Raw genomic sequence first — 125,275 nt, 5'->3', positions numbered from 1 at the left:
ATGTTAGCAAATTACTAAATATCTCGCTGAAATGGACTTAAATCGTAGTTCAACAAACTTTGGCTCTTTTTAACTAGGGTTTAGTCTTCCAACTCTTGAGAAAAACATCTTGTTCTGAGAACGGATGCTTGATGGGTTTTATACATGGTTTGGTCGGTCCTGCAGACAAAATCGATGCAGATGCCTGAAAGTCGTACAGCTGCAGGCTGGTGTTGATTCTCATTGGTATCGTCAGAGTTAGCAGACCTTTGTCATAACCAGTCATAATCATCTTCAATGTAATGTTTTAAAATGGAAGAAAACTGTACTTTGAACAATGTTGTATGATTATTATATGGAACATTTTGTCATAATTTCTATTTTGAAAGTTACATTGTCAACATAAGATTTGAAAGCTGAACAAAATAGCATTCATGGCATATGACCAAAAATGAAATGCTGAAAGAACTGAGTAATAGCATCCTCTCATGTTTCCAGAGATAATATAGCCAATTAATTGTGGAGGAGTCCTGTATGTGGAGTAGTGACTTTTAAGAAACCCAAAGTGTTTAAAGTCACTTCACATCTCCTCTGAGACTGTTGCTCATTAAAATAACTGCTCCAAACTCAAACAGCCTGTTTATCAGCGACCACGATGGATGGCAGTACGGACAAATTGAGATGTAATTATAGCGTTGGGTTGCAAGAGAGTTTTCATCACCGCAGAGAGCGCTCCTCGCAAATCATTCAAGGAGGAGAGGTGGAGAGAGAGAAAGAGAGAGAGAAGTTCCACTTGCTGATGCCAGGAAAACATGCGCTGAGCTTTTCGGCATCAAACGTCTGAAGAATGGGAGCCATTTGTAAACAGGATCCCCGAAGAGGGTCATACTTGGAGAGAGAGAGACTCGCAGGACAAAGTGATAAACATGTAACTATCAGCTAAGCTCCTTGCATTAATTAGTCTTCATTGCACCCAATGAAGACTAATCGCACATCAAACCTTCAAGACAAATCAGACTTTAGTATAACTTTAGAAAATTCAAATAGTTTTTATCCTGATTGAAAATGAGGCAAAGGTGGCATCCGTTGCCTTCTCTTTCTATAGGAAGCACCAGCTAGGAGATGGAAAGTAAAATGGAAACATGTTTCATTTTGAAAAACTAATTGATTCATAAGAAAGACGCTTTATTTACAAGGTGAAACCATAAATCAAAACTTTTTAGGCTGCCTGATCTATTACAAAAAGCCGACTGCAGATTATTTTTACACTGCGCTGTTCAAAGCTGACCTAATTCTTATGTTATATCGACAATGGATCAAATTACTTTAACAGTGTAATGTAGGGCATTCATGATTGTTTCATTTTAGTAGTCATCAACTACTCCCGAAAAGTAGTTACATAGTCAATTAATTGCAGGAGATATATTGTATATATTTTTTCCAAGCATGGATAGAGTTTTCTATCTGCTCTATGATTATTCATACAAGAGAAACCGTTTGGTATTTTTCAGCTTGATGTGTTAATTATTTTGCACAATGTTATGATCGTGAATTCGTTCTTCTCTACGCAGGAAGAAATCAAAGTTATGTAACAGGATATAAGCCCTTTTCTTACACTTACTGCATCCTCGTTTCAATTTGGCTTTTCTGGGATGTTAAAAAGTAGACTACAGTAGAAACAGTGGCTGACATATTTTTCTAAGATCCCCATATGTAGGCTGCAGCTATTCTCTGAAGGGCAGGAAGATGGTAGACGAGGGAGAACATGGCAAGAAACCGACGACAACTCAGGAGTCGGTTAAGAGTGTCAGTGTTTGCGCACGCCGTTATATGTTGTACTCACATGTAGTGTGGATTCGCCTTTCTGTTGTCAGGCCTGTTTTAGATTTGGGTAGAGAACCAGAGCTTATGAAGTTGAAAGCAGAGAGATGGTTACAAATAGAAAGGCAGGGTGGAGCAGCGGGGATAGGGGGAGTTCGAGAGTGCGCCTTTATATCCCCCAGGATTGCGGAAGATACAGAGCTGAATATTAACCCACTGAGACCCTATAGACCTTTAATTATTGATCACCGACGAGCATTCACCGCCAAAGCCAACATGTGCTCTACGACCAATCAGTTGAAAGTATATCATAGAGTGAGGGATCTGAAGTATATAATTTCTCGGAATTCCTGAAAAGTTCTACAGAGCACCACGTCTTAAGAGACTCAGAACACTGAAGTTTTAAAAGCAAAACTCCATGTAATCCATAAAGGGAAGCTGTGAGGGACAGGCTGGTACATAATAGAGTACCACTCAGTATCACGCTCAGGTCCGGGTTCCTCAGGGATGGATTACGGCGTGCTGCTACAGTAGAGCAGAGGGTGAACTGATGAAGCATCTGGATCGCAAAGTACCACTAGTTCTGGAGTAAAATACGAGGAGTTTTGTTTGTTGAGACATCAGAAACTGCTTTTCCTTCTCTGCCTCTCATTAACCCACTGGTTCTGTCACACCGCATCTTGGCGAACGATTACTAACGCTTAATTTCATTTGTCTAATTGGAAGCTAATTCTGACACGCTGCAGACGGAGGCCGAAAGGCATTGAAGTGGCCCCAAAGTAACTCGGTGGTAACCCTCTCCGTTTTACTCCGCGCTCGAGTTCAACTTAGCTCCAGTGACTTCATTTCACACTTCATCTCCCTTACAGTCACATACACTCATGCGTGCATACACAGCACACAAACGCGCACACACACACACACACACACACACACACAACCACACACACGCATACACGTTGACACGGACTCAAGTGCGCGGACGAGTCCAGTTGTGATTTAAGACAGAGAATCACGAACAATCAACCTACACAAATTAGGCGGCCACGCATGGCGGAGTAAAGCTTGATGCGTGCATTATTACATTAAACAGCTGTGAGTGCACTTGCTGATATTTTCCTCTTAGACAAGGATTGCTTTTGCATTTTTTTTTACAAATTTAAATGAAATACTAACAGTGAGACAATTGATATTTGATCTGCTTCAGTTCGTGGAGTAGAAATGCATGACACAGTGTCAAACTTTAATTAATTTGGGGTGGTATTCTGTTTAAAATGAGTGAAATCTACAAACTGGGAAACCCATGATGCTCTGTAGTCCCATCCCATCTGTTAGAGAGCTCAGAGTAGCCGGCACTTGGACTCTGTGTCTCTGTGTCCTCATGATGCTGAGTGGCCTCACAGCACAACACACAGTGCTCATGTTCAGCCTGACCTTAGCGTGGCCAAATCAGGCTAGATGGCACTCACAGTGTGGGGGCCACTCAGAACCGCCCAGCACGGCCCAGCACATCAAAAAAACAAAAAACACATTGGGAATAGAGGAATTCAGTGTGTTGCTGTAATATGTGATAATGTCTCCACAGTGACATGCCTGTTACCATTCAACAGTCCTTGACTCATACATGTGATACTATAGGTGAGACTCATCAGTGACTCAGTGAAACTGAACAGTAAGTCATTTTAACAAGATGACTCAGTTATAACTGAGAAAAAAAGGACAATAAAAAGTTGGTGAATAATCATGCGTGACAGAAGCACTGGATGAAGTGAGGATCTTCAAGAAATCGTTACCAAATGCCTTCTTCTAAAAAAAGTTTTTTGAACTTTGGCCAGTCTGGCTGTCTACACCTGCTTTCAGTCTTTATGCTAAGCTAAGCTAATCATCTCCTGGCTATTGATTCATACTTAACGCACAGATACGAGAGAGGTATAGATCATCTCATTAAACTCTAAGGGGAAGAAATAAAATAAGTATACTTACAAACAAGCCTCTCCTATGATGTTTAATAAAAAGGTAAAACTGTATGTTCCAAATGTTATGAGCCAGAAATTACTCCAGGGGTGATGAGTGATGAAACAGGTGAAATTGTTATGCGTTCTAGGTAGAGAGTTTAGCACCATGGCTCACACTGTTGGCCTCAAAGTCTGTTTGTGGTTTAAGGGGTGAGCTTTAGAGGGAGTCATATGGTGCCCACGGTGTATGTCCTTCAGGCAGTTTGTGTTTGTGTGTGTGTGTGTTTGTGTGTGTGTGTGACACCATCTGTGGCCTGGTCACCGGCCCAGAGTTTTTCTGCCAGTGGCTCCCTTAGAGGGAGATTGTTAGTGGGGAATGTTGAGACTCACTGTTGATCCCCGCTCCACACACACAAGCAGGCACATTTTCATTTTGTATGTTAAGTGCAGCATTTACGGTCACATTATTGGCATGCAAGCCTTTTAAAAAAGTCAATGTGCACGATAAGAGTCTGCCAATCGCTTTCTGTGACCCAAAATTTCTAAGGCGTAGCTGTTTAAGAAGCTTGTGTTTATGTCCTAATGTTTCCTTTTACCTTCGCCTTCCTCCATTTTCTCCGCTTCTCGACCGAACCACCAAAGCAGGACGGGATTTTAAGAGTTTCACTGTTCAAAGAGATGAATATGAGCTCTTAAAAGGGCTCAGTCCCTTCATCCCATTTCAGTGATACAGTTTTTTTGACAGCTTTGAGGCTGAGTGTTTTGATGAAGAACAGGCCGCGAAATCACTCTAATGCTGCGGTGTCTCATAAATAGCGATGAGCTATAAACTTATGTTCATACTGCAGAGGGAAGAACATTTATGGTATTTCATTATGGATGTTATGGAGAGAACAGATATTATAGTGTTATGATGTGGCTGAGGTTTTGCTTCTGAGAGAGGTCCATGCCTTGTACTGAGTTTGCTACAGTATGTTAATGGCCATCTGTTGGTAGTGCAGCAGTGCAGTAAACTACCTCTGATAGTCCGACAAGATGCGACACACACACACACACACACACACACACACACACACACACACACACACACAAACAATCTACAATGATGACCTCTCTCTAGTCGTATCCATGTGTGTGTATTTCCATGGCTCGTCCGTAATGCTCTGGGGTGAGTCAAACAGGGGACAGAGCAGGATTGAGCTTCAGCATGAGGATGAGGAGGCTTGTAAATTCACATAGTTGACGCCGTAAAAATTTTAGAGGACACACACATCCTGTATGTCTGGCCTGCAAAGGACAAACTGTCTCTTTGAAATTATGTTTCTATCGACTATATGTGTGTGTGTGTGTGTGTGTGTGTGTGTGTGTGTGTGTGTGTGTGTGTGTGTGTGTGTGTGTGTGTGTGTGTGTGTGTGTGTGTGTGTGTGTGTCCTTCGCATATCTTGAGAACCGTTCGTCCGATCTACTTCACAGTTACCGGGCGTGTTGCTGGGGACGCAAGGATGTGTAGTGTCAAAGTTGGAGCAATTTGGCCACGCTAAGCATTCAATATTAATAAATGTTGAATAAAGAAGCGAACAGTGCTCTGTGCAGCAGAGGGGGCGGGGCTTCAGGGCTCTGTGGTCTGAGTGGAACAAGTCGTCCTAAGTTGGCCGTTAGAGGCAGTGGCTCATTGACTGCAGTTCACTTTTGCTGCTGGATGATGGATATACTAACGTTACAACTGAACTCTTCACTTACCTGGAGTCAACGAGCGATGAGAGCTTCCTGACAACACTGCAAGCAGCAATACCAAGAGTCTAGAAATCATCCCATTCAGAACGGGCACTGCACTATTATTACCAATTTGCAACAACAGGTATATTTGAAGGGAAATGTAGCACGGCCACGATTACATTTTTAGCCGAACTCTATGGATGTCAATGTCAGTTGATCCACCACTTTGGTCCAGACTGAAATATCTGAACAATTATTGGAAAGATCGACATGAAATTTGGATAAAGGAATCCATGTCCTCTCCAGGATGTTCTGTCATAATTGTTCCCCCTTGAATTTTGAATCTTCACAAAATTTTTGTTGTTTGCAACAATAATGATATTCCCATCAGCCTCAGTTGTACTTTCTGTTTAGTGCTAATTAGAAAATGTTAGCATGAGGTGTTACTAATAACATTAATGATGAATCTTTCCCATTCAGGCATCCCAGTGTGACAGTGAGCCTACACACACACTACCAGGACCCCAAAACTGAAGCAGCTAAATGGAATTCAGCCATCATTGATTTGATTATTCGCCGTGCTTGTCAAAATGAAAAAAGTCTATTACACAAATGACATCATGTCCAAATGGGTGGAATTAAAAGTTAATCACATGTGTTATTCTCTTCTACTTTATTCTTTTTTCCTTTTCTTTGAATTTCACCTTGCTGTGTGAAAAACACAGCTGCATGGCATCACCTAATAACAAAATCCTCTCAGCAGTTTGCTCAGCTTTATCAGTAAAACGCCCCGTACTTGTGACAAATATCTTTCGCTACAATGTGGTATTTTCACAGCGGTAGATAAGAAGCATCAGTACAAGTACAGATGAAGCAGTGAGTCTAAAAGTAAATCAGGAAGATGTGAGGCTTCAGTAGCAAATTAAGTGAGATGTTACTGTTTTTGCACAATACATTAGCAAAAGAGTCAGCTACTTATTCATATTCACTCTGAATGTTATCAGCTGTGGATTATGTTCAGAAAAAGCTCTCATAGTTTAATGCCAGTCAATGTTTTACACAATGTCTTTTTTAACATTTACTTTACGGCACACACTTTGCATCACCAATGTGTAGGGAACATTACAAACTGTTTCATCAGATGCTGCCTGTCATATTCATGAATGCAGTGTACAGTATGTAAGAGTGTGTACATGAACGAGAGCATGAAAGAGAAAGAGAGAGAGAGAGAAAGAGAGAGAGAGAGAGAGAGAGAGAGAGAGAGAGAGAGAAGATAATCTCCTGTCACTTCATGTCAATTGATCCAGAACACTCGAGGTCAATTGGAGGCGTCTTCAGTCTTTATCTGTAGCCCTCTGATGGGAGGGACGGAAGCTCGCTTTGTTTTGATTCACTGCTTCAACTTTCGTACCGTGAACTCCGTATAGACAAATTCCTATTATTACCCCTTTGATACCGCTTGGCACTTGCCACAGTGCTCTGAAGGATTTGCCTCGCAGTGTGATGTGAAATGCATGTTGTGGGATGAGAGGACAGGGGAAATAAAAAACTACTGTGCATGCAGGTCAAGCAACAAGCGCACACTCATATATGTGCAACAGGTAAAATAATGCCATAAGTGCTAAAATAGAGCAAATAATAGTACTACTAATATATTACATATTAGAATACGAGTTCAGTCAGGGCCAAGCTGAATGGTTTAACTGTTGCATTTTTCGTACTTTTTGCTATCTTGGTATTTATAGGTATCTCCACAGTTGCATTTCAGTACAATTTCTTGTTCAGAACACAACACTGACATATTATTAACATTTTAAGTTGATACGGCAAACTTGTTCTTAACTTATTTACAAGTCCAGGGGATGGAAAAGCACATTATCATTCATTTGGTTGTTTCTGGTCGCCTGATAAACTTAAGTCCATCATTCTAATGTCTTTTAGCTCTGTTTTTGGTTTCTACCAACTCCTGATGGAAATATCTGTCTAAATAGTTCATAAATGTTCCACTATGTTCACAAGTTTCTCACTAACTGTTTCTGTCTGCTGTTTGGTGCTAAGAAGGTACAGTGTTTTTTTTTTCCGATCTTTTCTACTGAAAAACGCTTTCTGCTACAGCCAAAAACAACACCATGAGAGCAGTTAGAGTGAACCAAAAAAAGTAAATAGCCAAACAATGAGCCAAAACTGTCTATAAAGCTCCGTAAAGCTGAGGGGAGCTGCAGATTGTAATATTTCTCTCTATATTCATCACTTAGAAGCGAGAGACCCCTTTTACACGGTCACGTTGTTTTCACATTGTTATTCGATACATTGGTAGTATAAATATATTGGTTTTATGGCTGCTTTAAGTCTTGCCATGTACAGTACAGTGAACCCTCTTTGGGACTTTTACAAATCCATGTTCAAACATGAGCCAAGCTGTGGAAGTTATATTTTATTTCAACTGTTTCTAGACACATTCAAACTGAACAAGAGTGAACATGAGTGAGATGATCAGGAAACCTGTGGGGAAAAGCAAAGAGAGGAAATGTCGACCAGGGCAGCAGAGGAAAGAAAGGGAAGTGTGAATCTGATTTCCCATGGTGCACTATTTCCCTTGGCTGTGCTGGCCTTCTCACCAAGGTCCCGAGCACACTCTCCCCCATCTCCGCCTAAAACTCTCGATCTTCACATCCTTCATGATGATGACACCACATCCTGGTTCCTAGTGTCCGTCCATCAAAACTGTACTCCAACTGTACAAGAGGATATTGCCCCATTTCCCACCTCTCAGTCCCATTATCATTACTGAGCTCCTCTTCTCCACCCAGCCTCCTCCTCTTGAGCACCACCCCCTTAAACCTAACCATTTGTCACACGCTTCCCTGCCATCCTCTTTTAACATTAACAGGAGTGTACCATGATTTTCCCACCGGTAAATTTACCCATTATGTGAGGAGAACATACACAACAAAATCAGTGTTTTAGACTAAGCTGTAAGAAATGTGACTAACATAATGTTAGTAACTCAAAAGGCCTCTGGCAAGAGTGTTGCAGTTATATGGCATCGGTCTTAAAGCAATAGGCCACTGGAGGTAATTTATTCAAAATTATTATTAATTAAATTGCACTGTGAATTAGCATGAACTCAACAGACTTAAATCAGTCAGTTTTTTTTGTGGTCATTGAAACAGTGATCATAGCTGCATACAGTTTATAATAAAAATTTATATTTGAAAAAAGGTTGTTATTTTTGATCTGTATTAAATGTATTTTCCCCTAATTCCTCTCAAAAATGCGACCACATACACCACAGTAAAGGTCAAATTGATGACTTTATATTGAAATAGTCTGATTTATGATGGGTTCATAATTGGATATAAAGGCCTATTCTACACCTGTGTTTACAAACTGATGTTAACAACCATTTACCAGGATAGATGACCATTAATATAAAAAAACATAAGAATATATTGATAAGAACAATAAGCTACTTAGCTGCTCTTAGCTCTACAGTAACAAGATTTTCATCTTCCTATATGCCAGAGCCAGAAATGAAGCAACAGAAAAAAGCTGCCATAGTTTACATAGTTAACTGTTAACTGGATATTTCTTGAATGACAATGGCACACTTAAAGATGATAACAGCAGCTACCACTACTGCAGCTTCTATGTTGACTGAAAATGACAACAAAGAGACTAATGTCCGTAACTATGTAATGATGTGCCAAAAAATGTGTCCGTTCCTTTAATGTATCTTCTATAAGTCACAGTCTAACAGAATAAGACAGATGGTCACTCATCTCATCAAGAGCAAACATGAGACTAGCTATAAATTGGAGGTGTCCTCTCAGCCAGCACAGTAAATATTCACAACTTCTCCCAGCTCTAACAAGCACAATTATGCATACATAATCACTGGTGTTACGCAACTAAATGGGTTACTGGTACATGAATAATTTGTATTTGATACTCAGCCATCACCCTCTGAGTTCTAATTTTTTCAGTCTTATTTTGCAAGTTCCTGCAGATTTTCATCATGTCATAAGTATGTCATTGCTGTTCTCTGGTCAGTAAAAAAAAACACACAGACATGCTTTAAGGATTCTGGGTCACTAACATGTTGAATCAACTGTGCATGTGTGCTGGTGTGTTTATGTATTGAGGGGGTTACAAAATCTTAGCCTTCAGTTATCAGTAAGGTGGGATGATGGTTATTAGTTGAATGTTTTGAAGACACTTTTTTATTCTAATTGTAGATTCCTTAAAAGAAATAGTGTGACGCTTCTGGTCAGAGTTAGACTAGAAAATGAATACCTCTCATGTCTCCATGTTAAATACTGTATGTAACTGGAGCCAGAAGGAGATAAGCTTAGCTTCACTTTACGACTGGAAATTAGTCAAAAACTAACAAAATTTGTCGACCAACACCTATAAAGCTCACTAATTAAAAGGTTATATCTGCTTTGTTTGATCCGTACAAAAAACAAGGCGTTGTGCTTTTACGGGGGGGTTATGCTGGACTATTTATTTGTGCAGTGACTTCCTCCTGTCTTGGCATTGAGAAAAGCCTCTCAACTTGTCTTGTCGTCAAGAGGTAGGGAATGATAACTGAATTTAATGACAGTGATTTGGATTATATCCGCCCCTTATTACAACAGAGCAGCGTGACGTGGACACTGTGCGTGTGAACTATGAAGATATTAAAGTAAGAGAGCACCTTTGCCACACACATCGAAATACAAAAATCTTGGTAAACATGGTATCCATAAACTGACGAAAACTAAAATGAACCCTAATCAACCTTTAAAATGTGACGAAGCAGCCGATCTCACAGAAATACGTAAAATGGCTGCAACCTCTTAACAACGCATTGCATGATGGTGGCACATTATGTGTTCAAAATTACTTGTTTCAACAGTTCATCTTGATAGGCTGCCAAAATAGCTTCATATTGAACAGATATGAATGTGGAATCAATTTCTTATCTAAATCTCAGCAAGATGTGTAGTTCCCCAACTGTTGAACTGTTAATTTAAAGCAATCTTTGGACCCACCACACTTCGCTCATGCGGGTTATGTACATAGCATACACATGTGCAATGTGATACAGGTAGACACAAATGTCCACATGCATTTGTGTGCGTGTTTGTCTCTTGGTTTCAGATGCTGATGAGATGTTCGACTGCGTCATCCGTCTTTTATCACGGAGATGTGAGGGGGACAATTTTAGCAACTAGAAAGACACGTGTCAGCAGGACAGTAGAGAAAACTGCACATGCGAACGCACACACATCATCTAGATTTTTAATGTATGGTGTGGGGAGGCATCAGCTGCCCTTCTCCCTATGCAGGATGTAATTAGCAGTGCCATCTGTATGTATGAGACTCAGAGGTGAGGACAGCACAGGAGGAGCACGGCTGTCCATTTACACTGAAATCATCACTTCAGCCTGTTCATCACCTTCTTTCATTATTCCTCTGCACTATTTCCTGAAAAATGCTCTCCCACATTAAGCCCAAACTGCTCTATTTCCCTCTGCAGTGGCACGTCACGTCTCTGTCCTCTTCGTGTGGTATCCAGCCTCTCAAGTGTCAATTCAGCTGCCATTCATTCACTGTTCCGCATTCTTCTCTGCTCAGCCTCTAAGCCCCATCTATCACATTTTCATGCGTCCGCTGATTTCACATGTTCCTTAGTCTGTGTCCTGTTGTCTGTCATTCTGTCCCTCTACCCTTTCTATCTTTCTTTAGATGTCTCTGTTATTCTCTCTCTCTGTCTCCTTAGGCCACAGGCAGAAGTGTTGGACGCTCAGAGGAGAAGTACAGGTTTAAATGACGGGCTTGTTAACGGGGTCACTGATAATTCTGCTAATTAGCTGTCGCATCACCTTGAGCTGCGGTCCCAGCAGCGAGATAGGAGAGACGGCGAATGAGCGAGAGATGGATGACGGAAAAGAAACAAACCCTCCGATTCTGGCTGCACCTAAAAACAAGAAACCATCACTCACTTTATCTGTACCTTTGAAAAAGCAGGAGCAGAACATATAATAAAACTAAAGAGAAATAAGAAATTCAACACTGTATGTCTCATTATATCATTAAGTTTTGCAAAAAGTTAATTATGTCTTTAATGAGAAAATTGCATGCATTGTTTCCTTGTGAAATTGTCCCTGATAATATAATAAATCAATTGTATCACCTTTAAAAATAGTTCAAGAAGGCTAATTGTAATTTGCTTAACAAATTGATATTAGTTTTACTTCGAAATACGTTCCACCCATATTTAAGTTTGTGTAATAGATTTAATGCTGCACTGAATATTAAAACCCAATTCCACTCAACGCCTGCTAATAATATTGATATAGTTATTTGTGCTAGTGCAGACAATTAGCGTGGGTCGCTAAAAGAAATTGATGGAGCTTGTCGATTTTTTCCGGAGGGCAAAATCATGACTTAATTAACCTGTTCAAAATCAATACACAACAGACTGTATGCAGAAGGAGAGGCCATGTCCCTTATTAGCAGCAGATTTCATAGTGGATCTTCCTGTTGTACTATTGGCTGCTCGGGGAGTCACCAGACCTCCTATTGGTCCTGGCAAACGCTTTAATGAGCCTCAGATGTCCACTTCACTCAGTGGGATTATCGTGGTGTTTAATATTGATATCAGCCTACTAATTACATCCTATTAATTATGGAATAAATAATTGAATGTAAAAACTATACTGCAGTTAGTGTAATTAAAGAAGACTAATTAATGCATTAATTGATTTTATGTTAATTTAATTTTCCCTGAAATTAGAAGAATCTTGGGAGGATGACGCAGAGTGAAGTATTACAGTTCCATGGACAAGGTTAATATGATTTGGCACGATTAGAAAATACGTCCCAAAAAATGTCAGCCCAGTGCAACCTTGCACTAACAAATCGGGGAAAAACACTAAGTGCAGTTTGATTAAAAAGTGATGAAGAAGTTCTCGTCAACCAAGGCTTCTCTAAAGACACACTCATGTGGTGACTCAACAGGCATACCATTTTTTTAGTTTTGCCTTGTACTTTTTCCTAATTGGGGAGCATGCTAAAACCGGATGCACAAACGAGTGGAATGGGGGCACTGGAGGGCTGGATGAGCCTTTGTTCAAAGAGAGAGAGAGAGAGAGAGAGAGAGAGAGAGAGAGAGAGAGAGAAGATGAAAAACCTTCTTCTTCTTGGATCTGGGTCAGAGCTGTGCGTTGCAGCGCCGAGTGTTTCTCCGTGGCTCGGTGCTGCACACTGTACTGACTGTATTTGTCTCTGGAAAGGCAGAATCTACCTGGTGAAGCATCACCGGGTAGATCAAGCAGCCATATACTCACAGTCTACAGATATACGTGAACAGCAATCTGAATTAAAATACTCATTCAGGCACTGACATGCACACGTGATCAGCCCTGGTCATGATATGCTGCGATACGGAGTCAATGAGGCGGGTAGCCATTTCAGGCGGAGACAGTAGGACAGGCTGACTGTTCCTGCCGTGAAAATCTGCTCCCCCCTCTCTGCTCGCCCCGCTCTGTTTCCCCCTAAAACACCACAAGAGGGATTCTCAGAGTCAGCAACAACACTGATTTTCTTCTCATTCTCAAGTTTCACCTCCCAAGACTCGACCTCTTTTGGCGTCAACATCAATGAACTCTATTAGATTAGCAGCGCGGTGAGCTAGCCAAACCCCCTTCCCCAAAACTGCATTATGAGGGAGCATGTCTTCGTATGACTTTGCCGTCGCAGGTCACTGCACTCAGTTTTTGCCAGCGCAAAGGCTGAAAAAACGCACACACACACGTAATTCACCAACACACGCTGGCACTTAAACACATGCAAACACTCGAGGCACATACACAAAAGCAGCGGCTGCCGGTGTAACAGAAGCAACAGAGGCGTTTGATTGACATTAGCGCGCCGGCTGTAGATCTAATTTTCTCGGATTGGTGGAGAGGAACAGCATTGGAGAATGCAGCAAATCAGCCTGTCAGTCAAAGTGGCTACCTGGCCCTGCTTTGGCGCCGTTAGTGAGCGAGCAATCTGCAGCAGAGCTACGCCAGCACAAAAGGTACATCAGTTGTGTTGTTGAAGCAGAAAGGATTAATCCCCATGTAGTTTTAGCTCATATATTGTTTTAATTGAGCCAATCATATGCGGCAGTTATAAAGACTTCTGAATATTAGGTTATTAGAAACAAACAAGGAGGCGTTTATTCTTTCCATTTCAATACCAACAGCTTGGGTACAAGATTTCTCCTTCCTGTGTGCTGGAGGTTTCAAGTTTCAACGTCACATTTGTGTAAGTTGCATATTTGACCATAATTGGCTTGTATGCTCACGTTACTAAACTCAGATTTAAGGAGAGCACAGCAAAACGCTATTCTTTTAACTGATAAATGTGAAAACAACCTTTAAGTGTCAAACTCTGCACTTTCATTATTCTGCAGTCAGTAACAATAAGAAAAACACATGTTTGAATAGAGTAGGGTTTTTACCAATCGACCTCTGGGGATCTATAAAGAATTTCGGATTCTGATTAAGATCTTCTGAAAAGGAAAATGCATTCATCCACATGTTGTTGTCACATCTTGTTGCTTTAAATAGCAACAGTGTGTTTTTTTCTTCTTCTTTTTCTTCCCATGTCATGAGGTTATCAACCAGTTTAGAATTTGAATGGATTGTAGGTTAGGATTGCCAGTTGATTCCTAATCTAACAGATCCTTCGGGGGGTTAAACAGGGTGTATCAGATCGATTTAGCTGCTTATAGAGGAGGATTTAGCCAAGAAGAGGTGGTGCTGTGAGGCCCTCGGCAGAGAGAACAAAGATCCCTGTTGTAGGTATCTGCTATATCTCTGCTTCGCTGGCAGGAAGGAGGTAGGTGTCATATATGCTGTTATCAGTAGGATTGTTACAGTATCTCTGATATCTCTGTTTTATCATTGGTATAAAAAAATGGCCAGAGGGCGTGAATGGCAATCTTACTGTCTTCTTCTCTTTTCCTTTCTCTACTTTCTGTTGTCACAGGGAAGAGACCCAAAAGGAAACGTACCTGCTACACCCTGACAGCCCACACAGATTCTAATCATTTCTCATTTTTGTCTTCCTTAAAAGAGCTTTTGTTACAGGTGACCACAAGTGAAGGACATCAGCCTCCCTGCTCTTTCTTGCTTCGTTCTTTTTTCTTGACCCATGAAAGGTGAAAGATGGACTTTGCAGTGGCTTGGGTAGTAAAAGAAGCGTTTTTTTTTTATCAAAACCTTATTTTCTGTTTCCAGCTTTAGGAGGATCCAAATCAATTGAAACTTTATTCAGAACAAAATCCTCTCTATCTCTCTCAATCGCTCTCTCTTGTTTCTCTGCATCTCTAACTCTCTTTTACAGTTGTCTGTGTCTGAAAGTAACTCTCCTCTTTATGTGTATAGACACTTCTGCTTTCATTAACCTCTCAGTGTGCTCCTTCAGAGAGAGGGGCGAATATGCTACAATAATATCCTAGTGACAACACGTGGGTCAGGACCCCTCTGATCCTGAGAGGGGAGAATATCTCATTAAGAGAGAAAGCCTCTGGGACACTAAAGCAATTTGGCTTGCCCTCTGTTCTCAAGAACCAATTAAAACATTAGCCTAAACTATCGCGGCGCTCGTAAATGTTGATACGGTGCCATGACAGTTGCGTGCATAAGACTGAAAAACCAAAGCTGTAAAAGGGACTCCCTAAAGCTAAAACAGGAATCAGTGAAGGTGACAAATACGCTGCATAATGTAAATAAAAACAACCAACGCCAGAAAATTGGGAATATGCTGTAGTTATAAGACATGTGATGTTTTAATGGATCTGCATTTAACGTTCTAAACATTAATACAGCATAAAATAACTATCTTTCTATGTAAAGATATAGTGGAGGAAAAAATCTACCATAGCAGTGAATTAAGTCACTCTTCCTCAGTCTGTGTTGTTTGCCCAGATTCTCCTCTACTCTCCTCTCTGTTGACATAGCTGGGCCAGGCCGGGCCTGCTTTTAGTGCATATTAGTGCATGTTAGTGCATGTGAGCTCATGGCTTTTGCTCTGCACTGCTTTCTTACGGCGGTTACAGCTGATAACGGCGACTTAACCTACAGTGATTTCCCCTCGGGTAAACACTGTTAGCTCTGTCAGCACTTTTGCTGTTGTTTGCACTGTTAGCACCGTTAGCTGTGAGTTATCTCGGATCTTGGACCTTTAATGGATTGTGTGTCCATGCATTGTGTATACCCTCGTCTCAAAAGTTTAATACGCATTTCCTTTTTATTTAAATGAGTATAAATCCAATGAATAAACCTTAAAAAAAGTTTCCTGACAGCTTTTCCCACAGAGCTTTCGCCCCATTTTCCATCCCACGATTTGATTCCAGTCTATTAAACTGTGCTTCCAGGCCAGCTGCAAAAGTCCCAGCTTCATTCTGTGCTAATGAAACGCAGCCTGTCCATAACCAAATCTCAGTCTATGACATTTTTGGATAACGCTGGCCTATGTGGAGACGGGGTCCTCGATCATCCCTCCTATCTCTAACTCAATTCAGCAATTACATGCAAATAATTCCACAGATTCCCATCATTCTGACGCATTACTTGGAGAGATAGAAGAAAGTTCAAACCAGGACAATCCACAGATCTTCCAAATGATCAAAATAAATTATACAAAGAAGATCAACTGAATTGATGAAAGCAGGTTTTCTCTAACCGCCTTTTTTCCCCTTTAACTCCATGTTGAATTTGTATGTATTCTAATTAACTTCTTTGTCCTCTTTCATCACATTTCAACATTCAAAGTGCTTCTTGGCCAAAGAGTTATAAAAATAAAAATGTGCACAAATGGTATTTGACATCATCTTTCAAGTCTCAGCAGAGAAAAATGAGATGCAAAATCTCTCACAAAATCTGATTACTCATGAATACTTCTTCCAGGGTGAATATGCTTCGCTGCTGTTCCTTTCATAAGTCATAATCAGAGGTGAATCTGTCTTTCCCTGGAAAATTACAAGGGAATACAATGTCCTTGATACAACTCGACTGACAAACCGTGAAGACCTCTTATTTTTTCTCGTGTCAAAACAATATTTACAACCAATCAGAAACATCGCTGACAGACTGCGGCAAAGAGAAAACATTTAAGCATCACCTCTGACCGCGGGTTCCCTCCTTGTTGATATGACTGACGGGAGATGAGTGCAGATATGCTGAGTCCACAGGGCATCTCCCTGAGCGATGTCACTGTGAGGTCATGTGATGACAGTCCAGAGTAGTGGGGTCATCGCCCCCGACCCCTGAGATCCTGAATGAATGCAACCCGCTCTTGCGGATGACAGAGAGAAGCTGGAGGTACTGGGTTACCCCTACACCCATGACTGGCTACAAAATAAGAGCACTCCACTGTTACTTAACATTAAACACTTCATCAAACACATAAATCAGGCCAAACAGCTACAGATTTGAGCTACTTTTTAACAGTGCGGTATTATTATTTTGCAAAAACATGATGCTCCATCATCCATGCAGTTAAAGGCTGATCATCACTCTGGAGGTTAGTGGTCCAATCACCCTCGACCTCTTGGGAGAGTGTTAGCTGGATGCAGGCCAGTGCTTACAGACAGGCTGGCATTTCACCCATAGCCTGACATCACTGCCAAAAGCCTGCCTTTGTGCACGGTCCTTAACAGCTACAGATCAGTGCCCCAGACACAGTAAATTTTGGCTGACCCAGTGTACTGTGACCCTGCAGTGGAAGATACTGATATGTGCATGCATGTACGTGTGTGTTTGTGTGTGTTTGTGTGTGTCTTAGTGTGAAAAAAGAAATTTCTCAGAGTAAAAGTATCAAAGTTTTAGCACCAAAATGTATGTTATAACAATGCCACAACGGCAAATCGGGCCAGGAGGGGTGTGAAGTGGGGTAATTCTAAGTGCAGTAACAGTGCTTACATAATGTTAACTAGTAATTTAGCATTAACATGTTAACATGCAAACACTTGGTAATTAGAAGTAGCTATTTACACAAAGTACACCTGAGGCTGGTGGAAATTTGATTAGTTTTGCAGGTTTTTGCAAGAATCACAAACCAAAGTATTGGATAAATTCAAATTTAGAGCAGATTGGGGCATGAAAAGTTAGGTATTCATCAAAGTTGAATAAAATTAATCTTGAGGGGGACATGAGTCAAGCCAAATCAAATCAATACATTCAATAGTTGTTGAGATACTTCAGCCTAAACCAAAGCAGTTGGCCAACCAACCAGCGTTGCCATCTGCTGAAAATTCACACATATTTCGACACATTTAAAATTATTTTAATTAGTCTTTAAGTAACTTTGATCCGCTGTTAAATGTTTTGCATTTCCTGCAGATAGAAATTCTCTTTATATAAAAACAATATCAAAGATTTATTTTCATTTTAATCTATTAGAAATCAGTTGTGTAACTGATACGTGACAACACACACATAAAGACGGGAAAAAAGTGCAAACATTCACAGACCCTGACACAAACACATACACACACACGCACACAATCCCTCTTGGCAATCTATGACCCAAATCCTCTACGAACCCCTCCCTCTTGGCTTCTCCAACTCGGTTTTCTCTCAGTCTGTCTTTCTGGAAAGGAATTGGGACCCCATACATACACTTTTTATTTGTTCCCCCCCTATCGGTTTAAATTTTACATGAACAAAAACACAAGCACACAACACTATGAACATTTTCTACATGTCTCCGAGGAGAAATCTCTGTTGCTGTACCTGAAAAAGTATCTAGATTTAAAGATTAGATTAGATTCACATTTGTCATTGGATAAAGGGATTGATGATTTTAGAGTAAAGGAGGCAAAGACACATACCACTGTCTATATCAATGACGCTGAGTAAGAGCAGGTGAACAGTTTTAATTTCCTGGGATTCAGGTTCACAAACAATCTGACATGGTCATTAAATCTCCGTCCTGGTGGAAAAAAAAGCAAAAAAATAGCTGTATTTCTTTGGGGAACTTAAGAAGGCAAAATTTCCGTGGCACGTTCTTGTGAATCTTCACAGAGGAGCAATAGAAAGCTTCCTGACTGGAAACATTACAGACAGGTATGGGATGTGCAAGGCCAAAGACAGGAAGGCTCTGCAACGCATCATTAAAACCACCCAGAACATCATTGGTATCCATCTACCGAGTATCAGTGATATTGGTGACAAGAGGTGCCTGCAAAGAGCCCTAATGGACATTTAAAGACAATACCCACTCCAGCCACAGCCTGTCTCACAAAATATACAGAAACATCAGCCACAGCCTGTCTCACAAAATATACAGAAACATCAGGTGCATACCACCACACTTCAAAGCAGCTCTGTTCCTCAGGCTGTGAGACTCCCAAACTCATTCTCCACTCTCCACTGTGTAACATAGTTTTGATTTTTTGTGTGTTTTTCATATGTAGCAAAATGCAACTACAACTGCATATTGTTGCACAACCCTGTGTTGTACAGTGACAATAAATTAAATCTTGAAGCTTGAACCTTGAACCTGATTACTAGTAGTATTATATATAGTATTAGTAAGTAGAATTAGATAACTTTCTTACCTGTACCTCTCTAGTTAGTCAATGATGTGATTCATCTCTTACAGAAACATCTCTACCTTTGTACCACATCACTGGTCTTACCTCTGAGTCAACGGCTGCCTCGCTATGTGAAAGACCAGGTGTCCAGGAGAGAGAGCTGCTGCTGAGGCTATAGAGGGTTAAATGCTGGCTCTGACCCCCACTGATCACCCCGCTGGGTCTATAATGCCACCCATAGTCCGAGGGCACGGGCAGACACACACATGGCTCTGCACTGAGAATACGAACTAGGTGAAACTTCAGACTTTGAGTGTCTGCACAAGTGTGAATTTCTAATGCATCCTTGAGCATTTGGCTTTTTTAATTTAAAATGAAATAGCTTGTTTGCTCAGGTGATAATGTAAAAAAAGATTGGGAGCTGGTTTAATGTTGAACAATGTATTCTATAAACATATTACAAATCACATCACATATTTGTTGTTAAATCTTCATCTGTAAAATATTCTGTAACTGTGGCTGTCAGATCTATAGTGTCGAGTAAGGAAGTACAATATTTTCCTTTGAAATCCCACAGAGTTTAAATTTACATGAAACAGAAATACTTGTAAAGTACAAGTTCATCAACATTGTAACTGCAGTGAGGTATATTATTTTTAACCATTGGTATGTGCACACACTATATTGTACTGTGTGTTCCTGTTCCTAACTTTAGTACAGTGAAGAAGTGTATAATGTTAATGTACTTGTACTTTACTTGAGTTTTTCCATTTAATGCTACTCAGTACTTCTGCTTCACTTTTCAGAGGCAAATGTTGTACTTCTTACGCGACTGGATTTAGTGATGATTAGTTACTTGGCAGGTTCTAATGAATAATACAGAGTTTAATCAACAAATAAACTATGATGTATCTAACCAAAATGAACTCTCTGTCTGTCTTTATATCTGTCCCTTGCTTTTCTTGACTAAAACTTTGTTGTTGCACATAAGTAATTGAAATAAGGTCGTCCTTTACCAGCTTATACAATTAAGTAATGAACATATTAATGAATTGATGACTATAATCCAATAACAAAAACAGAGAAAAGTCTTTATGAATTAAAGTAAATGATAGCTTTGTTTAACAACAGCAAAACCAGCCAGTCATATGCTCACTACTTCACAAACCCATGCATCTTCGCTAAAACCCTACTATTTGGAACGTATAAACGTCGTATAAACAGTGCTCACATGGACGTTTAGAGCTTGCACAAGCGAGGGACTGTTTGTGCGGTTTGCTTTACGACAAAGCTGTAATCATCTGCTCAGCCTCTCTGGAAATTACTCCATTACATGGGCAACTCTCTGATGAAGTAAGGAGACAAGCAGCGGGGAGATAATACACTCTTGCACACTGTTGCAGGGATTCTAATATCCACTGTGGACTGGCAGTGATGAATGAGATTCCTGGGCTATGTGGAGGTGTATTGAGCGCCAGGTAAGAGAGAAAAGGATGCAGAGAATGGGAGAAGGCAGTGGGATGATTAACCAAAGGTTGTGTGAATAGCCCCTCTGATAGTTATTTCAAACATGTATTGTTATGCTGGTGATCTGCACTTTTTGAATGTGGGGTCTTATTATTCTCATGGCAGAATTCCACATACGCCAGGAGAGGGAGAGCATTCTTTATGCAGATATTGTTTCACCAGGCAATCTTTTCATGCTTTGATGTACTATACCTTTTCTTTGTGCTTTCTACAAAGCTGTTGTTTTAAATAACCACTCAGCAGGAATCAATATTTTATCACTCGTCTGAAATAAACTCACCCGTGAAAAGAGGTGAAACAGAATTTCATGGTATGATCAAGCCCACAAAGTAATATGGAACAATATAAATGGTTGCAAAAGTTACTAGTAGTTGTTATGCACATTTTTAATTTTCAAAGTGCATAAACATGGAAATGTTGACAATTTGGAAAAAAATGAATTCAATTCAATTCAATATCAAAATATTAAAGGGGACATGAAATGCTCTGAAATGGTCTGTTTTAGCGCCTGTATCTTTAAGGCACCCTTCTGAAAAAGTCTAGAGTTTGCTGATTGGCTTGCAAGAAAAATATGGTGCATTTTTTGCAAAAAGGTAGGGTTCGAACCCTGGAACCCAAACGCTCAGATGGGGGACGCTATATTCTCATGAGCCTGCATGTGACATAAGAAGCGGAGCACCATCTGTATGGCTTGTTAAATCATATGTTTTCTGATTTCTTGATCATTTGTGGCTTAGTGGGCATTCAAGAGTTTGTTATGATATTTTCCTTTAATAAACCAAGTTTTTTTACACTTGGCTAAAGTTGAACAGTTGGTGTATGGATAAAACCGAACTGCGACAAAGTGCAAGGGATCAGACTTAGCGATTTAATCATGAAGTAAATGAAGCATGTGACTTAAATGTCCACTGAAGCTTCTGTAATGCTGTAACACTTCCCAAAGTGATAGATGAAACAAACATAAATGTCATAGATTTGACTGGCGCATTTTTTTAATTACATCATCTCATTGCACTCTCTTCTTATGCAGATGTTTAATGGACCCCAACTGAAAACTTTAAGCCACCAACCTTTTATCTCGATGTACTCAGCTCCAATATTTACTACATAACACTTGTGGATGGAAATGCACATTAATTCTCTTTTCTGACTGACTTATGAGTTGTTAACAGTTGCATTAAAGAGAGATTTTGCCTCAAAACTTTTCAGATGTTTTCATTTATGTAACTGTCCAAAGTCCAAAGAGGTAAAAATTATCCAATATTTAACGAAAAAATAAAAGATTAGATAGAAGTCCAACAAAAGGACACTACTTTGTGTAGCAGAACCGATTTTTTATTCTTTCATGCACTTGAATTTAGTGACTTTTACTTGTAATAAAATATGTTTACATTGTTGCTTTGGTACTTTTGCTTAACTAAAGCATGCACAGTATGTCTTGCACCATTGCTTCCTGGCAAGTTTGAGCTGAGAAACTCATCGATGCTGATGTAGAGGAAAAAAGAAGTGAGAAGACACCTCAGTAGCTTTGAGTCATACTTAACAATACACCTTTAGATTAAATGTATCACCTGCTATCCTCTACATGTGCCACAAATATATAGGGCTGCCAATTCCAATTCTTTGAAGAGAATTCTTTTTTTCATCAATCAACAATAGAATGCCTCACAACTGTGAAAAAACCCAAATATATTTTTACTTTAGAAGCTTCCTCTGATCAACGATCAAATGTATTTAATAAAATTATATATAAATATCTAAATTTATATATACTGCATATACATATATACTGCATCAATTGCATAATCATTTCAGCTGTACAATAATAAGGTACGATTAGATAGATAGATTAATTAGCATATGCATATCTTGTGTTATGATTTATCACAGTGACCTTTAATTTCTCATCAGCTCATCCTTTAGTCAAACTTAACGTTTTAGCCAAAAATAGAAACTATACAAGATCAATTAAAGATTAAGTTACGATGTAAAGTGACAACCCCTTGTTGTTAATGTAATAAAGTAAATGGCTGATTTTCATTGTAGCTCTGGGAGCAATAAATCAAAGCAGCCTTCCAAACAACCTCAGCAGGTGAGTATTACACAGCACAGTAGTATGGTAAATCAAAGAAATGTGTCATTGAAAGCCCAAATGTCAGTGCATTACATAGAAGTCAGAACATTCTGTGTAAAGTGCTGCATATTTCAGACGTGTGCCTGGCACACTTTTGTCTGTTTAAAATAAAGCTCTTCTCAATTTGACCTCATGGCTATTCTAAGGATGTGAGAGCACCTTCTTAGATCTATAAATGGGTGTCTCATAATGAGTATGATGACACCAAGCAGAAATACTCCTCCATTTCATCAGGGAACTCACACAATCTGATTTATTCTATTCTTCTGTGGCAGATGCACTATAGATGCACTGTTTCCTTTGTTCAAAAGGACTGTTGAATCATCTCCGGAAAAAAGTCAGCCTTTCAGCTGGCCATGGCAAAGATATAGATTTCTGAAGTAATTCTGCTCTGATATTTTGTATTTCACCAGCTGTTACATCATTTTTGGCCCTATGTGACTAAAGAAACAAGGACGTTGTGTGTTTACCTGAATGCCACCCAGCTACAAAGGAAATGCTCTCTAGCTGGACCTGACCTCTAACCTCGCTGAAGTGAGAAGAGCCTAGAACTACTGTTGGAAGAAAATAAACTTTAAGTAAAAGTAGCTATACAACAATGTAAAAATACTCATGCATTCAAAATCCGTTCCATTCAAATCCATTCTCAAGTGCTCATTAAGTGGTTTATGGTCCCCGTCAGTGATGCATTGTTATATATTTCACATTGTTGGATTATAAACACTAATTCATTGACATGTAAGCAGTATTTTGTTGTTGTAGCTTGTCTAGGTGGAGCCTGTTTTACCTACTAATGTATGGGTGGTTTTAATTATAGTTACACAAAACATTTTCATAAGATAATCATGTGTTTGTATGTAATATCTCAATGTGTAAAGTATAGGGCTAAACATTAAATTTGTTCTATTATTGTTTTTAATTTTGCTGTTATTTTTAATTAATTATTTGTTCTACAAAGAGAAGCATCCTGACATCTGAGAAGCTTGAAATGTTTAACAGAAGTGTATTGTACGCCTACTCTGTGATTTAAAATTAATAAACATTATAACAAAAAAAGATTTTAAAATGATCAACACAAGGCACACCAAGAGAGAAAACTCAATGGATCCTTTGCTGATTATGAAATAAATGAGCCAAAGCAATTGATTTTGCTTTGGTGAAGGAGCACCAGAGTGTGTTTTGTTTCCAACACAGCGGTTTGTGCATGGAGGGAGGCTGTGATAATTAATACTGCTTCTGGATGAGCCTGAGTGATGGAGCTTGGGAAACAGAGAGACAAGGACAGGACATGAATGCTCCACTGCACGTCGGCCCTGGTTAACCCTACAGCCACACAGGTTGTGACGAGCGCGAACATTAAAGGGCTAATAGGCCCCTCCAGTGCCTTGTTGTCCAGGTTTCCTCTTGTCCTGTCAGATACTGTAGAATTCAGCCAGGCTAAATGTTGTGTGCTTATATTGGAGGTTTTTGATAATTAACTTATACAGTACAGAAAGCAGAATTAACAGTTTTAAGGCACATACAAACGGAATAGAATGGATTAAGTGGAATAGCTGAATTATTGATAAAGAGAAGATAAGATAAAGAGTTTTTAAGACGAACAATGACACTGCAGATCTGTTCTTGCACAACAGCACTAAATCACCACACTTATAATATCCACATGCAACAAGCCAACCAGCAGTAGCTTAAATTAGCCTCACTTTTACCATCTGCATCATCTTAACACACTGATGCATAAATATGTGATGTACAATCAGAACTTTTGGCCCTTTTAGTATATGTTGATGCTAATACTAATGCACAACTTCCGCTTGAAACATTTGACATTATTCCAATCTATTATATTTGAGAGAAGGCAGACATTTCAACGGCAATATATCCTTTAAACTAGGCAACTCACAGCAAAACAATTTAGATAGATAGTAGCACTACAGGTAAGAGGTAAAACATGTATTTTTGATTTTGGGACAAACTGTCCCTTTAAGTAAAAGGTTTAAGTACTTAGTGGTCACAGGCAGAAAAAAGGGTGTCCTGACCAGGGATAGACAATACTTTAAATACACTTAGTTCTTGTATGATTTAGCATTTTCATAAAAATGTAATAATGTCCCAAAACAACATTATGAGAGCATTGAGAACCGTAAAGTTGCAGCCCTGACAACTAAACTATGAGCTTAAACTCATTAAAAAGCTATCTAAAGCCGAGGGGAAAAAATATTGGTCATAGTCGCTTTAAGGTCCTGATAGATGGAATCCAGAACTATTGATGTCAACAACTTGGAAACAGAAACTAAGAGAAGGGAGAACACAAGTTGAAATATCCTTCAGCAGACCCCTGCACATGCATGACTCCATCATCCAGCTCTTACATCTATCCTTCTCTAAATCCTTTCTTCTTAACGCATCCTTCTTCTTCATTCGACATTCCTCCCTCAGTGTCTCTCCGTCCCTCGTGTTGCAGTCGTTTGTTTTCTGTCTGTCTTTGATCATGAGCTGAGGAGGACAGTAATCTACTGGAAGCCAAGTGTTTATATCTAGGACAGCTGAGAATTAGGTCACACGTGATTTCTGCCGCCCCGGGCCCACATGGGCGCTACCTCAAAGTTTCCTCATGAACGTCTCTCTCTACTGTGCCCAAGTTTGTCAACAATGACTCGGCAGAATGGATGCACATGCCCGGCCAAGTGTCAAGGTGAGACCATGGTAAAAGACAGATGTCCTGCATAATGCTCTGTACTTTCACGCTATTTAAATCAATAGCGTGGCAGCAAGCCAACTTCAAAGGAGGTTACAGTGATTTACAGAGTAACTACACCATCAAATTCTGCAAGAACCCTCTCTCCCAGCATGCTTGAAAATGCAACAGAGTGATGGAGCATGAACTTTAGGAGACATGGCCTTGTGGCTATGTAGTGTGAGATGCTAGAGGTCAGGGGACACAGGGGACACTGACTGTCCAGAGCTCAGTGCAGCATGGACGACAAAGAATGACGGTCGGTAGGTTCATAACTTTGGTCTGAATTGAAATATCTCAACAAATATCTGATGGATTGCCATGAAATTCTGCAGAGACATTCATAGTTCCCACAGGATGAATCCTAATGAAGTTGGTGGCCTTTTCTCTAGCGGCAGCATGAGATTAACATTTTTGATTTTTTGTGAATTGCTAACTATTGGATGGATTGCAGTGGAATTTGGTACAGACAGTCATGTTCCCATCAGGATTAATTGTAACGACTTTGATTTACTTTTCATGTAGTGCCACCCTCTGGTAAAAATATGATTTTTTTTCTCATAACCTACTTCAGTTTATGACTTAATACCTGCAAAACTATGACACAAATTTGCATCAGCCTCAATTGTACTTTATGTTTAGTACTAATTGGAAAATGTTAGCATGCTAATGCACTACACTACGATGGTGAACTTGATAAACATTACTCCTGTTAAACATAAGCATGTTAGCATTGTCACTACAAGCGTGGTAGCATGGCACTGTTAGCATTTAGTTCAAAGCACCGCTGTGCCCAAGTACAACCTCACAGAGCTAGCATGGCTGTAGATTTCACACTATCAAACTTAGCATGAGGCAAAGACACTTAAAAAAGAAAGAGAGTAAGACTTTCAAGGTGTCTTTGAGGTATTATATCACAGATATGACTTGATTAAAAGTATGGAGAGCACTAATCGATTGGCATCATCAGCAATTACATTAAACTCTGTTGTGTCTAGGGGGAAGATGTCAGTGATTATTAGAGGTGAAAAAGTTTTGTCTAAATTTATGTTTTGTTTATCCAATCACAGAGACTGAAATAGTTTTTGGTCCAATAATACAGTTTGAGGGAATGCAACCACTGTTATGAAAACACTCAACTTTGGCAGAAAATAAATCATATGTTCAATGATGGATTATCCAGTGAAGGCCTGTTTCAAGACTGAAAACACTTATTTAAAATCTCTACATAAAATTAATGAGTTACCAGAAATAATGGAAAGGAGAGGAGCAAACTATGCAACTGGTACACACATTTCTTATTAAAACATTCTTTCTTTTTAATATTTTACTTATAAAGCAAAGAACTATGAATGTGATTGTACCCTTCAGATTTTCCATTTTGATCCCAGATACTTTCTTTGCTGTAGTTATAAAGAATATCTTACAAAATATACGAAGCATTGCCTTAAAAAGAGAAATAAACTATTTATTCGAAGCCAGAGAGTGCACAGTCCTCCTCTGTTCCTTGCTCTAATGGCAAACACTTTGCCTTTTCAAAGTAACCACCAACTACTCCCAAATATATTCAAATAAACTATTGCTGAGTCTCATCAAAGACCGCATTGCCATTGCCATTACCATCTCTACATGTTTTGTCACATTTATGTATGAAAAAGTGCTTTGAAATTTGCCTGCAGACAAAAACCAGCAGGATGCCTAGTTGGCTTTTTTGAAAAGGTAATACCACTGCTGATCAGTTATGCGCAGACACACTTGGAGGCTTAGAAGGAGCGAAATGTAGGACTTTTGCAAAGCAAAGTTATGATGTAATAATAAAATGTTTCTGCACAGAAATAATGCTGCTGTATCTCCACTCCATCAGGCAGACCACCAATAGACCACCAATAGATAGCACACTGGCCAGGCAGACTGATGTCAGAGAGGATGGAGGCACGTGTGCTCCCGCAGATGTGCCGGTAATTATGGGGGAATGAATAGCGATGTTTTAAGAGGAGATTAGGGGCAATTACAGTGATTCAAAGCAATGGAGCCGGGCCCTGAACGCACACCAACATAATTACCAGGAAAGATCTCACATTGCACAGCGAGCACGACGGATTTGGCATGTTTGTATATTCAAACAATGGCTTCTGTATGATGTTTATCTTTCAATATTTAAATATCTTGATTCTGTTCATGCTTGATTGTGCATTTGGTCTGTGATGTGTTTGCCTCTGCTGCCGCTGTTGTCGCTGCTAATGACTTTGAAGGAGCATGGTGATATATTTAGCTGCTAATCAGACAAAATTAATCTAAGTCGTCTGGAAATTTTGTTGCAGTCCAATAACTTGCGGGATGGGTTGGATAGGATTGCGTGTGAGGGGGTATCCACTAGAGGCCAAAAACAGGGATATAATTTCATTTGATTGCCACACTCATCAAGTCCAAATGAAGATTAATGAACCCATGATGGAGGATTGAAAAATAATAATATTCCCGTTGTCTTAAAGGCCCTAATTTGTTTGAGAACATGCTGTCATGCTACAGAGGGCTTATTGGCATTTGCTAATGGACAGCTCATTGCAATGGAGACGAGGTGGGGGGCATCTGTATACACTAGTAAATCCACAAGCTATAAGTGTGGCAATGTATGTGTTTTATAAGTTCTATTTGAGGTGACTGTGATGAAAAGAAACATTGGAGTGTGTGAGCAGGAAGGAGTTGGTGTATGAGGAGGGAGAGCCAATTCCCTAAATAACTTGTTCATTGATCGCAGCAAGTAGATGCAGTATTGATAGTGTTGTTCGCCCAAAGGACCCAGATCCACTAATAATTAATTGCGATAGAATAAGGAGGCAGGGCGTCTATACTGCATTGCAGCTCTACACAGTACACTGGAGATACAGTGTACAACAATCTATGTTCAACCAGGTCTCATATATCACACTTCCAGCAAATACATTTTGAGAGAGTAATGCTGCCCCATTTTATTTTTTAACAACAAAATGTTGAAACATTCTAAATTATCTCTCTCGGCTAAGCTGCAAAACTATCTTACAAGTCATATCTGCAAAAATGGTTGACAACATATTATGGCTTTTTTATTATGTTTATTTATTTTTTTATGTTTTCTTACAATAGACGCTTGAATCCACATGTAACAACTCTTCTATGTCTAGGCACTCGCCACACTTTTAAGGTTTCTACTAGTAAGCCATTTAAGTTGTGTATGGCAGCTTGGTGGAAATCAAACCAAATAACTGGAAACCCCACATCTTCACATAAATTTTCCCCAATCTGGCGGAACCCGGATATTCAGATCAAAACTAAACCACTAGCAGATATGAAGATTCAGTTTCCATAGACTCAAGCCTCCAGACCAGCTTAACAGCATTGTGTACAGCTTTGCTTGTTCTCCACCCACACAGATTGATCTATACTGTAGATAGAGAGCACACAGTAATACACCAATCACTTCAGCATGACACTCACAAACTGCCCTTTACGTGTGTGTGTGTGTGTGTGTGTTGTGTGTGTGTGTGTGTGTGTGTGTGTGTGTGTGTGTGTGTGTGTGGTGTGTGGTGGGGTGGGGGGGATGACAGAACACACACAGATTAAATAAACTAATCAGTCAATTATACTAGTAAGTACCTCACAATACTCTATCAACAATGCATGTGTATTCATTAGATAGAAATCTCCATATATAATCCCTCATTACACGCAAAGTAATGCCCTATTTGAGAGGATCAACCTGAGACCCTGAAGCAGTACTCAGGGTCATTCGCAAAGATGTATGTATAATGGACCGCTATCATTGTCTCCCTCCTCTTATCTGTTAAGAGCCAATGACATTCAGTGTTTGTAAGTGGCACAGCTCAATAATACCATGCTTGGGCACATGAGTTATTAATAAAAGCCTGCTCTTGATGCTCACGCTCTGAGCCTGGCTGACACCGCAGCTGCACAATGTCTTATTCCTGTGCAACGTTGTCCAAATTGAAAGCACGGCAATACCTGAGGTTTATGAGTTCTGTCGCAGTCAGAGCCGGGAAATCACGTCCAACAAGCTGCCCGGATGAAATGTGTGATTCAAAAGGAAGGAGATGGCATTCCCATTATTTCCTGAGTCATCAAACATCCACTCTTATACCTTCCGTTGGCCCTTCATCACATTTCTCCTTTCACTCTCACTGAATGTTTAAAAATTGTATGCCTAACATGATTTTATGAAATACTGATCTTAAAATATGTTTGGAAATGAAGAGACAAAATGTACTGTGCAGAGCTGTACTTATTCACAAAGGTTCCACCCTCTACCAGACTCTATGGGTAATACTATCTTCCAATTGTTTTTATGCGTTAGCCTACTCAAAAAAATTGCATAAGCGTAGCCTGCCAATCAGGACGTGCCTACCAGAATACGTGTGTAACACCCATCCCATGTAGCTATATAGTATTACGTTAATCTACCAGGTGTAGTAGTACTATGGGCGGGGTCCTGGGTACAGTTTGAAACCTAATGGCGCTATTACCTGTTCTTATTAATTATTTAAGTACGTCTTATTCTGAAAAACTGAAATGACTGGCGGTGCCTCCAATTATGTTAAGGAAGTCAAATAAAAGGTCTTTGCCTTCTATTAAGTCCTTTTATCTTGTTTTAAACAGTTATTACCAAAACATGAATTAGCTTATTTGTGATGAACTTTGATAAACCAAATATACTTTAAATGCCTTAACACACAATGTTTGGTATTTATTAGAGCAAGTACAACAAACAATATTATTGCAGATGACTCATAAAATGAATGTAACTAGACATATTAATAAACACAAAATGGCTATGAGTTCCTCTCAGTAAATCCTTCTTTTGGAATCTTCATGGGTTACCATACAAGCAGACAGAACATATTTAACATGTGACAATCAATACATTGTGAACCCACACTCTCTCACACACACACTCACTCTACAGCTTTAACCAAAATATACCCAAAAACCCTGTTGCAGGCCTGAGTCGTGGCTTGAGAGCGTTGAGGCCTAAAACTGCTGTGGCCGCTTCACTTGTCCACACAAGCATTAAACAAAAGGCACGTGCAAGTTTGTCAGTACTCACAAATCCATGGACTATTCAGAAGGGCAGGTGAGGAGAAGCTGGGTGATGGACGGCAGGCAGAGTGCAGAAGAAACAGCAGCAACAGTCTACAGCAGCACAAGCGGGAAACACTTCTCCATAGTGGTCCAAAGGAGACTTCCCCCTCTTCTCTCTTACAGTCACAAATGTCCGTCTGCTGAATCAGATAAATCAGCTAAGCAACAAGTCCATATGCTACTTCATGACGATCTAGCAAAATCTTGTCTTAACCACAGGTTTCAAATGCATAGCTAACAGTATGAAAGCAAAGCTAACGGCAGTAATGCTAATGCTAATGGCTACTCGCGATTAGCCTCACAACTTGTTTTACACTATAACATTTAGTCACAGTACAGAAAACAATTCACAAACATCGTATTTACCTCTTGTAGATCACAAAAGTCCAAACCATAGGATAACTGGTCGTCAACCACTAAGTTATGAACAATTTGCTCTCTTACACTATTCACTGGACGGTGATGACCCGGTCCCTGGCCGCGTACGCCTAAGCCCCGCCCCTCTACTTGAGAATGGGATTCGATTTGCTGTTAGATTCAGAACATCCAATTAAACAATGAAATACAAAGATTGACATATTATGTTGCTAACAAGTTAGGGTGTTGGGCTGAACACATGCGGGATCATGTACATATTAACCAAACTATGCTCATTTGCATGAACTCTAACCTTTGAACTGTAAAGATTATGATTCTCTTATTTTAACTTTTATTCATATGGATCTAGTTTTACCAATACTTTTACATTCTTAACTAAAAACTATTAACATCCTGATATCTAAATGAATTATTTAGGCAGGGCTACACGTGCAAAACCCACAGTATTTGGGGCAGCTCATATTGCTGCTCAACATCCTTTTCTCTTCAGCGAATGGCAATTTGCCCACGGACCGCCTATCTCCACGAATGGAGTCATGGCTTCATGAAACTTGTGTGCTGGAGTGGACCATACCGAGAGCCTGCTGCAATGAGAACGCACCGAGCTCGACATAGATGCTGTCTTAGTCTCAACTCCAGCCGCCAATATTCGCCTGCAGTTTTTCGGTCGTCTTTGCTGATACCGGCTCTTGTCTTCAGTTGATAATGAAGACAAAATGTTATTGACGTCTTTGCGCCCTGGACTTCCTGCTAGTGATATCCTTTGCGTTCATGTGGACACAGCACTCTGGTTGCTGCACTATCAAGGCATGACGGCCTTGATCGTGCATGGCTAAGTCCAGTTGATCTTACAACTAATCAAGGTTGGGTTAACAATCCACTGGAAGGGGGGCAGCAGCCTGCCTTCCTGGAGCTACAGGCAGTGTTCCAGGTCCTCCAAAACTTTCGGCCCCTGATACGGTAAAGGCATGTGTTGTGATGACTGACAAATGCATAATGTTGGCCTACATCAACAGGCAGGGAAGAATTCAATCCGCTGCCCTGTTGAGGATGGAGAAGGGCCTGTGGTTGTGGGCCTCAGAGCACAATTGTCTTTGAAGGCTCTGCACATTCTAAAGTTCGGAGAAGCAGAAGTGGAACTGTTTGCCATCCAATGCATCAGCCACTGCCGCTATGCCTCTCCCTGGCACAGCAGAACAATCCAACCCTGGGGGTGGACACCTTTGCACAAGTGCAACGGCCAAGTAAGTAGCTTGATGCCCTTCCACAACTCCATCTCATCCCTCCACTGTTGGAGAAAGTGATGCAGGAGGGTGTGTTCATCAGCTATTTCTTTCGGCCAAGAGGATTTTGGCGACAGACCAGTCTTTGGCCACACTCTTGTGAAACAGTTCTTGCAGGGGTTCAGGAGGCAATGCCCGATGATGCCTGCATCCTCCCTGCAGTGAGAACTGCCATTGGTGCTCGATGCCTTGGTGAAGCTGAATTCTCTGGAGCCCTCCTCTCTGAAGGCATTGCGTATGTGTATGTGAACTAATCTGGATGCTTTTTGTCTTCCACCCAATGCGCGGGACAGGGAGGCAAAGTTACATCTTATTTGCCTGTAAAGCCCTTTCCAAGACATGTGTCTTGGTTGGATGCCTTTGGGAGTGCGTCTCCCGAGTGTATAGGCAGGCAGAAATAGACCCCTCCCACTCTACATGCAGCTTGGCAGTGTCTACGGCATTTTTCAGCGTGATGAGTGTCGAGGATATATGTATGGCGGCGTTGAGGTCATTGCCTTGTATGTTCATATGGTTCTATCTCTTAAACATATAGGGCTCCCTTTCAGGGTCCGTGCTTCCTGGAACATCAGGACTGGTGAAATGGGTGGATGTCTTAGTGTATTGGTTGGGTTGATGTTATGTTGTGGCACAGCGTGCATGGATCATCTCCACCTACTGTACCCATAGAGGTCGAGTAGATGGGGAGCCTGTGTGAGTTAGGACCAAGGTTACCTTATCGCAATCCTTCTTTTATAAGAACAGACATAGCTCTTTACCAAGGAGGTCTTGTTGCTCCTATGCCCCTCACTGAAAAGAATGGGTAGGATGTTGATCCTTATAAACTGTACATATATGTGTACATATTCGGGTGGGCATTTTCCTGATTGACGAACCATTGCTTGTGATTGGAGGAGAATAATACCCCTAGAGTCGAGTAGAGGGTTCCGTCTGTGCTTATAGAACGGTGGTTATAGGGGTTACAATATTGTGACCTTCTTTCTGAATTGAGCATCTAGCACTGTTATTTGCATCCTATATTAAAGCAAAGCTTTGCACAGGTAGGCTTACCCATAAGCCCATTTGCATTAATGCACAAACAGTAAGAATTCTGCGGCTGCTTTACTCATCGCTTGGGGGATAATGTGTGGGTGGACCCTTTGGGCAATTTCTGATTCCTTTCACCACCCGAGACAGAAATGTGTGTGAAGGAGAAGAAGGATATGTAAGGCATGCGAAAGCAATGTCAGCTGTTGACATCTTTAATGATCTTTTGTAAATACAGCTCTGTTGTAAAGTAGACTCATTGCCTACAGAGTAGAATAACAACAATGCAGAAGTCTATTTTTGAGTTTGAGAATCTGAAGGAGATGGAAAAAGAGTTATCTTAAAGGTGACACTAAGCATGCCAGCAAACCAGGCATTATGTTAGGCCATGAATTTACAACAGGATTTCAGCAATTTAAATTGTGTAAAACAATATTAGGACACAGAGGTGAGGAAAACAGAAGAATTTGATTGTTTTAAAAAGTGGCAGGAAGGTTTGACGTGGTGTTCTAAACATTTTGGCATCACAGTAATTAATTAAAGTGTAGTAAAGATGCTCTTCTTATTTCCGTTGTTGTAGTTCAATCAGCCAACTCACATGAAACAAAAAGTGTGGGCCGTACACCAACTGCTGTATGGCTACTCCTCAACAGAGAACCAAACAATTGCATTGAATATACTTCCATTTGCAATAATTTTAAGAAAATCCAACTACCATGCAGCAGCAAGATGAAACATCCCGGCTTTATACTAAATGTTATAGCTTGGAGCTAGCACTGATTAGCATCAGTACATGGTTTGGAGCTTAATTGTGCAATGAGTATAGCTGAAATTGATGAAATTATGAGGAAATCGTAAACCAAAGAATAGTGAAGCTGCTGTCACTTATTGCCTTGTGTTGAAATACTTCAAAGCTAAATATGATGTGTATGTAGAAAATCTGGAGGCAACTACCATTCCTCTTTGTAAAACCATGCTGATCTTCTAAAGAGGCCAAGATTACAAGGGAATTATTATGTGAATGATTTTGTGCAAGAAAACAGGCCCGTTTATTTTTTATTTAATCTGTAAAAACAGATTCTGCATTCATATGTAGAATATAGGCAGCGGAACAAAATTTTGGTATCAAAAGAGAAAGTTTCCATTTGTGATATTGACAAATTACGTTCGAGCATCCTTGGTTGAATGCAGGTAAACAGTCCGTGGGGAGATCAACTGTAATACTGCTAATTTCCCGACTGTGGAAGAGTAATAAAGGATTATCTTATCTTGGCCCAGATTTCCACTTGCTACACCCCAACAACAGAATATAGACCCTGGCCCCAGGATGCTAACCGGTCGTCGTGCCAGTGGCATATGGGTTCTGAAATTGACATCAATGAGGCCTTCATTTTATCACATTATTTTTTAAATGACTTAACAGATGAGGTTATTAGTTAAATACTTGTAACATCATCATTTATAACTCAGCCCAGCTCTGTACAGCATTTAACATTTGAGGAAATAGAAAGACATGGGATTTAACAAGCAGCCCGACTGCAGTGGTGACATCCCTTCAAAAGCCCTGTCCTTTATTGAAGCTGCCAGGTTCACACACCCTCAAACTCTGAGCAAAACCCAGAGGATTCCTGAATTATTGCTTGCCAGTGACTACGTAGCTAGCCGGTTAAGAACAAACAACATGTGAATAAGACACCCCTGGAGGGGATAACTGTGAAGGACTTAGAGCGAGAGCTGTGTGCTACAGTAAACTGATGCTGTACTGCTCCGACCGACGTCCATAAGAGCAAACTCTCTTCAGTAACGGGTGGGTGCAGGTTATGATAACCATGTACTACTGTTGGTGTAGTGCCGTGGACACTTGACATTGTCCGGTTGATGTTAATCTATGTACAATGAAATAACAGTGTGCAAATCCCCTTTTAGGTGTCTTCTGTTGGCTCTAGCCATCCTGGGGTGTTATTTACATGCATACATGTGGTGTAGCGGTCAGGATTCCTGGTTTTCACTCAGGAGACAAATAAGTTAAACAGGCCCTATTATGCTATTTTCCGGGTGCATATTTTTCCTGTCCTGCAGCACCTCTTCTCACCCTCTGTCTGAAACGCTCCATTTTAGCGCTTGCTCCTCCCTCCAGAAAGCAAAGTCTGCCCTGATTGGTCAGCTAGCCCGCTCTGTTGTGATTGGTCAACGTTTCACATTTCAAAGCACTCTTCATCTGGAGCTTCGGCTCCGTTTCTCTCTTTTGTTGTTTGCGGGCGGGCCAAACTAGCCGGAAGGAGTTTTATGCACTTCCATAACATTATGACCTCATAAAGTTACGGAAGTGAAGGAGAGAATTCAATCGAGCCGTTTCAGGCAGCTCAGGAGCAGTGATTCTGAGGGGGAGGGTAACTCCTTTTAGACGTGGACTTCAGGTTTTACACTCTACGGACCTTTTTCATGTACAAAAATATATATAACACACTGAAGAAGAGGGCAAAAGTGGAAAAGCATAACAGGGCCACTTTAAATCAAAGATAATGCTGTCAGCTTCCTTCACCAGTCATGTTACAAATGGAGCAAAAACTGTGTAGCAGTGCGACTTATGTTGTCTTCACAAAGTAACTCCCAGGTTTCACTTAGAAAATACGCAACATCATCTCCGTTAGATGGAATTTATTTTAATTGCGTTGCCTCTGCTTTTATGGTTTTATGAGCACTTTCTTCCACACTTCATTACTTTATGCTACAACACCCTTGGTACTTCTGACACTTATCTGATTACAACTTTGGGTTTTGCATACTTTTAGTGCGGCCCTTGTCATCTCTCTATTGTCTTCCCATCTTGCTCCATTGTGTGGGTGGAGTATGTGTACACCCTGTGAATGTCCTCACATTTTTAACAGAAGCTGCCCTGTTCTGAACCCAAAGAGGAAATCATGCATGCCCTGATTTATAGTTTAAGGGCCTTTCATCCACGAGGGGATGGATATGAAAACGTGTGATGAGACACCGTCAGTGAACCAACACGCTTTTCTAACCATGAGCTACTGCCTCACACCATCACCACTAATGTTTCTGGAGATGCTCACACCTCAGGAGTGATGATGTGTGTGATCAACCTGAGGCAGAAAAGCAGCATACATCAAACCTACTAGCTTTGTCAGTAACAAGATATTGATTTGGATCCGTGCCAAATAGAATGATGATATGTGTCTGCTTGGTTTGGCCAGCTGACAACAGCGATTTTATATTTTTTTACTCCTCTTGCACTCCCTCTTTAGTCTCAACCTTGCCAGATCTCCCGTCTGTCGTCTCTCATCCATTTCAGAGTGCCTCTTCCGGTGTAGAGGGAGGCCCGAGAAAGTGGCAGGGGCATCTGGGACGTGACATGGAGACAAGGGTTATAGTGCTCAACAGACAATGTCTGTCTCCAAACCCCTAGGCCAGATGGCCACTGTCTGCCAGGGAGATGGTCAATCCCCCTGGCTCACAAATCCAAATTCACACACACACATCAACACACATTAAATAAATATACCACTGCTATATATCATTATCTTTCACAGCAACTGGTTTCTTGCAGAGAATCGCGGGATCAAATATCACAGGAAAATTCCTCTTGTTAGGCTTCAAGTAATGTTTTTGGCAAACCTCTGCAGGGACCAATCGTCGTCCCGTGAGGAGCTACTAGCATGGCTTAGGTGTGTGAGAGTTGACATGGAGAGGCGACTGTTTTAAACCACAATGGCAGTCCCGAAGAGGTCAGCGTATATGCTGCAATAACATCAGTTATGTCAGAACTGGAGAATATTTCTTCTTTCAAAGAAGAGAAAAAAAACACCACTAAAGGATCTTCTGGCTTTGGCGAGAGTTTGATTGACAGATGGTTCATCCAATCACCTGCTAAGTGTTTTTGAAAGTGCCTGGCCTTTTGAAACAGTTTCCAATGATGGCTTCTCAGATAGTTCTTAGTCACAAACCATCTGGCGGTTCAGATTAGCAATATAATGCTATTGTATGTTTAATGCAAAAGGTATGCATATGGTATTGTTTAAATATCTGCAGGTTAGTGTTGTCACGATAGTGGAATTTCTTACTTTGATACAATACCTTGAAAAATGTCCATATTTGAAACCATTTTCGAGACCACAGGTAAAAACTGACACAAGGGCATACAATTTAAGATTGTTATTTAAAGATGAAAAGCGGTGCGCGTGTCTGACTCTGCAGAAAATGAGTAAATCAAACTTCGATAGTTTTGACAGCACTACTGCAGATTGGAGCTTCCATGTCAGTTGAAGCCAAAAACTAATGAAAGCTTTACATCAGCAAAAAGCATAAAGATGTTAAAGCCATACGTGTTTTCTGTGGCAATATGCGGTTTAGTTGTCCATTCCATCGCTTGGAAAACACAGAGAGTGTTAGTCTGTGTTCGATGATATCTGCCCAAGACTCCCTAACCTTCTGTAAGCCCCCCAGATCCACACACAGATGGAGACACTCATCATCCCTCCTCCCCCTTCCTCTCTCTATTCTCCCAGGCGGAGCCGCTCATCCTGCCCCCGGGAACATATGTGCCGATTCTAGAAGGGAAGTGCAGAATCTCATATACAGGCCAAATTTGAGATCTGGCATATTTCCCGAGGGGCTTTTTATTGTTCTGTTGGACCTTCTGTTTTGATGGACAGGCTTGGATTCAGTGCCCATGTAACACAGGGCACACTGCGACCTCTTATGTGGTGCCAGACTTTACGGGAAAGTATATGTGGGCACAGTCTTTCAGCACAAACTGGAGGATTAGTAGAACACAGAGAAAAGGCAGCTAAGGTACGGTCTGTCAGCAGATGAGGCAATAGTGTTAAGCCCGGGTGAGCATCATGCAAGTTGTCAGCCCTTTTGGATTGCTGTTGAAAGCCAATTACCTCATCCAATATTCCTTTCATTTTTAGAACGGCTGAAGATGATTAAATGCAATTTCCATCCAGGTAGTGGGCTATTAAATGGCTTCACCTCTGCCACTATACAATCAGCTCTTCATTTAATTTTTCTACAGAAGAATAAAGGACTGTATGTGTAAGATGACTATGTTGTACTTCCAAAGGCAATAATGAAGTTAACCTAGCATTGACTTATGGGTATTACAGTGTAGTTGTCATTGTGCCTTCTTCTTTCTTTCTTTTTTTTTTTAGGACATTCCCTGAAATAGATGGCCTTGTGTCATAGAGGCAGCTTTCATACATATCAGTAAACTATGATGGTCTTTTTTCTGTTAACTTAAGCATCAGCAGTGATTGAGCAAGTACAGATCAGATGACCCTAAAAACTGGAAGAGGACCAAAGAAATCAGTGGATAACAGTTAGTGTCCAGTCAGTTCAGGGTCCATCAATCGAGAGGAGAAAATCAGAGACACTTCAGCCTCACAGCTAATGCTTCATATTTGTACATATGTGCTCTACAATTCAGTAAGGTAAGGGCAAATATCCTACAAGCTTTTACTTAACAATTCAAACTACCAGAAGCATGACATTTCAAATTAGATTATTCATGAGCAGCAACAATCAGTAAAAGTATTTTTAAAATGAACGGCAAATCTTGTACTTTCAGGTCAAACTCTTGATATAGGTGCCCTTTAATGTTCATTATGTATAGGTCAACCTGGCAAATGCCTGGGGTTCATTAAAGGCAGACAATCTGTAAAAATGTGAAAGTTGTGTAAATCAAGTTCTTTAGTGATCGAGAGACTTTCAGAAGTCTGCCGCTTGTATAGCTTTCTGTTCCAACCAATCAGGGAAAAGGATGCGCTGGGAAATTTGAGACGTGTCAGTTCAACAACTAGCCAAAGCATCAAAGTAGCATTCAAGAGGTCATATTGTGGGGCAGAAAAATCAACTACTTGGCCAAAACCAAAATCTTGAATTCCACTGTGATATAGTGCATTCATGTTTCTATAGGGCTTATGCAACAGTATGGTGTAAAGAATCCTTTGTGTCCATGTTGCTGAAAAATATGGTGGTACTTATCACAACTGTAGTCAATACATACTGTAAATAGATCTACAGAAGTGATACCAGAAGAGACTGATGCATGAAGCTTGTTAAACAATTATTATGCAATATAAAATGCAATTTGCTGGAACACAACATAATGCGATTGTAAATGCAATTCCCATGTATTGTATATATTCAAGACAGATGTTTATTGTATCTCCATATGTATATGCCACATAACTGTTTTGGGTAAATGGTGGTTTGAAATATGTGACTACTGTGTGAGCAAATATATACAATTATGTACCCTATAAACACCTTAATGTGGTGGATGCATCTTCATCAGGAAAACACATATTCTGAAAAGAAGTCGTTCGTACTAAACCATCATTCAAATGAATGTAATGTAATAAGAGAAGCCCAACATTTTACCTTGGGTCCCTGCTGCCATAACACAAAATTACCAGAAACCAAAGGTAATTAATTTGCTTTCTTTGGCCTAACGTGTTGCTCAAGGACAGCTTTGTATTGTGTTTATGAAGCAGGTAGAGGATTGCTAGATCAATAACAACAGAAACTTTGAGTCTAATTCAGGGGCAGGCCCGGGGTGACCACAGATCATACAAGCCATCATGGTTCATGACTAAGTGTGATACTAAGAGGCAGCATGGAAAATTACCACACAGCAAATTAACTCGGCAGAGTGTGATTAAAAATAATTTTTGTGAAACTAATTTGCACTTGCTGTAGCATAAAATTGAGGTTGCGTTTGAACAGTTGGTTCAATTTTCAGAGGACCATCAGGACTTTTGAAAATTTAATGAGGATCCAAATTGCCTCTTTCTCTCCCGTTCACATCATGTATTTGTGACAACCCTATGCTGTCTCTGTCTGTTAAAAGACCAAAAGGCCATACAGCAGAAACATATTAATGCTCGCACTCAAGCACAGGTGGATCCAGCCGGCAGAATTTAGGAAAAACCTTAGGTTTATGGTTGCATGCTTCATTGGCCCGTATTCTGCACATAAAATCTGGTTTTTATTTGACTGCAGTTGAAAATATGCAGTGATCCAGAGGACTGCATATGACTGAAATAAAAAAAAAAGGATTGAAAATGCTACCATGTTACTGTGATCATCAGTCTTGTGATGTCAAGACAATCACTCTGTGTTAGACGGCTGAGGTTACAGGTCAGCGAAGGGTTAAATGGATGACCTTTCAACTCTTGACTCCATTTAAAACCACAGTGGACAAGGATCATTTTGATCCTAATAGCAGACTGTTTAGAAATGAAATCTCTGCATCATCCATCCCGATCACTTAATCTTTCCAAATGCTCAGATTGCTTTTCTGGGGAGGAGAGTAAAAATCCCTATCAAACAAAGAAAAATGATATAATGTTAGCGAATACGCATGCAAGAGGCCATGAAAAATGACCCTTGGCAGCTCAATTTTCAGCCATCCCACTTGAAGTATTTTGGGGTTGAAGCTCTCTGTAACTTCAGTTTTGGTGATCCACCAGTGAGGCAGGCACTGTGTGTGTGTGTGTGTGTGTGTGTGTGTGTGTGTGTGTGTGTGTGTGTGTGTGTGTGTGTGTGTGTGTGTGTGTGTGTGTGTGTGTGTGTGTGTGTGTGTGTGTGTGTGTGTGTGTGCTGTACCTTTCCCTCATGTGGCTGACACAGAGATTGGCCTACTTGAAAGGAGGAGAGTGGATCTTTATGAGCTCTTCATGATAAGGCAGGGAGACATTAGGGTGACGGGTGTTCTAACTGTCCTCCTCGTGGTCATTGTGTGGAAGAGAAATGTTAGAAGATGACAGAAGAGAGAGCAAGCAGATTATAATCATCCTTTACCTCAGCATGGCCTCCATCCAGCGGAGCATTTTCTTTTCCAGTCCTCTGCACACACCCATGGTCTGTCTGAAATGACAAAATAAGAGGCCATGAATGACTTTGATTTCTTAAGGTGACATGTTTGCTAGCCAGAGTACTGTCTCAGTTCATATATAAACAGAAGAGAAGATAATTCACCAGTGACTATTCCCCATGATGTTATCAGTATAGCCTACATCGGACCTCTGAACCACCAGCCACACATCAGTTTTGAACAGCAATTCAAATTGGTCTTGTGTCTGAAGCTGATTGATGCCTCTCCACATTGGTTGGAGATACAATCAGAGCTTGGTGGATGGCATTAAAAATTTGGACTTCATCTTCCTACATCTTCCTAATAGTGACTTAAAATAGCGACAAACTTGAATGACATTGTAAATCCTTATCAGCAACACTTAAAGCAACATATTTCTTTCACAAAAACATAAAAAAGGTTGTCAAATCTGCAATTTCAAAAAAAAAACTCACATATTTCTTTTTTTCTGTTATAAAAAAGAAATATGTATTAAATCCGCTTTAAATACTCTTTCTCACTAGAAATTGCAACCACAGCATCTGTGTCAACTGAAAATGAAGTGGGGGGACGGATATGTCACTTGTTACTCATTGGTTAGGGCAATTGCAATTAAGTCTGATCATCCGGCTAGAGTCAATAAAGCAGCACTCAGCTAAACAAAAGTCAATGCCTTAAGATGAAAAGTCATGCCACATGACAACTGATGCAGCTGCTTTATTCATTTCATTACTTTTTTTTTAAGATTTTCTTTTTCAAGGATATGTTACCCTTCACAGTAGCCGTCTTAAGCGAAAAATGTCAAATAGTTCAAGGTTTTGTCGGGTAATGTCTAACCCATAGCTGAAAAATCTTGCAGGTGTATCAGAAAGAGCTGATTCCAGATCTGTGGTTGCGAGTAACCTTGTACCTCCAGTGATAGAGCCACAGGAGGGCATGTTTCTGCCTCGGGCTGGACATCTGTAGTTGAAAGGGCTGTCTTAAAGCAAAAGATATGAAAGGCCTGAGCTCCGATGAGGAAGTGTAAAAGCAACTGTGTCAGAAGGAGCAGGCAAAGTGGCTCCAAAAATCATTTGGGAAGTTGGCGTAGTTCAACTGATACCAGATCAGTCTTATTAATGCTGTACCATACTTTGATTAGTTCACGCTCCAACTGGTCTTTTTTCTTTCATTTGTCAGATTTTGAAAAATAAAGTACCTTTTTTTTACATTTTAAAGTAAAATCAAAATATATGTAAGTTGTGCATGCACTTTTCTTCAACCCTATCTATCTATGTTTATCAAAATATGTGCAAGTTGTATTGCTTGTAGAAATTTGATTAATTTGAATTCAATTCAATTTCAGGTTAATTTGTAAGGTGAACAGACTAAATTTACTCTTTACCTTGTGATTGTTAAGATGTAGTAAAAATGATGGCTGCCAGCAACACATTCTTGATTGCAAAATTAAGCTTGGTCAGTGGCCGATGTTCAAACTACGACACTAGAGGTGCCCCTCTAGTGTCGGTTTTGGATGTGTCAAAGATGTTCCGAACATAACATGCAATGCTTCTTTTCAAAATAAACTTTTGTGTTCACTAAAAACATTTTAAAAAATCTGCTCGTAACATGCATACACTTTACTCTTTAAAAAAAACAAAAAACTTCTAATGTAGGTTCATTTTAAGTTCTACCTTTGCAACTAAACAGATGGTTAGGCAGTAAGACAAAGGTAGTTAAATAAGTATTGTATATGTTTGTTAGTACAGAAGTTAGGTTACAAATCTAAGGTCAAATAAATAAACATTACCTTGGTTTCACATAGGACACATACAGTGGTCTCCATAGTGAAAGTCCTGTGTTTGTTTAACCCATCAACTAGAAAATCTTATTTCGTAAAGTACAGAGTAACTTAAGCTGACAAATTAATGTAGTGGTGTGAAACATTGGATATTTCCCTTGGATAGTCCTGAGATAGAGTAAGATTACACTGTGCCATGAACCCAGAGTTTGTTCATGCAACAGTGTGGTCAGTCCCCAGGCCTCAGAGCTACAGGCCTGGCTGATCTCAACTTGTGCTACTTCTCTCCTCTGTGACTAAGTCTCTTCCACCCAAAGTTAATTTTTAATGACACACTTTGTTATGTGGGTCCATAGGGAGCCCTTAGTGGCTGTGCTTTAATAAAGAGAGTCTCACTGCTTGCTCCCTTCTGAGAAGGCTTCATTAAATCCGGCAACGGGAAAAAAAAAAAGGTCTTTGATGTTCCAGATTTGAGCCTATCTAAACTTTATATATCTCTCTCCATCTGTCTGTCTGGTACTTTACGAGTTTATTTTCCTTTTTAGATCAATAGTTGCAGTAAACAGATAAGATATATATTGAAGGACAGATGATGTGACCCCCTGCAGGTTACATCATAACTGTAGTGGACTGAGTGTGTGTGTTATGTGGGTCCATGTGGGACAGAGATTGGGGTAGAGGGAAAAGGTATACAGACACCATCAATCTTCATCAATTATCTTTCATTGTCATTTTATGTCTCATCAGCACCAATATTTATATCTCTCAGAGACAAAGCCAGTAGACACATGGCAATGTTGTTGAATGTGAACTTCTGTATTGAATGATTTATGATACTATACTATCATAAAAATTCCCCGAAATAAACACTTTTGACACCCGGTTCGGTCATAAGACACGCTGTTCGACCCTTAAACCTTGTTTATACTTTCTGCAAGACAATGAGGGTTTTTCCTTGCGGTAAAACGACATCATTAAAGCTCCTCAAAGTTATTCATTTCCTCCGACCATCGAATTCTGCATGGTTAGAACAGGAAAAACCTGACGCAAGGAACCCACTTATCCCCCAAAGATGTGGCAAGCATAAATCATGTTTTAGTCTATAAAGAAAGGCCAGCATAAGTTCTGTTACTGATTCAGATTATATGCAATAAACGATTTGCTGGAGTTTAGTGAGTTAACTCAATGATTGTTCCTTTTCCATATTATGGTGTGAGATCATTCAATTCCACTATAGAGGGTATGATAATTATCTCGAGAGAATATGACGACTCTATGAAATAGATACTCTACCAAGCACATTATTTGAAAGGTGAATTATTTCAGATGCAGGCTAAGTGAACCCTCCAGGACCTGCTGGAAGTTCATTGTGTGCTGCTATGGTAACAAGTGGGTTTCAGTCTCAGTTAGTAGGGGGAGGCATCCTCACTGGTTTACATGAAGTGAATGGGCAAAGTGCCAATTGAAAGACAAACTATAGCCTCGGCATCACCGACGTGGCCAATCAGTCCGAAAGAGCTACAGCACGAAGCCTTTTCTGACATCCTCTACCTCCAAGTCAGTGTAACGTACTATTGAAGTACCAGCACTGAATGTAGCTGGGTCGTGTAAACTGTAGATAAAATGAGGTTCATCTACGGCTGTGTAGCTAACAATATTAGATACAGGTTGCAGTACCTGTTTTTAATGATGTAGAGAGAACTTTGAAGTTGAGTGAAGCTGCTAGTAATTGTTCTCTATTACTGTGAAGACTTCTACTTCAGCTCCCTGCCAAAATGAACACCTGCCTCCTGGCTTGTTGCTATAATAATCAAGGAATAAAGAAAAAAGACTGCAGCTGTGCTATAGATGTATTTAGCCCGTGAATTAATAAATATTTTCTACAGGCTACAACTGCCTTTGATTGCTGAAATTGATTAGACATTTTATTAGATGTGTCTCCTTCCTCCTCTCCCATCTGTGAGACGTAATTTTCTTTTTCCTACACTTCTCCATCGAGAAAATAATTACAGAACAGAGTGATGAGAAAACAAAATGAATGCTAGCAGTAAGCTGGGAGAGAATATGGACAAATTAGTGGTCTAAGTGAACTAGAGAACATGGGATTAGTTCATTGTGGTTAGAAGGTGGCACTAACAGCACAAGTACATCATTATTAAGGAAGCAACAGGAGTTATTTTAAGGTGGCAATTACAACCATGTCATATTTCTACGATGGTTTGGAAATATAGTGGATAACATTCATAGGAGACTTAGAAAAAGAAATATGGATACAAATGAGATACAATGAATTCAACACACTGTATTTGTATGTAAATTACATTTGATTGTTTTGTATATATATATATGTCTGGGCCAGCATGAAATGAAAAGATCCAGCTCATGCTTTGGCTGACTGGTATAAAGTTATCACAGACGGAAATATAGAAATCTACCGGGGGAATGACGGATCTTTAAAGAAGAATGTTTCCTAGATGCACATCGCCCTGACTAATGTAATGTTATCGAGTGCTCAAGTACTGTATTTAAGTACAATTTTGAGGTACTTTTAATCTTCTTCAGTATTTTCTTATTATGGTACTTAAATACTTCTACTCTATATCATTTCAGAGGCCAATTTTACTTTCTACTATTAACATTTTGGAAACATTAAATCCAGTTAGCCATCTTCTAAGATTAGAAAATGGCACATTTATGTAAATTATGCTGAAGAATTTCAATTACGCTGCAGAACACTTTCATTCTAAATTCTTGACCTTTTATCATCGCCCTTCTTCTACTCCTCTTTGATTAGTATAAATGAGTATTTCCTAGTAGATAAGATCAGTAGTAGGTAATGATTCAACAGGGGGACATCTGAATGATACTTCAGGCGTCACGTGTCTCACTGCAGAGGCAGCGCTCTGTGTGCTCTCCATTTATTTCATGTGATTTTGCACTCACAGGAGGGGAAGAGCTGATTGCAGTGTTCTCCCTGTCTTTTTCAATAAGCCCGGCACTGTCGGCCCCTCTTTGACTCAAACTCATGTGTGGAGTGACTGTCAACCCGCCAAGGCCCATTCACTCCGGCACACACCCCATCCAAACTCCCTGTGCTCTGTCTGCATGCATCGCAGCTCCTCCCCAGCTCACTCTCGGCTCACAGTCACGTTCTGCGGCTTTGAACTTGAATTTAGCTCACCTCCAGTCTCTACCCCACAGCCCCTATCCACTTTTCCCATCCCCACTCTCCTCCCAATCTTATACCCCCCCCTCCTTCCCTCCAGCTCCACTCTGGGCTACATGATAACACACTTTGGAGGGAACCGCTTTCCCCCAGAGCAAACTGTGAGCATATTCACTCCATCATAACAGCACTGTAGCAAAACTGCTGTCACGCCGAGTTTGCCATGCTAATGTGGCTCCGGGCGCCACTAGCCTGCCCTTAAAATACTGTGATGGAGGTGTGTGGAGTGTTTTGTGGGTGATGGAGGGAAGGAGGGGTTGCTTGGAGAGGCTAAATAGCACAATGCAGGCAGGGCCTCTGGGCCAAGGCATTTAATGTAAGGAGGAAGGTTCAGAGGCTGTGAAGATGGTTCACATCAAGGGAGCAGTTTCTCTTATAGCTGAGGGCAGTTTTATTCCCAGCAAGGTAAACACTGCTCGATGCATGGCGAAATGTGAAAACACTGGAGCTAGCTCCACCTATTCTCCTCCATCTACCCTTTGAGAAGGGTGAGGGAGGAGGCTTCAAAGGGCTCCACTGACACCTGGCAAAGCTTTGAACTATGTCCTTGGACTGTCATGGGGAAAGACAGACACTCCCTTTAATCACCCGCTTACAAGCGTCATGTATCAAGAAAGAACATCTCAACATTCTAAGCCTGTCACACATGTACACACACACACCCACTGAGTATTCTCTGCTGCAGCGAGGGACTGATGGCAGTCACAAGGATCTTACCATCCTCCACATGAGCAATAACTTCCCACTGGCAACATATTGCAGTCTTCGACAGAATCATTGAGGTACAAAGTAGGGCAATCAGCCAATGACCAGTACGACATTTTCCAGGTTTTTATTTGAAGGCACATGAAGGATGCAAACTGTTTCCCCGTGTCTGTTTACTTCACCTTTGATGCCTCATACAACTCAGAGATGGCTCTTTATGTGTCACATGAATGGTAGCTGCTTTCTTTCTCAAGGAGTTCAGTGATGATTTTCACCATGTAATCTGCACTGTGGCCTTAGAAAGAGAGAAAGAGAGAGAAAAAAGCTCATTCGCTTGTCAGTGTAAATTTGAAGCTAAAGTTTACAAAATCTGCCAATCAGTACCTTTATGTGTATTTCTATTTATTGTTGATATCAAAACATTTAACCTCTCAGTCAATTTTCTTCTCCTACTGATGCCACACCAAACCCAAGCAAATCATTTCATTCAAAACAAGAGATACTAACTGAAAAAAATAGCTTAAAGTGAAATTAAATGAACATATTTGACATCATGTGCAACGCAGGAAAATCTTAACAAATATATGAGTCTTTGACAATTTGACTCCATTGTGACATCATCATTTCACACGGTTAGTCACGCCATGAAACATACAGGAAAACTCCTGAATGGAGTCTAGACACCTGCGGTGATGTGCAGAACGATGGCTGAAAATCTGGAGGGATTTGACCAGGATTTCTGATGAGCTCACTGGATGGACCCATAGCCGTTTCTTATCAAACCTGGAGTTGGGCCGCATAAATGTGGCAGTGAAATGACAGCTGACAGCAGCAGCACAAGGAGCAGTTTTGAAGTTTGACAGCAACATGGTGACTGGTTCGCAGAGGATGTGACTCAGCATCAGAAGCCTCAAACTATCTTCAATTAAATGTGTTAACCTTCATCATCTCTTTTGCATTGCCTAACTTTTGCCTAATGCCAGTGTTTATGCCAATAAGTATTTTTTATCGTAGGTTGGTGTCCTCATGTGGAATTGTAAAGTGCTACAGTATTAAAGGTGCTAAATACAAAAATTCAGAGCATATCTAGCGTCTCTACACAGCTCTCAACATGGCAACATTTGCTAGCAGCTAAAGGTGCTAGCAGCTAAAGGTGCTAGCAGCTAAAGGTGCTAGCAGCTAACGGCGCTAACGGTGCTGACAGTACAAACAACAGGCAACAGGGAATTTCGAGGGTGGGTGCTAGGCTTTTTTTGCGACAATGTTTGGACGGAACTCTAAACAGAGCACACAGAAGCTCAGATAACAACTCACACACAGAGGGAGAGCAACTTATTTCTCTGCTCAGGTACTCAATTCTATATTAACGCTCAGAATATCGTAACATGTTGCAATCTGGGCCGCCCTGCTCATTGTGTATTCATTCCGCTGATAACTTCTTTCTCTGTCTGCATGTCGACATGTTGAGGTTTTCACTCCCCATGTGCCATCTGTGTGTTTGCGTGATGTACAAGTATAACCAGAAGCAGGTCAGGAGTGAAATCAACCATCAGGTTGTTGGTGTGATGGAAAATAGACAATTGTTAATTCATGTTGCTGATGAATAAGTGATCGGCTCCAGCGTTGGGGGCCAGGCTTAAAGGCACAGGGCATATGGGGAATGAGGAGGGGCACAGATGCTCCTCAGGGCCAGAGGGCTGATAGGCAAACACCGGGGCAAGCATGTGAGAGGAAGATAGAATACGAGGCAAAGGCAGAGAGAAAAGGCATGCTCGCCCTGCGTCGAAAGCCAACTCTGGTCCCACTGTGCAGAACTAACCCCCTAACTCAGCCCCTGAACCCAGCGTCTGAAGTGCCAGTTCACCACAGGCGCCTGTAGAGACGCTGCTTAAAGAAGTTTGCCTCTGAACACTCGGTCCTACTCTGACCTTCAACAAAAGTACACAGCTCAAAGAGGGAAACTTCTGCACGCAGGCAAGTGAAAAGTCTGACCTCATGGGAGTGGACAGGAGCAACTCTACAAAAACATACACACAACACACATCCTGGTATCAAAACTTCCATCTACCCTTTTAAAATCCCTTTAAATAATATCAATGTTCATAATCACACGCATGCAAGCAAACATGCAAACACCCACACTAATGTACTCATGCTGCAGAGCTACCCCTGGAGCATTGAGAGGATCTCAGCTCCATCTGCTGGTGGCATCCCGAATAAGCCGCTCCACTGTGGCTGAGGGGAAATAAACACCAACTCAGTTCCCTCAAATAATTTTCTCCACCGCCTTTGCCAAGCTTCCCTCTTTCCATTTACACCTCCTTCGAGCCAAGAAACTAATCTGACATGATTAGTTACACTTTGCCAGTGCGGCAGTATGGTATCTTTTATCATCCATAAAGACCTTCTTTTTTTGTCAAAGGAGGAGGTAGATAGTTTCAAATTAGATTTGATCCAAAAATGTGATATCACAGTGATGCCTATTTATAAAAGATGATTGAATAAACAAAATGCCCCCCCAAAAATGAGTCATACTTTATGTGTAAAAGAGTAGAAAACTTAAACTCGCCATAACTGATCTTGTTGGCCACATGTGGGCAGCAGAAATAAGTTGTGGACACACACATTGACATATCTTTAAGGTTGAAATGGCAAAAAAAAGCTTATTTACACATCCAGTCATCACTTCTTTTGGAGAGCAAATGGGTTTTTCTGGCTACCTGGTAAACGGTTCGATATTCACTCTCCTTTAGCTCTGTGTTTGGTCTCCACCAACTTCTGAAGGAAATATCTGGCTCTTTAGCTGTTAAATGCTACACAATGTTCACCAGTTAGCCCCTAGTCTTCAGTTTGGTTCTGGGCAGTTAAGTACAGTGGGATATGGGAGTCACAGTAGTTATTTCTGTGACTAAGTCAAGAGAATATGAATATGAAATTGGCGCAGAGCCACTTTAATATGAATAAACCAACAATCATAAATATGCAAAAATCTCAGTGTTTGCTGTTGGATGAATTCAGTCACATCTGTCAATAAGGTAATTTCATAATGTTTGCTAAAATGACAAATTGACATGAATAGCTTGATACCACATTGCATTTTTTCCTGATGGTGTTAGTCTTTAAGTTATTAAAAGAGATCTTTAAATGATCTGAGGAGAAATTAAGAAATTATTGACTTGTAGGAGATTCATGCTGTAAAAGCACATTAGACAAAGCAATACTACAATCACTGGGGAGGCTTGAAGCTGGTATTTCTATTGTTAACACTATGTAGATGTAGTACTATTCTAGTAGATTCTATAGGCAGTGTGCTTTTCTATTCTTAACACAGCTGGCAGCAAGAACAGCAAAAAAAATTAAATCTATTGTGTAGCTACTTGTAAAATGCTACTCCCCATAGCAAGAGCTTGTGGGACATTTTCCTGAGATAAAGTTTTTAGTTGGCATAGAAAAATATTACATGACACTCAACGTTTCAATGCAGGGGTTTCAGTTACCATTCATAGAATATTTACAGATGTAAAGTGGGGACTAGATAACTGTCTCTCTGAATCAGCATACAGCGGTTATGAGTCTGTGTGTGTCTGCATGAGTTAAGGTCCTCCCATCATCCTACTATTACAGACAAATACATCAATTTGTTATCAATGGAAACAGCTGCTCAAGAACCGAGTGTAAAATGGTAATAAGCAGCGAGGGGCCTTCAGAGAACAGTGACAAGATAAATCTTCCTCTTAGGAACATCTTTTTAGAAACCACAGCGTGGTCCCTCACAGTAACTATCTCCACCTAGATCAGAAAATGAATTGCTGCTGTACTTATTAAGGATTCCCTCCTTTTAGCAACACACTGAGCTTCTATATCAGAGCAATAATACAACAATCTCTAATAAAAATATTTTGCTTAAGTCAAGAAAGTAAGTTCATTTGTGAGCATATGAGAGCCAGGCTTTTTCTTTTTTGATGAAGAGAACATGATGTACTAGTGGAGCAGAGATTTCCTTGATAACATCACACACACACATAGACACAGATTTACAGAGGGCGGTAGTGAGGGGCTAATAGCTTCTCTAATGATGAGATCCAACCTAATTTGCACCATGCAAATTCCCAGTGGTGACTGCACCTACAAGATAACCATATTAAAGTTCAGCGCGCGGCTGTGGTGTCTTGGGAAAATGTACAGTATATGTATGTTACTTTTCAGAGAAATAAAAACAAAAAAAAGGAGAAGAAAAGGAGAGAGATGCGATTCAATCTTACTAATCTCTTTGATATCCACACTGTGACGTTCTGTACCAGGCTGAGAATCGCCCAAATTATTCTTTTCGTCTTTTATTCATGACCTGCGGGACATCCTGACTTACCCCTCTTACTGCTTTGCTCCAAGTTAAACTCAACCTCCATCCTCTCTCTCTCTCTCTCTCTCCATCTCAGTCTCTCTCTCTCTCCCTCTCAGTCTCTCTCTCTTTGCTCCTCTCTTGCATTCTCCTCATTCTTTCATTTCCTGTCTTATCATCCCCATGTGCGATATCTCACTAAGCTCATGCATTCATGAGTGATTTACATAAAGTATATAGTGCAGTATTGGGGGTGGGGTACAGAGGAAACCCTAAGAGCATTAGCATGTATGTTTTTCCGTGATTATGATTACCGGTTATTATGCATTTACTGTATGTAAGTAATGTCCATTTGAGAAATGAAATATGCAGATATTTTAAGCAAATGGGTTGCTACCATTACGTTACATAAGGGCAATTAGATCAAAATGAATTATATCTTAAGGTTACTGATGAAACAAAACTTTTTAATGTATTCTTTGCATGTTCAATTAGACAGAGGAGGGTTTTAAAATATGTTTTGTAAAATCATGGCATTCTTTACAAACTGATTATCCAAACATGAATTCACAATTTGTGTTCTCTATTTCATAAAAACAAAAAAACATTGTCTGTAGTGTTTTGCATGATGGCTGGGTTAGAGAGAAACAGCTTTTCTTCATTTCAGGTGGAATAAAAAGTATTTGTTACCCTCTCATAATCTTCCACTACTGAAAGCCTAATGTGATCATGCTGTTCTCAGTTCAGACTTTAAAAGGTGAAAGAAGGCTTTTAACCACGGCCCAGATCCAGCTTCTGATTATATAAATGACTTTGAACCACGACAGATTTACAACTGTGCACCATGTTATAAATCAGCTAAAGCTCCACCTATTGGGCCGCGGAGGTATTGCCAAATGTTTTGATTAAAAGTTTGCTATAATATATTCAGAGAAGCAAAAAAGCAGCGAACAACCATTTGCTATGTAAAGATATAGTGGAACAACGTCTACGAACCCACTCTCCGGTTCCCCCTCAGGTAAACACTGTTAGCTCTGTTAGCACTTTCTCCGTTATTTGCGTTGTTAGCGCAATTATGGCAGGAAGTTGAGAGCCGTTGAGAGGGCATAAACATGCTACCAATCTCCTAATAAAAAGAACAATTTGAGGTAATTTATGAAGCTAGTTATATAAATAAAAAGCAGCTCGCTCGCTAACGTTACTTCTGATGCAGCGACACAAAACTGATTGTTTTTTAAACAAAAAAGTGATGTGGGGGAAAACCCTGCGCCAGTAAAAAGCATTACATTTGGATTCATAATCTACTATGGTCATCACAGTTAATTTTTCCTCCTTTTTTGTCATGTGTTTTTTTCTCATTTATTTGGGAATTATTGATTTCAACAATTAAGTGGGCATTAAGATACAATAGGTTGAAAACCACTGCTGGTGGTTTATCAAAAGTTTCTTTTGTCTCGAAAAATATTTTAAAAAACATTGAAAACATGTATTACAGTATACAAAAGTTTACAATATTTCTTCAAATGTACTCCCAGATAAGTTAAAAAGAGTCACTTATTGTAATGTACATGGACATTTTTTGTTTAATGGCCATCTGCTTTCCTTTCAATAAATTATGAGTTTTATGATTTTTTTTTTAATGATGATTAATAGAAAACTGTTTCACCACAAAGTTTATTTAGTTGCTGTTTTGGAGCTTGCAATCATATTTCATAATTTTACTGAGCAGTAATGGAATATGTAGATTTACAAATTTCCCTTTCCCTTAGCACTTTCAATATTTCTCATCCATGTTGGCTAAAAGCTTTAGTTCACTCTTGACCTTTGAAACAGTGGTTGGGAAAACAATGTCACTCAAGAGACGTTTCTCTAAGTACTTTATGGGGGAAGTTCTGTTTTATAAAAGAGGTTAAACAGCTTGAACTACCTTACCATGCAAAGTTATAGCCTAGTCTTTGTCAAGGAAGTTTTCAGGCTTAGCTTCACTTCAGGCTAAGTCAGTTTCCAGTACATGTGAAATTGATCAAATTTTGACACATTGTTTTGTAATACAATCTGAGCTCATATCTTTTCCAATCAACGTGTTTTTTTCTACTGCAAGTAAAATAAAGCTAATAAACAACTAGCCTACTAATTTATTTCAGCATCTGTCATTCATTCATCTAGTTTCTTAAATAAAATTAAAGAAATAGACACACAGCCTATCCGAGGGTATATAAACAAGGCTTTTACTATATGGAGACTCTCATGTCGCTTGTACAAACCAAGTAGCAAAATCCAACTGATAGAGAACTTTAATTTAAATGCTAATTATTACACTTTCTTGCTATAAAATAAATTACCTGCAGTGTATAGGGAACTTCAAAGTTATTTAAATTTCATGTTGCATCTCATACATCTTTTATGTAATTTCCAGCATGCACAAAACAGAGGACATCCTCATTTTTTACACATTGGGACTTCAACCCACAATGCAGCAACAATCAGAGCGCTGAAACAGTCAGTAACCAACAAACTACAGAAAATAAGTCAACGCTGATGGTTGCACACAGGACACGAAAGCGTATTCATTGTGATCATTTACCATGAAGGAATTAATTTACTCCGTTACAATAGAATCAGCCTTCCATTAAGCATCAGCCTTCCATTGACAGATACAATCCTATCTATCCTACTACAATTCTGAGTAGTTTCACAACAGAAAATATGAAGTCAGAGGTAGACTGTAAACACGGTTTGAATCAGATTTGTGGAAATGTCAACTCTCCATCGTAGGCCAGCAATCGATAAAGACGTACATTTGACCTAACATTTGACATCAAATTCAATAACCTTCACCCTGAGTTCCTGAGCAATTGCTACTGATGGCTAGTGATAGCCTGACAATGAGCTTGCACAGTATGTTCTGTACATTTGCTGCTCACGAAGTGCATGAAGTGGAAGGGAAATTTTCAATTGTTATACAGTGTATGATTTGAATGTAGTGAGGTGATTGTATGTGTATCAAGTTCCCTAAACTTTTATACAATTTTCACAATAGAGTGAACATTACATTACATTACATTACAGTCATTTAGCAGACGCTTTTATCCAAAGCGACTTACAGGAAAGGTATTCAAGAGAACTACTAGTCACCAGAAGTCATAAGTTTTATACAATTTTCACAATAGAGTGAACGCACAAAAGCATCCTACTTCTCAAAGTAATAATGTATTGTGATGGAAGTTCAACTCATTTGTATCTTAATTAGGGTTATATTCAGCAAATACTCAAAAGATCCAATCAATATAGTTTTCAGATTCTAGGATGAGAGAGTTAACATTTTGCGTCATAAAATGAGATCCATATAACATTACATTAACCTTTTCTGAAGATACAGAAAGTCGTCAATTGAAATTCAGCCTGTATGCTAGAAGTCACATCTCATTTAGTCAACAACACAGGTATTTTTTTCATTTTCCAACTGTCCTGGCCTTGCTCTGCTGGGTCACATAACAGCACACAGGCAGCAAGGTCCTATGTGACAGGTGCATTACCCAGAAATCCCCTCTCACCTTGTTGTGTGCCACTGTGTCCCTTCGGTGACGTGCGTGTTGAGGCCAAATATGTATGTGTCTCCAAGCTCCCAGCTGTGTGGGTGGCCCTGCACCCTTTAACACTGTCACTTCTGTAGCTAACAGCAATCACTTTCATCACTTACCATAATTAGAGAGGGGACAAGATGTCATGTCACTCGACCCACACTGGAGAGTCTCTGCCGTCTGCACCGTCAACAGGCTGTGTCCATACATTCAGAGGTGTCACACAGGGGAACTTCTATTCTGTTCCATCTGCTGGAAACAAAAGGTCTGAGTAAGAAACACAAATTTGGCATTCAAATGTGCGATCTCTTGAGAACTAAGGTCAGTTTTGATTGCAACAATTTGTTTTAGCAGCACCATTATTCATTCTCTGAAAAGCTTTGAACATAAATTTAGGATTACGATTTGGCCCTTTGCTATCACTTATATCAACTCGCACATGTTGGGTCTTTTAAGGAGGGCTGATATTTTTTTGCAATGCATACTTGACAAAGCAGGGGAGGCTTTGTAATAACTTTATTACACAATTCAGGGGGATACCATTTACAGAAAATATAAAGAAATAAATGAGCTGTTCATTTAATAAGTAAATGTAAAATTTTGTGATTCCTCTCAAATACTCTTTTATTGGTGGCTCGTCGAAATTTCTTAAAAAAGGGTTCTTCTGGAGAAATCTGGACGTTACATTGTATAACATTTATATGTCAGGTACATCAAAAGAGTTCTTTCTCCATGGATTATTTTTCCTCTGCTCCTAGATTAACAACAATGCCGCCGAAAATTCGATCAGAGATTCAGGTCTCATTCTAAGGTAACAAAAACACAACTACACTTATCTGCGGTGATTATACAGTAATGAAAATATAGCTATAAATAATACATTACATATCCCCCCTTCCTTTAGCTTAGCATTTTGCAGTCCCTGGGCCATTAAACATGACATCATGGCCTCAGTGTTTCCAAAGTCCTGGCTATAGCTCTGCTTGCACTAGGTCACATCAGCAACACCTCAGCTACAGCAACATGAGACAACATTGCGTCAGTGGTGGCTTTACATGTTTGAAAACTCAAATAATACTGACCCTATGGTGTTTTGAAAAGCCGACACATAACTAGAAGATTCGACCTGACAACATGTCATGATGTAACTTCTGAGCTGTCGCTTCTTCTCCAGCACACTCTGCTGTGTGTGGCCTTAAAACTTCCATCAGGTGCGGCCAAGCCCATGTGGTTAGACAGTTGGTGAGGATGACAGTAACTGGGACCTTCGCCACAACGATGCCTGCTCTGAGATACCGTCTGTCTTACCTCTAACCCCCCCTGACACATTTACAGGAAGGCATGTTAATCTCATCTGAGGGCACACACACTTTTTGCCTGCAGTGTACACGTGACAACAAACTGATGCTTACAGACAAAAGTCTACTATTGTATAGAAATGTGTTAGACTGACGTATATAATGTGTATTCCAATATATTCAGCATATCAAATTTGTGTCAATATATGTTTATAGCCTTGAAAACAAAAAAATGACAGAGAGCAAATGCAACAAATGGATGTTAGTGTTTAGAATGCAGCACATCTCCATGCGGGTCAAGCTCGGCCAGATGCTCATGAATACAGTTGTAACTTGGAGACCGGCATGGGAAGCGTATATGTGTGGTGAAGTTTTGGAAAGCTCAAGGTCACTTCCTGTTTATTTGCACCTGGTCGCATACTTGCTGTCAGGCTGCTTACTACCTCGCTGACCCCCCCGTTCTAGCTGTGGCATATCAACATGACAGTTACTGTATTTTATTCTATATTCATTTGAATCATCACTTTTGTATTTCAAACCTCATTAAAATTGAGAGGGCTATTTTAGTAAACGTAGATACTTTATTCTTCTTGGATAGTTGTTTACTAATTAGACAAGGTTATACCACAATTAGACGAGTAAAGTAATCTATTGTCATCTAACTCATCATTTTGCCCTTATAGACTACAAAAAAACAATATCACGTTGCTTCCCAAGCCCCCAAACAATCTGCTTGCTGGTTTGAAAAAACGATGCAGACATTATCAGTGCAGCTCAAGCTCAAAGATACAAACGAACAAAACTGAATTATATGTTCAACAAAGGAGAAGAAATCAAAAGAGTTACTGTACAGATCTAAGTTGAAGAAGAGAAGGTGTACGTTCATCCCAGTGGAAAAGCCATGGCATGAGAATAAGTAGGAAACAGATGCCTTTTTGGATGTGTGGTAATCAGCACTGAACTTTTTCAAAGCAATAATTAAGCTGTGTCCGTTCTCACTTCCTTTATCCTCCCTCTCTTTCTCCACATTCAGCAGAAAAAGAAGACACAAAAATAAGGAGAATTTAAACCAAAAATAAACATTTTCTTGTGATCATTAAAACGAAGAAAAAAAAAGGTGGAGGAACAGCTGCTTACAACAAAACAAACACATTAACACCAATGCTCCACAGCGTGCAATCACAGAGGCCAGAGGAGACAGCTGTCCGCCTGTAATTACACTGATGTTCATCTTCACTCTTTTTCTGCATTCTCACAACTTTCTTCTTTGTCTCAGTTTAGATCTCTTTGTGTTTAGATTTTTTTTTTACCCTGTGTTGCTACAACACTCAAACTGTGAAGATCAATAACAGTCTACAAAATCTGTTTGTTACATTTGAAGCTACCGATAACAGCTGGTTAGCTTAGCTTAGCATAAAAACTAGAAACAGGGGAACTAGCCTTTCTCTTTGTACAAAAAAATGTACACATTTTATTCTGTTACTTTAATTTAGCTATTTCCAACCACTGGGTCAGTACCCACAAGTGTGAGGGCCATCTAGTAGGCCGATGAGGCACTGCCAAATGGTTAGATACATTTTTTTTATATTTTTGGGCAATTTACAAAAATAGTTTTATATTTTGCTTAAGCATTCAATAAATAAAAAAAGACATTATTTCAAACAAAGCGTTATCTCTCGGGTTTCAGTTAGTCTGCGTTTTAATATCTCGCACATCATCAGGGAGAGACAAACGTGTTTTTAGCCACTGATGGTTAATTGACATAATGGATGGGTTTTGAAACAAAAAGGGATGTAGGAGAAAACCTTGTGCCAGTAAAAGCTCCAAAGCATGTGGTGAGGAAATGTGACCCTAAATACATTACATTTGGATTAATAATGGCAGGCAATGATGGGTGAGGGTAAGAAGAATATTTATTCTGGTCATTACAGCTGACAGAGGAACAACATTTATTCACAACCCAGTTATGTTGCTTCTCAAATATTGATGGTCTTCTGATTTTATTAAGCTAACATAACGGGGCCATTAAGTTACAAAAGGTTCAGAACCTGTGATTTAATCTGCTTAAAAAACTGATGTTTTATAGTACCAAGTTGTGGTTTTAGGGGGGAATATGTTGTCAATCAAAGAGTGATATGGATCTTCTGATCTAACTTTTGGTAAGAAATTGAATATGTGTGTTTCCCGAAATGTAAACTAAATTTAAAAACATTGATTCCTTCCCATCAGCAAATGCTTCTACCATCACAATCTTTACCTCAACCTCTTCTGCTGAAATGGCAATTTCTCTTTGGATAAATATAAGGTTTTATCTTATCTTTTTCAAAGAATGAGGGTCATTTCCATCTTGTCTTAACATTCACAAATGTTCCTGTTAGATTGTTTTACTTGTAGTTTAAGAAAGTGACCTTCCTTGTGCAGTTTACCATTTTTTAAATGCTCTGTCTCTTTCAACTGCAGGTTGGCTGATAAATGCAAGGTATGCCAATTTTAAAGTTTCACAAGTTCCCCTGGGCTCTAGAGAAAAGGAATGTGCCTTTGTACAGCATATTGTTCCTAGTAAAAATGCAGCCAAACGCTGAACAGAGAGAATGGCAAATGAGGAAGAGGCCTGTGTTTTACAGGAATGATGCTTAATTACATACAAAGCTGCCATTCAGATTCCATTGTCCTGCCTGAATGTTGGCAGACCTCAGCACAATGTGTTAACTGCATCCTTCCTTTCTCTCTTTCTTGATTTGTTTTCTCCCCCCATTTTGAGGGTCATACACCATACCCATTCTGATCCCTTTTTATAATTTCCCCAGTAATCAGTCTGTTCTTTTTTTTGTGTGGCAAAGCTTTAATCAAACATCTCACAGCCTCCACCAGGCAGAAATGTGTTGTTCCGACAGAAATACAAAAAAGCATGCAATTACTCCCAGAGGACCTGTCCCTCCTCTCTGCTACAGCTGCAGAGAAGAGGGCACAATTCCAAACACGTCCTCCTCCTCCTCTTTTCTCTTCTCTATCCTTTCTTCTGTGTGTTGGAAAATAAGACCACCCTGGCCAAACCATAATGACAGAAGATGTAAGGATGTGTTTTGTAATGTACTCTATGGAGAATCACTCAGTAGAACAGTAGGTCACTGCTCTCCTCCTCTATGGAAATATCCCCTGATAATAAATAATGAGGAGTTGTCCTATAATTGCATATGTCGTTTGTGAAAAGGTTAACATTTGAGTTCTATAGGCTAAATATGATTATAGAGATCCTATATTTGGCATCTAATTAAGCGTCAGAGACAACAAAAGTAAGTGAACCAAAAGGATCTGCCTTTATTCCTCTATCACTTGCAGAACATGTTTAATGATATGGTACTATGTGGTGGAGAGGGGGCGTTTTATAAATGCAAAATAAAATTATTACCTGAAAAATTTGTTTTGGCACAAAATTAAAAGCACACATAGAGCAGAAAAACATATAGAGACAGGCTCTACATGGCTTAGTGCTCTCAGCTTCTGAGAGGGAACACTGGGCTTAGACATTATCTGTTGGTTAATTTACAGACACTATATGTTTGCTTTTCTTCTGCTTTGTGTAAACTATTGTGGATTTTGTGCGCCTAAGCCTCAGTAAATCTTTTGACTTTTTGCAATCAGATTCAGATTCATGCTTTATTGTCCACTATATGGGGAATGTCTTTTCACAGTATGTACAAAGAAATAACAGTCAAAACAAGGTATAAACAAAACATGTTGTTTTTGTGCTATTGAATTATATAGTTCATCACTTGAATGGACCTCATATCAACCCTAAACTGTCCCACTGTTTCTACCACATCTATTAGCATCAAAGCAGGAGGGAAATCGTAAAGCACTAAAGCCTGCCTCTTGCTTGAGTTGTTTGCCTGCCTGGGCCAAGTGTGTTATTGAGGAGAGGTGCGATAATTTAAAACTATTTTTATCTTTCGTCTGAAAAAACTAGAAAAACATGACACTCAACGCAGTAGAGGAGGAAAGGGAACAGTGGTTTTGCAGGCAATGTGTTTATAGCAATGGGTCTCTGTGCGTCTCAAAGCCTTTGCTTGAAGCAGCGAAAAGCCATTGGATATAACAGGCTTCAGGTTTCAGAGTGAAATGGTGCCATGTCAAGCTGCGGGCCATCAGTGAGTGAGAGACGGAGAGAGAAATTAACAGAACTAAGAGAAAGTAATACTCCTAAAATGAATGAATGAATAAAAACAAGTTCACGCCAAAGGGGTGGATTAAGTTTTAAAAATAAAATAAAAATACAAACATCATACATCAACATACAAATGCTGTTGCAGAGTAGGCCTACCCCCAGACCCACAACTTTGATTGTGAAATCCTTTCTGTTTTTGAGGTCTCAGTGTGGGCAAATATAGTCATTGCTGTCATCAATTATGTGCCTGTACCCCAAACAGATAATAGACAGATTATTTTTAATTAACCAGATACCCAGACAACAGTAAACATGTTCTATTTTTTCTAAATTGAACGGTTTTGTCATAGCCAACACTGTTGCCTAGACACCCTGCTTTCTCTTCTCTATTAAAAGCAGACATTTAACAGCTTCAACAATATGCTACAAGCTCAATTTTGGATTTATTTTGCTTGCTCATCTCATGATGAAGTAAAAAAAATAAAATAAAAAGAGGTCTTGCAATAGCAGCATTTAAAATGTGTGAGTCAGAGCCATGTTCTGGTTTTATTTGAACAGTTGCTTTGGGCCGAACGGTTAATAAAGTGCATATTAGCTTTAGGCCTTGAATGTCATTAGGGCAACAGTTCAAACAATAAAATAAAAGTAAAACAGAAGTTAAAAGGAGAAGCAAACAGCACTCATGAGACTATATTTAATTTGTGAATGGAAAACGTTACAATACAGTGGCCTGACATCGGAAAGAAGAGGCTTACTTCACACACAATTAGAGTATATTCTTATGAAGTTGTCTCTGCCAAACCCAACGAATATCTGTCATAATGTAAATTGAATTGTGTTGTGGGAGAACCTGGTTTAGTTGTGTGTGTGCCATTAACATTTCAAGCCACACACTCCGTGTTGTAAACGTGCTGCTTTTGAACACACCCCTAGCACGCTGTGTCTCAGCGGTAGATTCGGATTGGACAGACGGCCAGTTTGAGGAAGATGGGAGACGACTTGGGTGACGAGTGGTGGGCACACGAGGGCAAATCAGGTATCTTGCTCGACTTTAGTCTCTTTTATTTTGTAGCGTTTATGAAACACGTGGTCCGGGAGGTCGTGGTTCATCCCGATCAGAACATTCTTAGCATTAGCTCGTAAGCTGTCGGGAGAAACGTGGGTTGCTAACTGTAAGCTAACGTTAGCTAGCCTGCAGAGGATGTGTAAACACGTGTGTTAGTCTGTCTGCGTGAGTCATGACAGTGAATATTTACGGTAACGTCAGTGTTGCTCTCGCGTTGTCTGTCATGCCCTGTGACCTTTAACCTTAACAGTTAGCGCTTCTCTATACATAACTCTCTTCTATTCATTGGGCCGATCCTCATCTCTACACATCAACAGAGAAACCTTCCCTTGTATAGCTCCATGCACTCTGCACACCAACAGAGGGCAGTCCTGTTGTGTGCCCGATTGCTTTGAACAGCAATGTGTTACTGAGTCTCAGGATGTGTTAAAGTCACAGGTTAAAGTCAGTACTTTAGGGGATTGACGTTATTACAAGCTATATACTATACTCTCTCTCTCTCTCTCTCTCTCTCTCTCTCTCTCTCTCTCTTGCATAACATACAAAAACAACTTTACTAAAGTACTGTTGCCTACTTCAGTACAATCTTGATGTTACTTTCTCTTCACTTGAGTATTTCCATTTTAAACAACTTAACTTTATACGTCTGCTTCACTACATTTCACTGGGATATGTTGTGTTTCTGACATTTTTAGTTACACGAGGTTCTAAAATGATTTATTGTTAAAGGGTTGAAAACCAAATAGTGTGTTCTTCAGTCAAACTGCACAGAAGCATGTTTGATGCACAAATTTGTGTTACATTTTAATGTAACGCAAAATAAGCAACTGTTTGTACTGTGGGTAAGAAAAGTACCCCTATTACCTTTTAAAATAAATGGCCTCTGAGCTTTTTACCTATACAGGTGAGCAGCAGCATTAAATTGACTGACTGTTGATTGGGTAGTTGCATCACTTTCTTTTTGCTCATTTGTAACACGTTTTTCTTTTTTATGTTTTTAGAATCATATGGATTTTTATTGCAGTTGTTTAACTTTTGTCATGCAATGAAGCTAGGGCTGTCCTCAACCACTTTAAATGTTGTGTTTACCAGAGATGTGTTCATAAGTATAAAAATAAACCATAAAACTATGACTAAACAACTAATAAGAAATCTTAGTCGCCAAAGGCCGTAATGACCGATTAGTCAACTAATCGACTCAGAGATTTAGGGGCAGCAGTAATTGAAGAATTAATTTGACCCTGCGTGACAAATGCTAATGATAGATGTATATATTATTCAATAATCATTTAATAGTGCTTGTTCATGTTTTATGTTTTAATATCCTCCTGATACTCCTTGGCGTTACAATCACAATTCTTGAATTTAATCGGGAAAATGTTATTATGAAAGTTATTATTTTGTACATGAGTATGCAGTGCTAAACATGTCTTTTCAGATTAGTGTTTGTCTTGTATGCACTGAGGGAGTTTTTCATTTTTCTTATCCATTGAGAGCCCTGTTGCATCTTCTATTAGTTGATCCTTTGGTCTTGGGAATCCTTGTTGGACCAGGCTTCTTTAGTGACCCCAAAGGAATCTGATTAGAGGGAGGAGGCATACATATCTGTGCAGGGTTTTTCACCTGATGTTTGTTTGTTTAATTTTTTGTGAAGCATCTGTTTTTTTTGTGTAAAGATGTCGTTATGTTGCACTTTCGAAAGTGGAATATACGGCTTTTTATTGACAGCCTAGACACTTAGCCGCCCCCTGATGTAATGAGACGGGATCACATGCATTTTGTCCTTTTTAAATAAATCATTTATATACGTCATTACCATATAAATCTATAGACTCTATTGAGAGACGTCTACAGCTCTTTGTTCTTCTAGGTTGCCCACTTGACTGACTCGCATCCCATCAGTGCTTACATTTGTCTCCCAGAGGCTGACTGAAAATTGACAAGACAGAAAAGGAGAGTTGAAGTCTGTTAGTGCATGGAACTGACTTTGAAGTCATAAGAGTGAGGAGGAGATTTGTAAGAAGCAGTATGACTTTTATGGTGATGTGTCTTTTGGCTTAATGCTCACAGTAATGACAACGTTTTTCATGAGGCATCTGTCACGCTCCAGCCTGACCTAAACTCTCATCAAATGCCTCATCTGGCTTCTGCCTTGCCAACTGGTGATGTCAGTGTGGTTCATGTTTGTCATCATATACCTGCTATGCCGGCTCTCTGCCAGACTCTCCAACTACAATAAGCCCCATTGTGTCCCCCAAATACTGTCAGCTTGTTTCTTATTTATATGACACAACTCATCACAACTTTTATTAAAGCCAAAGAACAAGCCGTTTCTTTCACCCACTCTATGTAACCACATTTACCCTTATATTTAGTGGTTTTGACCCTTTCAAAAGTTGAACTGTTGTTGACTAAAAACCCATAAATGTTGAGATTAGGTTTAAGGGTATTCTGTAAAATGGATACTGTGATAATGTATTTTTTTATTAAATTAAATTATGTATGCTGCTCATTTTTGCCAAATCCATCTTACCTTTTAATATTCTGGATAGGTCTCCTTCCCCAGCATGCCGTAGTGTGCAGTTTGAGCAAATTAAGCTTAAACAGACTTCATTTTTTTTAACAGCCTTGTAAAATTGGTTTAAGTTTGTATTTGTATTTGATTATCATTTAAGTGACACTCTGACCACGGACAAGTTTTGACTGTGGTACTTTCCTGTTTCACATGCATGTTACAAACAGGAAAATATGATAAAGGACACAGGAAATATGCGTAGCGTAAGCAAATCGACACAACCATGGAAAAAACTGTATCGTTGGTCTGCATTAGGAGGTTGAGCTGGCAGGAGATGACTGTGCAGAATGTGTTGCCTGTTCTGGCTCCAAGTGTGCAGACCAACTAAACAGGACTGAGCAGCATTGGCATGCTAATGGCTGCTCCATGATCACACTGTGAACCCATTTTTTGAAAGTAAATGAGGAAAAGCTGAGAAAATGTTTTAAGGGGTTATTCAAAACTTGAAAAGGTATTTAAATCTATATTGTTGTAAATTTTAAACATGTTAAGACTATGGTAATTACAATTTCCCTTTCATCATTTTTGCTACAAACAGAAAAGGCTTTTAATAGTCCATCCACCATAAAATGTTAACAGACCCACCACCACCAGGTGTTCCAAGTTTAATTGTCGCAGAAAAACATGAGCAGAGTTTTCCAGTGTATATTTGAAGGAGGTTTCACACTTACACACAGTTGTGAGGAATTTTGCTGTGGTTGAAATGGCTGGTGACTCAACTGTTGACTCAAACATAGCAACACATAAACAATCCCGTAGTGCTGTACAAAATGTCTTTTTTTTTTTTTTTTTTTTTTTTTTAACATTCAAAGCTTATATTGAGGTTTTAGAAAGAAGCCTAAAATGACTGATGTCATATCTTATGACGTTATCACCCTAAAATGACTGATGTCATATCTTATGACGTTATCACCCTAAAATAATTGAAAACATTGATTATTTGTTATATAATTTAGGGTGCTGGTGCTGCTAGACCGCAAAGTTAATTCAGGTGCATGCCTCCCATTGTGTGCAAGCAGAAGAGAAAACTGTTTTTTGAATTGTTTCGTAGTGAAAATGTTTTGAAAGGCTTAATGCTGACAACAATGAATTGAGCAGAATATTATGTTAGAAAATTGATTTTAAATCTATCTTTTTTCCAATAAATTGGAATATAGATTTTTGGACTCTGCAGTGCTCTGAAGTTATTGGAAATGTTTGAATCACTCGAGTCAAAAACAATTCAATGCAGCCTCCACTGAAATCTTATTCTACACTGATATACTATAATATTAGTGGCCTACTCTTTATCTGCAACTGTGCAAAAAGACGGGGATTAAACAAAATGAATAGACAATAGATTGACTATGTTTATGTAATGAATTCATTTGGTAGTAGGTACAACCCTACCTGTTCTCTAGTTATTCTTTGTTTCTTCCATTCAATTAATATCAAATGTGTCAAGTAAACAGGTATTTGCTCAATGTGTTGTGCGTTGGAGTGTTTAGTCGGCTCTGGAGGAAAATTCAAAAAACATCAAACCAAGTTTTGGTCTTTTCTGATTCCAAACCATTTAGCAACCATTTAGCTGTGTTGATGCCAACCCTCTCTCAAAAGTATTCAAGGTGAATTAATAAAATCAACACAAACATTTTTTTAATAAACAGAAGAAAAAAAACATTGATGGAACAGAAAATTGAAATGGCACATCACACATTTGGTTGTGATGCTGTCTCCCTTAGCTCTCATAAGGGTGATAGACACACATGTCATATACATACACTCACTACACCAAATAGGATATACAAAGACTCATATAGGGAAAAATACCACAAAGCATTTATTTCATGAATGTTACAAAATACAAAAAAACTCTGGGTTCTCATTAGAAAAAGTGAATTGTTTTAGTTGAAAACATAATACTGTAGGTTAGGAATATACACATTCTCACCTAATCAAAAAGGCCACTTACTGTTATATTTGAGGAATGTGAGGCTGAGGAGGCAGCAGGGGATATAGTGATGCTACTCGTAATCGTGCCAACACCTTTGACATGACAGCCGTTGGCGAGCACTTGAGTCCTTTGCTCATGTCGGAGATAGTACGGCCCGACAGGCTGCGGGATGCTGTGAGTCATACCATTCAGAGACTGGCTATATGGGCTCCCCAGATGGATATGGATCTTGTTATCCTCTGTGGCCATGATACCGGGACTTGTGTCGGTGCTGCCGGACCTCTGATGTTGCCAGCTGTTCTGCCGCTCCGGTGTCTTGCATTGGACCGCCTGATTCGCGGCATCCATTGGCTCTGGAGAACAGGTCCTGACGGTTACAATCTGAACGGGGGAGTTGCCGTGGTCGGGCGTCGCGGAGCGCGGTGAATTTGGATTCAACACCCGAGAGAGGGGTGCACCGTCAAGTGGGGAGATGGTACGGTCGGGGCTCGAAGGCGGGGTTTTAGTATTAACCGCGGACAGAGCTGAGTTTTGGATGATCATAATTCTCTGCTTAGGCGAGGCTCCGCTCGTCGGAATGACAGCTGTGCTGGTGTAGGACGTAGCTGCGTCTCCGGTGGGGCTGCTTATCTCGAGTGTGGCCGTGTTGAGTATGTGATGTGGCGTTACTTTGATCTGCAAGGGCTGCCCTGTCGTGTGCGTTAACATCATCACGTCTCCGTTAACCGCTTGGTGCATGTCTCCGCCGTTGGCTGAGCGGCTGCTGTATTGGCTCATGTTATTATTTGTGCTGTTCAAGCTGTTCAGGTTGTTGATGAGAGAGCTTCTTCTGTTTATGACCGCATTGTGGTTCGGGTCCTCATCCTCCTCTTCTTCTAGTTTCTCACTGTGCTCGCTGTAGTCCGGTGGCAGGCTGTCTTCTGGGTCAGTCTGAACCTCTTTGGTGGTCTGATGGAGGTCTGCAAAGCATTGTTTGTTTGCACCGGTTGTAAGGTTCTTGATTTGTCCATGCCGGTCTAGCTCGCTACACAGTTCCTTCATCTCTCTGGCCAGCTCTCTGTTACTGGCTTCCTGCTGGGTCAGCTTCCTCTGCAGCGTGGAGTGATCCGTCTGAACCCTGCTGATGGACTCCTCGGTCCCCATCAGCTTCTGGAGTTTCTCCTTCAGGGAGTCGACCTCTCTGCCCAATAGTCTGGACTTGACCTGCTCCTTCTGGAGACGGCAGAGGAGGAGGTGCTCCTGGTTGACCTCCTGCTTCTCTGCCTGCTCGTACCTGGATAGCTCCCTCTTTGCCTCCTCCAGCTCCTCTGCGAGGGCTAAGGACCTCCTCTGTTCATCCATGAACCTCTTTTTCAGGGACTCAAAGTCATTTTCCACCTTCATCAGTTCTTCCTCCAGCACCTCCTTATCCCGTAGTCTCTTTTGCAGTCTTTCTAGCTCCAGGGTCAGTTCTTTGACTTTGTTGTCCTCTGTGTGGCAGTGGTGGTCTGCGTTGTTTGGAATGGAGCTGTGTGTGTACTTTTCTTTCTCTTTCCTGTTTTCCAAGAGCTGTAACCTTTTCTTCATTAGAGTGATTTTACTCTGGAGCTCTCCATTCCTCTCCCCTTCGGTTTTTAGTCTGTCTTGGAGCTCGTATTTTTCCTTTGCTATGCCCTTAATCCTCTCCTCTAAATCAGCCTTAGACCTCAGTGCCTGCTGCCTCTCCTCTCTCAGCCTCTCTGTCATTGTTGCCAAATTGCTTTGCTCATTTCTTTTGCCCTCCTTCCTGTAGAGTTTTTCCTCAGCCTGTCGGAGCCTCTCGGCCATGGTCTTTCTGTCCTCCACCAGAGCTACAGTCAGTGACCTGAGCTTGGCCAGGTCCTGTCTAACCACCGACTCACTCTTTTCCAGTTGGCCTTCAACGGCTTCTAGCTCACTCACCCTAACTTTCAGAGTGTCAAGCTCGCCCGACAGCACCTTGCTCACCTCTCTCTCTCGCTCCAAGCTGCCCTTCAGAACACTACAGTCCTGTTTGCTCTTACCCAAAGCCTCCTCTATCCGGTCCAATTCGCTGATTCTGCCATTGAGTTCGTCCACCTCCACTTTCAAGCTACGGCAGTGGCTGGACTCCCTGGCCAGGCTGCGGTCCAGGTCTCGACACTGGTCCCACATGCGTATCAGCTCCTCGTCCTTTCCCTCCATTTCCACGACCCTTCTCCTCAGTAACTCGACCTCTGACAGCAGGCTTGGGGCTGTCATGGTGTTGTGGCATCGGTGGAAGGTGGAAACTTGATTAGGGTGCAGGGACTCAAGCTCCTCCTTCTTTGCGCCGGGGTGAGCGGCACTGACCTCCCGGTTGATGCGGTCAGCGACGGCGGTCAGTTGTTTGACGCGGCGCCTCTGCTCCTCCAGCAGCTCGCTCTGACACTGTTGCTCCCTTACGACCAGCAGTGCAAACGCCTTCAGCTTGGTGAGCTCATCCTTTAGCGTTGATACTTCTTTTTCACTTTTCTTCTCCTTAATCTCCTGGTATTCTCTCTCCTTTACAATTAGGAGCTTGAGTCTGTGGAGGAAAAACAAACAATGATGATGTCAAACTGAATTTGTTTTTGGCATGGTTTTATTGTGTAATTGTCTCATGTTTCAGCCTCCAAGGACACTTTGTAGTGTTTATTCTCAACCTCTTGGCCACAACTTTTAAACACAAATCATTTCCTAAATTGTGTATTCCCAAAACAAACATTTATTTATAATTTTCAGAAGAATGTGAATCACAATTTTCCCCTTACTCAAACTTCTACAGAAGCTAGTGAAACTTTTGTACACCTATCTGTGTGTTTGTCCGTACTTGTAAACCTTTAAACATGTAGCTATGTCCCTGTAATCCCACGTCGTTTTGCCCTTCTCTCCAGGCAGCATGCATTCTGTAGGATGTTTAGACTATTACGGCAGATGGTCCCTTGGCAGGGAGTGTTTGTTAATTAAGAAGTTCCTCTACCCTTGAGTACCCTTAACACTGCAGCCAATCACCCTCCTTCTGTGCCCCTCCAACGCTACCCTGTATCCAGCGAGGAGAGGCAGGAATTCCCCCCTGTTCCATAAGTAATTACAGGCTGGCTACATTTGCAAGTGCTGTCACTCCCCACATTTCCCCAGATGCGTGCCAGCAATGTACAAATGCATTTAATACACACTGTACATTTTTAGTCAAGTGTTATTGCAACTGAGGCACACTTCAAAGTGATCTCTCACCAGTCAATTTTAACTATTTGGAATCAATCTCATGAAAGTGTGTGGACTGTTGCTTCTAGTGTTGAGTACTGGAGGTATCCAGAGTGCTGATATGTCTGCTTGCATTTATGGTTTACATGCTAAGATGCATGTTTTCCTATGTGTCCATGTAGAAAATGTCCTTTTTTTTAGCATTTGATGAGAAGCATGTGGAGAACATTGTGTATAAGTAATGATTTGTCGATAAGATCTTTAGAGCAACTAATGTTATGTGTAAAATATGATTATGCACAATGTGTTTTAAGGATTTATACATTTTACATTTAGAGCATCTGTAGTTTTGCTATTAAGATCCCTATCACCTACAGATGTGTATGTGTGTGGGTGGAAGGGTTCAATATATCTCTATATGTGCATATGTAATGCTCCGAATTTAATTGATAGCTGGTATTTTAAGTTGATGGTATATTGCTTTAATACATAGATTAATAGTTTACACTACCTAACATCAATATTAGTTTTTAATGGTCTCACTTTTAGTTTTTGACTTTTGTTTTGGTAATAATGCTTCTTTAAATAACAAAGAAGTATGAACAGTATTGTAAACTTAAAAATAACATTTACAGTGTTAAGGTTTCAGTAGGTCTTTATTTTTTGTTTTTAAAAATACAGCTTAGACACTTTTTTGAATTGCTCTCTTGTTATTTCATACCAACTTGACATTGAAACTAGTTCTATCTAAACTCTGCGTGACCGGAAAGAACTTACTTTTCCCGTAACTCAACTTGAAGTTAATTTGTTTGTAGGTTAAAGCGTTTCAAAATACACATTACAACTTTTTCCGCTGGTCACAAGTATTTTTACTTTTCCTACCTGTGCTGTGCCGTTGGGTTCTGTCCTTTTTTTAAAAATCCTTAGAGAACAAATGGTCTCTACTCTTTTACCTCTCCCTTTCCCGGAGATCCTAGTGATGTGGACATTCCATCCGGAAAACCAAACATTATGAGAAGTGCTCTGCACACGGAGTCTCACTTGCAGTCCTTGGCGCCCATTACATCATCAGCAAGTCCTTATATGGGACTGTACAGGCTCTACTGATGTGTGTGTGCCCTGGCTTTCCTGTGTGTGTGTGTGTGTGTGTGTGTGTGTGTGTGTGTGTGTGTGTGTGTGTGTGTGTGTGTGTGTGTGTGTGTGTGTGTGTGTGTGTGTGTGTGTGTGTGTGTGTGTGTGTGTGTGTGTGTGTGTGTGTGTGTGTGTGTGTGTGTGTGTGTGTGTGTACTGGAGTTCAGCCCATTCCAGATGAGGTCATTGTGTAGCGATGCCAAAGAGGCTAATGGGAAGGACAGAATGTGTTTGTGTGTGAGTGTGCGTAAAGAACTAAAGCTTTAATCACAATTCAAACTAGAAAGGCTAACACTCTCAGTGTGCAGGATTAGTCTGAGCAAAAACGTTAACTATGCTGCATAAGGGCTAACTTGGCATGTCCTAGGAGCTGTAGCTCATACATACTGTAGTGTGTATGTGTGTGTATGTTTTTGTGTGTGTGTGTGTGGTGTTCCCATGTGTTTTAATAAAAGAGACATGTTTTGTGAGTTTTACTTTGCCTGGGGCCTGATAACCTGACTGAGAGATGACATCATCAGTTCATAGGCCCTCAATTACATCCATATGTCTCTCTTTCTCTGTCTCTCTCTCTCCGTTTCTCTCTCTCAATTCAATTTCCTAATTCAGTATGCTTCATTGGCAAAAATATTATTGCCAAAGCGTCAAGTAAATGAGATTATAAATAAAAAGAACAAGGTGCAATTAATAAAATCTGTCTCCTTTTCTCTCACGCTCTCTTTTTCAATTAAAAGGTGCTTTATTGGTATGAATGTTTAAATAAAATATTGCCAAAGCATTACAATACAAATATAGATCTCTCTATATATATATATATATATATATATATATATATACACAATAATAATAATCATCTGTCTCCCGCTCGCTCGCTCTCTTATTTTCTTCTCCATCTTACCCTCTTGCTTTAAGTTATAAATTGTAACTGCAATTTATGTCATTCTCTTGCCACCCTCTTCTGTATCGCTATCTTATGGCATTAGTCAAGTCAAATGCATGAGCTCAGTGGAATGGGAGGGATGACAGACTATGCCCTCATTATTCTCACTGCTAGTCTCGTCTATCGCAACGTGAATGCCAAAAGTCACAATGGAAAAATTAAATGATATTTTATCTCATTAGATGATACAACCACCAGCGCTGCAGGAGAAAATAAACATAGGTCTAAATGTGGCCCATGTTCCCCTCAGGGAGCACTAACTTTCACTATGGCACCCAGTTCCAGCTTTCACTGGAAATATACCTCTGCTGGTATTTCTTTCTGTCAAGCAAACCAAATCTAGTGTCCAATTAAAGGAGGGCTATTTCCTCTGTGCCATGTTGTCACCATACACGCATTTACAAAACAGCCTCAAATACACTTTTTAGGCATTTATGTTTTTGAAGCATTTTCACATCAGGCATGGAACTCTAGATTGTTCAAATGTTCAAAGAAAACAATAAAAGGTTGCATAACAGTGACCAACATTTGTGCCTCAGAAAAGCCAGATCATAGTTCATGAATGAGCAAACAATCTCTTCAAGGTTATTGAAAGTTTTTGTCAGCGCCAGATCCAGCAGCTCTGTGCTAACACAACACATTTTATAGGAGAACGGTTTCTAAGCATTTGACACATTATGTCATCTCTTATTGCATCGCTTGATCACGTGTCACTTTCACATATTTGTCACTTTATGCTTTGTTAAGCCAACAGCGTAGTGCAAAGTATAAAGTAGGTCTACAGCATTGATCCCAAACCAACTGTGTTATGTCCTTAAAATTAATTCTTACCAAGGCTGCACAGCCTTGGAAGAGTTACTGACCTCGCCAGTTATATAAATGAATGATGTAAGACCTGTATTCTGCTCCTTGTTGGCATTCTCTTTAATCCCTTAATTGATTGATTACAACTGTGGCTGCCTGTTTCAAAGTCAGAGATCACTGAGGTTGATAACGTTTCATCGTGACTTGTTTTTGTTTGTAACGCGATAACTTGATGATGAATGGACGTAGTTGTTGTTGATTATAGTAGGGCTATCGTTGAAAAGGGAATAATGTGTTGTTGGATAATTAGGAAATTGGTCTTGCTGCTCTTCACCCTAAGCACTTGCAAACTGATTATCAGCTGTGGGTAGCTGCAGATCAGACAACGGTGTTTTCAATAAATCAGCCTGCTCGATTAATCTGCCTCGACACTAAAGACTCTTTTTAAAGGAAAGGTCAGTAAGATGTGATATTTCTCTCCTTGTGGAATGTGAAGTAGAAATCCTCCTCATTCCTTGCAATTCCTGTCCAAACTGACCAGACTCCCAAACCAGAGTTCATGATGTCCTGTTTTTGCTTCGAGGAGGGGTTGGCAATCTAAAGCGCATTTCCCTCAATTACAAGAACGATCTGATCCCTGAAAGGCAATTCCAAGAAAAACCCTCAAACATAGCCCCCTATATGAGAGGAGCGCTCCCTGTTCAGTTGTCATAGCTCCTATTTTCATCCAGGGGTGTAATTTGGGAATATTGAATTTTTTTAGCTGCTGCCTTTGACAAATCCTCCAGATGTACTAAGCATAATGGTGTATAAGGTCACAGAAAAGGCATATTAAATATGCCAAAAGAAAAACAGCCGCTCAGGCAGTCTGCCTTGGATTTTCTTCTCTTCATTTATCAGCACGTTTAATAAAATTGAAGCAATGACTAAACTGACCTCATATGCTTTGTATAGCTAATAAAGAGGCCCAATAGCTTTCGATCAGAACAGCGGTTCTGCTCTGAAGTGATGCTCTGCCAGACTCTTATGGTAATTTATGCACTTCTTCTTCTGACACATTATTGGCTGGGCCGGCAGATGGTGGATGTGTGTCGGCTGTAAGGGATGGACAGATTCGGAACAGCTGTCGGTTTCCGCTATGACACAGCCAAGTTTACTCTGTCCTTTTCCTTTTGAGCAATTTTTCTAAAATGTTTCCTCCAACATGTTTAATGTTAAAGCAACCCACAGCGATGTGGGTCTATCTGCTTGTTGATCTGTCGGCCCATCACGTTGGTCCACGCCGGCCCTCTTGAACCACCAGCAGGTTGACTTTTTAGTAAAACGTCACAACTATTATTGTTTCAAACGCCATTAAATGATGTAGGCTATTTATATTGATTCATGGTTCACCGAGGATTCATTTGAATGATGTTGACGGCCCTCTAGCCACACCATGATGCAGGCATTTGTGAATTTAACGTTAAATATCTCAACAACTATAGGAGGGATTGCCATGAAATTTAGCAATCCCTCATGTTCCCCTCAGGATGAATTGAAATAACTTTGTTGATTCCCTGGCCTTTCATCATATGGGCATAGTTTGAATTTGTCCAATACTTTTGTTTATGACTAAATACTTGCGATAATGACATTTTCTTCAGTCCCAGCTGAACTTTGGGGTTAAAAGCCAATAATCAAATGTTAGCACACTAAACTAAGATGATGAACAGGCTAAACATTATAACTATGGGTCAGCATGTTGGCATTGTCACTGGGAATATTTCAGCATGCTAACTTTAGCATTCAACCCAGAGAACTAATGTGCCCTAAGTACAGCCCCATTGAGTCACTAGCATGGCTATAGACTCTTTTTGAATCATATTTCTAGATCATTCCTCTCCTTCATCTGTAGCACTTACTGGTGATGATGTATTGATGAGAAGGCCACATCAGTTGGGGAGCGAAAAACTAGTTTAAAAGTAGTTTGTGGCTGTAGGGGAAGAGCCTGTGAAAAGTTTCTGATTTAGAACCGAAGTGAACAGATGAGAGCGTGGATGTCTTTGGTGTGTTGAACACATGTGTGCGGTTAATACTGAGATGCTGTCAGCCCACTGACAGACCATAGGAAACACACACAGACTCAGAGCGTGTTCTGATAGCTGAGGTTGGAACATTGTGATGTGCACTATGTAATCATCCTTTGACACGCAACGGGGATCATGCTATGGCATAAAGTGATTATATGCTGTGACTGGAATTTGCCTTATAGTTCACTGCTTAAACAGGTCATCTGCTGTGCACATGGCACCTTGTGGAACTACTTTTGTAGGGAAATGGAAAAAAGGAGAGAGGGGTGCTGATTTAAAGCCAGGCTGAGTGGCTCTCTTAGCTCAAAGCATACGCTTTGAAAAGAAACAGGGAGAGAGATTGAAAGATAGTTGAAGTGGATTTGGAGTAGGAGTGGAAATTCTCTCAGTTAAATATTTAGGCTACTGCTGAGCAAAATGTAAGAAGGACAGGATGGAGAGGGAGATGAAAGGGACTGGCTGTATCACCATGTGCCTCGTGTTGTTTACCCTGTGGATAAATGCAAGCATTGACTCAGCTCAAAATCGTTTTGTGCCAAGCTCAAAGAAGCCGTAAATGCAGTTGGGAACACAAAGAAAGGGAATGTAAACACATTTCAAGTGTGCCTTAGAACCAGATAAATATATAGAGGCAAAAGAGCTGTGGATTTATTGTGAATTTGCAATGAGTAGCTAATTTATGTGTTTTCAGGGATGCATTAATTACTTTCATTATCAATTCATCTGCGGTTTATTTTCCCAATTAAAATCAACTAATTGGTTGCATTATAAAATGTCAGAAAATGGTGAAAAATGGCCATCATAATTTAGAAAAAAAAGTCTAAGAGCACTTCCTTTTGATTTATTGTTTTTGCACATCGGCCGTGGTCTTAGATAAACAGAAATATGTAAATGTACCACACAGCCCAACCTAGCATGGCAACTTCAGATTATGTGGTCCACAAGTGTGATGTTTTTGACTCATTTTCTTAAAAGGAATCGATAAAGGAGCTTGAAAATCCTCAGTCAGGAATGCATGAGCCACACAGGGTTCACACTGCACCACAGACTCGCTGTCTACTCATGTATTAATCATCATTAGGACAAGATTAACCACAAAGCCTTTATGTGCGCATGTTTAGGGTTTCCACGTTGTATTTGAATAGACAGAATTCCAGTAAACTTAATCGCCCTACTGGCATGGCTATTTCTGGTCTTTAATTGCGTGTGTGCCTGTGGTGGATCAGTAAACCTTTTGACTTTGGCACACAGATGCAGACAACTAGTCTCCTCCCAAGGCTGAAAGCCCAGTGCGGGTCCGGTCTCTACACAGCTAGATTACAGAGTGGACTCTGATGGGTACATGAGCTGAGAGAACCCGGGACTTCAACACAACGGCCCCGTTGTGGGCCTCAAATTGCATAGGAGAACCAGTGACCTCCTTCATCTTTAGACCTAGCTATACCCATAGCCACATCTAAATGTGCTCTCTATTTCTGAAGGGAATCTTTTTTACCCACAAGCAAAACCATCAGCCCATTTACTTGGTTTAGTAAGCGGGCCCCTATGTCCTGTGTTGTGTGGTATTGTTGAATCGGGCAGGAGGGTGCCAATTTAGACTGTACATGTAATTGCATGTGAGTGCATGTTTATGTGTTTACAAGGGTGAGTGAACAGAGCCAGGCCGGCCGCGAGGTCTAACCAAGTCCAGAACGTGAGGGACTGTGTCTGAGTGGAGTGACTCCTAAGTACAGTCTTGAGGTCACATACACTGAGGTGGTAGAACTGCAGCAGCCAGGAGAGCCTTTGCCCTCCCACTCAGCCATGAAGAGCATTACAGACCAACATAGACTGAAAGAATTTAAGCCTGCACAAGTGTACATCACAGGGCTCAGATCTGGCTCGTTCCAGTGTGCTGAGATACTTTAATCCCTTAGCCTCTTCTACACTAGCTGTAAATCCTCATCTCTTTTACATCGGGAAGGATCCTGAAAGGCATGGATGTTTCTACAAGTGTAGCTTCAAGGCAGGCACACCAGTTCAGTGGGAATATCAATGTTTGCCTTTGATTAGGCATTCATCTGAACCCTCTGGGGTTCGGTACACCAACCTCTCTCTGTCCTCCTCCAGTAGAGTGGTCAGGCAGTTGCTCTTATGGATAAAGGCCCGGTGGCTCCTCTCCTGCTCCTCGAGCCTGTGTAGGGCCCCGCTGTGAGAGCGGGACTCCTCCAGGAGCTGCTCCTGCATCCATTCGGAGGAGCGCTTCTGGGCCGCCACGAAGTTGTTGAGCTTAGGGGGAGAAAGGGAAAACGACACAGATGTGCAGAGGGAGATGTTGGTGTACCTTAGAGAAGGTGCCTAAGAAGTGGATACATAGTATATGAATTTGGCAGGTGAAGCTCTTGAAACGTCAATTTAAAGGATCATGTCACCCAAATTACATTAAGATGAATTTTTTCACTTAGCCCTTGGGGTAGCCATCCAGAAAGTCATCTATGAGCTTTTTAGATTTCAGTTAATATTTTTTTATTCCATGCTATAATTGAATGTTATTGAACAATATACAGGTTACTTTGGATAATCCAAGACTTTACTTTCAAAAGTTTTTATTGGAAACTTGTTCACCTGTTCAAAAAGAATGGAGGAAATTTACAGATGTTCTTATTATTGCAGGAGAATAGGTCCAGGGCCTGTAACACCTGTAGTACAACATAACAAATGTGTGCAGTTGTGCAACGATGCACGCATAATAGATGCACTTATGTCAGACAGTAATGCATTCCCCTCATTAACTTTGATCACCCACTCCATATGGTGTCTTTCTCACTATTGTGTCTAGTACCTCAGCAATGGGTTTTTTGTACACATCCTGCAGGTGGTCCTGCTGGGCCCGTAGGGAGTCTCTCTGCAGGGCACGGAGCACCTTCTCCGGTCTGCTGAAACCATATCGGGCCCCCAGTAGAGCTGAATCTGTCTCCTCTGGTTTCAACACAGCAATGACCTCATCTCTGGCCTAGAGTGACAAACATTCCAGTAGAATGCTGGCTTTAATTTCAGTATCCTATGACGGCTGCAGTCACTCACACAAAAGTCACATAAACTGTTTGAGTCACCCCGCATATGTGAAAATGTAGATGCGGGATGTGAAGGAAAAAAATCCCACCTGTAGTTCTCCCTCCAGAATACTGAGAAGAAACAGCAAGTCATCACGGGACAGCTCTTCCCTTGTGCGTCTGCCCTCCCGCCTCTCCCTCTTGTCTCGCTCGTGGGCCCTTGGAATAGTGATTTTGGGGGGCTGCATGGGGTGGAAAGGAGGCTTCGAGTTGTCTTTCTTTTGATCATCTTGATTCCAAGAAACCATTTTGACACTTTTAACAAGTGGCTGCATGGCTGTAAGTAAACCTAGGAGGAACTGGAGAATGACACATTATTGGAGGTGGCAGCTGAACATGGGCACAAACGGACGTGTGCTTCAGATCAAATAATCTTTTGTCTTTTTATTATCTAATGTTATTGTATCTATTTTCCCTTGTTTAAATGTGTTGCAATTTTTTTTATTTATTATAAAGCACGTTGCGCAACATAACGTTGCTTGTATGAAAGAAAGTTTATTAAATATGGTGTCTTTACAGTACAAGTGGTTATTTTGAGGTTTTCATAAGTGAACGTCTGATGCAGACTATATAAGCCTGTGGGGGTTAACACAAAGTCAGAAGGCGTCTTATCATCACTGTTAGTGTTACTGAAGTGGATAGGCCTGCGCCTGGCTTTACTTTGTTTGAGGCTTATGTCATCTCATAGTCTTACTCTTAGCACATTTACAACAATCACTGTCAGCTTGGCAGACAAAACGGACTGAAGGTTGCCAGAAAGTAGGACGATGATTATTGGCTACATGAGTGCGATATACGTGTGTGTGTGTGTGTGTGTGTGTGTGTGTGTGTGTGTGTGTGTGTGTGTTATTGAAGCAAATCACATGGGCTTAACAGTGTTAGCTAGCCAGCTTTTTCTGACTTGGTGTTCTCATCCCATATTTAGAGACAGAATTCAAGCAGGTTCATATTAGTGAAGGGTGATGTAATCTCTCTGCTGTTCGGCTCTGCTTCTATAGTTCAAGCTCTCACCGTGTCTGCGAACACCTCTGATTCTCTAGTTGTTGGTTGGTTTAGATAAATTAGGCCCCTGTGTTTTCCACCTTTCAGACAATGCAAAAAGCAATTAGGTGAAGTATAAAATTATTATATAAGTATTACTGTAGTTGTTTTAAGACCTCTGAGATATTCTGTTACTGAATAGGAAAAATATACTATTTCCTCTGCTCCCCCTCTCTATTTGTCTCAGTCATTCTCTCCTTTACACAAGCACACATACGCACAGACAGGCAGCGTCTACTTGTTGTCAACATGGTTCAAGAGCAACCTTGAGTCTATCTAAACAAGACGAACAACACCAGTACAAAAGGGGCAAACGTTGTGTAAGAAAAAGCACCAAACAGAAAGCGAGCTTCTGAGCTGGTTCAAACTGTAGCCAATGCTGTCCCTCAGCTGTTAAATGCCTGTGAGAGTGTTGGCTTACTTAATAGATTGTGTTTGCATGGAGGTATTTTCTCTTGGCCTCTGTGAGGAAGGAGAGTGACGATCTCAGCATCCCTCCCTTCCTCTTACCCTCTCGGTATCAATCAGGGAGACGGATGAAGCTGTCCTAGCTGTCCCTGCGTTCCTTTTACTCCACTTGTTTTCAGCGACAGGAAGGGATGATGGAAGCTCTTAACACAATGGCTGAGGAGTTTTCATGAGGTCACTTTTAAACTATCAGAACTTGCTGCACTCAGGAGCTATATTCCCCACAACATACAGCACAGGACCACTACCTATTACGTCAACTCAAATGATCAGATCTTTTATTTGTTTGTTTGTCCAGGAGCCCAGATTGAAAGAAATCACATTTTTGAGGGTTTAGAATTAAAGAGAACCTCCATCAGTCAGCTTAAATAGGTTTAGCCCAGTGTTGGTGGATCAAGATGATGACGTGTGGTGGAGCTGATGTGAGTTGGTGATCTTTGGCGTGTATTGTATTCTCTTTGGTGTCTCAGGGCCATTTCTATTTCTTTTCTCTGCCCGTCTGACGGTGCCGTTAATGTGAGCCGTCAAGCCAAGACACATGCCTCCGTGTCCTTGCCCTTGGCCTTCAATTGACTAATGGTGATTGTGTCTGAACACCTCACAATGCTTGCTGTCTCACACACACACAGATGGCATTAGTCAGACTGCGTTCGTCTTTAGTGTGCTCACAGTGTCTAGACAAACACGTGTGCACTCACTCCCACATGATGCCAGGCATGTGAAAATACCTCTAAACCTAAGTTCTGGCTCAGAGCCAGAGTTTGCCTTAATAATGGTTGCAAGGGTCGCCCCCACTGAGGACCGTCCTGCTGGCAGGCAGGTTGGCAGTCGCACATGTAGCTGGCCACCTCTGTTTATTTATCCGAACACCAACCCGGGGCAGCATGCCTGCCTCCCTCCTGCCTGCCCCTGTCTAGTTTAAAAGGGCACCGGCGGTCTCGGAATAAAACATTAACACTCAGCAGAAGAAAAACTCACTTAACTGCACTCACTATCAACCTAAAACTGGTCTGCAGTTGGTAGTTTAACAGAAAAAGCCAATAACATGAGCCAATAACATGAGCAAACAACCTGGCCCATGGCCCTCAGGTAGTTTAGGTTTGAAACCCCTGCTCCAGCATTTCATTTTCCATGAGCAGCTCATATCCACTTTATATCCACCTGTCAGGGGACGCTGGCTCAGTCTATGCCCTGGAGTCCTCTTTGGCTTTCCAGTTTCCAGGGTTAAGTTGGCACTGCACTTTGTAACACGCACTCTGTATGGCTGATGTATGCTTTGGGGCGAGTACAGTACTGCAGGCATGGCTGGTAAGAGTGTTGTAACAGAGAAATGATGCAGCTAGCTAGCTAGAGATGTTGAACAGCCTCTAAATGTATTTTGTCACCAAGAATCCTGCTGTTGTACTTTATGATAATGACTGTGGTTAGGCTGCACACATTGCTAAATGCTTCATACGCTGATGACTTGAGCATAAATACACAGAACATTAGATGACAATCAACCACTATTTAATGCAACTGTTTTTCACTCTGTTTAAAGTGTTACACTATTGCATTTTCATGGTCAGGGAATTGAACATAGTTTTCATTAGTTTTGACTCTGTGTCTTGATTTTTAAATTTGCATCCATTAATGCTACCAGAGAAGGATTATAAAACTAAAGAATGCTCTTGGATATATATCAGCTTTTACAGCAACTGTGCATGTCTAACAAAGCGCAAGGGTGATTTACAAACGTAGTTATGTTGCGCCTATAACATCATTCCCTATTATTATTTGGGTGTGTTTTGTTTGATGCCCATGACAGAATAAGTAAAATATTTGAGTACGGCTCCAACTCCCCTTTTATTGCCATCGATAAGTTTTAAGTGCCAGATGTGGCAGTGTTCCTGCCGTCTGTGCTGTTTTTAAAGTGCTCAAGGCTTACACGACTACTGAATGTTGAGTGTGGGGCTGATGAAAGGGTACAAACATTTTGTTAGGATACAGATTCCTATGATTTGAACCCGGGGCTGCACTTGGAATCAATATTTTCCTACTCGCTGTCAGTCTTCAAGTGAACTTTGAAGTCTAGATAAGGCTGGTGTTGGTTTTTGAACTAAAATAAAAGTTAAGTTGAGAAAAAAAAACGTTTTAAAAATATAAGGTAATGCAGTGCTATGCTATGCTTTATAGTTACTAGACAGTAGAAATGAGACTGACCATCCCAATAAATGTAGTGTTTATTTTTGTCTTGTTTTCAAATTGATGCATTTCGTCATTTGTTTTGAATGACTTGTTTGCTCGTAGGTGGTCTCTTCTACATTATAGTGACTGAAGGCCTATAAATCAAATGGCAAGCATAGCTCTGGAAAGCATAACAACAGCCAGTTTAACTTCAGTGATGTAATGAAATGTGCTCATCATTGTTTCGTAATGATGTAATGTTTGTCCACGAGAAGTTCTTTATGTTGAGCAAGAACTTCTTGACAGAAGCTCATTGAATAACGTAGATGTGAAATTCTACCATTTTTCCGTTGATTTTGTCTGAGCTGGTTTCCGTGCTTTGGGACAGGCGTGCACTTAACACACTAACACAATTAACCCCTATCCTGACCCTAATATCGGATGTTAGATTCCACATTTATTGCATCACAGTCTTTTGTTGGGGATTGATAGAAAATGAAAGAAGCCAACAGTGTTACAAACATCATCCATATGAGAGCTGTTGTTGGGGAAATTTAGTAAAGAACAAGAGAGGAATGTATGCAAAAATGAGGATAAGGTCTTAAGGTAAAAGCCTATATGATCTTTGTCCAACAACAGTCTCCCCATTACATAGGTTACAATATGTTTACAAGGCGAGGGGAGAAAAGGGTTTCCTAATTTGGTCCTTGTGAAAGCTTAAGAGCTTTGGGTTATTTACATAACCTCATGTCTCTGATTAGCACCTCCTGTGCGACATCATCAGGAGCTCCTATCACACTCTGCCACCCAGGATGGGCTTGACTCAAACATGTGAATGTCACTGACCCAATTTATGTTAGGGGGCTTTACCATATCAGATAATTAATGATGCATGGAACATAAAGGCCAGCACTGAAACAAGTCAATTTAGCTTGACTTCTTTTTCCTGAGTTACCACTCTTCTGACATTAAATTCCTGAGAGGCAAACATCAGAGGTTTGTGCCGTGAGAGACATTTGCTTTAACTGTTACAGAGTAGAGCACCAGCTGATATGTGACAACAAACAGATTCAAGGTCTTGCTTTACTGTATTTACTTTATACTTTATATTCATGTAGAACAGTTGATGGGGAAATTGAAGAGCATTTGATCCATCTTACTGTATTACTCGTTGCACCTTACTGTACATCCAATACTCCTCCTGCTGGTGATACTACCTTCCTGCACTGCATCATGTTTAAGCTATGGTTTAATGTCCTGACAAACCCTAACTAAAACAAGGATAGCCAAATAACTATTACTCCAATCACGCATTGGGGAAGCTTGGCAAGACAGTGGATCCTCCGTGGATTTAACCTTTTCTTTTTTTCAACTTCAGTTTACCAGTGTAAAAAACGAAACCCTTGGATTAGCGACAAAACAATCAAAAGTGAAACAAGTTATTCAATACAAAGTCAAAATGACATTGGACTGAATGGGTTGGGAACAGGAACGTGTTGGAAGCCAATGAATTTGTAACCAAAATGGTATTCCACTCTTCCTCTGCCATTCCACTATAGCCTGCTTGTTAATTTTGTGCATGCAGCCTAAAGTCCCCATTGATTTAACAATAACACATGCTCAAATTGTGGCTTTAGAGAGGAAACTGCAGGCCTCTAAATCCAATAACTGCTACACCCACTAACACACACAGGCACCACTCCCAAGACCGGTCAATACTACATGTCTTGAGATGAGTTATTGATTGTTTAAACAAGCGCTGAATTGATTTCATGGAAAGTATCATATTGTTTTTATAGAAGCGCACAACAGAAATATTGCACAGTATCTTTGGGGGTGGGGGTCTCCATTCCTGTATATGATGGAACGTGTTTGGCCTGTAAAGAGGGATAACTGACCCTTTAGCCTCCCTCAACTTAAGTGGTATCTTTAATCAGAACAAGTTAATTGTACTAATGATTCAGAGCCTTTCTGAGGTCATGGCCGACACAGTTTTAATCAGTTTTGTAGGCACAGTGCCAGTTTACATGAGTGAGCACATCACCCTTAAAAACTAATCTGAGTGCTATATGTCTGAAACTGAAACAATCAACCGTTTCCTGGCACCGGTCAATTGATCCTCTTTACATCCAGTCAGCGCCATTGACCATCCATTAAAACCAGTCACCTCTATTGATCAACCATTAGAGCTGACCGAGCGGCCCCATTTCCCTTCATCTGAGCCCTCTCCATAGCCATTGACTTTCATTGATCTATGGTTAGCTGAGCTGTTAGCTCGTTAGCTCGTTGCCTCGTATGGGACTGAGAGCATACTCGTTTCCTCCTACTGACTCCACCATCTGGAGGGAGTGTGGCGTGGAGAAGATGGAGGGGGTAAGGCTTAGGGCACATTGAAGTTATTGACCTTCTCATAGATCGTTGTCTGCTCCTCAGGCAGCACTCGAAACGGCCTTCCCTACACATCCCCCCCCGCAGCATTCTGCTGAATCAGTTGCTTTTTCAGTTCGAGGACAGCAAACATCCAAGTGAAATAGGGACTTCAGCACACTGAATCAACACAATAGTCTGTTTGTACTGTGTCTTCATCAGAGTCAAAATGGACAAAGACATAAGTGCAATCAGTGTTCTCTAGTTCTCCCCCCCCATGAGACACTTTAGACTTAGTTCTGTTTCCTCTGTGTTATTAATCTGGTTTGCATTTTGTTAGCCGCTGTCATTGTTGTCACAGCCTCCATTCATTCTTCAACCTTTTATTCTTGGCCAATATATTCATTTGTTGGTTCTTTTCATACTTCCTACGTTTAAGAATTATTTCAGCGCTTATATTGTCATTTTGTATTGCAATTTAAATGTGGTCTATTGATTTTTATATTGCCCTAGAAATTGCTTTGGCATCAGTCTGAATGCAAAATTATGCAGGAAGAATTACAGAAGACGTTTTCTTTCTTTCCTCTCACTTTACCACTACAAACCTGCACAGTCCAGTGCTATCATTTAATATATGCAAATTAAACATAACACCTGAATAAATTAGTTTAGATACATAATAAATCCTACAGATTCTTCTAAAAGCGTACAGTATAAGGATGGTGTTCATCCTTCTTATACTGTGAGAACTGAAGCTGTTCAGATGCCCTTGGTAGTCTCACATCTTAACTGTTACTTTGTGTTCCCCTTTAATTTGTTACCCATTTTATGTCAGGTTTGTTGGGCTGTTTTACTCCAGCAGTGATGAATAGAACCACATTAGAGCCTCATTCATTAAGTCCTGTGTGTCTCATTTCAAACCATTATATCGATCAGATAGGCGCATCATCCTCAGCCCAGTTTGGTTGTCATTAAAAGATGCACTTTGCGTGTGATTAATCAGTGATATGTGCCTCTCACCATCCATTTTTAAGGCTTTAATATGTCAGGTGCTAATTACAGACAGATTACAGATTGGATGACTTTACATAAATTGGGCCCCCAGGCCCTCATAAATTAGGAGTTCTCCAGATAAATGTTGTGTTTCACAGCATGTACAAAGATAGACTGAACCAAAGCTCTTTTTCTTTTACCCCTAACTCCTTAATGACCTGTAGTGTGCTTTTGACTTGCATACAGTACAGGAAACTATCTAATCAGATACTTATACCCCAACCTGAAATTGTCAGAAATGGTTGAGTATAGTCGTCCCACTATGTGATGCAAAGGAAATAATCTAGATGTTTGGGAGGAAAAAGGTGAGGCAAAAAATGTTTGTGTGGTTGATTGCATTGTTGGTGACCATTAGAGATATTTCATTACTGTTTTACAGGGTGAAAACAATAACCCTCTTAAAGCTGTGCAAACTATGTGTTTTTACATTATTTACAGTTACCTGTACAAAAATATGTGCGTTATTACGGTTGTGCTAAGTGAGAACTTCTGAACCTACAGGCGTATTGTATTTATGTGTACTTCACAGCTCATTGAGTACAAAACAGGCTTTTTGTGTTGTCAATTCATATACATAAATTGTGGATGTAGAAGATGCAAATCATATTAGAAAGGTTAACTTTTCGCAGGATTCGTTCTAGACACTTTTACCTGGCTGCCTTGCTGCTTTCTTTTAAATATTTGCTAATTGGTTTTGTTCAAATATCAAACTCGTAGATGGATCCAAACACACGTAACCCAAAACCCCGATCCTACCTGTAAATACCATTACCGGCAGGGACATATACACTTACCTTCTGCAGGACAGGTGGACCTGGACCGCTTACTGGTCATATATAGGCCTGGACTTTGCTTTGATTGTAGTCCATTTATCTCCAATATATTGAAGTTCTCCTCCGTGATTAGTCTTCCTTCTGCCCTTTGTCCTCTGTTGCCTGGTCTTTGGCACCTGTGTATCCATACTTTCCTTCAGCATGAGAGAGAGAAAGGGGTGAGTTCTAGCAGAGCAAGAGAGTAGTTAAATGATTGCTTTGACCAATCAATAGTGGGAGTGGTCTTTAAGCAGGAGTGTATGGCTGGACAGATGACTAACAAATAAGGACGAAGGTCTGGGAGTGAGGGATGATGTGGTTATGGACTTATAGAATGGAAATGACCTGCTAGAGAGAATGAGAGAGAGTTGACTAAGATCCCTTATCCATCCTTCACAGTCTTTTCTTTTTTTAATGGTCCTCAACTATAATGCCCCTAAGGAAGAGTTGTAAAGTGAGAAAAAGCACTAACAATAAAAGGGTACAAGGAGGACGATTGGAAGAATTGATTGTGAGATGGGAAATTAGAGGACAAGGCAAAACATCTTGTGTCAGAGGTTAGGATGCATTCACACCAAATCTGGCATTGCAGTGAAAACAACAGTCCTAGCATTCTTATGAATAGTGGGTAGTGTGTTTGGGCTGAGGCCATGGTTGGTACAGAATCAACTTTTAGAATAAAAAAACGCTGCGGGGGCAAATAACGTAACCGACAATCAATGAATGAATGAACTTTATTTATACAGCACCTTTCATGCACAGAAAGGCAGCAGAAAGTGCCTAATGATTGAGCAAAAAAACCCACCAAGAGCACCAGTTTTAAAACTACACACATACACAAGGAGGAAGTGAGAAAATGAGTATTTTATTACCAAACTAGAAACAGACCACTGCTGTATTGTTTGATTGAATGATTGCAACCCACAATTGGCTAACCCTCCATATACACACTAATGGGCTGTAAGGCGTCACAAAACACTTCATTTAAACTCAAAAACAAGCAGCGATGTATGCAGGAAAACCGCTTAAAGCCATAGTGTAAGACGCATCATTCAATCTCGCGAAAAAACAAAAAGAAACTCCCCATGCTGTCTGCACACGTAACAGCAGCTGAGTGGCGGCAATGTACTCAGCTGTGTGTGTACTGGTAGTTCTGTTAGCCAAAAATATCATGCAGTTTGTTGCAGCAGAATGCTAGATTAGCCATGGACAGACACAGAAGTGCACACTCACTCACTGGCAAACGTGACCGCATGATCCACCTGGTGAAGAGGAAATATTATAGAAAATCATAAAAGATTAAAAACAGTGAACTGCTAGTTATAGGCAATATGGTAGGCAGGGTGTTCCATGTGTTTGGGGTGTTGTGACCTTAAGGTTCTTAGGATCGTACAACAATAGGGAGATAGTGTGATATTAAAGGGGGTGAGGCCATTTAGGGCCTTTAAAAACTAAAAGACTTTAACGAAATTCTAAAATATAATGAAGGGTTAGTTCACATAAATAGGGAGTTATATGATATATTAACTAATTTTAGGCTTTCTTAAAACCCTGGCAGCAGCATTCTGAATGTTCAGTTGTTTTGCATTGGGTGCTTTTGGGTAGGCCAGTAAACAAAGCTTTACCGTAGTCCAAACAACTCGGAACAAAAGCGTGAAGAGGCTTTTCTGCATCTTGCTGGCTCAGTAGAGGTCTGACTTTGGCTATATTGTGCACATGATAAAAGGAAGTTTGGGTCAGTTAATTAAAGTGATGTTTGTACTGATGTGCTGATTGTATGTGAATGGATGGCTTGGCTTTTGGGAGTGCTTTTAGAAAAACACTGATCTCGTGTCATCTGTTTGCTTAATAGGCATTGAAAAGAGTAATCTCCCAAAACGAGGTGGTAAATTAGATAATCAACTACTTAAAAAGAAATTATACTGGATTTAGTACAACTGATTTATAAACCTTTTCACCTTGCAGTCTCAATACCGAATTTGATCTGTTGTTAACTTAATATATGAACTGATTCATCTTTTTTTATTATTCAGTTCTTTTGGACAGTTCTTCATTGGTTAATCAGAACTCTCACTATAAATTGACTTAATTTGAATATACATAAATATATAGTCTTTTAGCCTTGTACTACATCCCATGTCTTTATTATTAAATTGTTAATCTTGAGCCCCCCCCTTTTGTAGCCCTTACTTTTATATTGTCCTCTTTATGATTTAGGGTTATTAAGACATCTGATTATCTTTGGAACATACTCGAAAATATGTACTTTTTATGTTGTCAAAGAAAACAACAGTGTTGGATAGAAATGTTGATTTACCTACCTTTTCATATTTAGTGATAGTGATGAAGTCAGGTGTGTCCCTGATTGGCCTTGAGAAAGACCTTGTTTTTAAAGTTATGTTAATTCATTAAGGGACAATTTAAAACTAAATCGCTGAATGTAAAAAACTGTTGTTGCTATCAGTGAGTCCCAGCAGGTGTTTTCCATCAGTGGTTAATGATATAATACCTGTTTTTGTGCTTCATATTAGGTTTGGCAAGCAGTATTACATGCTTGAACCACCAGACACACATAAGCAGATTCCTCTGAACTCTCATAGAAGTCGTTAGACATCCCCGCCACAACAGGCTCTTACAGATACTTGAGACAAATTTGACCCGTGTCCACTTAGAGAAAGAAGATAGAGGCAATTATAGTCTGCGGGAACTCCATAGAAAAAGTCGATTTTTTTTTTTTTTTTTTTTTTAAGAATGCACTTACAGGAAGGGCACTGCATTTAAACCACACATTTATTGCAGATCTCACTCTGGCATCTGTTTTTAAAGTATTTTGAACAAGGCTGCATCTATGCCAGAGGGTCTGAGCATGACCTCATAGCATAAGACGAGAGGTATGCGCAGAGAAGTGGTAGCAACAGAGAAGCTAAATATAACCACATGCTTGGATTGAGGTCTGCTGCATGATTGTTATCTTGGGGAAAGTTTGTTTTCTGTGTTCTCTCTAGTGACTGAAATGTTCTGCCTGGAGAGCGCTTGCACCTGATGAGCATCCCCAACAGTCTGAAACATGATGTGCAAATGCCAAATCTCTGGTCCAGGGGCAAAGCTATGTAAACGGATTATATAACTACATAAGCCTATATCCATGGGTTATGTCTAATAGAAAAACCTGCAATGTGTTCTCAGCTCTGTGTTGCCTCATCTTAAAAACATGAAACATATCTGTCGATCTCGTTCAGCTTTAAGGCCTTGTTTTTAGCTGTTTCTGTTAAAAGCAACAAAACTTAAAGTCCTTGATCGTGTTCACATACTTTTCCAATAAATCAGATTCTGATTCTGAATTTAAAAGTTCATTCATTTTGCACTGTAGTTACAAGTTAACCCATATGTGTAATGAGGAAATTTCTCCCTCTTGTTTTTTTTGCCAGATGGGTCTGAGGCCGAGGAGGAGACACGACAAGAGAAACAGCCGACAGAAAAAACAAACACAAAGACAAAACCAGAGAAGAGGAAGAGTGTAACAGAGACGACAGATAAGGCCAAGAAGAAGAAAAAGACTGAACAGGTATTATAATGTTTTTCCCTTCCTGTGTAAAAGCTGCCAATTTCATTTTTGTTTTTACAGCACACCTAATGAGTAAAACAGTTTTCTTCTAAACCACTATGTGAAACGGCCGGATGTTATTCTTTTAAATTAAAAAAGATATGTGGAAATGTTTCAAATGAATAGCACAAACGTGTTCTGTGTCATGAGTAGTAAAATAATAGAATTGTGGTTATACCAATGTGATGAATTGGACTTTTGTGTGTTTTTAGAGCTTGAACATTAGGCAATAATTAAGTAAATACAATATCAAATAGAATATATTTCACCTTTGGATTGTTGGTTGGATGGATGATTTAGCATATTTGTGCTTTTTTCTTTATGTTATAATGAACTCTGATTTCTACCCCTGTGGATTAGGCACGATTCATTTCTTGAGTTCTTAATTTAAAATGCATTGCAAACACTGATTCATATGTATTAAGTACTTTTTTTTCTAAATTGAGTGTTTTGCATGTATTCTTTTCACAGAAAGAGTGTGTGATTCCTCAGAAGAAAGACACTGAGGATGACAAGTCAACTAAACCCAAAAGAAAGAGGAAGGTGAGTCTAGTGACACCTGCTGGTTCAAAGAGGGACAACGGTCTCTGGGCTTAGTGAATACTACTGTACATGGCTGTGTTTTGTTTTCCAGAAGAAGACCATTACAGATGTCTTGTCCTCTTCGGAGCCTAAGCCAGGCTGTCCGGCAGACCTGCAGAACTTGATTACGCAGCACTTCTCAGACAAGCGCTCTGTGATCGAACAGGAGGAGCTCCAATTGCTGGGTGAGTGCAGGGCAAGTCTCCTTTAACTGGAAAGTTTGGTCAATATCTGCTGATCTATTGATTCACTGAGGTCACCGTCTGCCCTCCTCCCGTATCTTCAGACTCCTGCTTCCTGTCCAGTAATGACTTGACGCACACCGTCTCCTCGTATCTGAAACAGGGTGAGCGGGGTGTTCTAAACTAAAAAAATCTCCTATTAGCTGTTGACCTTTTAAAACAAAGACTGATCTCACTTTTCTACTCTTCTTCCTGTTAGTTTGTCCCAAGTGGTCGAAGATTCAAAAGCAGCACACGGAACAGAGTTCTGTGGTTCTGCTAGTCGTCTGTAGCTCCGCCTTACGCGCCATTGAGCTCATCAAGTAAGTGATGCACCAGAGGTGTTTGTTTCAGTTTCTTCTTTTAAAACTTTTTTTATTTTATTCACGCAATTTGTTCTGTGTTTTTCAGGCAGATGACAGCCTTCAAGGGCCCAGCCAAAGCAGTAAAACTTTTTGCAAAACACATCAAGGTAGTAGAGACGACAGGTCACTATGATAAATGTGGTTTGTGTACGGCGATGCGTTTTGTCAGAACAAAATGAACAGTTCTCTTTACGTTTTGTACAGATAGAGGAGCAGGTGAAGCTGCTGCAAAAGGGCGTCACCCACATAGGAGTGGGGACACCCGGCAGGATCAGCGCTCTTATTGAGAAAGGTAGGTGTCGGCACAACTGGTCCTCCTGTTTGATAAGACGTCCAGGGCTTTGAGGTTGATCTGTGCGGACTCTTGTTTTTGGTTCCAGAGGGTTTGAGCTTGAAGGCGTTGAAATACGTGGTTCTGGACTGGAACTGGAGGGACCAGAAGCTGAGAAGGATGGTGGACGTTCCTGAGGTGAGCTACTGCCCCCTGCTGGACTGAAAAGACTGTCAGCATGTTTTGACTAATCCTACAGCATGGTTTTATGAAGTACATTACATTACATTACAGTCATTTAGCAGACGCTTTTATCCAAAGCGACTTACAATAAGTGTATTCAACATAGGTATTCAAGAGAACTACTAGTCACCAGAAGTCATAAGTGCATCTCCTTTCTTAAACAAGCATCTAAAAGCATAAACCAGAGCAAAAGTATAGTTCAGAGGCAAATTAGTACGAAAACAATAATTGCAACAGACTAATACGAATATAATAAGTGCTACAAACTACTACGAATAGGATAAGTGCAGTAAACGAATACGAATTCAGTAAGTGCAGCGAACTGATACGAATACAATAAGTGCTACGAGGAAGGCTCAGGGTAGTGCTTCTTGAAGAGGTGAGTTTTCAGCCTGCGCCGAAGTATAAAAAGAAATATGTTTTTCTTATTGTTACTTCACTTGGATGTTTGACCTTCTCTGTATCTGTGCAGAGACACTAGAAGGCTGTTTGTCTATTCATTTGTTGATGATTTTTTTTTTGTTCTATGTTTACCTTAACTATCAGTTTAATCTGTAGTGGAATGTAAATACATTTACTTAAGTACAGTTTTGAGGAACTTGTATTTTGCTGCTTTACATGTTATGCTACTTTATACCTCTATTCCACTATATTTTAAAGGCAAACATTGTACTTTTTACCTCACTACATGTATTTGACAGCTTAAGTTACTAATTACTCTGAAGATTCAGATCGTCAATACCAAATAAAAAAATCAATTTATAGATTAGAATGTATTATTATAGGTTAAGCCATCTAGCAGTATACACCTGGACTTTTACCAGCCACAAATTATTACATCACTAATTCAAATCCTGTAGTAGAATTAAAAAAAACTTCTGAAACTATTTACATAATGATTACTTTTTGGTAAATTTAACATATCTTGAGGCTATGAAAGTAAGATTTTAAATGCAGAACTTTCACTTGTAACCAAGTATTTTCACACTGCGTGTCATGGACTAATATCCGTTTTGTATGCGTGATGTTGACCATTTTTGATAAGAACAATATTTGCATATTCATATAATCTGGATTTCTTGAATGAGGGAGGATTAAAGGTGTACATTTTTTCAACAAAATGATTGAGCTTTTTTTGTCAAAAAACTTTTATTTTTTTATTAATCTGAAACCTTGTCTGATCTTTTATATACATTTCTGTTTCAGGTCAAATTGGACTTTATGAAGCTGCTGGAGAGCAGTATCCTGAATGGTTGCAAAGAAGAAAAAGTCAAAATTGGACTATTTTAACTGCACATTGTAGATTTGCTGCGTGCTGAAGATCCAAAGGATGCCTTAAAGCCTCATATTGATGTTCGCCCACTACATGCTGAGGGGCCTCATCCTGTTTGTTCTCCCTTTGTGTCAGTGTGAAATCTGCGCTGGGCTTTTATTATTTTCAGAGCCCGTTTTAAATGTGTGGTGTTGTTTGTTCGCTGTTGTTGTCGAACGCGACATCCCAGCGTGATGGATTGAATAAACGGACTCAAAATGAAACCAGCGACCTTTTGTTTGTTTAGTCTGACCTTGGGAAGTCCCTCCTACTGAGAGTGTGAGGTCATAAGTTTACTGGCCCACTAGGAAGTCCCATTTATCATAACATCCTTTGATAAAGCATTTTAAAGCAGCCCAAGGGGGGGGATTATCTCTGACAGCAAATTAGAATAAAGATATATTACTCAATAGATAAACGTTTGATGTGAACAAACAAGAACCTGTGTTCGTCTTGTAAGAGGAAACTACAAAACATCGGTCACAAAGAAAAATGGAAGTAAGAGAAAACAGGAAAAGGTAGTTAGGTAAGGGATTGTGGTTAATAAGTAACAGGCCACAATAGTCACCCCCACCCTGCAATGCCTGCTGGGAAAATCTCTTGGCAAGCAGAGTGAGTGTGTGTGAGTGTGTGTGAGCGTGTGTATGTGCAGGAAGATAACGCTGAAATAAAGAACAGGAAGAGAAGATAGAGCAGCGCCATCGCTGACATACTGTTTTGGATCTCCAGCTGTCTCAAAGTTCCTCTTCTGTCTGTAACCGAAGGTCCCTCTCATGGGCAAAGTGAAGGGCAAGACCGGGCCCTTGGCTCGGAGGCCGGACAACTCTGCTTTCAAACAGCAGAGGCTACCTGCCTGGTCTCCCATGCTAACTGCTAACACTGTTCTGCCCTTCTTCTACTTTATGGCTTTGTTGTGCATGCTGCTGGGAGTATGGCTGCTGCTTACAGTGCAAAGCACAAAGGAAATAAAGGTGAGTGTGGGTGTTTCTGAAAATTGTACTTTCTTATTAAGTAGTTGTTTAATCATAGAGATATTTGTTGTAAAATGCATAAAGTATATACATGTGAGAGGTACTGAGAGAGACTGATTACCCTCATGGGCAATAAAACAGGGAGTGACAAAGAGGAAAGATCCAAGGTTATGTTTCGAGTAAAACAGAAACAGTTTAATTCTCCTTTTTAATTGACTCTCCCTTGTCTTTCTAAGATGGACTACACAGAGGCTGGGACATGTGATAGATGTTTTGAAATGCGTAAAAATGTGAGCAACGCAGCACAAATCTGCCGCTGCAAGGTGGAGTTTCACATCGAGAAAGCATTCAAGGTAACAATCTCTTAAATTTGACAACATGGTGTGACAAAGCCAGCTTAACTTTAGGTTCTCTTACAAGCTTTTTCTACACACCTAAGTTATTCAAGTGGGGTTGAAAGCTCCAAAAAAGCTTGTAAGAGAACCGTAGTTAAGCTTATTCTGTCAAACTACTATATTGTAGACGTCAAGTATTAACTTTCACTCTCTACATGCCACGGTGCTTTCATTTATTTTGCACGCTGTTAATCTGAAAGTCAGTCAAAGACAGAATTCAGACTAACAAGCACACAGATTCTGACGTATCCTGCTGCTGTTCCAGGGAGACGTCTTTTTCTACTACGGCCTCCAAAACTTCCATCAGAACCTCCGCAGATACATGGACTCTAGAGATGATGGACAGATGGTTGGAAGGAGGAAAAACTTAAAGGTACCCCACAATATTTTTGTGTTAATTTATCACAATAACATTGTTGGGACACTTTCTATACGGTCAGTATTTTATGAAGACAAAATACTGCAAAAAATCCCCCCCAGATAGCGTGAAGGATCAGGTATTTTACTTTAGTTAAAAACAATGTATTAACACTCAAGTCCTGTATATAAAATCTTACTCAAGTTAATGTATTAACAGTAGAGTGTACTCGGTGGAGGTGATGCTAATCTCAACAACTTTATGTACTAATGGATATTAATACATAAAAAATCTTACTTTTTAAACTGTTCAAATCTTTTGAATGTAAAACCTTAATCTGGGAAGTAATGTTTAGAAAGCAGTAAACAGTTGTATAAAAAAGTATTAAAAAAATACACGTATACACATAATTGATGATTGTACATAGTACACAATGCTTTTGTAAATATTTTCACCATTTACGTCGTTTCCTGACTAGAACCCTAGTTCATACTGCAATCCGTTTATAACCGACCCAAATGGACTCCCCATCGCCCCCTGTGGTGCTGTAGCCAACAGTTTCTTCAACGGTAAGAACCCCTCTCTACACATATCAATTATCACATCCATCCTCCTCTCTCTGTCCTCTGAACTCCACTTTGTTCTCCTAGACTCCTTCACTCTGAGCTATCGAGGTTCCACTGGTCCTTGGGTTCCGGTCCCTCTGTTACGGAAAGGCATCACCTGGTATACGGACAAAAACGTCAAGTACCGCAACCCGACGGATGGCAACAAGACACTCGCCCAAGTGTTTGAAGGTAAATAGGGATGAAACACAGAAACCGTACCAATCCGCAACGTTCATGGTGTCTGATTTGTGATTACTACATAGGTACAGCACAGCCTCTGTACTGGCAGAAGCCTGTGTATGAGCTGGATTCCTTTGACCCGACCAACAACGGCTTCATCAATGATGACCTGATCGTGTGGATGAGAGAGGCAGCCTTCCCCAACTTCAAGAAGCTCTATGGGGTTCTATACCGAACCTCCAAGCCCTTTACCAATGGTCTGCCTGCAGGGAATTACAGCATCGACATTTCCTACAGTATCCTTTCACTGCTATCAGATATAAGTCTTTTTAGTTTCCTTTGTTGTATCTTCTGTTGAACACAAGCATATGGACAGGGACTATTTTTTTTCCATTTGGCTCCTCTTTGCGATCACCTATTTTCAGCCTTGACCTCTGGCTTTCCAGACTTCCCTGTGCAGTACTTCCAAGGCAGAAAGGAAGTGGTGTTGACAACGCTGACCTGGTTCGGAGGTCAGAACCACTTCCTGCCCATCGCTTACCTCGTAACCAGCAGCCTGATCCTACTTATAGCCGTCGTCCTCACGGTGGTGTGGTGGAAGTTTGGGAAGAATGAGAAGAACATGGAGGAGTGAAGGGTAAGACGTGCACTGGGATGCTGAGGATGGAAAAACAAGTGGCTGAAAAGTGACAATTTTCCTGCTGTGGGAGCTGTTTTCTGAGAGACAACAAATCTGAAATGGTTAAGGAGAATGGTTTAAAAAAAACAAGTGAATAATTAAGTTTGACATCTGGAAAATAACTTTCCCAGCTAAATGAACCACATATCAGGGCTTTTATTATGTTTCTCCAAACAACTGAACTGTCTTAAGTGTTGATTTGACTTGAACTTTTGCATTTTTTTCAATACACACCATGTTTGTCATGCACTGTTAATATTTATTAACATAAGAACAATATATTTTTTATAATTATAACAGAGAATTAACTAAAATCTGTTCAATGGTGTGTCAAAGCTGTATTTTATGTCTCAGTAAATGCAAGGCAAAAAAAACCTACACTTTGATAACAACATACAATTCAGAGCACCAATTGTCAGAGAATCCCTGTGGTGCTAATTTATAAGCTAAGGTGTCATTTTGTGTACCATGTTTTTATAAATTCAGCACAATGAAGGTTAGCCTGTGCAGATGCTAAAAACGAGCCTTGCTATAAGGTATGTCTGTCATGTTCACCATCATAACGTTAGCATAATAACATTTGCGGACATCAACCATTTGTACAGTCTCTGTTATGGCCTTTGATATTTTGTTGCCACGACAACAGCTGAAGATTTTAATAAAGCATTTTCTTTTAAAACTCTTTATTTCTCTATGTACAATCAGTGAGAGCCACATAAACACAATCCCTCTGACCAGGGAGCACCAACACTCATGTAGATGGCCTTGGTTATTGAGCATAATCAAAGCATATGGTGGCACAGCTGTGTGAATAACACCTCCCCCCTCTCACCAGGTGAGGTTGCTATTCTGTAAAGTCACAAAGCAGCTTGTTCCGTTTTTTTCCCCTCCATCTGCACTCCCGCCGCAGAGTGTTTGGTCAGATTAGTACCGAGGGTGGAGAGGAATGCAGTCTAACTGGTGCTACAGACAAGGACTGAACACATCCTATAATACCACACATACAGATGTTGATGCACATAGATACAAGGAAAGAACACTCAAATTAATGACGGATCAAAACACCCATTTCAACACAAGACAATCACCATGATGCACAAATAAAATCTAAAAGTTCAGGACAAACACATTCTAAGAAATGATCAGCTGTAACAGATTAACCCATCTAACTCTTTTCTGTGTACCTTTTTTTTTTTTTTTTTTTTTTTCTTGCTAGGACATCAGCTAACTAGGCCTTTAAAAACTTTATTTCACACATTAAGACTGCTTTATGGTTTGTTTGGCTAAAACTTGCGCTATTGGCACAACTGTGAAAGTTGGTTCTGTTGAGAATTTTAACATTGCATATACACAGAAAAAGGCAACAATGGTCTTTCATATGGCAAAGAGTGTGTTCTCTTTATGAATCTCATTGGATTAATCTTCCCGATTAGCCTTTTCAAGTTAACATACAAAAAAAAACCTCATTGTCAGTGAGGAGTCCACAACAGTGCAACCACAATTCTTGGACATGTAATCAGTGACGTTGGTGGTGGGCTATTTTTTTTTTTTTTTTTTTTTTTTTTTAAACAAGAGTTTCTCCTCATCAGCAGGATGTAAAATAAATATCAGTAAATCATTTGAGAGTTTAAAACAGGATTTGCAGTAATGGGATTACTAGAACTATACACAATTTTCAAGTCATGCTTTTTAAACAAAGTAAGACAAAGACGTACCATGGAAAACCAGAGTTTCTCTAGGAGAGGGGGGGGGGGGGGTACTTTATGCAATATGCAGTAAATTCACTAAAAGAACTGTTTAGATTTGATGAACGTTACTCATCAGGTACATTTCAGTTGGTTCAGCATGTAACAGAAGAATAATGGAAGTCACAGTTTCACAGAATGCAAGAACTACTAAGGATCACAGAACAGGGACAAAGTCTTTATCAAACAGTAGTCGGCTTTCTCCGCTTTCTCCTTTTCACCTCCCCCCATCTACGCCTCTCACACCTGGCACAAACACATTCATCTTTGTGGTTTCAGTGATAGGACTGTAATGGCACTACACAAGCAGATTGTGGCCATGCAGAAACATTTAGGCAATACAGACATCTCCAGATTGCATCTAAAGCTAAAGGTAGTGTTCATTCAAGACTCGAGCCCAGGCTCCAGGGCTCACAGGTTCACACCACCACCTCCTGCTCCATCAACAACCCCTCTATCTTTGTCCGTTGGGTTGCGTTGGCAGTGAGGGGGGGGGCCAGATTAAGGCCATGTGCATCCAGACTCTTCAGCTCTTTCCCGTTGGCTTCTGAGTGCTACTCTGAGGTACCTGATAGGTCAGATCCTCGGTGGGTGTGACCTGTCCAGTGGCATTTTTGGGTGTGTCATACGCCTCCCTGCCCGAATGGCTGCTGTCTGTCTGTGTGAGAAGGGAGGCCGGCCCGGCACCCATGAAACTGCACACCGTGGAGGGCTGGTTCAAAGAGGAGCCCCCTGACGGGTGGCAACCCATGTCGACCACGATGGGCGTGGCGTATTCAGATCCCGAGGCCGGCAGGGGTTCGGCGTAGGCGTGGTACACGTCCGGTGAGATGGGAGCGTCGTACAGGTCGGGATCAGAGTATCCTGGGTCGGGCCCCTCGTCTGGTTTAAAGGTTGACCGGGCTCCTAGCGTTGTGACACCGCTCACCAGGGGCTGAGCATATTCTGAAAATACAGCATGTCATAGTGTGTGTTTAAACCGGTGTTTGGTTGTTTTGTCAAAGCTGTTTAAGAGAATTCTGCTGGAAACTTCTCATTAGTTACGAACTAAAACAGCGTTATGACATCCCTTGATTTCACGCCTTTCTGTATATGACAGTCGGTTGCTGAATTGATGTAATAAAAAGAGGAGAAGAATATCAAAAGCTGTTGTAAAAAAAAAGCTCATTCAAAATAAAGATATTGCAGGATGGGAAATGCACTCAACTCTTTCATGGCACCATAAGGGTGACAAACTGAATTTAAATCAAGCTACTTTTTGACAATTAAAATTCCACAGGCTACCTTACATAGCAGCTTACTTCCAATAAATTGAAGGCCTGTTTTTTACCAAATTAACCATCTTTTAGTCATGTAAAAAAAAAAGAAATGTGCAGCTGTAAATAACTGGAGAGCTTCCCATCCGTTTGAAAAGTACAATTTCCAATAATTCAATTCACATTTACTCTGCTTTAATGGAATTTCAGTCAGTTATTCATATTTTCGGAATTCTTTCAAGGAAACTCTGGAAATCATTAGTGGGTACGTCAACACATCTCTAAAGATACATCTTGTTAGAACACCTGGTTCCTTGGCCAGTCACCGTGTTGAACAGTGCTTACCTGCTGGTTCAGCATGTAGTCTGGGTACAGCACCTCTCCCCGTAAGCCGGCCCACCTCACTGCTGCTGTACCGAACTGAATCCTCGGTCTCCACCATCTTAGAGGGCAACAGCTGCTTCATGCTTTTCCACCAGTCTGAAGTGGAAGCATAATGAGTTGACCGGTGAGTTTCACCAGCACACTCTGACTAAACACACTTGGACCCATCAGCCTGTGCTGCAGACAGATTACATACCTGTCCGGTCCCAGTGAGGGAGATCATATGTTCCTTCAGAACTCTTTTTCCTACCAAGAGAGGAAAAATAAAGTCACAGTGAAGCTTTCAAAAGGGATGTTTTCGTCTCCTTTTGTAATGATAATGAGAACACACACCTGTTCCGCCAGTGCCAGGCACAAACCACTATCAAGATTAGGGCAGTCAGAACCATGACCAACACGGGCACCAGAACTGCTGCCAGCGCCACATCTAAGAGCAAAAATACAACAATAAACATCAGAATGTCTGTATTTTTGGATCAAAACAGCTTCTTTTTGTTGGTTTTTAAATCAAAAATCTGACGCACCTTTACCAGTGTGAGGAGGCATAGTGGTGTTTCTAATGTCTGGGGTGTGTGTGGTTCCGCCAAGGTGAGGGGGCCGTTTTGTACCCGATGGAGGTGGAGTATGACGAGAGGTCATCCTTGGCCTCGGCTCTTGCCCTCGCCTCACTGTCAACAACAGAACATTTAGAATTAAAACAGGAACGTATAAATATCCTCTCATGGGACATTTGTTTAGGTCCAATTCAACAGTTTCTACCAACCTGTATTTGTATTTGTATTTGTACTTGGGCAGCCAAGCAGCTCCAACTTGAGCGCGATTCTTTGGTGCCACAGGGTCGGATTTATCCTCACAAACCGGGACTCGATTGGGGGAATGAAGTTATTCCTCACCTCGTGCAGGTAGTTGATGTTGCCTTGGAAAATCTACCACAAAATGAGAACGAACTCTTTATATGTGCCAGAGACTTAAACCAAACTATAGCCCCGTATTAGTAGTGTAAAGAGTCTAGCCAGACTGTAAACAAATGAACTATGAGCCATAAGCTGATTATTTTCCATCTTGGCAAGCTAATAACTTCCCTCAACATAATGACTTTGTTTACATGCACAGAATATTCCAGCTCTATTATTAAGAAAAGACAATATTCCTTCTAAGCTGTTTACATGGCTGATGAACTTCCACTAATATTCCCATTTACATGCAGCCATGCATTCTCCAAAAAAAATTGAAAATGCTCCAATAATATACATCCTATGGGTGCATATCAAAAATAACCATTATCAGTGATGTGGCAGCAGCCAAACTGCTGTCCAAGTCTTTCATAATGGTTTAAAGTTTGTTTGTTTCTCTTTCAGCCCAGAAATGTGGGCTTTTCTTTTTAGCATTCATATTTTTTCCCAGCCTTGGAGCAAGACAGGCAAGAGGCCATGTGTCGCATACAGAATTCACTCTCGACATGTCCAAAGAATGCTCCTAAAACGTGTATAATATCTGCATATCACAGGTCTTAATCAGAATATCCAATATATCATCATAATATTGTTCTATTGTGAAAAATACTGTAATATAAGTGTGCATGTAAACATAGTCACTAAGAGTCTGTGATAATCCCGGCAGACAGCAGCTCCATCCCAACAGCCCAACCACTAAATCAATATCCATTCATTATTAATGCCCAAGTGTCCTGGCTTGTCTATCACAGCACTTAACTCAAACCACCGTCTGCTATCATTTCCTGCCGTAAACATCTTTTAGTCAATACCAGTTGCTATGGAAACGGTCCAAATATGTGCCCCTGCAGCCTTCTAAAGTGACATTTTTGTCCATTTGCACTAATTTGAAGGAGAAGGAAAACTAAAAGCCCATGATGTAATAGTGGAGCAAACAGGGTTTTATTGATTTGGTGCTTGTATTACCTTGTCTTGTGAAGAATTCGCTTCCCTGTAGATGTACCACTGCTGGCCATTGTTACTGTACAGGACCCGGTATGCTGAAACGTAGTACTGGTATTCTCTTAGGGTGGAGCCGGTGGTGGCGATACCTAAAATTGACCACAGGTATCATAAAACCGCAGAGATGGTTTTGCCAAGGAGCCTCATTCAAGGCATACAGTCAAATTAAAAGATCATGGTTTTAGTGTTTAGTCATTTCAGCTAGTGTGTCTGTTTTTTCATGATTGTATGTAGTTGTGTACCTGTGATCCTCTTCTCCCTCTTGAGATCCACCTGAAGCCACTGCTGCTGGTCCATCTGATAAGATGCCCAGGGCAGCCCCGCCCTTTTAAGTCTTGCCCCTGATGGCGCCCACACGCTGTTCCAGTCCCACACAGACGAAGCTGACAGCTGAGTGTCCGCAACACCGCCGGACGCTAAACCGAGCCTTCCATAGCAGCCTGCAAGCACAGAAAGATATATTAATATTAATTGCGGGTAATTCACTCCAGATTTTGTGCGATATAAGAAAATTGATGTACATTACAGCAAGATTTACACTACGTCGGTGTTAATAATTATATTTACAAGGGAAAAAAATGATGCAGCTCCTTCTGGTGCTTATGAATATAAGGAAAACTCACCGTTGGTCCTGAAGGTGAAGAGGCTGTCGGACAAAGTTCCTCTGAAGAGAGAAGTGTAGGATTAGAGAAACATAGATGAGTACATCTGAGACTTTTTACCGCTGAAAACTGCCCATATTTTGAGTCATTTGAATTTATATACACAAAACAAAAAAAAATGCACCAAAGATTCACACAGTCTCACCCAGTGGAAGTGACATTGTTAGCCAACGTGGCCTCATAGTGATGGATGCCCTTGCTGCTGACCACGGTGATCCTCCCCCCCATGGCGTTGGACACCACACCTGCATGGACGGCTGCCACGCACACAGGAGAGGACTGCAGAATGAGAGCAAAGATGAGATGAGATTATGGGATGCGGGTTATGCACTATTCCATTTTCGTTATAACAAACAGTGCCAGTAACTAAAGCTAATGTCCGCCACATCTGATGAACTGTGAAGATTAGGCAAATGTCACAATTAACAGATTTTTATGAGCACTTACAAGTTCATTTTTCTCCTCTAAAATGTCCCACCCAGAGCGAAACTTATTCTCAATTCTTTGAAAAAAATAAAAATAAAAAAAAACACTTAGCAACCAGGCATCAGCTTTTGGTTGCCAAAAACTGAAAACATGGTTACCATATTTATTACATTTTGAGTAATAAAAAAGATACTATGCAGTTAAGTCCGCTTAATAATGAACATTTTGTGAATGGCTGTGTTTATTAGCCCATCAATGGGTGAGTCATCTCTTGCAGTCTCCCCCTCATTCTGTTATTGAGCTGCTCTTGTTGCTTTGAACTTGTGCCTGTCCAGCCCCTTGGACTAGTGAACTTGATGTGTTTACTTATTAAGGTATTATTTACACTTTGCAGTATAATACAATTTCCGGATAATAGATAATTAGACTTTTCCAAACCCCAAACAAATCAGTATCAGCCTAATAATTGGTAAGACTTTTATATTGAGTTTCCCAAAAAAGCACTAAAGAAAAAGTATCAAATGGACACGATATTGATTATAAAAATGACATATCTTGCTCGACAGGTTTTATCTTTAATCATCCACCAGTAACGCGTCAAAGAACTACCTCCGGACTTTTTTTTTGTTAAAATATTTGATTTTTTTGTGGAAGGAATCAAAACTGGTGCTGAATGTCTGTGGTTGAAATACAGGCAAAGCTCCAGTGTTTACTTAAAAAAAAAATCTAGGAGCATTCACAGTCAGCGGGAACACACAGTACTGTCTTACAGTGTGAGCGTGAAGAACAAGCTCTTAACCTTCAGACCGTTGCAGATAAAAGGCTGATGAGTCAGCATGATGTCACTTCTTCTCTGTAGAGAGGATACTGAGGGTCACTGACAGGAATGATTCACTGCTGGCTGTATTCCTGTCCAAACCTGCTGCCACATCACTGCGATATGGACAAAAACACAGATTCCACTCTGGCCATGAGCTTCTTTTACCATGAACAACTGGTCGAGTGAGGCAGAATTTTATTACTGGAAAAGACCCACTCTGGAATTCACAGCTGACAAGATTGTGGGAAAAACACTGGTGACCCACTAAGCACATGTAATCAAACACACACACACAAACATGCACAGCAGTCAAATGCTGCCACAAGCAATGAACACTTGCCCTGTGACTCTTAAACTTCCCAAAAGCACACATCCACATCCTAAAGAGCGCCGTACCAAACCACTAACACAAAGCTTTGCTCCCAACCGCCGCACCCTGCCTCCAACAGAGGAAACCACGCTAACACACACATACATACATACACACACACACACACATATGATATGTGGGATGTGGAAATATAGAAAGCAGTACATGGATCACATTAAGAAACTCCAGGAAACGAGAAAAAGAGCATCAGGGTCTGGTTCTGGGTGGGGCAGGCTGACGTACGCCTCCACAGTCACTATCATATTACAGCCTGTTGACACACACATACACACACCTGAAACACAAGCATGAATGAATACAGAATAACATAGGCACGCAAACACAGAGGTTCTCCTCAGCTTCTCCCTCACACTGACTCACTCTCCAGCTTTTTGCCTCACACACACTCCGCACACAGCCGAGCTCAGCGCCCTCTTGCAGCTGGATTGGATTAGAGGCTTATTATTTTCAGCCAAACTATTATCTCACCTCCCTTTCACCCGCTGACCCTGCCCCTCCTCTGTTCCTGTGGGGCACCTCACTCCCTGAAGCACTCTCCCCCCCCCACCCACGTTCCTTCCCTGTCCTCCCATCAGCGAGCAACACTCCCTCCCTCCTTCAACTAAACCCCCAAGCTACGAGGATGAAGTCATCAGCCAGAGACTCAGGCGCCCATGACCTCACACGCATCGGGGGGGTGCTGTGAGGTCATCAGTCCAGGACTCGCATACCATGGAGCAGAGGCCCCGTTTACACAAGGAAGAAAGAGAGGAGTCAAAAAGGAAAGATGTGGAGACTGCACAGTAGTGGGTGGCGGCATAGAGACAAAGATGGAGCCACGAAACCATGAGTAAGCAGATGCTGACAGTCTGGTGGATCCTGTGGGGTAACGGTGACCAAACGGCGCCAGACCACAGGGCACCATGACTCACCTGGAAATATGATGGCCGAGGACACCACAAAAAGTATGAAAAAAACACATGCATAACGTGAGTCCTCACCTCTCTGTATCCATTAGGCATAGTTCCAGAAATCTCCTCGGTGGATGTCAAGCAGCCAGCCGGACAGTATTTACTAATAAGAAGAAGAAGAAGAAGAAGAAGAAGAAGAAGAAGAAGAAGAAGAAGAAGAAGAAGAAGACACAAACACACAATGAGAATTGAACAGCGTGATCACTGCACAAATATCCACATAAGGTAATGTTATTTACCTGAACTCTGCCTCTGGGAAATCTCTCCCTTTGTCCAGGCAGGTGATTAGATCTGCAAAAGGCAAACAAACAGTGTCAGAACTGGTTTCTCTGCACGCTCTCCTGCTAACCCATCGCCCCCCCCCCCCCCATTTTCCCTATGTTTCTCTCTGAAAACATTATTTCTAAGAGCCTACGCATGACACATTCAAACAGATCAAAACTCAATGATATCCTTCAAGGCTTTGTTCATGGCAGAAACGGTTTGTTTTAACCCAAAACATGATCCTAAATAATGATCCTAACGATTTCCTAAACTTAACCAAGTAAGTTTGTTGCATAAACTTATGGAGATTTCTGGCAAATTTCACCCGTGTGCTACATGGCTGTGAAAACCCCAAAATATAGTCATCTCAATGACCACGTCAAAGGACAAGTTGTGATACAGCACAAAAATGTCTGTGTGTTTGACATGAACGTTTTAGCGATGAGGCCCACCACACATGCCCAACGGGATGCTGGGAACTCTACGATAGCCCCTCTGTGGTGGTCAGTCTCTGTGAGTCTCCACAAGATTATAAAAAAAAATAAAAAAAATTATAAAGCTTTTATCTGGGAAACCAACCAGTGACTCAAACTGACAAATACCCCCCCAACCACCACAAGTCGCCATGATGACTGATTTACTTAGCTGTGCAAACTGTCCTCCCACGCCTGTCCGCATAATCGCTAACACAACACGAAAAACACACATCAGCTCTTTGAAGGGGAAGTCTAGTTGGGGTCCATTTGGCATTGTTTGCCTTTTAGTGTGATTCGGGATTACCGTGGCGACCACTTAGACAGAACTATTACTCTCCTGCACACACACGTCACTGCCTTCCTCTTTTTGTGGCTTCAATTATCTGTTTCAGAAGATTTTCCACGGCCGGCTAAAGTCGCAATTACACAGCCACAAAAACATTCTTCATGAAGAGAAAATGTGTTTCAGAATTGGGTTCCGTGTCTCATGGACTACAGCATTGAGTAGTTAAAGTATTCTTGTATCTGATGGGTTATGTCTATATTATCAATTATCATAACTATTTTCATTTTAGTACTTAAATTCGCAGGCAGCAGAGAGATCTGGGGAAAATATTTGTATAGGAATGATGCTTATAGTGCTAAAACTATAAGTGGATTGACAGGAAATTAACCTCCAACATCTTTGATAAGTGATTATCCATTGTTCAATAGTCCAGCTTCTCAAACTATTTGTATAATGGTATTATCTTTGGGTTTTGTACAAAATAAGGAATCTGAACACACCACCTTTTCCAAATTATTAGTAGCACACTTAAATAGAAAGCTCTTTCACCAGATTTGCTGAATCCAACCAACTTCTTGTTCCTGAAGCAGTGCACACTGAAATATCCTGAATAACATATTGTCATATCTATTTGTATACTATTATGTTTAAACATATCAGCTCTATTTGATTTTGGCAATGATTTGAATAAAAAACGAACCCCTTCTAAATATTTTATCACCCAGAAACCAGTCTGATAACATAATTGTGCACTATTTATATATATATATATATATATTTATATTTATATATAAAAAACCAAAAAATATTATGACTTTCCATTTCTCTCAATCACTCACTTCCTCTGGCCCCTGTTCCGGTTTTCTTAAATGTCATGATGACCACATCCTCCTCTATCCCTCTAAGCTATCTTTTACCGGCCACTCCATACACACTAAAACAGTCACACCTAAAAAAACAAATACAGTAACAATAAAACAGTTTATCTGCTGTAAAACTGTGACCAAACGCCAACTCAGACGGTCGAGTAGAGGTAATATAAACACATCTGCTGGTGCCACTCGTCTGTATTCAATATCGCCTGTTCTTACACTAAGGGGGGGGGGACACATTAATTTGAGATGATGCCCACTGGCATGATGACCCCGCACACTGCAGTTGGACTTCCAGATATGTGGCTGATGGGCCTAAACGACTCACAGCAGAGCAGCTCTTTATCTCAGTGTGTTTAAGTACGCTCTTCAATGGGGAGCAAACACCACGTCGTAAATGCTCCTCTCATTTGGCCTCGAGCACCGTTGTTGCAAAGCAGCAGACACAGTTCCCCATTCAACCCAGGTCATCTTTGACCGTTACTTTTTTTCATTTTATGAGCTGCACACACTGTTTGCCTACGGGATAATTGGAAATGTTTATCATTTTCTTTGCTCCAGTAATATAGGTTGGCCCTGACATGCAAAAACGGCACCACTGGACACAACACATTAACTAAAGAGGAAATAGCATTTTATAAAATGCATCCCGTTGCATTTCCTGAAAAGTGGTTTAGAGATCCTCAGGGGTCCGATGACATAAAACCATCTTCAAACAACAAGCATAATGTAATTTACCCAATCAGACCCAAATTTACCCATAACTAATCAGACCTGATCACTAAGGAAGTCAACACAAACAGAGAAGTTTACAGTTAACGCTCCCCATATCACCTAAAAAACACATTTTGTCAGCCACAGCCAATAGCAGCATGGCGCACCACTTTTTTCCAGACTGAGTTATCTCAACAACTAATGGCTGTATTGGTGTTAAGGTTCGTACAGACGTTTGTGGTCCCCAGATGATTGAGCCTAATGATTTTGGTGATGATACACTTTCTGTCTAGCGCTACCAGCAGGATTCAAATTTGTTTATGCTGTAAAACTAATTACAAACCCTTCAACCTCAGCTTGGAAAATGTAAGCCCGCTAACAGGTTAAATAAAGATTGTTAACAATACCTGCCCTATGTCAGCATGTTAGCTATGTCATTGTAAACGTGTTGGCATGCCTAAATACAGCCTCGCAACCTACAGCCTAGCCTTGTTAAGCTTAGTTTAAAGACGACACGAGGCGCGACCAACAGAAAATGATGTAATCACGGCTGCGCATGGTGTGCGTAGGCCTCGAAAATGTTGCCGGCACTTTGTTGTGCACATCTGAATTTTTGTAACTTGATGAACGCGGCGTAATCGTGTGTTTGTCACAAAAAGTTCACTGATAAAAGCTGTATTTACATGTCTTGGGATTATACAAAGAAGGCCAATTCGTTTTAGGTGCTTTAGAAACGGGTCTTAAAAATCTACACTTCAATGCATTTAATACTTGACTTCTTTCTTCACAGGGCTTGTAAAAGTCAATAAAGTAATCCATGAATATGAGATAAGAGTCTACGAGCTACGTTTACAAGCGAGAGTATAAATACCTGTGTGATTGGTGGTGGAGTAGGACAGGTAGAATCCACGTCCGGTGTGATGGGACCCGCTCATGAACTGGACAGTGACCTGGTTTCCAGTGGACTCAATCAGCTCTTTGACCTTCAGACTCAACCCGCAGTACTTCACTGTAAAAACGGCACAGGATGAGACCCAGGAGGAACAGGACAGAGAAGAGATTCTGGTTGGTTAAACAAGCTTGTTTAGTTTAACACATTAAACAATGAATCTAACTAAACAAAACACAATATATTGTATTAGATATTAGTGCTGAAAGTTTAGTGGTGGGTGCAACTAGCTGGGCTAATGGCAAACAAAAGAAAATATACAACATTTATTGATCTACCATTTAGCCTAATTTTCATTACCAGCCGCTTTTATTTAAAGCAAGCCCTGCAGCACTCTGGCATGAGAACAATGGTTACTGTAGGATTAATCACGTGTCAGATGTCTTTCACTGCGATTACATGCGCTTGAGTAAACTGGTATTGTCGGCTTTCTGCAGCAGCTTGATTTCTTGATAATTGTGCAAACAAAAACTTTGTTATTTGCAGATTCACAGTGACAACAGTGCAACGATTTGCTTTGGCCCTGTATTCAATACATTTTCACCACAAAATAAAAAATAAAGAACCATCCTGCTCTAAGGCCTTTGCAAATTATGCAAGTTATGGGCTTATAAAACCCTAAAAATCTGCTGGGTTAACTTAAAAATGCAGTCTGACTAATGCTGAAAATTTTAAATATATGTTATGCAGACCGCTGCACTGTCACATATCTTTATTTTTATATAATCATTGCTGGTGTCATGGAGAAGTTGGTTTTCTGACCACCTCTTTCTTTTTATTTTGACAGTGCATGCAAACATAGACAAAGAAGAAGCAGCTAATGAGATACATACAGGTTTGGAGAGGGCTATGGGCCAGCTTGTGGTCGACGTGGGTCCTTTCTTTATTTGACCATCCCATAATCACTTGTGCTAAGTAACTGACGCCTTAATTTGCGACTAGATGGACTTCCTTACTGTGTGTTTAAAGTCTGATGTATTTAAACAAACAGTTTTGTAAGAACTATTGCTTGAATTGCGATTTCTCCCTCAAATCGGTCCAGTATCTGCTTGTCACTCTCACCAATCTCACTCCTCTCGGGTCCAATGCCGTTGTAGAGGCGGAGGTAGTTGACCTGGCAGTTGCCGTCTTCGATGTCCAGCTCGGCGAAGCGAAAGTGGACCCTGTTGCCGTGGGGCACACTGATCTCCCACTCGCACACCGTGTGGTTGGGATATGTCCCCGGGTAACCCAGAGAGGACAGAGTCCCACTGCTGGGGCCAAGAACACTGGGGCCACAGCCATCACCTGCAGGACAACACAAACACAGAGTTTCAGGGGGGAAAAAACTCCACTGAGAAAGCACACGAAAATGACTGAGAACTTTACAGAGTCAAATCTGATTGGTCAGGTCTTGCGTACTGTCGACTGATTGTTAAATAATGTTTTGTTTTTTTTGTTCATAGATTTTCCTTTGTTTGGGCTTTATGCATCTATAGAAAAATGGCAAATCAACCAAAATGATTGGCTGAGACACGTGACTATCGCTTAGATGATGTTTCAGGATCGCGCCGTTTGTCGTGTGCAGGGGGGGGCGCTGTCCTTAGTACTGAAACTGAGCGGAGATCGACAGACAGCCAGAACACGGTTATCTTGCATGCTTTCCGTGGTTGTAAATTAAACTTGAAGCCCTGGCTCCAGTTCCCTCACTGTGGCAATCCAAAGACTATTGGGGAAACAACAGTCAACGAGAGAGAGAGAGAGAGCGAGCGACTTTGAGAGCGGTCCAAGCCACAAACAGCTGTTTCTACGCTCATCCCTCTGCTGATTTTGAAGGAGAATTGTTCATAAATTCGAAATATATTTAGCGCCCTATGGGGCTTATGTTGTTGTTATTTAGCCTTTCTGAGGTTATCGACAAGATGCTGCTCCAAAGGAATTTTTGATGAGGTATTCATGCACCATAAGAGGATTGATGTAAAGCAGATGAGTTATTTACAAATTTGTGTTAACCGTATTATTGATAGACTGATATTTATGCCAAACTGCAACGAGATTGGCAGTTAAGTTACGCTCCTTAAATCAACTATAGTTCATTTTGAGTGAACCCCACAAACAAAGTCCTGCTGCCATAAATACCAACAACTACACAAAATGTGTTTAAATCCACAGCTGAAACCAGTCACCAACAAATGCTCCTTCGGTTTGCTACATTTGCTAAAAAACTACAGTGCACAGCTGTTAAATTACTAAGCCTTTTTTTAAGTAAATCTATATATTTGTAAGACAATTTAAAATATTCATGTCTTCTACACTGAATAACCCAAACAGAACAACTCATGGCAAGTTTCTCTTTTTCACGGGATTTGCTAATAATAAGAAAATTACAGACCACATTTATCTTAAATACCACTCTTTTTTCCAAATTGCTTCTATCTTTTCACTTAGACTACCATAGTTTGAGCCCATATGCTTGTTCATCTATAAATCAACAGCACTGGTTTCCTTAAGCACACAGAAAGGGATTAGACAAACATTTCCTTTTTTTCCTCTTCCCCTTAACCAATTGGGGATTTGTTTGTGTTTCTTTACAGATTAATGAATTAATACAGTACGAATTTAGTTGGCCTTCACTTAAATGGGCCTTTCCATCTGTAAAATATAAGTGATATCTTGGGCACCTGTAGAGGAGGCGATAAGAGCGATGTGTCCTTAAATCATAGGATGGGTGGATTAACTTCTGTCTACAATTTGCAGAGTCCTTGAGCAAGATGTAGATTCCCAAAGTGATTGTGAGTATGACATGAGACAACTTTTAATGGCTCTGGATCAGAGCTGACATGATTAGACGATCCTTCCACTTATTTGACACCAACTATTTTTGATATAATAAATAATTTGAGTCATCGGTTTAACAAAAATGCCAAATATTCTCTAGTTTCAGTTTCTTAAATGTATGGAACTGCGGTTTTACTTTGGCTTGTGAGTGAACTGAATATTTTTGAGTAAATCGGACTGTAAGTGAAACATAACAGGACATTTGGAGACACCTGGATGTTTAATGGACTTAAAAATCAATGGGGGAAAAAATCAGTGCCGCCCTAAATTGAATAAAAAGGTAACATATCAAAAACATCTGGATGTGCTGCACAGAAGATAAACTGATATCTTAAAATCTAAAATAAAGCGATAATTGGTTTTCATTTTATTTTGGAAGTTAAAACCCACATAGGTTAAAACTACAATGATTTACCGCATCTTGATTTCTATTTTACAAAGAAATACGGCCTTAGAACTTTTAAGGATACGTTTGTTTTCGTTTTTCTCTGAGCTGTCAGGGACCGTTGATGCTGTGGACTCTGAGATAACACTCAGTCACGCCTCATGGTGCTAACTGCATGTTCTGTGAGCCTGGAGTTATGCAAGAGCCCTCTCAGTGGACACTATCCAGATGAACAGGACAAAAACAAAAGCTGCTTCCCTCAACTCTGACTCACAAATGCATGGCATTCAGCAGGAGTTCAGATTAAATTACCCCTCATGCTTTAAAAAAAACAACTTAAATCCATCCCACTTCTTTATCATCAGACCTACTCAGGATAATAAGATCATCCCAACAACATACCATGAGACACCTCAAACTCTTTAAAAGTTTCATGTGAAAGTTATGACAAACTGTGTCCACGTGTTTACAGAGATACCCCCACTGCTAACGTCACCCCACCCCCAACCTCTGACCACCTGAGGTCGGCTATGGGCTCCTTTAAAACCTACTAAAGAGTCACATTTAGGTACAACATAGAGTAAAAAGAACAGCACATTGTGCTTGCTGTGCATGCAGTAGTGAATCCACGGTATACTGGGTGTAATGTGGGATACCTGGAGCAAGAAACAAGGCCACACGCTCCTAAATGTGCTGTTGTCTCGTACACACACACACACTCCATTTAAAAAACAGGCGATTTAAAAAGGTAGCGAGCTTATCGGGGAAAGCTAAACAGTAAGCTATTGTGACTTAAGCCACAGGTTAATTCAGCAAGCATCTAACACGGCAAGCAGTCGTTGTTACTTTGTTGCAAACTCGCTTTTTTTTCTTCCTTCTTCTCCAGAACCAGTTTGGCTGGTTTTACAACACCGTTACGGGCGGCGGCGGGCGGGGGTTAAACCAAGCGGGACTGCACGTACACTCGGCCATGTAAGGGAAGTTTTAAGTCGGGAGGGACAATAACGATGTACCGTCGCCCTTAAGCACACCTCTAAACCCCTAAAAAAAAAAAAAAAAAAAAAAAAAAAAAAAGCTCCGCGTTCACACTTTAAGCGACAGCATGGCCGCATGTCGCTGCGGTTGTTAACGCTCCGCTCCTCCAGTTGTCACCGCAGCTGTGGGGCACCAACCTTTCTGCGCTCGACAGCCCTCCGCGGTGAGAATGATGAGAATCGACAGGACGAGAACCCCGGCCCCTGTCGGTTCCCTGCCCACCATTACCGCTCTGCCCATAGCAGCCTGCAGTCTGAATGCATGATAAAGCTCGCTTCTGGACCAGCTGCACCGCTTCAACCTGTACCGCGGCGGCTGGTGGTGGTGCTGGTGGTGCTGGTGGTGGGGAAGGATACAAAAACTGATCCTCGAGAGCGAGTTCGCGTGAGGGTTTCCTCACGAGGATGTCTTTTGCTTGTCGTTTTAACAATCCAGTGGTTAGCGACACTCTCACTATGGAGGTAACTGCTCCATACACACACACACGCACACATACACACGCGAACTAACATACACACACGTCCAGGCTGTGGGAGCTACTTCCTCCACCGAGGCTCCGCCTCCCGATCTGGGACTGGGATACCCGAGTCCCCCAAGTGGTCTGAATGATCCCAGATCCGCCAACACACCCTTTAAAGTCACTCTCTCATAGAGGTGGAAGAAGTCTTCATGTCTTTTATTCAAAGGTAAAGTAGCAATATCACAGTGTAGAAATACTCTGGTCCAAGTAAAAGTACTGCATTTAAAATGTGACTTTACTAAAAGTAGGAAAGTGTGAGCATCAGAATGTACCCTGCTTAAAGTACCAAACGCAAAAGTAGTCATTATGTGGAATGGCCCCTTGCTGATTGATTTAATTGAGGTTACAGCTGTGTTGCAGCTGGAGCTCATTTTTCACTGTATTTGCTGCAGGTAGATTGTGAATGAATCAATGAAGTCTTATATGTATCCACAATAATAATAATACATCATCATTTATTTGTTAATTGCATTTGTTATTATTAATCTGAATTTGCAAATAAGAGAAGGTTTGTAATAAATGTAGCGGAGTAAAAAGTACAACATTTCCCCCTGAACTGTTGTGAAGTAGCAGGATATTAAAAATAAAGTAAAGTCCAAGTAACTCAAAATTGTACTTCAGTACAGTAAATGTTTTTAGCTACTTTCCACCACCGCTATTACAAACTTGTTGCAATGTTGTCAGCAACTGCAAAAATGATCAAAGTTTAGACAACGAACACCATAATACAGTATGATTTAAAAAATTTTTTTAAATTTTCTCCAAAAGACTCATTGTGAGGACAGATCTTATTCACACAAGACATTTTGACAGGTCGCAGTAAGAAAAACAACAGGTGTACATTTTATTATTTATTGGCTTCTGCATTTCGTTGCTGGCTTAGTTATATAAACTAAAGCCTTCCATCACATTATATTGAATAACAATCATTGTGCACTACAATAATATACATTTTCATGTTTGTGCATATTGCATATGTCTATGCTTGTATTTTATAACATGAAATAAAATGAAACCTTATTGATACACATGGGGGGATTAACATAACATAGTGACACATCTTCAGCTTTCTGCACATTGTTATTTCATTGCTATTTATTGAAATTTTTTATCCATTAATATGTTGCACCCTCATTTGTACATTGCACACTGTTGGAAAGGCTTTCAAAATATCACTGAAATTGAGATATAATCTGCAATATTAGAATTAACATAATTATTGACATTTTTATTGAAAAACACATTTTAATGGTTATGGTTTGATTGTTGCGGGGATCTGCACCAAACTGCAGCATGATAATCTTTCATTTAAAATGGTATTCATTTCACCGTGAACAAATATTGCGCCACCTGGTTTTGAAGATCGCAGCAGGCTACATTGTGATTTTGACTCTGTTTTCCTGCTGGACAAAGCACTTTAAACAACATTATGGTAAATGTATGATTGTTTGTCCGCAAGCAGTCAAACTTCAGTCTAAAACACTGATATTACAGATAGTAAATATGTAGTATATACATATAGGTGGGCCTAAATTGTAAAGCTATCTAGTGTATTTCATTGTGTACAGGTATAATAGGCATCTTAAGGACAAACTTTTCCTTCAAGATTGATACAATCCTATCTTATCATATCTATATGTACTTTGATCTTCTTACAATAAAACAATGCAGTATCAAATCTGCAAAGTACAACTATATCCGACCAAAGTAATAAAAAGTTGTTTGTTTTGTTGCATTCCCCCCTACAATGTAGACACGTTAAAGTATGAAGTCTTATTAAATAGATGTACAGTTCTTAAGTAAATATGCATTGATGGATTGGTGAATGACGTAAATAAATTAAAATCTACCTAACCATTGTGTTGTTGGTAATTTACTAAAACTTATGTTATGACTCCATTGAGTTACTGGAATTCATCTGTTTTTTAAAGGTCTGTATGAGCTAATACATTTATTATCCCATCCGCCCTTTATTATTCCATTAATGTGTTGTCCTTTCCGCTGTGAGCCTCTGCCTCTACACCCAAATCTACAAATACCTGGCCGTTAAAAGGCAACCTAATGCTTAGTTATTTAAGTGAGACTGCATAGAAATACGTAGATTTTGTCTGATTGATGACTGGATGGCAAACACCATACTTCCAGGCTTGATTTGCATCTCTCTGGATAGCCAAGTGGTACATTTATGTGAAGACTCTTATTATTGTACTACAATACACCCTCACTTGGCATGAGGTTGAATGTGATGAAAATGCCAAGAGTAACCAATAGTTACATGCAGCAACAAACACAGTTTTAGCCTGTAGCCTGTGAGTAATATGTCTGATGATCCAGAGGTTGTTGTTTTTTTAATTCTGGATGTGTGAGTGTGTGTGTGACTGTGTTTCTACATCTCTGTGTGCAGACTGTATGCAGATGTCCACAAGGGTGTAAGAAAATGTTCAGAGAAGCAGCCAAATAGTCACTCATGTTGAAATTGTCCATTTCTTCATTCTCTCCCATACACACCCTCCGCCTGTTTTTGCATTCCCTATCTGTATTTCTATGACACATTTGCACAAGGGCTCAAGGGGAACTCCAATATGCTCACAGCAACAGGCATATCAAGAGGTCTCCCTGAGGGGCATTGTTACAAATTTCCATAAGAGTCCAATATAGATAACAACATGCTATTATGTAGGTTTCAATTATCAAATCTAATGGAATCCAGTTGAATATTCCTGCAGCAAATTGTATATTTCCAAAGATAGTTTTTTCACATTTGTGTTTTGTTGACATTTGCTTAACATCCACATTGATTTAGATCCAACAGCTGAAATGTTGTACATGTAAACAAAACGATCAACCTTTATTTTCCTCTTTAAATGTTTTTGTTTGTTTTCTGCTTGTTACTTTAATAAAACCCAGGATAAAAGTGGTTACTTGTCAGGAATGTGTAAATCAATTTATATGAAGTCATAGTTAAAAGTGTTTTGTTCTCCCCATTCCATGAGGGAGGCAGAATATTAAAAACTCCTCTCCACCACTTAATAGAGCAGGCTTAAAGGCAGAACAGTTTTATTTAAATGCATTAGTGGTGTGCCTAATAAAGAGGCCAGTGGGTTAGTCAAAGTCCCTTGTATTTAACCATGTTTTGCAAGTTTTCATCTGAAACATTTCATCAGTTCAAAATCAGGTTTATAAGCAATTATCTTATTAAAAAAAGAAAGTCTGAGGCATCAAGCTGATAAATCATTGTTAAATGTGTTTTTTGTGGAGATGCCAAAGTGAGTATAAGAAGTAGAATATAAGGGTTAACTCTATAAAAACGTTGTTGGTTCAACTTTATATATGATCATATTGTCATGTGTTCTTAGTTATTATGGCGTTGTATTGGACTCAATAACATAGTGCTGTTTTTTCAACAAATATCCAAAACTATAAGCTTAGATTTTTTATTGTAGCAGGGCTACTATAATACATTGCATTATATTGTTGATAAACAGATCAGATGGGTCAGAATTGTACCATTGCTTCAGATGTGCTTCGTCTTCTTCATACTTAACATTGTTGTACATTAATCATTTTCAACCCTCGCAGTTTTGCCAGTACAAGAACATTTATTTGTTACGGGGCTACACTGGGGATTGATTACACTGGAGAAAAATAACCAGTTATTAGTAAAAAAGATTGTGATCAACTGGCACAGTGAGGACCTCTGCTGGAAAGCTTTGTATCTTGTGAGAAAAGACCACTGAAACTAGATTGTGCCCCTCGGTGGTCACACTGTATTATAACAAGTTGGCAACAGCTGGCCGTTATTATGCCAAACCACTATTTGGCAGAATGTGACAGTAGCACTCCCTCACTGTCTCACACTACCCATTTTAAAACCTTTGTTTCATATTTTGCCTTCAGCATATAGTCCATAATCCAACGGAACTGAGTGCTATTTATAATTCATATAATTTGTGTGTGGATTTGATAGTGAAGGATGGTTGAGTATTAACAAAACCTTTCTTTCATTTGTTTGGCACAGCCTTTTGGGAGAAGAAAGTCAGTAAGTGAGAGCTTAGTCATCACATGCCATGTTCATGTCTGTACAGGCTGATCCAGAATCAGGAAACAATAGGCACTCCCAAATTTACCTGCACTGTAAAGTTAGGGCATCACAAAACCATGAGTATTTAATTAATGCAAAACTGAAATGTTACAGCAGCTACTTCGCATAAAGAAGGAATAGCTATATATTATATATACAAGTATATTAAAAGGCCAAAACTGAAATAGATTAAATAAAATATAAAAACCCAATATAATAATACAATACGATAAACTGAGGTTAGAGACTAAAGACTATAATGGCAACTCTACTGAGTCACTGGCACTGAATATACAGCTAAAAACCATTTAATATTAAACAAAATTCCCTGCTCATTTAACATACAATAACACATTATTATGTTGTAGCATACTGCCTATTAAGAATAATTTACATTGTGCATATACATATGCAATATGTAAAGACAGATAAGTGAGGGTCTGAAGTGCAAAATAACTTATCATCACTTATCACAACAGACTTTTAAAGGCTTTTTAACATCTTGCTGCGAACCTTAAAGGATCTGAGCTTCCTCATGAAATAGTCTGCTTTCTCACCTTTCCTGTGGACGGCCTCGCTGCTGCTTAACTATAAATCCTCACATTTAAAACCAGACAAGAGTTTTTAAAGTTAAATTGTATAAATTCTCTGATTGCAACTTTCTTTGCGCAACAGCAGAGGGGCAAACGATGCATGCACTTAGAGGACTTCATGTGCCATGAATATGATCGAACAAATCAAGATTTTTGGATTCCTGAAGTCTATACTGGTATTGATACTCAAAACAAGTCTTAGTAGTATTGATACTTTAGGTAATGATCAGCACACTTCTATAACAATGCCCATACTTCAAAATAGAAGAGTGCTCACACCTTCTTTTCTCTCCTCTCTATTGTTTAAACTTTTTGACCTTTTTGAGCACATGTCTGTTGCAGTTAATGTTCCTTTTTTGATTGTGTCCATACCATTTAATAACAACATCATTGCTCACTGATGCGATTAGATAACGCTTGAAAACAGGCATTGTGTTTGAACAGCACACAGAAGTCAAACAATGAAATCTTGTAAAGATCAATCACACCCCTGTATATAAGTTACCTCTTTTATATAGAAATGGACACAGCATGGACACCTTTGAAGGACAAAAACCAAAGACTATGGCACAAGGTCATAAAAGATTATTGATCTGTTGCTGAGAGAAATTAATGGAATTTTCCTGCAAACGTTTGAAGTCTCAGCATGTAGCTGTTCTTGACCGGTCAGCTTGAGAAGGTCAACAGATGCAGGAGAAACCTGATTGGTATTCTAACACACTCAGTTGTAAAGAGAGGATTGGACTTTAAAGAATTCAGCCAAGGTTCTGACAGTGACCAAAGGGTCAAGAGTTTCCATGGCGACCTCAACCGGAGGGTGCTCTGAATCTCACTGGTTTAATCCGAATAAGTAACCTCAAGATCAGGTGACTAGGAATACATTTTATATGATGTGTTGCTATGGCAGTTATTGTTGTCTCCTGAGTCTTTTTAAAGTAAATGCATTCTGTTTCTTGGAGTAAAATGTGTGCACTAACTACAATCTCCACAGGGAGTCAGTATAGGGCACATATACGTGCAAATCAATACCCTGTATATAATTGTTTCCCTTCTCCCTGTATTTTGGGGGATTGTAGCTGTGTGTTTAAGGTTTATCATAGAATCATTTTTACGGAAAATGGAATTGACATGGATATGCATTTGTGAGTGTGTGTATGATCGTGTTTTACCTGTGTTGTGGGGACATAAATCTGATCACACAGTCACATTGTGGGGACTCACCTTCCTTTTGTGGACAAAGTGCCGGTCCCCATTACGTTAATAATAACATTTAGGGGTGAAGACTTGGTTTAGGGTTAGGGTAAGGTTAGAAATAGGTTATGATTAGGTTAAGGGTTAAGATTAGGCTGGTAATGGTTATGTGTAATAATGTAATGCAATGTATTGTACGCAAAAAAGTTATGGCTGGTAATGTTTGTGTGTGTGTTTCATTTTGTGCACCATTTTACTCATTATACTACATCTATTTCTATTTCAGTTACACTTCTTACTCTATTACATTTACATAGGTAAATGTTACATGTAAAACATAAGATTCTATATGACATATGAACTCATAAAATACGGCATATTTACAGATTTAACTAACAATTTATAAAATAGTAAAAATGTGCTCCAATCTTAACACAATGTGTGTCATCCAGATGATTACATTTTCAACATATTCAACACTATTCAGACAGTAGAAGCTCTGTGTGAGTGTGTGTGCGTGTGTGCGTGTGTGTGTGTGTGTGTGTGTGTGTGTGTGTGTGTGTGTGTGTGTGTGTGTGTGTGTGGATAGGGGGGTTCAGTCAGTGACTGAATCAGCAAGTGTTTTCCATCTGTGTAACTTTGTTTGTGTGCATGTGTCTGGGCATATACACAAGAGCATGTGAGTTATGTATCATCCTCCGTCCATCATCACAGAAGTTAGGCAGAGGAACAGCACAGTTTAAGTATCTAAGGCTCTGTGGTTAAAGCCATGGGGAAGGAAACGTGGTTTTCTAGCTACCGGTTTGTTCTGTATGTTTTGTTCCATTAAATAAACACCTGTGACTTGATGAGTCAGTCTCAATATCCTTCCTCCGGCCTTATGGGAGATCGTGGCTGGTGGTCCACTGCCTTATAACCATTTACCACATTGTCTGTCCACACCACAGCACCCTCCAGTGGGACAGTCGACATATGCCCATACATCAACCACTCAGCTTCCTACATACCTCCTCACACAAATAGACAGTTTATACAAGACATGCAGCAGTAATCAGACGTGGCGCACAGATGGTTGTCTTTTAACTTGGGTCATTTGCAGTAGTTTTCAATGGGAGCTTTGGGAAGAAACCCTTTTTTATCTGAAGACTAAATAATCAGAAGCAGACCTTACAAACTGGGGGTAACTGTAAATGATGGGTGTCATTTTGCCTCAACTGGGATTTATCTTCACTGGGAACACACACCAATAAACACCTGGACAATGAGCTCATTCTACAATATTCTCTTACACAAACACATGCAAAAACACAAAGAAGACGGTACAGAATGATGAGAGTAAAAAACATCTGTGAGCGAATATGTTTAAAGCTGAAATAGAAAATGTTTAGTAGTCTCCAGCTCCACTGTTTGTATTAAAAGGAATAGTTTGACATCTTTACTCCTCTTTCTCTTTTTCTCATTCTTCAAATGTTTTTCTGACTTCTATTCTTTATTGTGAGCTTCGAGTACTTGTGTTTGTTCATCAGGGTTATACACACTTGTACCTTTTCAGCAAAGAAATACCAAAGAATGTACATCTGCCATTCAAAACACAAACGCACAAATCAGCTGTTCCAACCGTAACACACAGGGTAAAAATGTCATTGTGCATAGCGACCTGAAAACTTTTTAGAGTTAAAAAATGTATCTTAAAAACACCTTTGTTTTAGCAGGTTAAAACAGAGACATCTGAAGGTTTCTGAAGGAGCAGTTTGTAGAATTAGATGAATTGTAGATCATTATAGGGCTGGGTTGGTCCAACATGACCTGACCTCTTGTCTCGCTCAGTGTTTACTCTGATTGAAGAGGAATGTGTTTATGTTGTTTATTCTTCTATTTCTGCGTTGGTAGTGCCACATGTCATACACATTCACACCCGTACACGCCCAAGTGTGTCACACACAGCCAAGCACGCAGCTTTATTAAATCGATCAGTCGTTTTTAAGTAATCAGCAACAGTTCAGACAATTAATTAATCATTTCGGTCAATTAGCATACTTTCTATAAGTCATGCTTGTCAAAAATGAGGAGTTCCTTCTTTTAATCTGTTTATTATTGTTAGTTAATTGCTTTTGAACTTTATGGAGTATATTTTTTAGTCTGTTGGCGGAAAACAATTTGAAGCTCTTACCTTCGCAACTGTGACAGCCATTTTTAAATATGTTTTAACTTTTTATAAACCAAACAATTAATAAATGAATCAGACAAATAATTAGATTAGTCATTAAGGAACATTGTTATTTTCGATCTTCATTTTTATTGTTTTTATTCCCCGAAGCCACCAACTGTTAATTTGGAAACGTCACTTTATGATTATGGTTTGCTATATCTCTGTTTCTGTCTGTATACTTGCACATTGTTTTTAACTTAAGAGGGAGTTGATGGTAAAATGTGGCAATCAGTATATCTTCAAATCAGTTAGTAAGAGCTTATTTTGTTGTGAAATCACTGTTTTGCACAGAGCAGCCAAAAAAAATGAAAAACTTAATAAAAACATATAAACAAAACAATGCATGCTTTGTAAAATATATCATTTTTAATTGCCATTAGCACCATGAGATATGTTGATTCAACTTTATAGTAATATTTGAAGCTGTAGTTTGTGGTGCCTGGACGGCTGACATTACAATGGGCACATGTTTCTATTTCTCTGGACACTTAGTATGTGAATTGAGGTTTAAGATTAACGAATTGTGGTTCTCGCTTGAATCTGGGACGGTGAGTTGGTTTAAAGCTGCTAAAACTGTGACAGGCTTTTTAAACTGTGTTTTTTCTTCTACTTTCTAACTGTTCTGCGATTGTCTAGTCTTGGTTCAAGGCCCAGAGCTTTTCTGGTGGCTGAGATACTTGGACCTGAGCTGACTGACTTCTTGGCTTTTTGGACACATTCCTTGTCCAGGTGCTGTGTATTTTCTTTTTCATTCTGCACGAACACCTCATGTAAACTCTCCCTGGCAAGCAGCCCAAGACATCTTCATCTAATTCTTCTTCCTCTCTTTTAAAAAGATACTCTGGCTTAACCTTTAACTATACCTCGTTAGCTTTGATGAAGAATAGAATAAATCAGTTGAGGGACAATTTTAATTTATTAACTCAAATAATAAGAAACAGTTTTCCAATGACAGAGGCAGCAGGCCTTACCATAGTATTATTTGTTCTGGTACCAGTTTTTAATGGGGGTAGAGAGGCACTTTTTTATGGGTGTTTCATCTTCCAAGACAGAACAAATAAACTGCAATATCTATACCTTCCATAGAGGTTCCAAGGTCAACTTGTAGGAGGTCTGTCTGTTCACACAAACTTGTACTGTATATGGAACATATGTTTGCATGTGTATGTGTGAGTCTGTGTGTTAGTGTGTGTGTGGTCTTATGTTTTCATATGTGCTTTACTGAACCTCCACTACATATTGTTCACAAAGCAGGGTTTATTGTAAAGTCACCCAAGTAGCAACACTAAGAATACATAAATGATTAATAGAGAATCACAAAACAGACATCTAGACAGTGGAGGGATGCCAGACAGTAACCTGTTGCTCCTGTTATAGTATTATATCTTATATCCAGTATTTCTTAATAACTTATCTTATATTCACATGTAGATCTAAAAATCAATAAATTACCGTGAAATTAGCAGGAATCAACTATCGGCCTTTGAATAGATAAGTCAGTGTATGGTTAGCAAAAATGTTCTAGAGGAATTATATGGAATTATATGGAAAACTTGAAATACCTAAATTAAAACCAGTTGTTCTTATTTTGGCATTCATTCATTCATTTCTTAATTGATTTTATTTTGTTTAACCATAGTACATCTTCCATAATTTCCCAAAAACTTTTAGATGAGATTTTAAAGGAGACATATCATGCTTATTTTCAGGCTCATACTTGTATTTGGGGATTTAACTCAAACATGTTCACATGCTTTAATGATCAAAAGACACATTGTTTTTCTCATACTGTCTGTCTGACTATACCTGTAGTTATCCTCTGTCTGAAACGCTCTGTTTTAGTGCCTGTCTCTTAAAGCTCCTGCACACGAAAAAGCAAAGTCTATTCAGAATTGGTCAGCATTTACCTCTCTGCATCTGCGCTTTCGCCTTTCTTGACAGTGTCACCGCAGCCTGGGACTCACTGTGTTTGTCATCTACACAGAGTTCAGCAGCTCTTCTACTTACTGTATAGTTGTGACATCACAACCTTATGGAAGTCCTGACGGTGATGTTTTCATATTAAAGATAACCAAGGCAACAATTGCTGTGGATTTTCCTGTGGAGTTGGTGGCTTGCTTTGGCTTTTTGAATGTACCTTATTGTAAAAAAATGTTTTTATGTGAATTGGTCTGGCTCATATCCACATTGGTGCATCCGATTCCAACTTGGTTTCTCAAAGCTTAAAAGTATATAGAAAATAAATCAGGCTTCATGATAATTTTCTGTGGTAAGGACACTGGCATCATGTTTCTGTGACTTGGGCAGTATTGTGGTTTACCTCTGTATGAATGCATTGGTTCATCTGTTAATACTTCCCCATGAGAAGAGAAGTCAGACCACAGAGATAGTTTGGTTTTGGTGGTGAGATTGCACTCTAACTGAGAAGAGGACAGTTACAACTGTGTATAGAACCTGAGAACTGGAGAGGGTTTTTGGCATCAACATCAGCAAAGTTGGGCTTGGTTTGGTTTTCCCAAAACCTCTTTTGTTCAATATGTTCTTTGAATACATTATTTTTGCTTAACAACTTGCACATCTGAGTAATATATTTTAAATAGTTTATTAACATTGCCATCCTATTTTAGATCTAGTGCAATAAAACCAACAAGTAGCATCTTATGCAATGTATTTAAAATTTGCAGAGAATGTTAAGGAGTGACGGGAAGTATATCTACTCAATTAATCCACTTAAGCAAATATTTTAGGTACTTGGACTTTACTTGAGTATTTCCATTGTACGTACAATATTCTTCTACTCCACTAAATTGGAGGCATAATGTGTAATTTTACTCCACAACATAATTTCAAAGTTTAGTCACTGCTTACTTTGCAGCGGTATTGTTTCTCATGTAGTACATTGAGACTGTTTCATAACCAGTTAAAAGTCCCTCACAGTAGCTTAAAGTAAGATATCTGAATATTTTTTCCACCACTGATGGTAAGTCACTATCATCTTTAAACTCATTGGACATCCTTTTTCTTCCATCTTTAAGAACTCTGAGATGAGTACAGACCCCTGTCATGAAATACATATGTCAAATTGGAACAAACAGTCCAAACATATTTGTTCAATGTCACAGTTTTGACATTAATGATGGCAACAGAATGTGTAGGGTGGAATAAAAGAGGGTAGTGGACTGCCTAATATATGTGCTATGGACTGTACATTAACTGTTCTCCCCAGCTACCAGGAGTGCCAACATTCAGTCATTACACAGATTATTTCAATGTGCTTTCAGTCACAAGGCAGACATTAAATAGTGCATTTGTGTGAGCGCACGAGTTGACATAAACCATAATGGGTAGGTGGGTTTCAGAGCATGAAATAAAGTTTGGCAGACCGCAAATTCACTTATTGTGTGCGGTTTGGTTGTTTTGTCAGCATGTGGCACTCTTTCGGACTCTGTACTTGAGATAGTTAAAGTCAAAATTGGAACCATTTTTGTTTTTGAGGACAGAATGTGATTTATCTGAATTTAACTTCTATCTTTAATCTAGATTAAGTAATTTGTCTTCATGTTGTCATTACGCATTTATAGTTAAATCAATGTTAATGCAGCCACACTTCAGTTACTCTGATTTTTTTCAGTCATTTTTCTTTAGGGTAGTTCCCCCACTCTTTTACAAAGCTGATTGTCTTTAATTTGCCATCGAGTACCACATATGAGGCATTGGGAACCAGACCTTTCCTGTCCCCAGATGCTGCATCCCAGCATGCTATCTGTTTGTCCCAGATCAACACAGAGTCCTATGAGCATTCCACACATACTAACACCTCACTGCAGAATACCCTACCCACAATGCCTTTCACCAAGCACCTGTATTTATGGCCCAATACCTTACCCTTTCACCCAGTGTGGAATATGGCTTTCAATATTGGTTAAAGGACTTTGTTAAAGGGATGAGATAAGGAGTTGGTATAAGGCAAATGCTGTTACCAAAAGACAGAGCATGTCCAGCTGTTTCCAGTTTTTATGCTAAGCTAACCAGCAGCTGGCTGTAGCTATTGAGACAAACATGAGAGTACGGATCTTCTTATCTAATTCTCAGCAAAAATAGAAAATGGCCATATTTCCCCAAAATTGTGTTTTTCCATCCACCTGTTTGGATGTGCATGCACAATTTGTTAATCAAATATGTGAGTGGAAATGCTAGATTAAAAAAAAGCAATTTTGTTTTAAAACTTTAGTGAAGTACAATAGAAATAGACTTAATGAATTTATCATGACGTCCATAAAGCATGCAACTCGAATGTCCACTGAAGAGATAAAAAGTTGCGGAAGATTAAAAAGTTGGATATGTGTGTAGCGATATGGAGATTATAACCTTCCTCAAATTAATACTCAAACAGGAATGCCAAATTTCCATCATATTTTCCATAGTTTGATATTTGACTGGCACTCTTTTAATTACGTCTTGTCATGCCGTCTTCTTCTGTAATGGCTTAAATACCACCAGCTCCTAATATATAGCATAACAGTTATAGATGGAAATGTGTATATATATATCATTATCTGTTTCCATTTTCTGGAAAAACTGTTAAAACTTTAGAATGGTAAGAAATATCAGGACTTTAAGTCCCTATTGGTTAAGCTCCAAAATGCTGGATTCCACAATTCTGATAATGCAACCCATTCCACATTTTGTTTGACCATCTCAGCCTGGTATCTAAACCTAATCCAAGATAATCTAGATGGCATCAATCAAGACTGTTTTCTCAGGGAATTTTAAATTGGCTATTTAAGTAGGGTCGTTCATCTTGTAAGCCAAGATACAGTTTATTTCTGCTTCCAAAAACAGCTGAAAACACTACTTGGTCACTGTTCATTAGCTGTGGGGCATGTCACTCCTCATAGAAAATAAATTGGAGATGGCCGCCTCTTTTTTAAACACAGTATTCACTTTGGCTTTACCACTGATTTTAAATCAGCACCAAGGTTTTGGTTAGGTAGCCTGTGGTAATCCTCATCCTTAACAGAGTGTATAGGTCGTTGGAGCTAAAATCAAGGCACGCAGTGTGCAAGATTTTCACAAAGCTATGAAAACTATAAATCTCACCAAGGCAAACATTAAAAAAGTTTCCTGCGAGGTACATTTGTGTATTTGTGTGCTCATGCCTTATTGACCCCTTACTATGAATGTTATAAGGTAGTTTTAGTCAAAATAATTGCAGAGTTGACAAGCCCAAATCAAAGAAAGCAGATTAACAACAGTTTTTTTTTTTCTGATTTCAAAGGTCAGGTTTGTGATGAAACAAACAAACGATAAGAGTATTAGTAAATGTTTTTATTACAAGCAAACACCACAGAAGAGAAGAACAGATGATAAACCAATATCAGAGGACAGGAACATCAATTGGAAAGATTGGAAAACAGTTCATCAAGTGTGACAAGTGTCTGCAGACTGTCTGTCTCCCTCTGACATGTCTCACAGTATATCAGTCTTATTATAAACAGAGTCTGCCACGTCGTGGATGCAGATGTATAGGACTGAGGCGGTAGTAC

General features: G+C 40.1%; 4 protein-coding genes across 6 annotated transcripts; 2 read left to right on the top strand and 2 right to left on the bottom strand.

Moving 5' to 3' along the window:
* Positions 1–61,148: 61,148 nt before the first annotated feature.
* Positions 61,149–91,775, top strand: cmss1 (cms1 ribosomal small subunit homolog). Its single transcript, XM_054615076.1, has 10 exons — positions 61,149–61,277; positions 88,388–88,524; positions 89,035–89,106; positions 89,198–89,330; positions 89,432–89,491; positions 89,587–89,689; positions 89,778–89,838; positions 89,936–90,023; positions 90,112–90,200; positions 91,452–91,775. The coding sequence occupies exons 1-10, from the start codon at positions 61,229–61,231 to the stop codon at positions 91,533–91,535; spliced, it is 876 nt and encodes a 291-aa protein (XP_054471051.1). The 5' UTR covers positions 61,149–61,228; the 3' UTR covers positions 91,536–91,775.
* Positions 65,502–85,088, bottom strand: LOC129104406 (filamin A-interacting protein 1-like). Of its 2 annotated transcripts, XM_054615077.1 has the most exons (5): positions 84,942–85,088; positions 77,103–77,351; positions 76,782–76,952; positions 76,050–76,228; positions 65,502–68,357 (listed from the first exon to the last, which is right to left on the bottom strand). In XM_054615077.1, exons 2-5 carry the CDS (start codon positions 77,325–77,327, stop codon positions 65,813–65,815), a joined length of 3,120 nt encoding a protein of 1,039 aa, XP_054471052.1. In that variant the 5' UTR covers positions 77,328–77,351; positions 84,942–85,088; the 3' UTR covers positions 65,502–65,812. The 2 variants fall into 2 exon arrangements, 1 of the variants encoding a protein (XP_054471052.1); XR_008531801.1 differs by lacking the exons at positions 76,050–76,228; positions 76,782–76,952; positions 77,103–77,351; positions 84,942–85,088 and adding an exon at positions 69,899–70,024 and having other exon boundaries at positions 68,271–68,357.
* A 376-nt stretch (positions 91,776–92,151) lies between the features above and the next one.
* On the top strand, positions 92,152–95,288 carry tmem30c (transmembrane protein 30C). The gene is made up of 7 exons (XM_054615024.1): positions 92,152–92,528; positions 92,765–92,881; positions 93,189–93,296; positions 93,760–93,850; positions 93,932–94,078; positions 94,153–94,365; positions 94,516–95,288. Exons 1-7 carry the CDS (start codon positions 92,331–92,333, stop codon positions 94,701–94,703), a joined length of 1,062 nt encoding a protein of 353 aa, XP_054470999.1. The 5' UTR covers positions 92,152–92,330; the 3' UTR covers positions 94,704–95,288.
* Positions 95,289–95,414: 126 nt separating this feature from the next.
* Positions 95,415–111,727, bottom strand: dcbld2 (discoidin, CUB and LCCL domain containing 2). Of its 2 annotated transcripts, none has more exons than XM_054615022.1 (15): positions 111,273–111,727; positions 107,961–108,185; positions 106,821–106,958; positions 103,577–103,628; positions 103,368–103,440; positions 100,896–101,029; positions 100,712–100,752; positions 100,331–100,528; positions 100,053–100,177; positions 98,897–99,059; positions 98,658–98,801; positions 98,467–98,560; positions 98,330–98,379; positions 98,095–98,229; positions 95,415–97,438 (listed from the first exon to the last, which is right to left on the bottom strand). In XM_054615022.1, exons 1-15 carry the CDS (start codon positions 111,373–111,375, stop codon positions 97,020–97,022), a joined length of 2,094 nt encoding a protein of 697 aa, XP_054470997.1. In that variant the 5' UTR covers positions 111,376–111,727; the 3' UTR covers positions 95,415–97,019. The 2 variants fall into 2 exon arrangements, with proteins under 2 accessions (XP_054470997.1, XP_054470998.1); XM_054615023.1 differs by having other exon boundaries at positions 98,664–98,801.
* Between the last annotated feature and the right edge of the window lie 13,548 nt (positions 111,728–125,275).

The sequence above is a fragment of the Anoplopoma fimbria genome, chromosome 16, assembly GCF_027596085.1.
Source record: "Anoplopoma fimbria isolate UVic2021 breed Golden Eagle Sablefish chromosome 16, Afim_UVic_2022, whole genome shotgun sequence".
Classification (NCBI taxonomy): Eukaryota; Metazoa; Chordata; class Actinopteri; order Perciformes; family Anoplopomatidae; genus Anoplopoma; species Anoplopoma fimbria.
This window is presented reverse-complemented; position numbering and strand designations above follow the sequence as displayed.

What these genes read in the sequence shown, in the direction of transcription:
- cmss1 (XM_054615076.1), top strand. Translation starts at nt 61,229, where the DNA reads ATGGGAGACGACTTGGGTGACGAGTGGTGGGCACACGAGGGCAAATCA. An exon ending in AGAAGAAAAAGACTGAACAG is followed by an intron (nt 88,525 to 89,034) that starts GTATTATAATGT and finishes TTCTTTTCACAG; the next exon opens with AAAGAGTGTGTGATTCCTCA. An exon ending in GGATGGTGGACGTTCCTGAG is followed by an intron (nt 90,201 to 91,451) that starts GTGAGCTACTGC and finishes TTTCTGTTTCAG; the next exon opens with GTCAAATTGGACTTTATGAA.
- LOC129104406 (XM_054615077.1), bottom strand. Translation starts at nt 77,327, where the DNA reads ATGCAGCCACTTGTTAAAAGTGTCAAAATGGTTTCTTGGAATCAAGAT. An exon ending in TTCTGGAGGGAGAACTACAG is followed by an intron (nt 76,953 to 77,102) that starts GTGGGATTTTTT and finishes TTGTCACTCTAG; the next exon opens with GCCAGAGATGAGGTCATTGC. An exon ending in CTGGAGGAGGACAGAGAGAG is followed by an intron (nt 68,358 to 76,049) that starts GTTGGTGTACCG and finishes TTTCCTCCACAG; the next exon opens with ACTCAAGCTCCTAATTGTAA.
- tmem30c (XM_054615024.1), top strand. Translation starts at nt 92,331, where the DNA reads ATGGGCAAAGTGAAGGGCAAGACCGGGCCCTTGGCTCGGAGGCCGGAC. An exon ending in ACATCGAGAAAGCATTCAAG is followed by an intron (nt 92,882 to 93,188) that starts GTAACAATCTCT and finishes CTGCTGTTCCAG; the next exon opens with GGAGACGTCTTTTTCTACTA. An exon ending in CAGCATCGACATTTCCTACA is followed by an intron (nt 94,366 to 94,515) that starts GTATCCTTTCAC and finishes CTGGCTTTCCAG; the next exon opens with ACTTCCCTGTGCAGTACTTC.
- dcbld2 (XM_054615022.1), bottom strand. Translation starts at nt 111,375, where the DNA reads ATGGGCAGAGCGGTAATGGTGGGCAGGGAACCGACAGGGGCCGGGGTT. An exon ending in AACAATGTCACTTCCACTGG is followed by an intron (nt 100,753 to 100,895) that starts GTGAGACTGTGT and finishes TTCTCTCTTCAG; the next exon opens with AGGAACTTTGTCCGACAGCC. An exon ending in GCCTGGCACTGGCGGAACAG is followed by an intron (nt 98,380 to 98,466) that starts GTGTGTGTTCTC and finishes CTCTCTTGGTAG; the next exon opens with GAAAAAGAGTTCTGAAGGAA.